Source organism: Pantherophis guttatus, chromosome 2 (genome assembly GCF_059756535.1).
Source record: "Pantherophis guttatus breed Tessera chromosome 2, ASM5975653v1, whole genome shotgun sequence".
In the NCBI taxonomy this organism is placed as follows: domain Eukaryota; kingdom Metazoa; phylum Chordata; class Lepidosauria; order Squamata; family Colubridae; genus Pantherophis; species Pantherophis guttatus.
Window position 1 is genome coordinate 215263171 of NC_142064.1, and position 144179 is coordinate 215407349.

Sequence of the window (144179 nt, forward strand, 5' to 3'; positions counted from 1 at the left end):
AGTACAGACTCTGTTCCCCACAGATGTCCACATTTTCGAGGCCCTTGCCTATGTTGAACTGAATACTCATAAATAGTGCTAAGCTCTCATTCTTTCCACTTTTCTGGAAAAAGTCACCACTTCAGCCTGGCTTCTTCAAACTGATTTGGCATACAGTGGTTTCATTTTCTTTATGATACAGTATCGTATCTTTTCTTTTTTTATGATTGTTAGTAATTATAGCTGTCCTACGACAGATAGGCAAAGTATACATTGGAAGGAGAAGAGGAAGAAAACACAGCTGCTAGTTTTTCTCCAGACCTTATTAAGTTGGTAACATTGCCATTGCTTCTTGAGTTAAATGTGTCCATGTGTCACCAAACTCCTATAGCCCCTTGGATCAATAAGTTGTACAGAAGAAACTCTACTACTAGCACATCTACTCTTCAGGATGTTTCTATGGTCTTGAGCCTGCAGGCTGTTACTTACATTGGTATTGAATACTGCCATTTTACTTTTTAAGAAAAAGTAAAAGATCAATTCAACACAGTAGGATTCTTTTCTCCGTCCTCCTGTTTTGCAGCAATGGATGGAAAAGAAATGGGGAACAAATCCATTTGGGGACACCTACATTTTCCCCACCCATGGCTTTTCCTGATTGCTGCCCCAAATTGGGTAGAGTTTAAATAAAACACATCAGTGGTTATTTCCAACTCTTCTCTATTATTCCCTATCTTGGGAACAAGGGAGAGAGTTAGATTGGATCCTTGGCAGCTGCTTCTGTGCCTCGCTCACCCTCTGCCTCTAGACAGGGTAGCATATCAGCCAGCACTTGGTCAAAAGGGTTGGTCCACCACAACTCCACAAAGGGGCTACCCTGTCTCTTGGCCTCAAAGTCCAAGTGACTGAAAACTGCCCATCCAACTCTGCCCCATCTCCCAACTTTTGCACCCTCTCTCTGTATCACAGTAGAAAGAGCTTGTGCTTGGATGGGCCACAGGGAAAGGGGCAGAGTTGCCAAGAGAAGGGCAGGATGGAGCCCAAATTGTTCTATCATCCATGCTCTTGTAGCCAGCCTTCTGGTTAGGTCACGGCCAGCCCCACTTCTGCAGTCCCAGGGGGTTGGGTTTTCCTGCCTTTTGACTGAAGTGGCAAAGCTCAGAAGAGGAGATGCTCTGGGGAGTAGGTAGGAAACATCTGGAAGCTTTTTTGCTTGGCGAATGCCTCCTCCCCGTTGTGGTCTTTATTTATTTATTTTCTCTCCCTTGCAGAGGAAAGGAAAGGGAGAGCGGTTGAAGCTTTGGGTCCATCTCCTCACCGGTCTTCTGCTTCCCCTCTCAAATAAAAGTGGCGGTGTTAACTCCCCCGCTTTTTTCTCCCCACTAGGTGTTGAACGTCACGCGCGGTCCAGTCCCTGGCTGTGGGAGGACATTGGCTGCTTCGGAAGAGGCGGAGTGGGGCACGGAGCCACCGGGCAGGTGTGGGTCTCAGCCGGCGGGGGGCGGGGCTGCAGCGCTGGGCTCCTCCACGCGGGCTCCCGAGCGCCTTTGTGTCGAGGCTGAGGGAGAAGGGAGCGGAGCCGGGGAGGCTAACAGCAGAGCAGCCACTGAGCAGCGGGCGCCGAGCTTTAAATGAACATTCATAACGCGCGCGGGGAACGGCGGCGCGGGCTGGCCGGGACCAAGCGCGTTTGGAGGCAGCGAGCGCGTCCTCTCGACTCCGGCAGGTAGGTCGGGCGCTGGAGCCCAAAGGGTGAGAGAGAGAGAGAGAAAAGAGGAAGGTGCGCTAGGAAAGTGGCTCGGAGGAGCCCGGGGGCGCGTTTTTTGTAGGGAACGAGGCGGGGGAGAACTGGAGACGGGACAGGGAGCGCTGACAGGGAGCCGAGGGCGCTTTGTTTTTTGCGGGGGGTGGGGGAGGCAGAAGGGGAAAGGGAAGAGGGCAGGACGCCGAAAGAGTCGCCGGGACATTGAAAGTTGACCCATGTAGGATCTCAGGGGAAACAGAAAGGCAATTTTTCAAGAGCCGAATCTGGAACCCATGATCCGCTGCTTATGTGGTGTTGATATTCCTTATTTCATTTCTTAGATTGCAGGGAGAGCCGTTCTATCCTATCCCGCTTCCTCGCCTTGCCCCCTGCTTCTCTTTGCGTGAGACTTGCACACCAAGCCCCCGCTTTTTTTTTTTTTTTTTTTTTTGCTTTGGTGGTAATCATACATACAATCGCTGTGCTGGCCAGTTTTTTTCAGCGGGCTGTCTGCGCGTGTGTTTGTGTGTGTGAGAGAGAGAGTGAGCGCGCGCGCTTGTGTTCTGTGTGTGTGTGTGTGTGTGTGTGTGTGTCTGAGTGAGTGTGCGCGCGGGAAGGGAAAGGAAAGAAAGGAGGCATGGTTTTGGGAGAGGAAAACGATCATTGGTTGAGGGTTGTGTATTCACATCCCCGGGGCATCTCGAACCTTGGAAAAATGGACAGGTAAAAAAAAAAAAGGCAGAGATGCCGCTGTTTACAACACTGTTGCCAAAAAGAAAACAAGTGTCCTGCTATCACGCAGGGATCCCATTAATCTATGTCGCAGTAATTTCTACCTGTGGAATCTACCTGTTCTGCAAGACATTATGTACCCTGATTTAATGTGCAAAGGTTATGTCAGCAATAATATCTGATATTAAATCCTGAGAATCAGGATTTTGCATTACTTGCTCTCCAGCATAGATTTTCCTTGAATTTGTTAGAATATAACAAATTTCGGCTAAGGTTTCTGCAAATAAGCTAGCCACTGGTTTGCATGAAGGTTATTTAACTACTAGGAGGCTATTTAATTACTTCTAGGTGGCAAACATTAAGAAGTGAATGTTAACAGGATAAACGGCATTGATGCCTATAAGATTTTTGTAAACAAAATGAAAAAAAAAATGATTTGAAAAAGAGCTGACACATATTTTTTTTTCAAATGCTGTTTCTGATGACACTTCTTTAGTTCATGGAAGCTAACATTTTGGACTGTGATTCTGCTTTGGCTGCTGTTGTTGCATTAAGGATTGTTTGCCATAAGGAAACTGGAGGCATTATTGAGAGAAAACCCTATTGTACACAAAGATTTGCCTTTTCTTTATGTTGATTGCTGCCTGCTTCTATTTTCTTCCCATTTACACTCTGTCATGTTGCCTTCCACACAGTGGTATCAACAATGACATAATGCTTGGAAATTGCTTTGGTAATGAAGGTTACTGAACAAGCTTTTGCCCCCAAACCAGCAGATTCATTCTTGTTCCCCACTTCATTTAAAGGTAGATTTTTTTCCAACCATAAACTTTAACCATGTAACCTAACCTTAATTTTTCTGTGGATCAGTGAGTTGCAGAAATAATATATAACCAAATACACATGATGCCTATTGCCATGCAAAATTAATATACTTAAATAAGACTCCCCCTTTTATTTTTGTATAAATTGCTCTTACTTGGGATTAAGTATCATTTAACTCAATAAGACTTACTTTGTTGTAAGCATAGATAGAATAACACTGCATGTAAATTAAAGTGTTTTAAAAGATTCTAGTTAGGTTCCAATTATTCCACTTTCTGAAAGCAAGTATTCTCATCAGATAAAGAAACATTAATATAATGTTAACATATACATTACATTTATGTGAAATGATTTGTTAAAAGATAATTTAATGACCTAATTAATCATCAAAAAACTGTCTGATAATTAGACATCTTTCCATTCCATTACTATTTATATATATATTATTTGGGATGAAGAAGTCGGTGAAAATGAAAGGATCCATGAGGCGATTTTGGACATTTTCTCTTAAATGGGATATCAGGAATTTTAATATTTAACATGGTAATTCTGAAATTATAATAATAGAGAATGCTTTGTTCATTTAGTATAGTTAACACTATCATCAGTGATCCAAAATAATATATTTTTAAATAGAATTGAATGCACATACACATAAGGATTTCAAATACTTTGACTACTTAAACATATTATATATTGAACATGCCTCCCCTCTTAACGTTTGATAAAGTGTAATATTATTAAAATTAATAAACATATTCTCATTTCTATAGCAAAAAGTGTTCTCTGAATCTTCCCTGAGAATAAGCTCTATTAAAATCAATGTGAGGTACTTGTACATTAAACTAAAAGTGTGCTGTCAGTGGGTGAAACAATACAATACCTACAAATGAATTAGTATAAATGGGACATGTAGACTTTTATTTGTGGCATTTTAACACATTACCGTCTCTTATCCATGGTGATTAACATAGGATTATATAAAATCTTATTAAACACCTTAAAAATTACATCTGCAAAAAAATGAAGATATTTCAAATCCATATCTATTTTGAATTGGGGGGAAACCTTGATAATGCATTTATAACTAGTTCATGATGTATTTAAGAGCAATAATTTCTGCTCATTTACTGTCTTTCTTGTGCTGCATTGGAATATATTTAAATATCATGAACAGAAATGAGTGAACTTTAAAGAAAATGAGGACAGGAATAGATTGCGGGCATATAATCTATGCAATTTATAGCCAGATAAAGAATGACAGTTGTTTTTCCCCGCACAAATCAATCTCTTTAGGGCAAATGTATCCTAGAATTACTGTTTCAAGAGTCAAGTGAAATATAGTTGAGGCTTATTTTATAGGATGTTATAAAATGATCAAGACAAGTATTAACCCAGATAAAAAAAAACTTTTATCCGCTGATGCCAATAGTTATGATGTAAGAATGCATAAGTTTTCCTCATTAAATTCACAAGATCTCAACGTGTTTATCCCTAAATGGATCACATCAATAGCTCTTTATTAGATTTCTTTCTGGAACATTGCTCATATGTAAATGAATGTATAATCATATATACAGTTTGTGAGTAATTCTTTTGTTTCCTTTTGCTTTGGTGGATTTCATTACAGGCAAAATGAATTGCGGGGGCTATTCTTGTTTCAAACTGTTAACCAATTTGTATTTTAACTTAAATGTACAATGCAAACAAATATTTGCAATGTTATAACAAGCTTTCATAAGGTATCTACTAGAATTGGAGACGGACCATGCATCTTTCTAAGTTGAGAAAGGAAGAATGAAGTACATCTTAATAATAAATTTATTCAGAACACCACATTTTCCTACTGTTTTCTTCCTACTGCATGGTGTTTGATCACAAAAGTAACGAATTACTAATTTTGAAGATGAAGTTATAGTATTTCTCCACTTAATTTCTTTACTTAAAAGTTCTGAAGTACATGCCCCTATTATTATAAAATTGTTTCTGCTTGGAAGGAATGCCTGGTTAAAATTCCGAAAAATCACTGAAAAAGTAAACATATAGGAAGAGATTATTTATTGTTCTCCTGATACGTTATTTGAGAAAAGTATATGAAATAGCCCTTATATATCAAATAACCGAATTAACCTCTAATTATGACTGTAGTTTCATTTATATTGTCAATTATCTATGATGTAATGTTTAAATACATTACTATTAGTTTAAATTTTAAATATCCTTATTTTCTTGAAAATTAATCTTAGTAAACTATAATATTTATTTCAAAGAAACATATGTCATGTTGAGATAACAGTAGTATAGTAGTATAATGTGAAATATCAGGTTACTTAAACATGGTACCCATCCATGCATTCTATTCTGGATCAGAAAAAGGGAGATGGCTAACTCATGACAAATACATTTGTATTGTTTACTTTCATCTTTTTAGAGAGATCCAGCTCTATGTTATTTACTGGAAATGTTTCCCCAGTTTGCTTCGGCCTGTTATTTTTAAATTTAATTTTGCACATTTCACAGCAGTTTGCTCTTGTACTCCATAGAAATGATCACAAAAAGTACAATACAAGTGCAATTAAACATGATTATAAATGCCACTTTTTCAGTGGGGATGGAAAATGGGATATATGAGAGGATAGAGCTACAGGGCTCCTCCCACAAGCGACAGCAACAAATAGGATGTTTCTATACTGAAGAAATGACATAACATGAAGACCATAAACATCTTCTTCAGCATGTTATTTCCAATTTATCTGAGTTCATTTATATTGGAACATGGTTGGAGTAAGGTTTTATATAGAAGCAGGATGACAGCAGTGCAAAGAAACTATACGACAGTTCTGAATGTCAGGACAGACAGAAAAAAATAATTTTATAGCAAAGTATTTTGCACAATGGTACAATACTTTAGTTTGTATGTCATGTTTTATAAATAAACTGGAATAAGAAAGAGTTGCATTTCATCTACACATTTTAAAAACACAGAATGTGTGAAGTGATGATGGTGATGATTATAGCTACATAACTATGATTTTTTGACTTTGGGAAGACTTTGAATATTGAAATTTAATTCTGCAATTCTACACATACTTGCAATTAAGAATGTCTCATATGGAACTGAAAGAACTTTTGAATAAACACTTATAAACTTACAGTTATTATATAGATTGGGTATAGCTATCATTTTTGGTCCATAAGATAAAAAGACTGGATTTCACAATTACCGTAGGTAAATAATTCAAATAATATATTGTTCTTTAAATAACATTGTTTATCAATTCATCCTTTTATTTTAAACAAATTTCACCAAATTGGAGAATCTCATCTTGAATGAAGTTATTGCCATCAGTATTAAAAGATTCTTCCTTGATGTAAACATAAAACAGAATAAAGCATTTAGAAAACTGCTCAGATTGTAATTTGCTAGTATTATCTAAGAAGAAAAACATTGAATAGCTTTAACCCATACATGATTTCACACCTAACAGTAAATGTAAATTCTATCAGATTGCATGTATTAAGCTCATATATACAAAAAGTTCCTAAAGCAAGTATATAGATGAAATAATATGGTATAAAGCACAATTATTTAAGTCCAAACTAATATCTAATTAGAAACTTATTTCACAATTTTCCTGGGCTTCTAAGTCAGTTACAAAATTCTATCAGTAGTGTCATTTCATTACACTCTGCATATTATGAAAATGCAAGATGGAAGTAAAATATGGATTTTAACTGTGGGGTAAATTCATGCTTTTCAGGAAAACACAAATGATGTCATCATATTTCATTTACATAGTGTTTTTGTTAAAGAAATTGTCATAGTCTTTAGTAGGAGAAGAATAATTCCGAACATTAGAATGATGGTTAATTCATCCATCTGAACTGGAGATTTTTGCTTGGCGAATGATAATAAAAGATGTAATTGGGGCAGCATTCAAAAGTAAAGGTCATTGCCAAAGACAAACAATGAAATAATGATGTTTTGTGCCAATATGATATTCTGTAGATGGCAGCCAAAGTTAATTGTAAAGGGCACCTTTACAAATACTCTAAGAAGGACATGCATTTTCTTTTATATTTACAAGAATATTTTTAGCCAACACAATGGCATTGAAATGTAAAAGGAAAATTTTAAAACTGCCTTAATTTCTTTTTTAAAAATACTTAAGCTCTTACATAGTGTTATAAAAGCAAAGAAATTGTATCTGATTTTATTTTAGTTTCGAAGGCTTAATGTCAAAATAAAATTACAAAATAAAATTAATAGATCAGCTAAATTTTGGATTCATGCTTTTATGTCAGAATTTATAAAACCAAATAGTATTTTTTGTTTTGAGATATTGTTTTTCTGTTGAACAAAATCAAATACAAATTACAATTTTAAAGTGTTTTTGAAACAGACGTACAAATAAAATATTCATATTTTAAAATAATTAACTGCTACATAAGTAAAATCACAATGAGACTTAGAATTGCCTTGCTTATGAGAATGTGATAAATTCAGTTCTATTTTCCTAACTCAAATGTTTATATTTAAAAAAGGATTTAAATGGTCCATTGTTAATAAGTGGTGTTGTAATACTCAATTTGACAGGTTCATCCATAACAAAGTTATATAATTTGTAGCATTAAATCATGCATTAGAAAGATCAAGTGCTGTCAATAGCACTTCAATAGCAATCATTTTGATGATGTTAGAAATACTAAACCCATGAAGTAGAAATTCATGTTTGTTATGAATTTCTAAAATTTATCAATATACACACATTATCACATAGAATGCAGCTGACTTGTCTGTTTTTATTTTATCTAGGGGAAATGTGTGGGATGCTCTATTTAGATTTGAGACAATTTAAGATCTCCTCAGATGTTTCAGTTGTGAATTGACCCCTCTGACATTTACCCAAGAGCATCCATTAGAAGAAATGAAAAATTGTGGTCTTTCCCCTCCTCTTCCTCCCCACCTCCTTACTTTTTAAAAAACCTCTTACATGGGAGGAGAGGGGATTCATAATCAGTGTGACTTGGTGTGGTAACTGATTGGTGTGGTACATTGGGTAACTGATGGTCCCAATGTAATTTAATTAATTTTCTCCAATTAAAATATTTCAAAGTCTGCTGCCCATTCTGCTTAACATGTGTATTTATATTTTATATTTATATTTTGTTGTTAATTGGTGCAACCCATTTTATCATTATACATTATCCAAATATAATTAAAATACTGATATTGTATATTTTTATCCCAAAGATCATTGGACCCATAAAAAGCATTCTTATTTGTATTCTAAAGGCTAATATGAGATAATCTCAAAAAATGCTCCTGTGGAGTATAAATGGAATAAATAAACATCTTGATGTTGATTTGATTGTTGTGTTTATTTATATTATAAATCTCATGAGGCAGTGGGGAATATGCGAATATCTACATCCCATATAGTTAATTATGTGTTACACAAATTTTACCTTCATTATTTAAAAGACCACCTATTATAAAGATAAAATAGAGTTATAGTTAAGGTTAGCTTTGGCTATGAAAGCAAATTAGCTTTTATCTAATTATATCAATTGTAGACCTACCAGATCTAAGGACACTTAGCTGTAGAATATATTCCTTTTAATCTTTGCATCCCCTGCTTTTGCCAAAGCAATCTCTGGAGCAGAGCTGGAATTGTTTGGTGAGATGTAGTAAGGAGGAGAGGAAGTGGAATACCAGTTGCACAACAAGAAGTCTACTTTCATGGCACTGAATAGAAATAATTGTTTATTCTTCTCTAAAACAATTCTAATTGTAGATTTTTTTTCTCAGTAACAATTTAAGATGATGATACAATAGTACAATGTTGCTATTCTTGGACTTTTCAGGCGATTGCCATTAATCAGATTTGAATCCCCTAATTCAAATTTAAAAGCTGTAAATCAATGTTACTTTCTAATTAATTTTCAGATTTATATTTTTATAAAAATGAATGCTTTGATTGCTGCTAAAAAATATAAGGTGATTTTAAAAATGCAATCTACAAGCTCTCTTCCATTATGTTTTCAATGCTATTCAAAGAAAGTACAGTAGATTGTTGAACTGGTTCATTCAGTTCATTCAAAATACATTTTGTTGAAGGACTGTTAAAAGAGATGCATTCCTTTGCCCAAGATACAGCTAAACATAATAAAATTTGAAGTGAGCCAAAAGGTCATTCAGTAATAAATGAAAATATGGCATTTAAAATTCCTTTTCTCAAGAAATAATCTTTCCTGGGAAAAAAAGATGAATGAAAAGTACTCTACATACTATGTATTTTACATGTGCTAAGTATATTTTAAAGTACAAAATTATGTAGCAGGGATGTATATCTCATTCAATAACATTGCCTCCAAATATACAAAGTAAAAGTCAAGTGCTTTTACTCTTGGCTCCTTCAAATCAAACATATTTCCTGGTGACTCATGATCATACTCATGTGCCCCTAAAAATACACATTTATTTACAAACACACAAACATAGTATTGCTAATTTGTGAAACCAAAGTTAACTGTAATTTGCCTACTAAGGCTAATGATTAATAGAAAAAAATGTAATTACTTTTGCATTTAATTGTAATTACTTTTGTTATTATTTTACAAACAAGCTTCTAGTGTTTTTCAGAAGTAAAACTTTACTGGCCATTTAATATTATGTTATTACTAGCATCTTTATCTTGCTTCATTAAGTATCATCTGATGTGGAAAATAAAATATTGGTTACTCAGCAATACTACATTTATAATGACCAATGGGATATTCCTTATTGTTTTCTTCCCCTGAGTCTCTTGATTGTTTTGGAGACTATTAAGTAATTTACATTGTTAAAGAGCTCCAAGTGAATATTGCAAATTAAATGGAATAACTTTTCAAACATAATATTTAATAACCAATGATAAATTATGATATCAGTACTTTTCAATGATCCTTAAAAGACTCTGCTAAGGTGAAATATTTATAAATATGTTTAACCTTATAGCTAATAAAGTTTGAGATATTTGAAATACCAGAAGATTACGGAATTCATATACTGTGTATTTTCATAAATCAGAGACTTTTCCCTTCAGATTAATCACAAATTGTTTCATTCCCATTGTTTATCTGTGTGCCTTTGTTCCATGCAAAATGTTCAGTGGTGTGTTAAAGAGGATTTTATAAAAGCTTTGTGGGAGATGTGTTCCCTGAGAGTGTACAGCATTTCTTCACTTTAGAGCAACCTTGCCTAATTTGGCTATACTGCTGAGTTTCTCTCTTTTCCATATATCAAAAAGGATAAAAAAATAAGTGTAATTATAATGTTGGAATTTATAGTTCCAAGAATGGAAGATCAAAACTTCACTCATTTTTTTTCTTCTCAATCTCCCCAAAAAAACAGAAAAAGAAAAGTTCCCAAGGATCAATCAAAATGTTTTATTGTATAAAAGTTCAGTACATTTTGGACAAAAACCTTTGCCATGGACACTATAAATAAAATCATATGAATAAACTTCATATGAAAGATTATGTTTACAAAGAATCTTTGGGGGAAAAGATCTCATGAACTCATTTTGTATCACTTTATTCCCACCATTTCTTTTACATAATACCTCATGAATGCCTAAACATCTTTGCTATTACCCCAATTTCTAAGATGGAAGCAAAAAAACCCAAAAAACCCTACATAAAATAGAGTACCTATAATTACTGACTTAAGTATGTCATTTAACTATCACTTAGCTTCTAAGTTTAGAAGTGAAATATAAATATATGTAAATATATGTATGTATGTGTGAACAAAATGGTGAGGTCTCAGTATTTTGTTCAGCCAGATAAATTGGTGTCTTGTAACAGTAGCTCCTTTTTGTATAGCTGTCCATTTAGTCTGGTTAACTAAATGGTTAAGATAAAGCAATGGAGATGTTTCCAGTTTCTTCATGATTCTTAATCAGAAACCCATTCAACAGTGATCAGTGACAAAATCAAAAGGGTGCATGTTTACATAACTAAATTTATATAGCTTTCAAAAAAAAATATTGAGACATTCATGAACCTCATTCTTAATGTTGATTGAAGCCCAGAAAAAAACTCTTCAGTGACAATAATAAAAATTAGAGCCAAGATATAACGTAAAAAATGAAGTAGAAGTCATATTTTCAAAGACTCAAACTCAACCTCAGTATGATGTGATGTTATTGAGAGATTGAGAGAGGAAGGGAGGGAGGGAGGGAGAGAAGTTGTTCCATTAATATGGAACCTTCTACAATGCCATTCATTAGATAGGTAGATTTTTCAAGCAGCAAAATTGGATATCATAGTAAGGCAACTAATGGTTGGGTTATTTTATTTTATGTTTTTTATTCTAGTCATAGGAAAAGGTCTTTTGCTGGTTTTGTCTTATAAACGAAAGTAATTTGGATAGCTTTACATACAGTGTATCATGATATAAGTAAGATTATTTCACCCACATTTCTTGGGCCATTCTCATAGTCATATATATGACATACTTCACATTTTTAGTTGAAATATGAAACCTGGTATAAGATATTCTTATGCAAAAAGTTTTAATTGGGGATACTTATAGTTTATACTTTATTGAAGGATTTTGTCACATGTTTTGCATTATATTTATGTTGTACTGAATTATTTTAGTAAATTTGGTATACTAGATATTTTGTTTAATTTCTTGCTTACAACACTGGTTGTAAAGTTGAGACTAAAAGTCCCACAGGAAAGACTACATTTTAGATAAAATCCAGCTGGAAGCTGAAAACCTACCAACTCTTATTTATTGTTAGGTTTGTATCCTGCCTTTTTTCCCTGAAGTGAAGGTAGTGCATATAACACTTCCTCCTGCTATCTTATACTGCTAGAACAGTATAGGGTAAGTTGCACTGATAGACAATGATTGACCTTTTCAGTAGGTATGGGTTGACTTGAATTTGGCTGACCCAAGTCATAGTTCAATACCTTAAAACTATATCATTTTCTGTCTTATTACCATGCTTTATCAAATTCTCATGTAAGATTAGAATGCTACATAGTTACTTAAGTTTTTCTTATAGAAAAATTTGAAGAGGTAGTTAGAGGCATTATTACTTCCTAATTTCTTTCCTAAGGTCTTATCTGCACTGCCCAGTTGTCAGAATGGACAGGCAAATGTTTTTGGATGACATAAGCAGTTGGCACTTATTAAACCTCCACTCACTTTTAAACACATTCCTAATCGTTAGGAATGCTCCATTTGTGAAATATACCCCTTGAGTGTGTCTGACTATTTGGGTGGAAACTCTTCAACTAGTTGAAGACTAACCTCAGCAGTTTGTTCACTCCTTTGCAAAGGAAATACCATCACTCAACTGAGCCAATGTTTATTATGCTTAATCATTTCTAAGAATGACTCAGTCTTGGAGAGATTTTTAAAATCCATTTAGAATTAAATTGACCTACGCACAGAACAGGACTAGATTAAATGTGGGTATGTCCTAGGTCACTCTTGTGTTTAAAATTTCTACAATTGACTAAGAGATTTTTCTTTTCTTTGAAAAGTAAGTTTGGTAGACCTGTTCAACTCCGTTTTCTTGTCTTCCACAAGTGATTTTATTATTTATTAGTCCAATTTATATGCCACCCTTCTCCATAGACTCAGGACGGCTTACAATGCATTTTAGCAATAGCCTGCATACTTTTTTATATATACCTGCTTATTAGGGCTTTCGGCCTCCCCAAGCAGTGTTGTTCTATACAAAGTTGGCTTATTGCCCCCACAATCCGGTTCCAGGACAGCAGCTGTTATATATGGAATCCTAAACTATAGGTATTCAATACATTTACAACAAAAACATCCATTATTTTGGTTTCCTTAACATTGAGTATCCTTCAAATGCTAGGTTAAATGTAGCTCAGAAATAAATAGATAATTTGTCATGGGTGCTTGTAAAACAGGAAATAATAAACTGAACTTCTTGTTTTGGCTAAAAACCCATTGGTTGATAATTAAAAGGAACTCTGTATTCTAAAAATTTAAAAATGAGGCTCTTATAGTGCTGTTATATACAAATGCTTAGATATATCAGAAGGAAATGGGCACTTATTAGTCAATAATGTTTTCCCCACATATCAACAGTTTTATGCCATTATGTAAGGCAAACTCAGAGAGAATTGTAATGACTTCCATTTTCATAATAGCAACATGAACTTTCAAAATTTCAGAGAAAGCATTAAAAGGTAGGAGCTATCATTTAAAACCTATAATTTTATGAACACATTTAGCATTTGATGACTAGACTGGTGGCTAATTAATTTTTCACTGCAATAGATGCGCAATGAGATTTTGCCCTTAAAGATAATTATGAAGCAAATATGGCTGCCCTGTTCAATAGTCATATTTGCATGCTTACTCTTTGCAGAAACCTGAAAATCTGTGGTAAATTGTCATTACATTTATTTGGATTAATGGTTACATAAATTGTTTCTTTCTAGCTGATGTTAGTTTCCAAGACTTCCATTGGCATACAAGATTCCCTTTATTTCTGCAAAATATTTCAAAAATAAGATTTCTCACCAACATTTTTAGAATGTTTCTGCAATCTGAACTTAAGGGTTATTAGTAAAAACCAGCTCAAAGTGATGGTGTGGACATCGAAAGCCTTAAAGCTTCTAATAGCCATAATAATAGAGCTGGGTGAAGGATACTGGTTGCCTTGGCAACGATGCACGTGCCACACAAGATAATGTAACTGCTCTTGTGCAGAGATCCGCACTGCATTGCGATTTCAGAGTTTTCTGCCATTTTGCATTTTATCCTCCAGCCTAGAATTCTGAAAAGGCAAATTATGTAGATAGCTAAACAAATGGATTCCTGTGATAAAAGCAAGATACATGGTATAACGATTACATGTTTGTATATTTGAAAATCAAAGCGTAATACATACACTTGAATTGCCATTCATTTAAGGGTTCTGAATAGTTTTTTTCTTTTTCACCAGAGCACCAGCAGTTCAGTATGGCAAAATATGCTTTTAAAATATCCCCAGTATTAGAATTGTGTTAAAAAGAAAGGCGGCCCTTTGCCAAAATAAATAAAATGTTCAGTGTGCATGCACAATCAATCTATTTGTGGTAATAGTTCTCCTGGATTGCAGCTCCTTGATTCCTATAAAAAATTATTCCATTAAAGATCATGAGGATCCATTAAAGATCATGAGGATCATGTGATCCAATCTATATATGCATTTTAAGTCAAATACTACCAGGGACTTAACTAAGGATATGATCTCACTCTGAATTAGTAAATTGTTTTTAAAAAAAAATTAAAACATCATGCTTTGAATTCTTTTTTTATTTGTCTCAACTAGGACATTTCATAGATTCTTATGTCAGCCAGTTTACAGTGTAAATATTTTCTTCAGAGTCATTATGCCAATGGGACATTAGGGCTGTAGAACGAATGAAATGATAATGAAACTTACAAGTTTACTTTTCTTTATGACTATTAATAGCAATTTTAAAGATCTAGATTTAGGGGTAACCCAACAACTTTTCTGTGGTAGAATGCACATTATCTAACCATTCACCACAGGCTTAAAAACAAAGTTGAAGCAGATTTTTTTATTTCTGCAATCAAAGAAGCCAGGTATTAAAGCTGCTATTTGAAGTACAAGAAATTAAAATTCAGAATAAAATTAGACTATTCACAAACAAAATTTCACTTGAATACAAAGAAGTTTGTATATCAACAATTTAAATGTGATTCATTTACAAATAACTACCCTGTTTTCCCCAAAATAAGACATCCCCTGATAATAAGCCCAATCGGGTTTTTGAGCTCACGGCAATAAGGCCAAGCGCTTATTTCAGGCTTCAAAAAAGTATAAGACAGGGTCTTATTTTCGGGGAAACACAGTAATTTGAGTCTTCCAATTTTTTATTATTCATCTGAGAAGTTAAGCTCTAGTTTTCCCTTATCCAATTCTGTATTTATAAATTCCAGAATATTTACTAGACTTACTAGATTTACCTGGTCCAACCAGTTTTTTTAAAATAACTATTTTGGTGCCCAAATGGCCAAGCAAAGGGAGCAAGCTGCAAACTGAATAGTAAAGCAATTCACTTTCCAATAAATCCTTTCACAGGGTTTAATTTATAACCCTTAATTCATGATTCTTAGGTGCAAATATTTTCCATAATTCAGAAGGAGATCTGGGATCAGTAATTTAGATTATGTCTTCACCAGATGAAAAATAAAGGTTAGTTGGAGCAATGGATTTATGCTAAATTGGTTAAATGTCACTCCCATTGAAATTAATCGAACTTAAAGCTATCATACATAGGAGGGTAGAGACCAATTGTACACTGTGATATCACATTTCCCCATATGAAGTTATATGTGGCTTAGTGATGTAAGTACATTATGTTAGAATGCAAGCTTTATTTTTGCACCATTATGGCTAGCCATGGCAAAATCATGATTAACTTTGATTCCAAGGAGAACTGACTTATTTAACATATTTTATTCAACATACTGAGTTTATCAATTGTTGTTGGCAGCTGTTTTTGTGTCTGTGTGTGTGTGTGTGCGTGTCATTGCATTCAGGTGAGCTTTATAATATAAAGAAAGAAAGCTGGTCTGCTGTTTACTTCATTCTTCTGCCTCAGAATAGTCTTAATCACACCAACTTATCTTTGCCCTATCTAGGCCAATGGCACACATCCAAGTAAAGTCCTGGAATACAGCCAACTGCTCTTTTTTATTTTAAACCTAAAAATATTCTTGGAAATAAAGGTAATTGTAAGGACTGGCATCTGTTTTGTAGTTCGGCAAGTGTTCTTTAAAAGAAAAAAAAAACGAATAAACGAAAAAAAAAAGTTCAGTGAGATGGGCCAGAATGCTTCACTGATGCCAAGGGAGTTATCTATAGATTGGTGCATCGTGCTCTTGCACTGTGAATTCTGAGTTCTGTTTTCTTCCAGTCTTAGGTTCATGTTCATCTGCTCTGAATGTTCCCAAAAACCAACTTACCTTACATGCTTTTCAGTTCAATTTCCATGTACGTCCACTTTTTGATCCATAAATAAAGAACAAGAGTTGGAAAGAGTAAGATGGGAATAGTTCACAGAGGAAGTGTTACACTCTTACAATGCACCTGTTTATCCCCATTCTGTTCTGAGGTCTATGGTTTCCCAGGCAGCTGCTGGTTAAGTAGGAAGTAGGAGACAGGCCCCTGTGTAACTCACAGCATGCTATCTGAGGCATTACAAACCAAAATGTGGGTGATAAAAGAATTACTTGCCAGTGCTAGTTTTTAAGAGAAGGAAACAGCTTACAATGTAGATAGCTCTGATATTTTGGAATCTATGTTTTTAATTATAAAAATCAAGAAAGGTATTTTCATTACATCTAGAAGTATCAGCTATAACGCTGTTTTGTATTTCATTGCATTTAGGAGATTTTCTTTGAGAAAATGAGTCCTTACTATAGTTTCTGCCATTATCTCTTGCACAGCTATTTTATTTTAGTTATTAATTTTTAGTCATAAGAATACAGATTTCATATACAACTTAAAACAGTTCATTTAGTGATGGTTTGAAGTTACAACAGCACTGAAAAAGTGACTTAGACCATTTTTCACACTTATGACTGTTGCAGCATCCCCGTGGTCATGTGATTTACTTTGGATGCTTGACAACTGATTCACATCTATGATGGATGCCTGTCCCCTGGTCATGTGATCTCCTTTTGCGACCTTCTGACAAGCAAAGTCAATGGGAAGGCCAGATTCATTTAACAACTGTGTACTAACTTAACAAGTGCAGTGATTCACTTAACAACTTTTCACAGTTTCAGTCACAAACTGACTTCAGTGGACCTTACATCATACTTAAGTGATCAGTAGAGGGGGCGTGCATAAGTGCACTAACGTGCCTATCATCCTTGTCATTGTATTTTTATTCTTTTAGTCCTGTTCTCCTTTTTGTTTGACAAATTCTAATCAATAAATAAACTGTGGCCAGAAAAATCGTAAAATGGGGCAAAACTCACTTAACAAATTTCTCACTTAGCAACATAATTTTTGGGTTTAATTGTGGTGGGTCAAGGACTACCTGTACTCTTCCCTAACTTAACCTTTTAATCTCATATTTAAATTCTCTTAAAGCTGTTTGGAAAGGATCAAGTTAATTTAACAGCTAATACAACTACTTTACATTTTAACTTGCTTTTTTGCAACCAGCTGAATTTTGTAGTGCTGAGTAGCTACCACTCAGCACTTTTACATTAGTCTTTTTTTCACTGTTGCAAGTATTTCCATAACACTGCCAAACTTTTGACTTAAAATAAATTAACTTTTCTTCTCATAAAATAAATATGTGGAGTCCTGCCAGCCCAAAACATCATGGATGTATTGGATTTCAATTTCTATAAGTGAATGGTCTTTTTACTATTTTACAAGAGAGAATTATCAAATCAAGACACTACAAATTCTTATTACTAAGGTGACAACTATTACATAATGAAATACAAAATCACTAGCTTTCTCAGGCAACTGGTATTGCTATTTTTCTCCAACAATTAGTTAAGGCACCAGCTGCAAGTTGAAATTAATGCAAATGTTTTCCTATGAATAATGTTATTAAACTTTGATATATTGCTCAGAATTCTTTTTTATTGGAATGGGATATTTTTAAAAAAAAAAATACAGAAAAGACACTAAAGGTATATAATTGCACATTATTATGTTTTCTGATTAATAGAAGTAAACTACTAATAATAGTAGGTGTATGTATATGTATACACACACACATACATACCCACGTGTCTGTAAGAGTAAATATATTCACACCTATGCTATTATGCAAACATTTCATAGGTAATAACTGACCTCTCCAATTAGTAGTAAGGTTGCAGAATAGAGAATCGTCTCATACATGCAATTAGGCCTGTATTTGTTTTTGTTTTAATCAATTGTGCCTATATTTTATTTTATTTGTTTACTAATCAAATTTATATAGCTATCTATCTCACCAAAAGTGGGACAGCATATCATAATATTTAGAGTAATTTATAATTTTGGAGACTAAATAGCACCTTACGTTTCTTTCTATCTCAAAATGGTACAAATCTTTGCCATCTTTTTTCAGCAAATTATGGAAAGAATTTTTTTTCCAGGGGGAAAAAGTCCAGTGGGGGGAAAAAGTCCAGTGGCGGATTGCAAGAAAACATCCTTTCTCATATTTCTACTTATACCTATATCTTTGATTTAAGGGTCATAGGGAAGCTGAAAGCATTTTTTTTTTTTTAATTTGATTTATATGCCGCCCTTCTCCGGAGTCTCAGGGTGGCTTACAATGTGCTCAGCAATAGCCTTCATCCTTTTGTATATTTATACAAAGTCAGCTTATTGCCCCCACAACTGGGTCCTCAATTTACCTACCTTAGAAAGGATGGAAGGCTGAGTCAACCTTGAGCCTGGCGAGATTCGAACCTGCAGTAATTGCAGGCAGCTGGTCTTAATAACCAGCTTAACAACAGGGTGCCTTAGACCACTGTACTACCAAGGCTCTTCAGTAGTAGGTTAACTCTCAAGGTCACAATATCACAATTTCTTGCAGGTTCTGAACAGGCCTATGAAAATACATATAATGTTTCCTTTCTCAATTGTGCCAACGCTGCTATAATCACAATAGCAATCCTGCCAGGTTGGAAATCAGCTATATTCAAGAGTATCATAAGCATACCATCCTGATTTTTTTCAGGATGTTTACTGCAGCCATGGCTATCATTCTGGCAGACAGTGATGTCTTCTGCTACTTGCTGCTGATAATATTGTTGGTTATCATGATGAAATTGAAGGTACCAATCACACCACACATGTTTCTATACCATCAGGGCACCCAGGAGCATACCTTCTCCCTCTGCTGCCCTCCTCACTTCTCCACTATCCTTCCCCTGGTAAAGTATGGAAGACTGCTAGCATATTCATTTCAAACAGGTAACCCAATCTTGGGACAGCTTATTAAATGACCAAAACTATCTCTGTTTTTTCTGATGTGCCAACATTCACAGTTAAAATCACATGATAAAATTATTATATTTGAAGTGAATTGCAGAATCTTGCAAAGTTTTGGAAGAAGGTTTTTGAGAGATCTATATGATTATACAATAGGACTGAAGAAAAGCTTTCAAGAGATGTGCAGTGTTTTCCATAATTTGGGTTACAATTTAAGAGTGTTTTTAAAGATTCTTGAAACTGTGCTTTGGTACATAATTTTCCCTTTGGCACTAGCTCTTTTAATGAATGCTTGAAACTTTTTCAAGTTTTCTGAATAACCCATTACATGGTTTCCAATCAGAAAATATTACACTTGGAAATGTGTAGTTTAGTTTCAGGTTAGGTTTTTATACACTGATATTTAAGTATTGCATTTTGCTAGAGAATGATTGGGCAGAAAAAGCATTACATCTTCCTTTAGAAATTTTTGAATGTTCTTGAGTTTATATTGGATAATTCCTTCTGGCTTGTAGCTATGTTGTACCATGATTTTGAATCTTAGCCATCTTAAAATATCTTACTGCTTTCTGGGGCCTATCCTATTAATTATCAACAAAATGCTGTAGGAGTTTATTAAATACCAGCAGAATTGTTTAAGATCTGCCATTAAATTTGAATCAACAATGCCTCTCTTGATATTGCGTTGACCACTAGTTGGCAGTGAAACAATGACTGGATTTTATTGCTACAAATCAGAGGGTGGATCTACTGATTATCAGAACAAAACAAAACAATATCATTTATATTTGCTAAAATATTATCTACACTCCAAAATAAATAAGTGCCCATTAATGTTACTGTAAAAATTTTTTGAACCAAGGTGTCAATATATACAAGCCCCTGAATGTTGGTTCTTTACTTTTTAGTGAAAGTAAATTTGACTACTTAGCACTGCATCTACTGCAAAAGGAAGCTTTATCTGCTTAATCTAAGTGACATGTACTAAGGCCAAGAAATTTAACAAAAATAACCACTTATTAGCCAAGGAGAAGCTGTCTTTAAACTACAATGAAGCTTTTAAAATTTAGTTTAAATGCAAACCAATAACAATTTGTCTAAAAAAGGAAGCTGTAACACTAGGGTAATCACAGGTTTGAAAGCCAGAAGAATACAATTCACATTCAGAATGGAGAATAGCATTTTGAAAGCTGATTATATGGTTTATGCATAGAAGTTTCCTTCCAATAAATGGATCTATGGAGGATAAGCAAAGGAAAGTCATTCCATTCTAACCAAAAGCTGGAGTCAATCAAGGAAATGCAGGATGATTGCTGCAGTGTGAATTTGTCTGATATGCAAAGATGCAGGCATGCAATGCATTGTTTATCATTCCTGTTTATGAAAAATTCAGGTATTACAGAAGCATCTCCTCCCGCCCTTCCCAAATCTGCTCAATTGCAATTGCAATTGCAATTGCTAAGCTCTTCAGTTATCTTATTTTATTTTGGTAGAACAAGAGAAGCTGGGGAAGAAAAAAGAAATTAGCATCCTTTTCTAGTGACTTATCCTTTCACTAAATTGCACTGTAATTGTAATTGAACAGCTCCTGTTATCCAGTTCTCTGTGATTAGATGATTGATCCTTCAGTCACTCCATCCCATTGCCTCCCTTCCCCTTTCTGCAGTCAGATTTTTTATAAGAAGGGAAGTAAAAATAGCTTGGTGCTCCTGGTTTTCTGAAGACTGTTTCTGCTTTTCTGCAGAATTGCAAGGTTTATATTATTATCTGTTCACAACAATGGAAAGTCACACCTGCATTGAATTCTTCCGAAGAACGTAGGGTGTCTTAATGTATCAGTATAGTCTCCCAAATACGGCCCAGTAACACAAAGAAATCCCACAGAGTAGGAGCACTCTCACAGGGCAAGGTCCAGGGTTCCAAGTCCAATCCACAAGGCAGAGTCCAGCACAAGACAAGGGCAGTCCCCAGGATGAGAAACAGGTTCCAGGCAAGAAGCAGTTCCAAAAGCACAGTGAAGAAATTGTTAACTGCAGTCCACAAAAGCAGGGCTAGGTCTAAACAAAAGGTTAAGAGCAATCTTCCAAGCGAGGCAAGATAAATAACAACAAGCACAAGTCGCAGGCAACTCTCCGTTAGGTTGACCACCTCCCCCAATGGGGCAGCATCGTCCTCAGTCCCTGGTGTGCCTTCTCTGTTGGACAATCCCAATTCCTCCTCCTCCAAACCGGGCTCTGATGGGCCATGACACTCTTGTTTGCTGGTATTAAAGGTATTATTGCAGTATATAATCTATTCCGAAAAAACCCTGCATTTTGCAAGTGACTGATAGTGATTTTGTCAATGCCAATGGTGTTCAAGTGATGCTCCAGATGTTTTGGGATTGCTTCCAAGGAATCTACAGCTATTGGTACAAGTGTAATATAGTTCTGAAGGGTATAAAAAAGAGGAATCCTCAGATTGCCCATCTTAACTGAAGAGAGGTATGACTCACTGTCCATTAACACATGCTCAGACAGTGAAAAACTAAACAAGCACGACCTTTCAGTCCACATATGTTATCATTATTACTGCTTTTCAAGATTTCAGTCACAGAACGGATGAATGAAAACATTGGCAAGCAATGGAGGTGAACAACCTTTTCTTTATGGGTAATTGCAAATCTAATTTTCACAATGCCATCCCAAAGAAGAAGATGCTGAGGAAGCAGCAGGAGCTGCAGCAGCTAATTCTGCTGCTTGCCAATCAGTGGGTGGACTGGTAATAGAGTAAACTTTGTCACCAGCGGTGAGTGAGATTGTCATGGCCCCTTTGGGATGCTGGGAATCTTGATGGCTGACCCGCAGTGCTGACTCCTGATGCTGGGCTTGAACGTCCATGGAGTTCTTCAAACTTTTTATTTCTCCTGTTTAACTAGAAACTCGAGAAATACAGGTGTCTCTCAAGAAAAGAAAAACATTTTATATTTGATGTGAAATCTAAAGATAATTACAAGCTGGAAGATAATGGGACAAATATCTAGCACTGAAAAGATTATTCCCCATGAAAAGTATTGAATTATGACAACTAGTATATGAATATATGAATAGACTATTACAAAGCATATTTCACTTTGAACCATTATTTTGTATTGATTCTTTTAGTTAACAAATGGCACGCACAACACATGTACAGATATAAATCTATGGAAATTGAAATAAATTACAATTTTTATGGACTACTGTGCCTCACCTGATTGATGTCTGTCAATTTATTTTATCTAGAATGGCAGTTGATTATTTTGATATTTGTATTCTACCCTTATTTCAAATAGTTTTATATCAGAGGCATGCTGATAAATATCCACATATCCTTGAAAATAGGGCTGTATTCTTCTTTTCAGTTTGTTAATGATGTAAGAACCAAATCAGGAAATATTGACTTTCAATTTTGTCAATTTTGTTTGATACTTGGGGACTCCCTGAACAGTCCAGTTCAGTTTTCTTGGCAAGTTTTTCAGAAGTGGTTTGCCATTGCAAACCTGAAGGCAGAGGAAAAGTGATTAATCCAAAATGGCCTAGTTGGCTTTGTGCCTGAAGTGGGATTAGAACTCGTGGTCTCCCAGTTTGTAGTCTTTTGCCTTAACCACTACATTTAACTGGCTCTCACTTGATAGATAGAAATTGATAGAAGTTTATTTTTACTTCTATTTAGATTTTACAACTTCTTTATTGGCATTGGGACTTGTATTATATAGTATTTGAATGAAAAATAATAGTTTATCAAGATTATAACATTTAATTAATTCAGCCAATGTTGCATTTATTGAAATCTTTCATTTAGGAAACTAAGATATAGAGTTTGAATATGGTTATATTTAAGATTTGAACTAATACTAGGTAACTCTAGAGGCATCTATTCTTTCTAAGGACAGAGGCTGCAACATGATTTATTCATTCATTAGTTATTTCTAGAATGTTTACTTAGATATCTGACTGGATACATTTGGGGAAATTCCCTGATGATCATGCAGGTTGCTTAACTTGGAACATAGATGGTCTCTGGCATAAGGAGATGAAGATATCTTTCGACAGGTTGCTCCTCCAAGAACATTTTCCAACTTTAAAGACTCCTTGGTTTATTCTTTAGCTTTTGGAAATGAAACAGATAAAAATATACCTAGAGCACTGATAGCATATGACCACATGAATGTAACTGGGATATGCCCAGATTCATGCTTATACAGAAATGCCTATCTAGGGGTGTGTTAGATCTATATCCCACCAGGCTCTTTTAGGTGGATGGAAATGGGTGGAAATGGTTGGATTCAGTGAATGCCTCTCTGGAGGAAGGAGGTTTAGCATTTAGCAATAGTACTTAGACTTGTATACCGCTTCACAGTGCCTTACAACCCACTCTAAGCAATTTACAGAGTCAGCATATTGCCCCAACAATCTGGATCCTCATTTTACTGACCTCAGATGGATCGAAGACCATCAACCTTGAGCTGGTCAAAATCAAACTGCTACCAGTCAGCACTGTGCCACCACAGCTCTTTCACGGTTTGAAAGAAGCAGTATTAGATTATTTTGAATATTCACCTGTACTGCGTAATTTTCACCCTATCCCCAACATTTTCTTTCTGGGAATCCCTTCTTGTCTTGTGATGACTTCTTGGCAGCATTAAACATCCTGTCAACCTTTCATCTAACACTGAAGAAAATGGGGAAGGTCTTCCCTTTTTAAATATGCTTTCAATGCCTCAGATATTGGAGCTATTGTGTTCTTTTACAGTAAACTGAATTTCAGTGGTGCTAAATGAGGCAACTGGATTGTCTTTTTATTGGTCTACTATTATAGACCAATAAACTGTTGTGTACAGTTCAGAAACTTGGGACTGGGCATCATAAGTTTTTTAAAAGAAAAAATACAGTACTTTATATAGCTTCTGAAAAATCAAATTACAAAGCATGGTTTTAAATGAGGCATGAAATATAAATGCATCAACCAATTAGATGCACTTGCTAAAATTAAGCTATTATAAACATTTATTATTTCATTTTTCTTTGTGTGGTGTGTATGTGTGTGTGTGTATGTTTATTATATTTATTTATTAAATTTGTATACTGCCAATGACTCCTGATAGGTTCACAATTATATTCTGGGCTATTGAGTGAGAGAACAAAGCATTTTCTCCTTTCAGTCAATTTACCAGATTGTGTTTGAATGGATTTCATGTGAAGACATTTTTTTGGGGACAAATCAAACATAGAATTTGATAAATAAAAATCCACTTTTTTTATTCCTTAACCTTGTCAAAGTGTTCTCTTTGGGGACTAAGTTATCTAGCCTTTGTTTTGTTTTGTGTATTATTTGAAAAAATGTTCAGATACTTGATGAAATCACAGACAATGTGGGGCCAATGCACATTAAAACAGTAAATTTTAGTATTCAGTGTTCTAAGAAATACTGAATGCTTAAAGTTGGCTCTTTGGACTTATGTAAGGTATGCATTTAATTTGTTTGAAATGTGACTAGGTGCTCCAGTGTATAAAGTTTTGTTGTCTTATTTTGGAAATAATTGAATTGAAATAGCAGAACTGGAACACTACTAGCTAAATGAAACAAAAGAATCTTTTATGGAAGATAACAGTGAAAACGTAAGTCAAATTTTGTGTGGATATAATTTAAAGGGGGCTAATATGGTATAGTCTATAAACAACAAAGAGGGAAACATGAGTAAAGACAGCCAAACTGAAAGTGACTCTTCTACAAGAAAATTGCAATGGAGCTTCATAGTTTAGGGAAAACATGAAAGAGAATATGATAGCATTGTATAAACTTACACATCATACAAAGAAAACACATGGTATTTGATTCTTTACAATACAAGAACCTGGGATAATGTAATGAAACTTGTGTGGAAGATTTAGGAAAGACCAAAAAAAAAAAAAAAAGCAGCTAATTGTAACCTTCTATCCCCATGATTTATCAGTTAACTACTCTGAAATGTTCTGTATTTCTTCAGTGATCTCTCTGCTGCTAAACTACTAAGACAAAATATAAACAGGTTTTCATTCCACTAAGTATCTTTGTTGTAATAAGTCTTTATTACATATGGATCTTTTACATATATCGTTTCCACACACTGTTTTTGCTATGTCAAGGATTTTGAATGTTTCTCTCTCAAACAAACATTAGCTTTAGCTAATCTATCTAGAGATGTACTAATATTAGATGTATTTTTTTATTAGAAAAACAAAAGCTTCTTTGGTGAACAACTATAATTTTACAATGTTTAAAAGAAAGCTTGAGAAAACATTGAAGTCTCCACCAGTGATGCCTTCATTGAAGTTGCTTATGTCTCATGAGGATAGATAACCTTGCGAATTGTCTATTAATTAGAGTTGGAAGCATTGATAACTTAATAACTGATTCTAATTTAAACCAAAGAACTCTTCATTGTGGTTCTACACTGTAAATCCTCTTGAAAGTCATTTAAAAATATTCAAGTAGGTTAAATGAACTTGCACTACCATTGTGTCTTGGAGAAGACTAAACCTATAATTTATATTAATTTTTCTTTCAGTGGTGTCTTTTCTTATTCCATTAAACTATTTTTAAAAGTTCTAAACTATCTTGTCTGAACTGAATATAAATATCAAGTCATGGTCAATGTGTGAGATACTTTTCTGCCACTCAGTGAATTAGCTAATTAATTAACAGATTTACTGTACAATTCTAGACATGTCTGTTCAATCTTCTATTGAAGCTAAATGTGCAGAAATATGGGACTAATGGCAATTATACAGCAGTCCTCAAATTATTATCACAATTGGGAATGGAACCTGCATATCTGAGCAATGTGGTCATTAAGTGAGTGGTGAATTTTACAACCTGTTTGCCACATTAGTTAAATGAGTCTGACTTCCCCCATTGACTTTGCCTGTTGGAAGTCCCCTGGGAAGGCCACAAATAGGATTACGTGATCCTGGGATGTAGCAGTGATGAAAGCATGAGGACCAATACAATAAGTCACTTTTTCAGGGCTGTTGTCACTTCAGATGGTCATTGAACAAATAGTTGTAAGCTCTGGGCTAGCTCTATCTAAAAGTGACAGGTTTATTTAAAATTGGAAACTATATAATTTTTAACAGTTAAAGTTTTATTTAACAATAGCACAGGATATAATATTAAAAGGTACTCTCTGCTCATTTTATTATTCTTTAAAGTCTTATTGTAGTCCTTTTATTTAAAACAAAGACATATTTTTTTAAAAAAAATATCTATGAATGATTTTTGTAGACCCCTGAGCAAGTCTTGGGAAATCCCCAGAGGTCATTGGACTACACCTCAAAAAACACTCCCCTAGCTCAAAGGCCAAGTGTGATTTGCGAGGCCTTTTGGTTTAATTTAACAAGACCCCATCCCTTCTCTGGATATCCTGAACCCTCATGCCAAATGAGACAGAAAGAAATTGCTCCTTTCCTTTGTGCTAATGGAAGGTACTGTAGACGTTGGTTGCCATGTTTTTCCTCCCAGGAGGATGAATTTCTAGTACATAAAAATGTGAACACTCACCATGGGAACAAAATGGACATCTGCAGCTACCTCTGATGACAAAAATGGCATGTCATGATGATATCAGGTTTAAACTCCACATTTTCATACTTGCATCTTATCGCTGATACGTAAGCCATGAGATTTGTCTCATGCTGCAGAAATACTACATGGCATTATGTTCTTGCCTAGTGATAATGTGTCAACGTTTAGAATTGAGTCATTGGGAGTCAGGTGGAATACAAGTTTAATAAATTAAATAAAATATTAAATATACTCTTTAAACCTGAACTGATAATTTTCCTTATCAAGGTAGTAACAGATTATTCCTCTTTATCGAATTATATTGTATCATGAGTGAAGAACAATCAGGTACTGATAGAATAGACAAAAGAAGAAAATGCAGGGAAACATTTCAGAGATAAATCCACCATGTGTCCTCTTTAGGAGAGGAGGTTATATTTAAAGTATTAGTTGGGGCGGCGGCAGCAGCCTGGATTTCCTGAATGGAAATGAAAGCAGAACTTGTCTGTACATCTTCAGCCTTGAATATACAGCCTCTAAACCCTAAGCAGCATTGCTCCTATTAAATGAAAAACAGAGGAGTGTATGGTAGAGAGCACCAAATTTCAGACTCAGGCTCATAAAACAAATATCCTCTTTGGCAGTCAAAACCAAAATGAGTGCCAGGTGAGCCTGGGAGGACCTGTCTGTTGCAAAGCAGTATCAAACTGAGACAGTGTTTATTTCAGGCCACCCTCTTGATCCCACAAGTCCAGAATCTGACATTGCAAGCCATTTCTTGGGCATGATGACTTTGCCCGAATCACAACGTCACTTCTACCCTGGCCACTTTTATATCACTGTACTTAAAACAATGAACCAAGTTTGCTATGCCTCCCCTGAGGGACTGATGCATTGCCTTTTGATCTTAGCAGTGTGTCCTCTTGCCCTTGATTGTACCCCTGGATCTCTGTTGGACAGAACAGATAGCTTTGGGATGAAGAAGACATTTTAAAGCTTTACAGTAAGTTAAAGAAACAGGAACAAGCTGCTTCCTAATTTAATTCCATACAAATCAATTCTATACTTGGCATGTTGATGGCAATACAGAAATAGTCTGATAGCTAACAGCACAGGGTCTGCTAGGACTCAACCACATTGAATTCATGGTAGTTCAAATCCTTAAAGATTCATAGCTGTTTCGTTGTGGCTCTGAATTTCAAGCAGCAATAAAATAAATGTATTTTACAGCCTAATATATTATGTTACTTTGTTATTCATAATTACTGCATCATACCAACTAAAGATATCTATTCTTCTCCAGCATAATCCCTTTTTGTAAAATACAATAATGTGGTGCCTGCATTTCTAAAATGAAGGAAACATAGAGTAAAAGAGATTAGAATAGTTTCTGTTTTCCTCCCAACAAAAGTAGCATGTATTAAATACGGTGTATTTTACAATATTCACCTTGCAAAAATAATTGGTGCCATATAAATCATCTCCAGTGCAATACATTATTTAACCAGGTTTAATAAACCATCACAGCATTTAACATTCTTGCATCTTATTTTAAAATTCATGTTTTATTTTAATGTAAGTCATAATATTAAAACACAAAAATGTAAAGCTGTTTCCATAATATTTTCTAAATAAGAATGGCTGTCAAAGAAGAAAAAGAAAGCTTTGTTTAGTATACAGATAAAAATATAAGAGTAGACATTAGGACTGAATACATGTTGAAAGTAATTCAAGAGAAAAGCATTGGCCCTCCTACATTATGTCAGTATTTCTCTGAAATTTATCTGGTGTGTTTTTTTTCAGGCTTCAAAAAAGTCTGAAACAAGATGCAGGTTGAATCCTTGATTCAGGATATTCTGAATAAATTCTCCTCTAAAATTCTCTTAAGGAAGTATCTCAAAAGAACACATATCCAAATAGCTGGGAAATCTGAAAAGAAATTTAGTAGTTCCCTTATGTTTGCCACTGGAATAACTATGTTCAACAAGAGGAGGTATTTATTGTGAAAATTACCAAATTATAAAAATATCAGTCCTCTAAGAAAGTTCAATTTTTGAAGAAAGTTTTAGATATGCTACTTAGATATGGGCACACATTATTCATGCCTATGCTAAATGAAGTTAGGACTGTTTCCAAACTTTCACCTTTGAATTATGTTGTTTTCTGGATTTTCCTATAAGAAAGCATAGTATTGTAAACATAAATCTTGTTATTTATTTATTTATTAAATTGATTTGCTAATCTATCTTGCCATGAGGATGGTCTAGGCCAGGGGTGTCAATCTCAAGGCCTGGGGGCTGGATGTGGCCTGCGGGGTGCTTAGATCTGGCCCACGGGGCCACCCTGGAAACAGCAATAGCAAAGGACCGGCTCGTGGTGCCTCTGCCAGCGAAAACAGAGCTTGTGAGGACTATGCGCAGCCCTCCCGAGCTCTGTTTTCTCTGGCAGAGGTTGCAGGATGCCATCCCAGCCAAAAATGGAGCTTGTGAGGGCTACATGTGATCCTCCTTGAGCTCCATTTTCATTGGCAGAGGGTTGCAAGAGTCCGGCGCAGCAAAAATGGGGCTCGGGAGATCATTTTTGCTATACAGGCATCCCCCCAACATGAGTGACATGTGGCCATGCCCACTCTGGCCACACCCACCCCAGCCCCCGAGGTCAAACACAACCCTGGTGCAGCCCTCAATGAAATCGAGTTTGACAACCCTGGTCTGGGCAGTTTACTACAATAAAAAGAAAAAGATAAAAAGAGTGTAAACAATAGTTTACAATATTTCTACAATATTGTAAAATACGTAGAAATAATATTTCTAGCATAGATAATTTCTTTTCTTTGGGTAAATGACTTAGTTATCTCCTTAGTTTTGAGATAATAGCATTCTTTGATCATTAGGCACAAATTAAATTTTGATTTCCAGGGCTCTCCTTGTCAAATATTTATTTATTTAATGTAATGTGACACCCATCTCACTATCAAAGTGAAATATGACAGGAATCCTGACAAATATACTATGTTTCCAGTGGAACAACAGCAAAATCCTATAGACTTATCTCATATATGATTTACAATTGGCTTAATGACAAGGGTAATTTCATAATGGGAACTCCATTTTTGATGCAAAAGAGCCAAGACTAGGCAACTGAACAGTCTGTTATACCTCTGAGTGCTAACATTGATGGTTCAATAAAGCAAGTGATCACCAACTATGCATCCCCTTCTTCGTAGTTTTTGATTGGTTTATTCCTTCAGAGATGATATCTTGCAGTCCTGCCATAGGTAGCTAACTGAATATTTTGAAACTTTTAAAATAATGCATCTTCCTCTTAAAGACTATTGTTGGATAAAATTAAAACAAATGTCAAGAACTATGCTTTCCTGTACCATACTTATTGCCATGTCAGATCTCCCACCAACAGATTAGAATAATCTAACCCAGGAGTGTCAAACGCATGTCGTCACAGCATCATCATGTGATATATCACAACTTTCCCCCCCTTCGTTAAACCTAGCATGGGCATGGCCAGCGTGTATCGTATCCTGCCCGTGGGCTGTAAGTTTGATAGCTCTGGTCTAACCTATACATTCTTTCTCCTCCCTACAGGGGAAAACTTGATATACAGTTGCCTTGGATTTTGTAAGTGATTTACTATATGTCAAGGGCCTGGCATGATTATTTTCTCTAAGAATGCATCTCATTTTTGGTCATTGTCATGAACATTGTCATGAATCTGAAGATTCAGATTCAGAATCTGACTTCAACTTCGACATTGCTCCAGGTGAGCCTCTGGATTGTCAGTCCCAGGAATCACTGAGCCATGATCAATCTCAAGCATCTCCTGATCAGTTGAAGCAGTTGGATGATGAGGCATGATCCCCAAGCTCCAGTTCTCAACGCATAAAGCACTGAACAGAGCAGTGCTCAATGAGGCTCTTGGCTAGGCAAATGCAAGACCTGAGTAATTTCAGCCAGCCAATAGATTTATGCAGCCATTTTCCTTTCACTTTGTTGAAATCAACCATTTATAATTCCAGCATGTGGCTCTTATTCCTTGTTTCTTTGCTCTTAACTCCTTGACTATTGGACTGGTTTACTACCAGACTTTGACTCCTGGAATGAATTTGGACCATTCTTTTGCTACTTGAACTTCAAATAAAATTATCCAGGCAAGCATTTCATGCAAAGATCTCAAATTATGATCATGCCTACCGTTATCTGCCTGGCTGTAGTAAATAACTCTATTCTTCAGCAACTCTATCTCTGTATGTGTGTTTACAACCTGAATCACAGTAGCCAAAACCTCTTTTTTCCATAAAAAGCTCATCTCAAGTTTTTCATGTCTTTCTCAAGCATTTCATTGGATGATGGATTCACCTGTCCTTTGCATATCAAGTACATTCATCAAATGGAAGAATGGAAAGAAAAGTGATATTGTAGAATAATATATTTTATATAAATTAGCAGCAAGGCAATTGGTCTGATTATTTACTTATTGGTGGATTCACTTATAATAACTCAGTAGGAATGCAATATATACAACTGTCCAGAGTCGTTCAGACTTAAGCAGCATAAAATTTGATAAATTATTATTATCATTCTTATTATTATGGCTGGTCACACAGTTAGCCAAATGTTTAAAACTGGATTTGGCATTTTTATCCACTTATCAAATCCTTCCAAGATCTGGGATAGGAAGATGTTGATGTTTATGATATCAGAAATATCATTGCAAGATATAAACTATTCCAAGTAAAGCTGCCTTTTGCAATTGACCAATGGTGATTCTGTCACTGCCAATTGTGTTCCTATGCTTCTCCAGATGTTTTGGGATTGCACTCAAGATGCCTATTACTTTTGCTTTCTTTTTCATTTTCATTTACAAATTTCCTTTTCATCACTTTTTTCTTGAACATTAGATATATATAGCATTTGTTTCAGTTCTACTCTTTATCATACTAATATCATTTTCATTCAAACCTTTAAAAAATTCCTTCCAATGTTTCCTAATTTCAGTTTAATCCACCATCTTTGCTTACTTTTATTTTTGAATATTATCTACTTTGCTGGAAGCTATTAGTTCAGCCCTTTTTACTCGTTTCCATTTTCTTTTAGTTACCCTCAAAATCATTCTGCATTTTTCAGTCCTCTTTTATTCTTACCTCTTCTTTTTCTGTTTCCCAAATAAGTTTGATTGTTTGTTTTTGGCTTTCCCTATATATACAAGACAATATTTTTTATCTCATTCTATTTTTTCCAGCATTATTTTCTTATATACATGTTATTTCATCCACATCTTTATTTTATTATTCCACCAAACATCCGTGTTCATACTTCCCATTAATGTAACTTCTAGGCCACCTCTTTCCTTCTATGACTCTTTTTAGTAAGTACCATTCTTAAGACAATAAAAAATTATCCATTCGATATTCAGAACCTCTCATCATCCTTGTATCATTCACTAAATTTCTCAGTCTTTTATCAATCAAATTCGCCATTCCTTTGCTGATAATAAAACAGAATTATATTAATTTCTTTGCCGTGGTTACATATGGCTAGTCTGATCTTTAAATCACATATCTGAAACAAGCAGTTTCCAGGTGGAAACTTATTCATTGTTTCATTCATCTCTCAATGTTCTTCTCACTTTTTCCCTACCCCTAATTTTATTGCCTTCCCATTTTTTAATTGTTTGCTCCTTTCACAATGAAGGTCATGATATTTCATCACTTCAGGGGCTAGATCCCTGATACCTATCATGGTTCCAAGTCAATTGAATCTGAAATAAATATTTGTATTAATACAGAGAAAATATCATGCCTACAATATCATGTTTACCAGATTACCAGCCTTAGTTGCATATATAAGCGTAATAACATAATAACAGTTTTGACATATAATGGTTCTGCAATTAATGCAGCCTATGCTCAATTTTCTACAGATAGCTATAGGTTCTTCTAGGCAAAGTAGGCTCTCTAATCTAGAGACTGCTTTGCCATTCAACATGTTGCCCACTTCCTACTGTGTTGAGTTGAGATAAGAATTCAGATTGAATCAATTGAATAATCATGCTTATGTTTATTTACATGAATGGAGTATTATGTTCTTTGCATAATATCTCTTTGTATCTCTCATGTAATATCCTTAAGAATGACTTTATTATTAGTGTGCCAATGCATACATGGTAGTGACTAATTGGTTACATAATTTATGCCTTGAGAGCAAGCCAATTCCAAGGTACATACTACATACTACATAAATCCTTACCTTTTCCTGCTTCTTGGAATAAGTGGTATATCAAAGCTGCTTCTGTTCCTTTCTAGGATTGTGTTCACTTTATGGGATGCTCATGTTTCCCTTTGTAGTTATCTTGTTTCCTTAACCAGCTGCAAAGCTATTGCTGTATTTGAGGTCTTTTTATAGTGTATATACATGCTGAAAACTGTCCTTGATCAATTTTTACATAACATCTGTATCACCTGTGGCTCTTCCTTTTTGTTGGGATGCAACACACAAGTGAGTCACCATAATCTGCTAACTTTGGGCTAATAAAATTATCATTTGGTTTTCTTAAGATTATTGTTGTCCTGACTTCATCAGTGAGGATGTACATTTTGTGTAGTAACACACACTTAGGATAGGACATATTTATTTCCAATATAACAGTATTACTGTATTTATTTAATAAGTCTATTTTTGGGGGGGAGACTTCAGAGCTTCTCTTTTTAGCAATGTAGTGAAGAGTGTTTTAAGGAAAAATTACAACAGCTCAAAGAGACTACAATGCTGAAACCATGACAGCTACTGAGAAAAAAATGTATGTATCTTTGTCAGTACATTAATGAAATTCAATCAGCATGCAAAGCAAAAAGCAGACCATTTTCACCTAGTGACTTTTTGCAAAAAATAAAAACTTATCTTAAGCTCTTAGTTTTTGAAGTGACATGAAAGGCAATGCCTTAGTTTATCTCTTACCTTCAGAGCAAGCTTACTGATTGTTTACTCTTATCACTTCAAGCCAGAAACTTGAAAAGATTGCTAGACACTTCAGCAGCACAAACTATTAAATTCCTGATTTGACAGGAGGTGGAGATTTGTTATTTCCATTTAAACTACTTTCATTTCAAAATGCAATCTCATTTAAACTTAAAGGTTTTGATTGAAGCCTGAGGATCAAAAGGAAAGAAGGAAAAGAATGTTAGATTTAACTTGAATTGGTAGCTATAAATAACAGTTACATTTAATTGCTTTTTCCTTACCTTGTACTCAGACCAAGTGGGATTATCTGTCTTCTTCTGTGTTCATAATAGGACTTTATGTGTTTCAATCTATCATCACGGTTGTGATCCGAAAGAAGGGAGTATCTGTAGCTCAGGGATGAATCCTTGGGGCTCTCTGAACTTGCTCACTCACTTGGAGATGTTTCATAACCCAGCTAGGTAATCTCTTCAGGACTGATTAGTCATGTTTGTTAAAAAAAACACACCTTTCAATAATTATCAACCCCATTCCTTAGGCAAGCAGTATAGCAATGGTCTATTATTTCAAATAATAAATACATTGCTGTTACTGAAAAAAAAATTGGGGGGGGGAATATCATGTGTGACATAGTTGCATTTTCTTTGGCAGCAAATATGTAACCATTACAAGCAAAAAAATAAAAATAAACCCTATTCGGGGTAGAGTTGGGGTGATTGGATGAAGTGTTCACTAGCTGGATGCCCTTCCTGATGCCTATACTGAGTTCACAGGAAAAGTTTGTTTTTCGTTGCACCCTAAGAGAAAAACATTTGCTGCTACTTGGGATTGAATTCTCAGCTTTCAAAGTGCGAGGCGAGCATCTTCACTATTAGGTCACCATACCACTCTATTTCAACCAATAGATTGCCCTATCACAGAAGAACAGATTAAATCACATGTAATGAGCATCCCAGCCCATAATGTGGATTCACCTTTTGTCTACCCACTGGCTAATATGGACCCGGGAAAGAGGACCATAACTTTATCAAACAATTTTACCAAAATCATGCCAATCCCATCTATTGGCTGCAAGACCCAATAAATGCAATCCTGTCCTCAAATTGTATGAAATCATGTCCAACTAGCCATCCTAACTTCTGCCCTGCTAGTCTGTTCCCATTAGAGCAGAGGTCTCCAAACTTGGCAACTTTAAGACTTGTGTAGAGTTCAACTTCCAGAATTTCACAGCCAGCCATGGTGGCTGGGGAATTCTTGGAGTTGAAATCCACAAGTTGCCAAGTTTGGAGACCCCTGCATTAGAGCATCAGCTATCAGATAAATTCTCATATTGGAACAAATGTGATTGCTCTGGAAGAAAAACCTCTTAATTTTCTAGTACCTCCTAAGGTATAAAAGGATCTTGGCTCCTATTCATTTTTTGTTATACCATTCCTGGTATTATGGATATTAATAAATTCTCCCTATTTTTATCGCATTATGTATCTGAGAAAAATGCAATTCTTAACCAGCTATAGATTTCATTGTTGATAAAATTGCCTAACTAGGCACCAGAGTCACAGCGTAATCAGAGGGAAAATATGAGTAACCTCTACCTGAGAATCACATTTATTAATAGTTGCAAACAGTATTAATTCCAATTGCTAGCCTAGTTTGAAAAATCGGTTAATGAAACCTAGGTTTTTAGCTGATAGAAGATTACTGTCTCTTGTGCATGACTGTGACCAAGAGTTGAATAATGATTGTTTAATTGTAAAAATTCAATAAAACAATTTTTAAAGATTACTGTCATTGGAAAACTATTTCCAAGACAGAATAGTGTAATGTAGTAGTTAATGTGTAAAATTAGGAATAAGGTAGTCTCAGTTCAATTCCACCCTCAGTCAAGGTAACCTTCTTTGACCCTAGATCTCCTTCTTTAGGTCACTCTTCCTCAGCCTCACAAATTTCACAGGACTCCTGTGGAAGAATGAATTAAGATTACTTAAATTAGTTTTCCTATGTACTCTGCTAGGAAATCCTATAGAAAGATAATATAAATCTAATAAAAAGAAATAAATAGAATCTGGGCATTTTTTACCTTTTTTTTTTCTTCCTGCCATTTTCCTGCAAGTGTAGAATCTGCTTTTTAGGATCAATGAGTAATTGATCTATCAGTTACTACAAGAATTAACTAACCAGCTTGTCACCTGACCTGATGTATACCCAGCACTAAATATTAAAACCATTTGCTAGACATCTGGCTATAAATGAAGGAAACCGGTTTCAATATAAGGGAAAGGATTGTTCTGATTCAGCAGTATGGGTGTCTTGTGTGTTCCATCAACTGTTGGAAGAATGTACAGTTTGCGGTCCAAAAAATATGATTTAACAATGAATGGTTAAATCATTTAAATAGTAATTGTATATCATAAATTTTATGCCAGTACAAAATCCAAAATGTAGTTTTAATAAGTTTCCTAAACTGAGCATTTGAGAATAAATTTGGAATACTGTGGAAGCATTATTTATTTATTTATTGAATTTATGTTGCCACCTATTCTCCCAGGGTGACTCAAGGCAGCTTATGGAATATAAAACGACATTTAAAACAATAAAACTAATTAAAAGAATCAAATAAATTAATATAGTATAAGATAATAAAATCACCCCCTGCCCAGCAGATCACACAAGCCATTTAATGGGCTCCATCCTGCTCTGGGTTCCCCAGGCCTGCTGGCAGAACCAGGTCTTCAGCGCCTTCCGGAAGAGTATTAGAGTGGGGGCCATTCTAATCTCTGGGGGAATGATTTTCCAGAGAGAAGGAGCCACCATAGAGAAGGCCCTTCTTCTGGGTCCCACCAGGTGTATCTCCCTCGGTGATGGGACCCACAACATTCCCTGCCTCCCCGCTCCTCTGGTGGGTCGGGTAGATGTGACTGGCAAGAGATGGTCCCTCACATAACCTGGTCCCAAGCCATGAAGGGCTTTAAAGGTGACAACCAGCACCTTGAATTGCACCCAGAAGCAAACGGGCGCCAATGCAGCTCCTGCAGGAGAGGTGATACATGTGCAAACCAGGGTCTGCACAAAACCATGCAGGCCGTTGCATTTTGCACCAACTGGAGCTTCCGGATGCTCTTCAAAGGCAGCCCCATGTAGAGCTTGTTGCAATAGTCAAGACGGGAAGTGACTAGGGCATGAGAGACTGTGAGTAGGGATTGTTGGTCCAGGAAAGGGTGTAACTGATGCACAACCCGCAGTTGCCCTATATATGGTCAATATTTAGTTTAAAGTCCTTTCATTGCATTCAAGAATTATCATCTGCAGAGTTCCTTTCATATTACATTTGGTATCTTCAAGCAAATTAAAATGGAAAAACTGTTAGAAACTACTTTCTAACAAATATAGTAAGGAATAATGTCAATAATTCACATAGTATTTCAAATGCAGCCTTTTAAACTGGTAATAAACTGCATTAATCATTATACTATTTAAAATTCTATTTAAATTCTGTTCTATACTATTTAAAATTCCCATTTTATTATATGTTAAAAATTATACCATGTATAGAACACTGTGTAGTTGTTAACAATATAGACTAAATACAGTAGATATATATCCAACAACTCTGAAATTTGCTAAGAACTATTCTTTTAAAAAATAATGAGACACATATAAATAGAAATAAAATAAAGGACTTTCTTATTGCTTACAAAGTAAGACTATAGAACCACATGAAGAAATATTTATATAGCCTACCATTTTAAGATTGAGTTAAAAGGCTCTGTCTTTAAATTTTCTTCCTTGCATATGGCTGCTGCAATTCAAATGATGGAGCAGGTATAATTTATATTAAGCACATAATTAATATTAATATTAGTTTCCTATAGAATTAGACTGAGGCAAAAGCAAAGGTCAGCTCTTATGTTAACTCATTCTCTTTGCATGAGATTCTGTAGGGTGGTAGGTCTCTGCTCTTATAAAAAAAAAAAACACAAGCGTGTAGGTATATAGGTATTGAATTTATATAACCACCGATCTCATGCATGTGACTCTAGGAGTCAGACACAAATCAAAAGAAACCAGAAAGAATCAAAGCAACCAAAACAAAAGTATTAAAAACTATAAATACAAAACAAATAAAAAAAACATGGAAGATTATATTCAGAATCTTATTAGACAACCATTTTGAAAGTTTCCTATTTCCGTGGGACAGAACCAAGTTAAAGGGCTTTCTGGAAGTTCAGTAGGGTCAGGTTCAGTTAGCAGTATATTGGCCTATATTGAAAACACTCACCTCCTGCTTGGAAGGTTGGCAGTTCAATCCTAGGTAGCGGTAGATTTTCTCTCCTAGGGCACAAGGGGAAAATATCTGCTGTGAATTCCATATGGCATCAGGGAAGACATCCAGCCAATCAATGGTCAGCTTCATCAGTCACTACCTTGAATTAAGAGATTACGGGGCTGTTAAAAAAGGGTTTTTTAGTAGGATCAGAGCCAATCTCACCTTCAGGGAAATGAGGATCCAAGAGGGTGCCATTGGCTTAAAACTCCCCAGAGCAGGGTATGCTCTATTGTATATTCTATGGACAGAATTGTACCTGGGAATAGTACCTAATAAGCTGCAGAGCTGTTATACAACATATAGCTGTTACCTATAGGGGAGTGCAATCTATTAGAACCAGAATTTTTCACTGATTGAGAAATTCTACAGCAGAAGGAAAAGTCTTATTGGACAGATTTGAATATATTTGTAAGGGTTATTTGTACTTTACATTTATATTGTTTTATTTGTTTCCTAGTATGATTTGATTGCTTATTAGTAACCTATAATTATCACTAAGTGTTGTATCTTATGATTCTTGATGAATGTATTTATTTTCTTTTTATATACACTGAGAGCAAATTCCTTGTGTGTCCATCACACTTGGCCAATAGAGAATTCTAACTCTAACTAACTCTAAAGAAAATAAAGGAATAATCTACAGAAACATCAACAAATCACAATTTGATTTACATATATTGATATAGTATGCAATATATTTGCTTACATCTCAGTCATTTTGCTTGAATAGGAAATAGGAAAAAGCAAATGGAACATTAATCATATAGAAGCAGATCAGATATCTAAAGCAATCTATAAGCAGTTTCTTAACCTCGTATATGTACTTCGTGAATGAAAGAGTATGTGAATTGTTGCTGCTAGCCCTATTCTGAACTGGGTGGAACACCTGATGCTTTAGCTCTTTCTCTTGAGATCCCAGTTTGTGAAGCGGTCCCATTCCTTCTTATGCAGAAAAATGCTTCAGTGCCACTCAGATAAAGATAGCAGTCTTCAAATATGCCACACAGAAGACAGAGCGGACTTATTCTTCATTCCCCCTGACAGCAGCACCAGAGCCAGTGTGTAAAAATTAGACTTCAAAAGAAACTATCTGATTATATGAGGTCTCAGCCAGCAAAAGCAACAGCTACTCTTCCTCTCTAGAGGTCTTCAAAGAAAGGCTTGGATGATTATTTGCATCCTGCTCAGAAAAAAGAATGGATTAGATGATTTCTATGATCACCTTCAACTCTGTGATTCTATCAATATTATCAAGTAAACTCCAAATGCCAGTTTTTATTGAGAGCCACTTTGGTCTGGTCATTAAGACACCAGGCTAGAAGCCAGAAGACTGTGATTTCTTGTCCTGCCTTAGGCATCAAAAACCAGCTGGATGACTTTGGGCAGGTCATACTTTCTTTCAGCCAAACTCATCTGTCCCAACTCACCTCACCTCACCTCACTGAGTTGATGTGGGCAAAATAGGAGGAAGGAATATGCATGCGTCAGGGGTGGGTTCTACTTACCTTTACTACCGTTTCGCAACGGGATCACGTGCATGCACGTCTTGCTTCTGTGCATGTGCAGATCGCTTCTGATGATATCAGGGTTAGTGGGCAGAGCCTCCTGCCGGGTTTTACTACCGTTTCTATAGAACCGGTCCAAACAGGGGGCAACCCCCCAATGGCATGCATGTTTGCTGCCTTGAGTTATTTATAAAAATAATAAAGGCAGAAAATAAAGAAAACTACAAATGAAGTTCACAAAATGAAAGAGTTATGTTCAGTTCTAAATAAGCTCAGAAAAACTGGTTCTTGTAAAAACTCTTGTAAAATATGGTTACATGACTGCAGACTGCTACAAATGGCTATAAATGCAGCCATGAAGCTGAGCACCTGAAGTTGGGTCACATGATCTTGAAGGGAGCCCGACTATCAAAACTTTGAATCCAGCTCGTAAGTTTCCTTTTTTTGAGTTGGATGTAACTTTGAAGACTGTCTGTAAAGGTACAATTTTCAAGCCATTGCATTTGAATATTTTCCTTTCACCAAATCAAATATTTCCTATTCATTTGGAAGAATAATAATATTAATTTATCAAATATTCGTACAATTTTCCTCTGCGAGAACAAATGATTCCTTAATATGAAGAAAATGTTGACACTTGATTCTCAAGCTTTCTGCAAATTTTGTGTACTTGTCTCTGTAGATACTTCTAGCCCCAACTCACTCATACAATCATCAATCAGACAACAGAAAGATTGAGAAATCTGGGCTGCAAAAGTCAAAATAAACACTAGACACCAAAGAACTATATAAAAAGAGCCACCTTTCAGGGTGAGATGAGTGGCATATAAATTTATTCAATAAATAACATAAAAATCTTATTCTCTAATTCTTTGCTGTCCATTAAATTTGGTATCGCTTGTGCAATAAAGATCTAGTTTTCTGTGGATCTCAAAATATGCAAAAATAAGTGCTGTGTTCAGTCAAATTATTCTACTTTCCCAAATGGATTCTTGCCATGGGCATTTAAAAAGTTACATGGCAATTTTGTACTTCTTCTTACTGAACCTGGCATGAATTCAGAGAAGTTTCTACATTGCTATCATGACAATTGGACTGTGGGCTTTGGATATTTACTAGATGTTGCACTTGGTTCTCTGAAAACCTTGGTGGCTGAAGGTACAGTGGTGTTCATTGTAAATTAACCATTCTGTGGTAGTTCCTATTTTTATGGCAATTTTTCAAAATTATGTATTTTTTTTTATTAATAGACTGCTCAGTTATGCAAATATAGCTTTTCTATCTTCACAGACTGCTAAAGCACTTGAGTTCAAATCAATGTCTAACAATTCATTGCATATTTCTATTTTACTTCTTTTAGCTTTCTCATATAGACATAGCAATTACCTAAGAGCAGTAGTTAGCAGATAGGGTTGCAAAATAAGGCAGAAAATAAAGCTATATTTATGTCAGGCTTCCTACCAGGATTAATTATAATCAACTGTCTAAACTCTTAACCCTCTTACTCAGAAATTGGCAGATTTGACAGAAAATTCTCAGATGTAACTCTACCTGGATACCATGAACTCACTAATGAAGATTTACCCAGACTGTTTGCCTAGATTTTTGTTCTAGCTTTATTTTTTATATTTTTTTCTTCCCTCCAACATTAATACATGGCTTTGATTGCCTAGATCAGGGATGTCAAACTCACGTTGTCATGGTGGCATCACGTGACGTATCGGGACTTTTTTCCCCTTCGCTAACCCGGGCGTGGCTGTGACCAGCGTGTGATGCATCTGCCCCGCGGGCCGGGAGTTTGACAGCCCTGGCCTAGATAGGCTCCTGATGGGTTCCTGTCTTGCCAGCTCCATTCCTTAAATTTGTGATACCTAAGAATCACTTCTGGAGTTTTTTTGTGGTTTTTAGTGGCCTACTTATTCATTATTGCATGCTCTAATCTAGCCACATGATAGGTACTATGGCAAATTCTAAAAAATGACATTTTGCAGGTATATCTTGTTATTTTCTGGTTATAGCAATATATTGATATAAAATAGCAATACCAGGTGTGAAGTTTGCACCACATGTGAAGTTATTATTTTCCTCAATAGATGGCGCTAGAAAATTGTTCATTTGCTATTTCTGACATGTTTCTGATGTTATTCAGTGATATAACTCCCCCCACTCTCTTGTCCTAGAAAAAAAACTCACATTAATTCTGCATAGCATTAGAAGCATCCACAATATTCGGCAGGGACAAATAAGGATTTTGTATGTCTAGTTGATATATTTTTCATGAGTACTGTATTGAATATCTGGGAAAAGGGAGATTACCTAAGACATATTTCAAATTTTAAATTGGAAAAAGATTTTTTTTACAAATATGAAATTGGGAAAACAGTGCATTTATAGAGACCATACAATTCATATAAATGCATTCATTCTGATGTATTCTAATTTGCTACATCTGGAGGTTTCATTCTTGCTTATAGTATGTTATATGTAAGGTAAAATAGCTTTTTGACCATTTCCAGTGAACAAGAAATATACTTTTCAATTTAATTTTTTTTGTTTGTTTTTGATTGAGTTTGATAAGGCAGGTGGGAATCACATCTATACATTTACTGAGAGAAAGAATTTGTTCCTTTCAAAGTGTAATCGGCATTTCAGAAAGAAATATAATCTTCTCATGTTCTAATTTTAGCAGCACTCAAAATTCCAGAATAATTTATTCAGATTACTGGATCGAAAATTTTCAAAAATTGAGTGGGATTGAAAATGAAATACTGGTAGTTCATCAATTCAGATTAAATCAGTTGTATTTTCATTTACTTTTTGACATAATAAAAATAATATGGAATTGATCTGATAAATATTGAGCCGGCTAAAATTACCACAGAAGTTACACAGGAAAATAAAATGGGAGATTATAGTAAAATTAGTTGCTTATCAAGTGATTATAATGGATTTAAAAATTCCTAAAATATTGAAGAGAACAGAGAATTTTTGCAAATCAAATAAGGATCTCAGCTATTGATAATAAAATAACTAAGTTATAAAATAACAAAGGGGGTGTGATGGTTGAGCAGTTAAAGATGCTGAGGTCAGCTGGGAAACTTGAGTTTGAGATCCAAGTGCTGCATGACAGGGTGAGCTCCCATCCTTGCCTCAGCTCTTGCCCACGTAGCAATTTGAAAACATGCAAATGCAAGTAGATAAATAGGTACTACTTTGATAGGAAGGTAGCAGCGTTCCATGTGCCTCAGCATATAGTCTTGCTGGCCACATGACCATGGAAATGTCTTTAGACAGCACTGGTTTCCTTCGCTAAGAAATGGAGATGAGCACTGCCTCTTAGGCATGACTGAAAGGGGACACCTTTACCTTTACAATAAAATGGAAGGCTTGCCTTTATAAATCTTAATCCACTAGATTTCTGCATATAAAATTGTTTTTATTATACAATATAACCTTAATAATATTCAGCAAGGCTTGCATTACAAAGGCAATTTGAAATACCAAAAAAAAAAAAAAAAAAAAGGCTGGATGCCAGTAGCTGAATACAGCTGTGGACAAAAAGCATGCATGCTAAATTGTTTTTGCACCATTTTACTTTATCCAGCAAATTTGAAGCGACTTCTGCAAGAACAATTCATATGCTCTGAGATGCAACCTCGGAAATAAAGTAAGGAACAATTTAGCTTAGAATGATAGAAATAATACTGCTTATCAAAGTCTCAATTGGCAATATAGAAGCAAGACGGTATTGTAAAGCAAATACATTTGCATTATTATAATTGATTATCAGTAATACTGAGGTGATATAACTTCTTAATACATTCATTTATTTCACTATTGTGCTAATTATCAGTTATTACGTATTTTGTGCTTATTGTCTAGGCCTTTGTAATAATAAAGATTAAAATTTGAGTCTATTAATAAATATTAACATTGGTATTGCATTTTATATTCATGTTGAACATCAGAACTTTGAACACTGTTGATTTTCCCAGTTAATATTATTGTAAATTATTACATTTTCATGACATTTAATAGGTAAATTCTTCAGTCTAAAAAAAATACCTTTCAGATGAGACACAATTGCATGCCATTTTTGAATAAATGCACAATTACTTGAATTTAGTTACTTCTGTCAGACCTTTGAAGTAGGCTAGATCAAAAAATGGACACTCAAAAAATACTGGGACACTATTGATATAGTCTGTGAAAACAGAAATTTGAAAACCTGTCAACATTTTTTCTTCCTTCCTTCTTATTATCAAAGAGAGTTAAGGCATGGTGTTCCTGAGTGTCTCACATTTTCCTGGGCTAAGCATATGTTTTAGTAACAGCCACAGCATATTGTGACCGCTATATTGTTCTACAGCTTCTTAGCAATTTATATAGATGTGCAAGTAAAATATATATTATAATTTGTTTTACAGATTAATGCAGACACGTATGACTGGACATCTATTCTGAGTTCAACGCAACCAAGGATCGCTTGTATCGGTATTTAACAACTCCATCAATCCTTAGTTTGGTCACCAAGAACCGCAAAACTGCTGTCCACGTGGACTGGTGCTGACGTTTCTCGTCCATCTGCAAGGGCCTCTCCGTCTAAACCAAGAGACATGGCCACAAATGGAACAAAAGTAGCTGATGGGCAAATCTCCACAGAACTCATTGATGCCTCAATTACTAATGATAAGCCTAAGACTCTAGTAGTGAAGGTGCAGAAGAAAAAAGGAGATATTCCAGACAGAGATGTCTGGAAGGGAAAATTTGATTTTCTTATGTCTTGTGTTGGCTATGCAATTGGTTTGGGGAATGTGTGGCGGTTCCCATACCTTTGTGGGAAAAATGGAGGAGGTACATATTTAACTTACTTGTGCTGACTATATTTGATTAGAATTCGAAGCCTTCTTTGATGAATATAGACAAGGGACACGTGATTAATATAACATATCTTAACATAAGTATCAAAATGTATGACAGGATTTTTAGCAAACCAGCCAAATAAATTTTACACTTGAAATGCTACTGCAGTTGTTCCACCCCTCATTATCTTGTTCCTAACAGGTGATCATTTCATTTCTCCTATTTGCAAAAATATTTGGTAAGATTGGCATGTGCAGAACTTGTGGCCCTTCCTGGAGAACAAGCCTTTTGAAAACACATGTCTTTGTCACCTCTTTTATCAATTATTGCAGTGTCCTCTCTTGGGGCTACAGTTGATATAAAATACTGGTGGGGCAGAGCTAATACAGGCATATAACACTGGTATTGTGACCTTTGCAATGGTTACCAATTGACTTCCAGGTACCATTCAGAGTTGGATAGGTCCTAGATGGCATGACAATCAGGTATTGCATCAGCTGTCTGGTTCCAACTCTTGTACAGTGATGCTGAAAGAGTCCCTGCCATAGAGAAGACTTGGAAGGGTAGAAACCAGTGCATTTTAATAGTAGCCTTAATTTCATGGCATACTCTTTTCTCTCGATGTTTAGAACAGCCTTGAAAACAGTTCTATCTAAAGGAGCTTTTGATAGTTGAGGATGTCTCTAACATAGTAATAGATGTAATGATATATTGCCTTTATTAGTTTGTTATATTAGTTTTTATCCTGTAAATACTTATGAATCCTAAGTGAACATGATAGTGGGAAAACGTAATAAACCAATCAGCGATACTGCACCTTGGAACAAATTTACATTACAAACAACAATGTATTTGAATTATTATCTATGTTTACATCTTTCAGAGGGGAATAGAAACAATACCACCAGCAATCAAAATTACAGTAGCTATATAATAGTGGCTTTTTTTTTTTTACTCTTTGTCTTCCATATCATGAGGACTACTGTGTTTGTTTCATATAATGATATATAATTATCATGAACAGCAGCTAATTTGTGTCTTGTTTATTCTGGAAACATCTGCTATAGTCTTTTACCAGAAAGCAAAACTAGCCTGGCAGAACTGATTTCTGAAAATTAGAAATTGTGTGACTTGAGGGACCAGGATTAAATTGGGTGGCTGCTCAAAGCTCATCCTCAATATGAGAAAAGCAGTGTCCTTGTGACTGCTCACTACTCTTGTATTAAACTTTGCTCCATTGTTCTGCATTGAATAAAAACTGGAAGGGAATTCAGATACAAGGTTTCTCCATTACACATAAGAAAAATATATGTAGGGGGAAGTGTTCTATATGTAGGGGAGGGGGAAGTCTACCACCATCATGTTATCATTTCTAAAGCTAAAGTTCATATTCCCAAGCAGTGCCTCACACACACAAAACTCAATGGATCTAGAAAAGGCTTATTTTGGTTGCAAGGTGCACAAAATAAAAATAAAAGGAATGTGTTTTCACATTCCATATCTAAACGGGAAAGGGGAGCAATCCAAATTGTTTAAACAATGTTTTTATCTGCATTTAATGTTAATGTTCTTTTCCTAATTTTTCTGCCTAGTATTTTTCATTCTTAAGAGCCATTTTTGTATCATTTCAGGGGCATTCCTGATTCCTTATTTCCTTACTTTAATTTTTGCGGGAGTTCCCCTGTTTCTTTTGGAATGCTCACTTGGCCAGTTCACATCCATTGGAGGTCTTGGAGTCTGGAAGCTTGCGCCAATGTTCAAAGGTATAATTTTATATTTCCTATTAATTCTGAAATGGTCTTGCAAATGTAGGGAATACCAGCTGTCATTGGAAGGAAAAAACAAATATTCTTTATATGTTTTAATAGGCTGCAGGAATGGAGCTGAATTTTTCAGTTAAATTCCTTCGGGGAAGTGTTTTGGTATTTCAAGATTTCAGAATAGTGTTACAAGTTTTCAGCTCCATTGCTGCAGGCTGGTTAAGGATTTCCTCTCCATTATAGTATTTGAGATGGCTGGCTGCCAGGAGGATTTCAGCTCCATGTGAATTTCAGCTCCTGGAAGGCAGCTCTTTCACTCTGCTTAATGACCCAAGAGATTGACTAATGACTGCAACAAGAAGTGTGGGAATTATGGTAATTAAGCAAATAGTGCCTTGGACATCTTACTTAATGACTACTTCACTGAATGACTGAGATAATAGTTGAGGACTATCTAGACCAGGGCCGTCAAACTTGCGGCCTGCGGGCTGGGTGTATCACCTGCAGGCCACGCCCATGCCCGGTTTAGTGAAGTGGGGAAAAGTCCCGATACATCACGTGATGCCACCATGATGACACGAGTTTGATACCCCTGATCTAAACTATCTATCTATACTAGAGGGTTACTTTGCTTTTTTTCACCTGTTATATGTTATTTGGCTTGTTCATGCAAGTGTCACTGTGAAAAAAGTCAGATTAAGATTAAATATGAACAAGACAGAGTTAATGGCAACAGATACAATAGTCAGCCTTAGAATTAACAATGAAGTTAGTTAGTTAGTTAGTTAGTTAGTTAGTTAGTTAGTTAGTTAGTTAACTAACTGTATTTCCACCCCTATTATATCTAACAACTCTGTGCGATTTACAGCACAAAAGTTAATGAAGTGGTGGATAATGTCTGCATTTTAGGATTGACTATCAACAGAAAAGAACCAGCAGAAATTAGCACTTGGTTGAAATTGACACCATGAAAGCCTTGGTAAAAATATTCAGCTGTTGGGATGTATCTATATCGACATCTAATATTATGCAGGCATTAATTTTCCCTTGACACTCCATAGAAGTGAAAATTGGATTTGAAGAAGCAAGACAGAAAGAGCATTGATGTTTTTGAATCTTTATATTGGAGAAGAAACCTGAGTATACCATGGATAACCCAGAAAACAAATGGGGTCAAGAGTTCTTACTTGAAGCACAAAGAACAAAGCTGAAATTATCATATTTCAGATGCATTATGACAGTGGTTCTCAACCTTTTCTTCACCACAGACCCCCTTTCAATATCATTTGTGGCCATGGACCATAGCCATGGACCACCAAGACTTAACACAAGATTTAAAGCACTAGACTGCATCAAGCCTTCGTGGACCCCCTGTGATTACATTGTCCGCAGACCACAGGTTGACAACCACTGCATTATGAAAAGACCTGGAGATTACTTTAATTCTGGGGAAGATGGGAGGAAAGAGAAGAAGACAACCAAGAATAAGATGGACGGACTCAGTTGCAGCAGTGATGGGTAAACCATTAGAGGACTCAAAGTATTATTCTGGGCGCATACCTTCTGGAGAAAATCAACTTGATAGTACATAATCAATCAGAACAAAGAGGACTTTAATGTAGTCTCTGCCCAAGAATCTCTAATCATTCTTTCAGAACAGCAAATTATTCCCTTTCATTTCTGGTAGTTCATAATATTCTGTCTTCTCTTTTTTTAAACCTCCAGCCAGATTTCTGTCCACTTTCATGTGATTACTGAGTGTCATTTAATAAATATTCATTCCCTCTTATTCTCTTCAGTACATATACTCTCAGTTAATTTATCTATCTATTTTGGACTCTGAAGGTGGAGTTTAATCTGAAGATGGTTTGGAATGATAGTCTAGATCTTCCTCTGTTAAGAATGGCTATAATATTCAATCTTGATTTAAATATAAATGTAGAAGAAGAAAGTATTTTATTTTATTTGAAGCAGAGTCTTATAAAAGTTTTTTTATAGCCTTAAGCTCCACTGTTAATAATGAATAAATAAATAAACAAAACAGTGATGTGCCAATTTCTCCTACAGGTGTGGGATTAGCTGCTGCTGTTCTGTCCTTCTGGCTTAACATTTACTACATTGTGATTATTTCCTGGGCCATATATTACTTATATAACTCTTTTACTACAGTAAGTGACCCTTCTTCTTTTATTTTAAAAATAGCTGTTTAAAAACAGCTTGGTTTGATTCATACTGCCTTAAGGTATGTTAAGTTACAGACTTAGATCCAAGAATTATATTTCTATCCATTTTAAACTTGTCTATTTCATTGCTTTAAGCTAGATTTAATCAAATATTGTTAATTGCCATGAATGAGCCCAGATCATTTTATTTGTCGTAGCAATGATATGTATATCTACAAAAAAGAAGAGAGAGAAGCCATAATAAAGCAATCAGCAAGATAGAAGCTAATCAAATAATATTACTCTATCAAAATACTCACAGGATTAGACAATATTAGAACAGCATTTAAGATGGGATGGCTAAGTAGAAAATAAACTTCTTAGTCTATCAACTATCTATGGTATGCAAGCGGGATACCAGTTTATATTTCTAACACAGAGAGAGGCGCACACACACACACATATACACACATACACATACTTTTGTGCAATGTACTACCACATTCTCATCTGCTGTTAGTCTGAAAGTCATGATATTGTATTTATTCATTCATTTATGTAGTGTCCCAGTGACACTGAAATTTGCTTTTGGCTGCTTGCTGAGAAAGTTCTTATGAGCAACCAAATAAAAACTGGCATCCAACTTTTACCCTTTTGCTCATGCTAATCTTTCCTGCTGGAAAAGTGAGGGGTAATTCATTGCCCAAGGACACCTAGTGAGTCATTTGCTGAGCTAAAATTTCATTAAGTCATCAGTTTTGGGCCCATACAGAACTGAAAGATATTTTCCTCTTTACAAAGAAGAGTAAGATCAATTTAAATATATTTTGGTGGCATAATCGTAGCTAAGTTGTAGCAAAATAGTTTGAAATATATATGTTTTAGAAATGATTAGAATAATAGGACCTTTCCATGTTCTCTCTTCAGTGAATTTATTGCAAAACTGTATTTGTACACACAAAACATAGGATGTACCAAACACTTAGGATAAATAGGATCTATGCTACTTAGTTATCCATCCATTTGTATGGCCATCCATATCTAGGTGGGTAACAATATTTAAAAGCAATATAAAAACCACAAATAAATTGTAAAAAAATATCAATACTGATAGAATATTTGTAGTTTAGGGTTGAACTGTGGGGTCCTTGGTGCTCTTTGAGCTTTATATTCTTGCAGACATAGAGACATAGAGATATAGCATTCGAAACAGTCAAAAAAGAACAAAAAGAACAAGCGCTTCTTCACCACACATCAACACCCATACGAGCAGAGATTAACACCAAGATTAGCACTAGACCAACAATCAAGAAGAAAACAATACCTGAATCAAGGAACCACTTAGATTCTAAGAACATTCCCATGAACAGTAACAGGGCAAGCAGCTAATATATAAGAATAAAAACAAACCTACTCCCTTCTAGCACTGATGATGTTACTTAATTTGGTTATGAATTATCTGCAAGTAAACCACCAAGCTCAGAGAGCACCAAGAACCCCACAAAATTATAGATGTTTATAATTATAAATATTTTCTTGACCATTGAAAATTCTAATTGATTGAGGGTCCACAAAACACAGAATAAGGAATAAAATAAAATCTATTTGATATCTGCACACTTACAAACACTGAGGAAAGTCCCAAACTTTCATTTTGGCACATGTCCATAAATTATTATGTTTTAAAATAATGGAGGGACTAAAGTTCCAAATAAAGGAAAACCTTTAAATTATGAAATATTGCAAGAGGCAACTGTATAGTTGGACTCTGTTTGACGGTGAATGAAGAATGGATGGATGGATGGATGCTCTTAGGTAGCCCCAATCTTTCAAATTAATATATGTGACATGCAATAGGAAATGGGGAGACAGCACAATTATGTATTGTAAATTAGATTATTATAAATAAATCCCCAAATTGCATGCATTGTTCATATTCTTTATTACTCACTATTTGTATATGTTCAGAAAGGTGCATGTCTAATTAGAATTTAAATGTAAAAGAAAAACTACAATATAATCATGAGCTTTGGAAAGAAAAAGGTCTAGTTCATAGCAAATGTGGTGGAAAGTGCATTTGCAGCAGCAAAGGGGGTGGATTTGGCCAACTCAGAAAATTCCCAGAAGGAGATCTGGATCGAGACCACACAGTTATGAGCTGGAGAGGAGAAGAGCGAAGAGGTTCAGGATAGCCACACTCTAGAATCTCTCAGGATATATCTAGTGGCTTAGAAATTTGTAACTTTAATTTGGCAAGATTTTGTCCAATAGATGTAAACTAATAAAGGTTTAACTTGACTGGACCCTGGTGTCTCATCTCTGGCTTGACCTAATACTGGTGACATAAATGCAGAATGTATTGCTGTAGTAATTCATCATTTCATCTTGGTCACTATTATAGAAAAGCAGATAAATCTAAGTTATATTGCTCTATCAAACACTGTTTTTATTCTTCTGTTCCAATTCTTTCTGTTTTTTAAATCAGACTCTTCCATGGAGTCACTGTGATAATCCCTGGAACACAAACCAGTGTTTCTCCAACTACAGCATAGTAAATAACACCAACTTGACAAGTGCTGTTGTGGAATTTTGGGAGTAAGTCAAGAAGTCTACATCTTTTTACTTTCTATGAATGTCCATTGTCACTTTCTCAAAACAAATAGAATATAATTTTTTCTATATTTGTTTTCTGTTTTTAGACGGAATATGCATCAAATGACAGATGGACTGGAAAAACCAGGGCAGATTCGATGGCCATTAGCAATTACTCTGGCAATTGCCTGGGTTTTAGTATATTTCTGTATCTGGAAAGGAGTAGGCTGGACTGGAAAGGTAAGGGAATATAAAAGCATGCATTGCAGACTGAATCATTGTGAAAAATAGAGATACAGGTTCTTTTGAAGGGACATCCCCTCAAGAGATTTACATTGTATTTTAAATGCTGTAGTATTTTTTTCTATTTATTTTTCACCTATAAACATAATTATTTCATATAAGTTGGGTTTATCACTGTATACATTGCATTGTGCAAGGTGATACTATTAATTGTAGATACTTAAAATAGTATTGTATCTTTCACATGTTTCAAGTCAGCAAACTAGGAACATTATGTATTGTATTTCTTAAATCCAATTTTAAATTAATTGAAAGAGAGCTTAGAATAACAATTACTTTCAAATTATCCTCTTATTCTTTACATTAGGTGGTATATTTCTCTGCCACGTATCCATATGTCATGTTACTTATCTTGTTCTTCCGTGGAGTAACATTACCTGGAGCAAAAGATGGCATTTTATTTTATGTAACTCCTAAATTTGAGAAACTTTCAGACTCTGAGGTAAGCGGTCCCACAAATAATTTTGTCATAATTCTTATTACTGACAATCCCATGGTTATTCCTCCCACTATATTCATTTTTCAACATTCTTTCTAATTTTTGTAATTGTAATTTTGAATTACAATATAAGTTATCTATCCTAATCTTATTGGAATGGCTTTATAATTCTTCATTAGGTCTGGCTGGATGCTGCCACACAAATCTTTTTTTCCTATGGTTTGGGTCTTGGCTCGCTGATTGCTCTTGGAAGTTACAACACATTCAACAACAATATTTACAGGTAAAACAGTTACCATACTGGACTAGCCTTGTATCATAGATATTAAAGTTATAGGAAACTGATTCAATTCATAGAGTTTTTTCCAGTGGAAATGACTTCAATGTAGTTCAAACAGGCATACATTGTAGGGTTATGCAGATTTTTAAAGGGACCAGCTGAGGGAAATTCACCACTCCAGTTCTTCAACAAATTGGACTAATTCAAGTCAGTGAAGCTTTTTATCACATCAAATCATTGTGATACATCTTCACCTGGCAAACATTTCATCAATGTAAGGTCCCTGCAACTAAGCACACTCCTATTAGAAAAATCATCATCCACTGGATGATTATTCCCTGCCAGTAGGAATTATGAATAAAATATCTAGTTTTTGAAGTGATACTATCCCTCTCTGTCTTTTCTCCCAGGGATTCCATCATAGTATGCTGCATAAACTCTTGCACAAGCATGTTCGCTGGTTTTGTTATTTTCTCCATTGTTGGATTTATGGCTTATGTAACCAAACGGCCTATTGAAGAAGTTGCAAAATCAGGTATGTTATTCCTTACTCTGTGTTATTGTTTTAATGCTAAAAAAAGTTAGTACAACTGAAGATTTCTAAAGTTTGCTAAATTCTCCCAAGGGTCTACTGTTCAGCATGTGTTTGTCTAACCAGGTAACATTAAACTAACTGACTGTTTAAATGTGGAAACAACAAAATGGACAGGCAGGAACCTAATCTTAAAACTCTACTAGATTGGATAGTAGTGCATCCCAAATTTACTTCAAAATATCCCTTAGATCAGAATCTTTTCTTTGAATACTTCCTTCTATAGGAACTGTTTTGCTATTCTGTACAACAGAAATACTGTCTGATAGTTGAATGGAGTTATAAGAATGAAGACTCAGACTATGAGCAACTTCATGTGTTTATTTTTTATTGGCAACTAGGGCCACTTTTATCTTCATAAGTGAAACATCAATACTGGTTGCATGCTTAGCAAAATACACACTTCATACTGACATGTGGCACTCTGGCCATCAAACTTCAGAGGCCTGAAAGCAGAATGCCAATCAATCATTCAGTAGGGATTCAAGGACCAACTAGAAAATAGTACATCTCAATGAGAATAGTGTTGAGAGTTGGGCAGCATACAAACGTAATACAAAAATAAAATAGGATGGTGGATATAACATTGCCCCTTATATGGACCACAGGTAAAGGAGCTAGAAGGAACTTGTTTGCTTCCACTGGCCAAAACAGTCAGCTTCTACCAACTTTTAACCTAAGACTTGACAACTCTAAGGCAGCATACACTAATCCAGTGTTTCTCAACATTGGCAACTTGGAGATATTGGAACTTTAACTCCAATAATTTTCCATACAACTTGCTGCAGCTCTAACTTCGTCTGTTAGCCTTGTGTCCACTGTTATTCAACAGCAATATGTGGAAAAGAAAATCAGTCATTTATCATAAACTGTAAAGTTACATAATGACTTACCAGTTGGCTTAAACTACTGGTCTCCCTCCTTAACTTCCCTCACACCTAATTTCTTTTCTTTCATATGCCTTATTAACTTTTTGTAAAAAATAAAATAAAAATATGGAGTATCTTTTTGCTAAATTATGTGAATTATTGGGAGAGATAAAACTAAAATAAATCAAATTAATAAGTAATGCAAAGTCATGCACCAAATAGCACAGTTACTCTTGGAAATTATACCAGTTACAGTTCTGGGGGCAAATTACACCAGTTACAGTTCTGGGGGCAAATGTAGGTCTTGAAAAAAGGTTTTCCAAAGTCTTAACTGCTTTTAATATGCAGCTCTCTTACCCAGGCCCCTGAAATCATGAAAATGTACAACAGTTCATGGGCTGTAATGGGAAGAACACTAGTTATTTAATATTATTATAGACTTTAGTTTTCTAATAGAGAGTAACTTCGTAAAGTGGAAAACTAGAAGCCAATGTGGTGATGATACACTGAACTACAGCATTAATATTTAACATGTTATCTATTGAATGGTAAAGCTCTTTGGTGACCTATAATGAACTTTATTTTGCTTAATTATGATATTGTAGCTACTGTAATATTCATAAATATTATGTAATGGAAATACAGTATTAGGTGGCATCTTGCCAACTAAAACAGAATCATAAATTTTGTATTAAATATATACTTAAGTGACAAAAGTACTTGCAGATACATATAAAATTTATATTTGTAAAAGCTCACACAAAAAAACAAGAGCCCTGGTGGTGCAGCAGACTAAAGCACTGTTATTAACATCAACTGCCTACAATTACTGCAAATTCAAATCTCACCAGGCCCAAGGTTGACTCAGCTTTCCATCCTTTCTAAGGTAGGTAAATTGAGGACCCAGTTTGTGGGGGCAATAAGCTGACTTTGTATAAATATACAAAAGTATGAAGGCTATTGCTTAACACATAGTAAGCCACCCTGAGTCCCCGGAGAAGGGCGGCATATAAATCAAATAAAAAAAAAAATCCTAGATGGAATATGGATTAATGTAGTCAAACAATAGTTTAGAAATGGATGGACTAAATGCAATAGATTAAACTGCAGAGTATTTTTAATTAATAACTGTTTTGGATAACCTAAAACTAACACTGATTATAAAACCAATGATTTGGTGCACATAATGTAAAATTATAATTTATTTTTATTTATTAAATTTATATGCTGCCCATCTCACTATCCAAAGCAACTCTGATGATAATGAATGAGGGTGCGTCAATCTTAGCAAAAGCAATAACTGTATGGCTTGGCAATTCCAGTGATAATTGATTGTAGACTTTAGATTCCTTGAGGAATGGCTGCTCTTCAAATTTGACAGTACTGAAATAGATTGGTGAAGGTTTTGACTTGCTATAAAGTAATTTTGTGGGTTGATATGAAACAACTTCAAAATATTCAATAGAATATTTTTTTAAAAAAAAATAGAATATTGTAAATGCTATTAACAGAGTTATCCAAAAGGTAACTAGACTTCCTTTGTCTTGTCTTTGAAAACATTTCGCTTCTTATCCAAGAAGCTTCTTCCTTTTGGAAAAAGCACCTTTGGGACAACCATGACCTGGATGATTGAGAATTTCCATAGACATTTACTGTGTTGTTGTTACTATGTCAACCTTTGAAACGTTTAAAAATGAGCTCTATAACATTAATTGTATTCTGCTTTTGTTTACATTTTAATTTGCATGTCATTAGTAACTTATTTCAGTTCTAATCAGTAAATTTATCATTATATTTTGAAATATACTAAAAAGAATAATAAGGTCAATAAGTTTGTATTGCAAAAGAGAACTTCAGAGACAATGTATTTCTCCCTCCATTACTAGGTCCAGGACTTGCATTTTTAGCTTATCCAGAAGCAGTAACACAACTTCCCATCTCTCCATTGTGGGCAATACTGTTCTTTTCTATGTTGCTTATGCTTGGAATTGACAGTCAGGTAATACAGACCTTCTTCATTATTATTATTCATGGGGCCATTGTATATACTCCATCTCATGTAATTATTTCTGGGCAATTTATGTGACATTTCAAGTAGGACCACCTTTGGCATAGAGGCTACAGGCTGAGAATGAATGCAGGTGTTCATATTGATGAGAAGTTTAAGAGGCAATTTCCCAAATAATCAACACATACAGTCCGACCTACCATCACAAAAGAGCAGCTTCTGCCTCTATATTAGAAAATTCTGAGAAAAGAGAGAACCTTCAGAGAACTTTCTTGTATTGTATCTTTAAATTGAGAGACTTGCCCAGAAAATTAATTACAGAGAAATTAAATCTTTCTCTCTAAATTCCTACAAGACAGGCTAATATGGAACCTTTCTCAAAAAATTCCAAAATGGGGTAACTGTAGAATCTCTTGTGGGAATGTTACTATGTCATGGCTCCATACCTATCAGTTTTCATCTGCTAAACTGGCAGTCCCCAACCTTTCCAGTTTGGTGTACCGGCAGAAGGAAAGGGGGAAAAGAGACTGGATGGTTGCATGTGAGCGGCAAGTGTGTACATTTGCACGTGCAGCTCCATTTGCACAAGTGACTCCACGGCCTGGGGGTTGGGGATCCCTGTGTTAAACATTAAGGAAAAAAATAGTCCCACTACAAAACTATTATCTTCCTCTGGTTTAAAATGGCAAATTCAAAACATACACAGACATTACATAATAAATAAAATTTGATCCAAATACTTTCTTAAATAATTCAGTGGGCATGCAGATATGAAAAAAATCTGGCTAATCAATGGCTTCATTTGATTAAGAGTATTCTTGTTACCTCATTCCAAAAAACTATTGATTATAATTGTTTCTCTATGGAATTTATGCTTTTACCATGAGATGGCATAGTTATTGAAGGTTCATAAATATAAGAAATACACAAGTAAGAAATTCATGTAGATAAACTCCTAACACAATATATATATAGAAATAGCTTGTATAAAAAATCCTGTGGTGGTAAACAGAAGATGCAACAAATACTGATGTCTTATAAATCATCATTTTTGTCTTGTATGAAGTGGAACAAAAGAGAAAGCAAATGCATAGGTAAATATGATGTGAATACCTAAATACATTGAATCCCCTATTTTTTTTAAAAAAGGATTATGTTATTCTCACATGAAAGAAAGGCTACAATTAAAGCTTATGCATAGCTAGATAAAACCAACCTCCAACCTTTTATGTTCCAGTGATGACATATGTTCTAAAATATGTCAGCTTCAATAACTCAGCACTTTGGAAATTAAGTAGTTAATATCCTATGCATACCTGTTAACACCGCTGAGCCTCATATGCTACTATGGATTTAAAAGTTATGGTTTTATTGACAGAATTGCCATTTTTCTAAATAGCTTCTCTCACTATACAATTTTACAAGCAAAAATTCAACAGATCCAAAAAGACTAATGTCTATTTACAAAGCACACAGGAATGTAAACAATCCCTACCACTACAACCTAAAGAAGACCACCTTCTTTCCAGAATCACTTCTTGCACAGCAGTTTTCTTGCTGATGTTTCATGAATGGTAGAATAGTTGAATATAGAATAGTTGGTTGAATTAGATGGTTATGTAAATGCTTTAAATAAATAAATAGCATCTTTAAGGTCTCAGTAACGATAGTGGTTCAGCTGTTGGCTTTCTTGAAAGTCAGTGAAAATGTAAATGAAAAGTATGTTCAGCTAGAAAAGGAGAAATTCCATTGTAGGTGGCCATGCTTGCTTATTCTTGGCCTTCTCTTATATACTGCTTGTGCACGTACAATTGTTAAACTGCCAGGAAGTATTCAAATTAGGTTGTCTCATAAAAACTGCTTATATAAGCACAAAATTAAGCGTGGCAGTTTTCTACTTAGACAGTGAAACTGATCAGAGGATTAAGATTGTATTCACCCACAATATTATCTGTTAACCCACCTTCTCAACACCTTGTCCCTAGTATTTATAATTTTCAGCTATTTTTCCCTAAGGCAGTAATTGGGCTTTCTCTTCTGAATGCTCTAAATTCAATTGCGCCAGTACAAAGGATTAGAAATTTCCAAAACATTGAAAAACTACAAAGCAGGATTGTCCATGTGAATATTCAGTAAACAGAAAAACTTCCAAGCACAGTGGCACCTGGCTGAGAAGTACCATGAGTGTTTAATCAAAGTTTAAATAGATGAAAGTAAATATTGTTATCTGTTCCCACTTCTAGAAATTTCACTTCTTGCTAACCAGAATTGTCCATAGAGATCCTCTTTTATCAATATTAAAATAATTTTTTTATTAAAAATCAATAAAAACTAAGCAGAATAAAAATTACTACACTGCCAAGAGACATTTCCAATAATAATAAAGTATATCTCATATCCCAGATCAGAATTATATCCTTATTTTTTCTACCAGTTACATGTTAACATATGTATAAAAGTTACTCCATAAATAAGCTTCTAAGTGGTTTGAAAACATTCTTACACTAATTATGAAATAGTCAAACATTCATTTTAGGAGAAACAGGTTAATTGATCAGCTGAAACACTACAAAATCTAAGAGGCTGCACCACTGAAAAGCTTTCCTAATGTCATCCCAAATGGGGAAAAAAATAAGGTGAATGTTTGTATACTTAAATTTTTGTTTTATTTGTGTGTAACTTCTACTCCCATTTTAGTTCTGTACAGTTGAAGGATTCATAACAGCACTAGTGGATGAATTTCCAAAACTGTTACGCAATCGAAGAGAAATTTTCATTGCTCTTGTGTGCGTTGTGTCATACCTAATAGGACTGTCTAATATTACTCAGGCAAGTCATATTTTGGGAATTATCTGTCACAAATTTGATATATTTGCATTTTCTCCATTGAGTGAAGAGTTAGGAGTTTTATCTATGCTTTTAGATGCAATTTTTACAACAGAAATCAGGGCCAAACAGAAGAGTAGTTGAGAAACGGGTGAAATCAGCAAGACTTTCCGATTCTAGCTTCTCAGAGGTATACTGTAGAAAACAGTATACCTCTGTTTAAAGCCTGCAAAGCTGTTTCCTCACAATACAGAGATCCTCTGGCAATATGGACCTTTGGCTAGCCCAGAGTTTATTAATAGGAGAGATTCAGCTTTTAATATTATCTAAAGAATTTGAGATTAGCACAGTGTGGTTGGTTACAGTACATTGAAACATGTTTTATTCAAACTATAAATGTTTCTTAAAGGAAATCCTATTAACCACAGTAGGACTTATTCCTAGGAACAGGACTGCAGCAAAAATGTAATCATTCCATTATTAGCCAATAATGTCAGCTAGAAGAATCATATAAAGACCTTGTTATTATGAATACTGCAAATTCTGCCATTGTTTAGTTTGAGAATAGCATAAAATATCAATATCTTGTCTTATGTATGTTACATAATCCAAAGTAAATACTTCTTATAAAATATAGAATGCACAAGTAAAATCATATTTACCTTATTTTCAAAGACAGTTCTGTCTATTTGCTTATATTAAAAGCCAGAATTGGGTAGGGAGGAGAGTATACTTACAGAACATTAAGCAGCAGATAATAAAGTTATATAGTTGGGGAATCAAACAAATACTGTAGGTGTACTTGTAAGAGCTTTCTATGAATAATAAATGAATTATTGTAGCTCGTATTACAAAATAACATAAACAGAACCTCAATGAAAAGTAAGGGTAATCAGAAGTAGACATCTTAGAAAACAGTTTATAACCTGATAATCTCTTTCCCATTGCAGGGTGGGCTTTACGTGTTCAAACTTTTTGACTATTACTCAGCAAGTGGAATGAGTCTTTTATTTCTTGTGTTCTTTGAGTGTATCTCCATATCCTGGTGTTACGGTATGTTATGTTTGGTGTTTCATTTGATTAGAGTTCAAGGCAGTTCATAAGAGTTTTTCAGTCATTTTATCCCTCAAACAATCTTATATAAACCAGCCTAAATTTTGAGAGAAAAAATTGTCTGCCCTTAAGTCAGTACAGTTTTGGTTTATTGCAATTGTTGATTTTAATTCTGTTCATCCTCAAACACAACATTGCTATTTCCTGCCCAATGCATAGAAATATGCGTAGGGCATTTCTCAGGATAATACCTCATACATCAAACAAGATATACGAGACACCACTATACTGATGGACAAGCAGCCATCACATCTTACTAGGGTTCAATTTAAGTCTGTTCTTTCCCATTCCATTCAGACTCTCACAACCTGCAGTTGCTAGGAAAGGCTGGCCAGAGGTAATGACATGAAAGCTGAGTGCCATCAGCATATGGATAATACTGAATTCCAAATTGCCAGATGATTTCTCGCAGTAATTTTATGTAAATAGGAGAGGGGAGAAAACAAACCCCACAGCAGCCTGCAAAGGAGTAAATATTGGAGTGATCTCTCTTTCCCAACGATCACCTACTGAGGAAGGAGTGGAACCATTGCAATAAATTGTGCTAAATCCCCAATTCCTGCAGATGGTTAGAAGCAGTGGTGAGTTGCTACCGGTTTGCCCCAAATCGGGCGAACCGGTAGTGGCGGTGGGAGGCTCCGCCCACCCGCCCGAATGTCTCTGCACATGTGCAGAAGCATCGCACATGTGTGCGTAAGCACCCACAAGCAAACAGGTAGCTACAGGATTTGAATCCCACTACTGGTTAGGAGGACACCATTTCAATCATTCAGATCCAATTGCTGCAGTTTAATTTTGTCAAAGGGCTATAACCCAAATGCCAGATAGTTTTTATGGTCTGTCAGATGCAGAAAATTCACTAAGTGCAAAGTTATTGTTTTTTTCCCAAAACACTATTTTCAGGGCATTTCCATAAGGACTAATTAACCAAATTTCATAAATTTTAACATTGCATTTGTTGATTTTTTTCTGTTTTTGTAATATAAATGTATCTTAGAGAAGAAAAAGATGCATTTGATCTTGCTTATATTCTCTCCAAATAGCATTGTATTTAAGGAAATACTTTAACCTAGATAACAGTTCCTAATGCTACTGCCCCTGAGGAGCTCTGTTTCTAGAACACCAGACACAAATTGTTGCTCATACTATTATCTGCTGTAAGAAAAATTAGTTATATATTAGATGTTATTTGGACTTCTACTCTTCACTTCGTGTCTCTTTACAAGACACACATGGCTTCCATTTCACTAGTGTTAAAAATCAATCCTCCCTTCAATCCTGTTCTTTTCAGCAAGTATCTTGCTGAAAGGTGCACAGATATCTCCTGAGTAAATATTCAGCTTACTGTATGGATTACATGGAAACCACTGTTACTATAAGAGTTGTTATAAAGATTCCATAATGTATTGAATCAAGCAGATACACACACCTCTTATCAAATACATTCATTATTGAAGACAACTAATATTTATTTTATTTATTTAGGTGTAAACCGCTTTTATGACAATATCCAAGAGATGGTTGGATACAAGCCCTGCATCTGGTGGAAGCTTTGTTGGTCTTTCTTTACTCCAATCATTGTGGCAGTAAGAAATAAAACTATGGTTTTATCTTATGAATGCTAACTTTACCACTATGTAAAAGTATAGTTTTAGATAAACGTCTTTCTGTAATTTTTTGAACTGTAACTTACAGAGCATTCATATTCAAAATAAATTAACTGAAAGAGGATTTAAGAGCATCTCCTTCCTAAAACAATACATCATACTTCATGATTGATTGATTAATGTTTACAGCTCTTGGGAAATAATTATGTATTCAACAGAAAAAAGATGACACCTTGATATTCTCCTCTTAAACGGATGAGGATTCATTCATCACCCTTTAGATATATACCATAAATGTAGAGGAAGAGTTCACCTCATCCCCTAATTATGCAAAGAGGGGAAAGTTACCTATGGCCATTGTTTCTTCTCATAGACTCCAATATTCAACACCATAGCAGGATTTTAACTGAATTAAGATTTTAAATGAATTAAAAGAAAAACAGTCTATCTTCCTAAAACCCTTGGAACTTCACTAGAGTCAAAAAAACTCCTTTTTTTAGTTTAGATCAGGGGTGTCAAACTGCATCACATGCAGGCCACACCCACCCTGCCTCCTCAAAGGCAAAAAATGTGTCATCACGAGACATGATCAAGTTTGACACCCGTGGCTTAGATAATAACATATTACTTAATTTACTAGAAATTACTAGAAACATTGGTAAATTTGTTGAAGGAACCAAAAATAGATACAGAGAAAGAAGGTACCCTCATATTCTTCATTTTGTGAACAGATGTTAAAAGATGACGATCACATGCAAAGAAACAATGTTTGGAAAATTCGAGCCCAATTCTCTGAGATGCTATGCTCTGGCTTTCTGCTCCCATTTTAAAGTTATAATTTGTTGATTCTGCACTGCAGAGGTTTGATCCCAGAAAAATCAGAAATTGCATGGTGTATGATGAATAATGTGAATAGTTCATTGCTGTGTTTAAGAGAAATATTAGAAGCATTGGAATTTAGGGTCTGCAAACCTAATTTTTCTGTTCCTGTTTTTTTTCTGCCATCACATTGGTAAATTCTTCCTGTTTTTCTTTTTCTTTTTTCCTTTCCCTTGATTCCCTCAATTGATTGGGTGTTTAGAATAACAGGAATACTTTATTTTTCGTAGCATAAGTCGCACCTTTTTCCCCTCTAAAAGAGGGTGAAAATTATACACCGAATGTCACCCCACTGAGCCTCTGAAACGGAGATTTCAGAGGCTGAAAAAAGCCTCTTAAAGGGAGGTTTCAGAGGCTGAAAAAAAAGCAAGGCGCATGGCTCACAACCAACAAACCTGTTGCTAAAATTCACCTCTGGGAACAGCTGATTGGGGGTATTACGGGAGGCCGATCCACCCGCCAATTAGCTTTTTTCTTATTTTCCTCCCCAAAAACTAAGGTGCATCTTATACTCCAGTGCGTCTTATAGTCCGAAAAATACGGTAATTGTTGTGAATATGTCCAATTCTCACCATTCAGCTGTTTCAAACAAAACATGATACTATATGAACCAGTGTATCTCTAAATTCTAAATACAGTTTGCATTCTAATTAATCTTTTGAAACATTTTGCAGGGTGTGTTTATCTTCAGTGCTGTGCAAATGACTCCTCTCACTTTGGGAAATTATGTTTTCCCCAAATGGGGTCAAGGTGTTGGCTGGTTTATGGCTCTCTCTTCTATGGTGCTGATTCCAGGCTACATGGCATATATGTTCCTTACTTTAAAAGGTTCCTTAAAACAGGTAAGCTGTCTTTCATACAATACCTCAAGATTCTAGATTTAGCAGCCACCAACTTTTATTAGCTTTTGAATTACAATATGAAAATTTAATATATCTCTGACAATGCATTTTGGTTAGCTTTTTCTCTTAAGCTAATCTTCTTGACTAGTAAAATAATAGTAGTGATAAATATATTTTCTATGAAATAACAGTCAAATACATATTTTGTATAAAATTACATTCAGATATATATTCTCTATAAACAGAAAAAAGTCATAACTGAGCTCAAAGTATATCACAATATAGAATGACTATAGAAGTTCATCCAGTTCCTTTCTTTAGTAATCAACTTCTGAATACGATCATGCTGAAATTGATTTACAAGTTATTTTGCAATATGTTCAACTAAAACTGTATTCCCATTTTATCCACATAAATAGACTGCAGTTGAATGCTCATTTAATTTAGTCTTGCTTCATTTCCTTCTTCATTTGTTGGGATACCTTCCAGCAGATTATGACACCATTTCCTCATTTCTTAAGTTTCTTACTTCTTTACATTCCTTATCCTAACCCATCAAAACCTCATGGCAACTGTCAAACATTTATACAGCCTTTACTAGTTCATATAGATAGGAAAGATAAATTAAAATATACTACGGAAATTGATTGTTTCAGATCTCTAGATGATCATCTCCCATGATGTTTATAAGCAGGGGAAAAAGAATGTGCCACTTTAAAAACTTTCGTACTGCCACACTCTGATGACAATGCTTTAGATAGGAATAGAGTCACCGTAATCCAATTCCTCAAATTTCCATCTCATTGAATTGTTCCAGCAAATGATGAGATGTCCAAGATTCTAAGAAGTCCAGAAGAATCAACATTATGGCACTTGGCATTTCTCTCATATGAATATTATCAAGCAGTTCAATCAAAACTGTTTCCATGCTGCATATACATATGGAGCCCAATAGAAATAGCTATGGAAAGTTGCCTTACAAGCATGCTTGAAATGTTTTGTCTAAGAAAACCCTTGTCCAAGAAAACTATATTTACATATTTTGGAAAATCATATTTCCCAAATTTTGGAAAAAAAATTTTTTCCAAAAATTTAGAGACCAGGTTGCACTTCCTGAAATAAAAACACATTACCATAACTTTCAGTGTAAAGAGACATTGATCATTCCCTGGCCCTACCATGCTGATTTTAACAGTTAGCAATAGAGTTGCAACATCTAGAGCCATTTGTTCAAATTTTATGGGGGTTTTGTCAGAGCTATAAAGTCAAATATATGTGAAAATGAAAATAAATAGGCAAAACCAAAATTCACCTCTAAATACCGCTCTAAATATTAGCACATGAATGCAACAATTATTCTGATCATATTTAATTTTGTAAAGACTTGAGTAATTGATCAGTTGCTAGTCTGGGAACACTTGCTGCTTTACGGCTCTCTCCCTCAAAGAAACTCCAGAGTCATCTACAGCAAATTGCTGGTAAAGTATTTCTTTGGTTTATCCATCTGCCTGAACAAGCCGGGCTGGCCTAATTCTTTTTAAGTGTTTTTAATTGTTTGGTTTATTGTTTTAATTAATGGGGCCAAATTTATATATATTTTTAACTGTATTTTAATATTTGTATTTGATGTTTTTATTTGGCTGTTCACCGCCCTGAGTCCTCAGGGAGAAGGGCGGTATACAAATTCAAAAATAAATAAATAAATAAATAAATAAATAAGAAGGAAGCGAAATTGTATAAAAGAAATTTAAATATTCAAATTCAAGTAATAAATAATGATGTTATTATATTTCTCTTTCCCTGTCTATGTTAGCGTATCCAAGTAATGATTCAACCAAGTGAAGACATTACTCATCCTGAGAATGGACCAGAACAAGCCCAACAGAGTAATTCTGCAAACAAAGAAGCATATATATAAAATCAGTCTTTGAATTGATTCAAAACTTCCTCTGGGGGCAAATACATAAGCACACACACACACACAAACACACAAAAAACCATGGTTGAATATTACCACAAATTTATGTCTGAGAATAAAATAACCTACCTCTAGTGGCACAAAAGACCATCACCACTATATAGGAAGCAATGTGGTATGATCAAACCATTTTGTGGGCTTAGTTGTTAACAATGTTTTGTGTTTCTGGCAATCCATAGACTGTTAACATTTTTATTCTCTCTCAGTAAGTGTGAAGTATCTGGAATTTATTAAAAGCACAACAGGTAGACCATTTTTAATCTTTACATTTTAGTGCAACAATTTGAACTTTTGTGCTAGCTTTTATTAATAAATTTCTTACTATTTGATTCCCAAGCTGTTATTTCTGAGAACAGTTAAATTGGAAAGCTGTTTTATATTCACCAGCAAAGTGTTTTTATGAAAGAAATTTCCAGTGAAAATACTGCCCTAGAAGTATTAACCAACTTCATTATTGGGTTGGTTTTTCTAATTTTCTCCTTACATGGAGTTATGTATTAATCATTCTTATACAACTGCCATAGGCAATACTTCCACTACTAGTAATATTTTTTGGGTCTCTGGCATTTAATATATTACATTATTTTGTAGTAATATAACTATCAGAATATTTTCAGTATAAGCATCTTTCAAAGTACTGGATTTTTTTAATAAAACAAAAAAGTGGCAATATGACTACCTGTTTCAAACTGTGATGAGTCCCTCTCAAAGGTTGGTCTTATATAAACTGCATACATTATCTATCATTTAAGCCAGGTTTTACTTCATTTTATGTTATATAGTTATACCACTGATAAGTGCAACATATATACCGAAAAGAACCAAACCAATAGCTTATATATCAAAATCCCATAGAATACAATTTAGGGCTTTAAACTTAGCACGTCTTTAGTTGGTTTGTTGGAGATGTATCAATAATGAAGTTTTTGCTGGGAAGAAAATTGTAAAGCACTCTGAAAAAAAGAATTTTAGTTTTTTTAAAAATATATTTTATATATGTAATTTTCATGGTAATGATGGAGACAATGATTTTTTTTTTTTTTTGATGGGCTCTAGCATGCATTTTCCACAGGAGTTTAAAATATTTCTTCCAATGTAGAAAACGGCAAAGCTCTGAGAGACCTCAATAATAATTCTTGTTTGGCAGCTATGGAATAGACAGTGGGGATCATACGAAAATGGTTTTAAATGACGGATAGAATTGTGCAATGAAACATACTTTTCAGCAAAATCTTGTGCAACATACAGTGTTAGATAGCATACATTTTATGTAGACCTACTGTGTGAACAACATGTTAACTGTGAATGTTGGTTTTTTGTTGTTTTTTTGTCTGAAGGTGACAAACATATGTTCTTGCAATAAGGTATTATTCTCAGAATGTCAAGCACATTATTGTAGCAAATATACATACATATATAAATATATATAAATATATATATACATGCACACACATTTCAATCTAATAATAAAAGCTTATAAAAAGTATTGTTTAGTAGGTTCTAAATTGTTTCATACAGTAGATCAAATGTAAATTATCAAGAAATCTATAAGAAACTAAATGTCTATAAGTGAAGTCTCAAATCCAAATATTGTAGATTTTCAGGGTTTAGAAGAAAAATAAAATGTCATATTTTACATGTTTCACATGCATTACAAATTCAAACTTTCTCTTTATTGTTTATGTAATCAGGTCCCATGTTGTTCCAAGAAAAATGAAGTATTCAATGTTTGATTGTATAACACTTATAACAGATGTTTGACAGATTTGCTTTAGCAAAATTCTGCACAAACGTATCATATATAGCACAAAAATAGTGTGGTAGAACTACTGTGTGTAAACTGTGAATAGCTGTAACTTTTTGTAGTATTTACCCTTTTAAAAAGAAAGAATATATGATCATATATGGTTTTGCAATAATAAATTATTCTCTAAACATCAAGCAAATTTATCTCTATATAAAAAAATATATGTAATATATACACATTCTAAAATATATATAGAACCTGTTTTAAAAGAGATAGAGTACAGTATAATTTAAAAAAAATGGCAATGTTCTATGGACCAAATGTACAATATTTATAAATTAAAATGCATTTTAAATGTCTACAAATAGTGTCTTAATTAAAGCACGGTTGTTATGTAACTTTCCAAAAGCTAGAGAAAAAAAATAAAGATTATATTATACATTCTATGATATGGCTTTAATTTTCTTTTTTTAATTAGGCAGGGGATTGTATATGCTTATTTATAGTAGTGTAAAACAAATTTCAATATCAGAAAGACCTTTTACTTCAGATGCCATGAGTTTCTGAAAATGATACATCAGTATCCTCCTGATGCTTCTCTCTGCTTATATCATGTGCACATATCAGGAAGAAATAAGACTACATGAATATATTCCCCATACATATTTGAATCTGCTGAAATACAGAATTGTCTATTATCATCATACATGTGGCATTGTAGCTTATATGATTCAATAAACTCTCCTGATGATTGCATGTATTTTTTAAATATAAAAGATGAGAATATGAACCTTGTGAAACACTATAGAGGCAGATATTGATGAAAATGTGCCCATCGTTACTGAATACAATCTTCTGAATAGGACTGAGACCAAGCAAAACCATGGTTTTATTCTCTTCACCCGCAAGCTATGGTCAAGAATATAAAACATCATCTTATGGATCCGACAAAAGCAGGATAACCAACTGGCCTTTGTCCATCACCGTCAGAAATTCAACACAAACAGATGTGAGAGACCACCATACCATATCCAAATCTAAGCCATATTGCTTTAGATTTAAAAAAAAAACAAAAAAAATGAACTAGAGGCATTATTCTAAAACTATCCGAATACCTTATCAGTTAACTTCTTTAAAATTAAAAGATTAGAGACTGGCTGCTAATGCAAGGAATAGTAGACTAAAGAAACCCTATTTCTTGAGCAGGGACCATTTATTAACATTATTCAAATCTCAACGAGGATGTTTACCAACTATCTTCAAGACTGGAGATGCCAGTTGAAATAGGTAAGATGGACAAGGCTCTAACCCACAAGATGGTTAGAAATATTGCCAGTTCTCCCAATGAGAATTGCCTGAAACAATCCAGAGAAGATCCTGTTTCAGAGTTTTCCATGAATAGATTCTGTAATCAAAGTGGAGAAAAACTGACTGAACATAGCAGCAAAGAAAGTGATAAATACTTCATAGGGAAGAATGGATATATCTGCTTGGATATGAATCTAGATTTATAAGACTGTGGAGGCCCAGTGAATGGTTCTTATTCCATATGTGAAGAGAATGTTATTTGTTCTATAATGGCCCTACAATATTCCAAGCAAAATATTGTAAATCTATGATGATCACTAGAGGAATAAATTGTCTCTAGCATGCTGAAGTCTCCATTACCTGTTTTACCTCTTGCAACTTATCTGAGTAGTCAGATGATCTATAAGGTGGCCATGGATTTGAGCTGTTCTCCGCCAACTGTTAATGATATCTTCTACAAATTTAGCAAAATGCTGAGACTCCATGTCACAAGTCCTGAAAATAAGCTGAAAACCTTTCAAAGTCAAGGTATTCTCAAGATGACCGAGATTTACATTCCATTGCTTTTGTAATAGAAGGGACTCCCCTAACCAGGTACTGAGTAAGGTATGTCACAACCTGATCAATCTATATTCCCACATTACCAAACCTCAAGGAAGAAATATATGCTCCCTTATGTGTGAAAGCCCTTCAAAAAGTCCTAAGTAGAATTTCCTATTATGAGTCTGTCCAATTAGTAAGTTTATCAAGATAAACCCTTCTGAAGATGCATTGCTATCATAGACTCATCTTTCTGGTATAAAGGAGAAATTCTTCTGCATTGTACACAAACTTTCAATCTTCTACCAGAGAAGCTATAATATAAAACATATAAACAAATAATTGCTTCCCGATACTATTTAATACTGAATTTTCTGAATCCTTTTATCTTTCTCTGATTATGCTACATTTTTTAAATTAGACAATATTGTCAGTTCTTTTGCATAATATTACCATTTTAGATTTCACACAGACAAAGACGTAACTCATTATGAGTGGATTTTTTTTCTTTCTTCCTCCTTTGCCTCAGTGCTGGAATGGGGGAAGGAGAAGATTTTAACAACTTTTCCATTAACTTACATTCAGGCTGCCAATGAAGATCTCTGAGGTGCCGTCCAAGCTTATGGTTCTATGTTTTATAAGCATTTTCATTATTCAGTTGAATCATTTCCCTTTAACTGCTTTCCTTTAACCATTTTCCTCATGATATTTCAGCCAATGCACGAATGAATCAATTCTTTATTCATAGTCAGTAATCAACTATTTAACATATCCTACAAAAAAACTAAAAAATGAGAACAGTAAGACAAAACAGCAGTCCATAGTTACCAATACAATGCATGATAAAACAGTAAAACAAAGAAAAGTATGCATCACACCTGGAGAGGAAGCAAAATTAACTTCATTATTTGTTCCAACTTCTATAGATCACTACAATTTTTTTATTACAGTAATCTCATAGGGCCAAACTTCTGCAACAGGCATGGCCGTGGAGTTGTATGCAAAGGCTGCCCATTGTATATATGATTGGCTACACTATGATATAACTGATTATAAGCAGCCATGGACTATGAGCAGCAAAAGAAGCAGAATCCAGTAATAAAAATATGATGGTCATGTTGACAAAATTTTTCTATCTTTCTCTCTTGGGAAATGCTGTGATCTGGACAATAATGCCAGCATTAAGTACTGTAAATGTAATCCTGGAAGAGAAGAAGCTGTTTCATTTGAAAACTACAAATGAAAGTTTGTATCTGGAAAAATGTAGTCATGTATACAGTAGTGATGTTCAAAGACATTCACACAGAACCTAACAGCAATTTGGAAGGTAAAGAAAAACCACAGTGCTATAGTTTCCCAGGAGAATCATTGGTGATTGAAAACAAAGATCAAAAATAATGAATAGCATTAATAGTCAACAATGTTCAGGGGAAGAAAAGAGGACGAAGAGGAGGGAGAAAAAGGAGTTCTATTCCAGGCCAAATTTAATTTGCCGGGAACTATTAGAGGAACTAGACCCTTTGGGGTCTTTACCAGAGATTACTGTTCATCAGACAAGTCTCTAGACATCTGAGGGGATTTGAAGCATTAAGCTCAGAAATGTTTAGATTGCACTATTTTTGAGGCATCTAATTGGGATACGATCCTAACAGAACAGCGTATAAAAGTTGAACCAGCAACTTAACCTCAAATAATTGAGGTATTGCTTTAGTAATATGTCATCTAGTATATTTATCTAAAGTAGATCCCTATCATCAATATATACATCAAGAAATTTCCTGACAGACAGAACAATTAATCAGTGGAACAACTTGCCTCCAGAAGTTATAAATGCTCCAACACTGAAAGTCTTAAGAAGAAATTGGACAACCATTTGTCTGAAATGGTATAGGGTTTCTTGCCTGAGTAGGTGGTTGGACTAGAAGACCTCCAAGGTCCCTTCCAATTTTGTCATTCTATATTCTAAATTTCAGTCCATTCACTCTGCTCAATTATCTTTTGCATCTATTTATGAAAGATGTAGAGAAATAACATTTTTTAAAATAATATTTTCCCAAAGAAGCATTAATCTGAGGAACCATCTCTTTCACATTGGTCCTGTATGATCAGAGAGTTGTTTGTTTAATATCAGCCCTGCAAGGCAGACCAGACTAAGAAATGAACTCCACGGAAGACTAAAGATCTTGCAAGACTGATTATGCACTTTCTACTCCTCTCTCTTTTTAAACTACATGAATTGGGAAATGGTCTGAAATGTTTGTGCATACATTATATTGGACTTAATCTATGTTCTGTCAGGCACAAGTAACCAGTAACAGGAGTTGGGTTCGAATCACTAGAAGTTTATTACATACTACCTATACCCAAGAATCTGATCTACCAATGGTCAAAGCAAATTGGCACTAGATAAAAGTCAATGGAATTCATGAGGGACTTGTCTCTTGTGGCTGCATAAGGATTCCAAACTTATGATGTTTGACCCCACCTTTGGACTGTGCCTGATCATCTCCTACATGTTAATCTTTTCCTAAGTCCCTTTCTTCCTCAAGGCCATCTTTTTTTACATTTAGAATAACATTTAATTATTAAAAGCAGGCGGTTTATTTCTTACTCAGGCCACAACCTCAATGGCATTGTTGGTTTTAAATTATATAAAGTAATTAAATTAATTCATTTATCATTTTAAGATGTTTCAATGTCATGAAATTGGAGAAATTCTAGCTTTACCTCACTTTCAGAAAACAAAAAAAATAAAATAAACCCACTACTTTTTGCATCAGCAAAACATATGTTAGAATTTGTTTTGTTGGGCCAAGTGAGTATGTGTTGCCTACAACAACTTTCTGAAAAGCTATATGCCACTTTCTGTTGCTAGGCAACATAGGACTATTGATCTTAAAAGCAGGATTCTGGGTCCCCATTTCAGTTCATTTTGTAGAGAAAGGTGATTAAATGTAGTTACATCTACCTACAGTGCTACTTAATCATCCTAAGTACCACTTACAGTGGTACTTAATCATGATTCAGTTTTTCTTTCAAGAGCAAGGTAATAAATATCTATCTGGAGTGAAGCAGAAATATTAGGTTCTGCTTCAGAATTTTTTCTGAGACATTACTGTTCATTGCACACTAATGTGTATCTTCAAATGAAAACCCAAATAATTATTTTTTTTAAAAAAACTAAATCCTACAACATCTAAAACAGAATAGTAGCATTCCAAATGTAGCCCATAATAATCTGTTATGATTTACCAGTTAAAATCAGTAGCAACCTAAGAATTGAAAGAACCTACAGAATACTGTATAATCAAAGATCCATATAGTCCAGCTTCTCTGACAGGAAGCTGACTAGCCTGGACAGGCAGGCAATAGCCTTCTTTCATTGCCATCTTTACCAGCTGGCATTTAAAGCATCATTCTGCTGATTCAGGAGGAAACAGTCAATATAAATTGTAAGGATACCAGCAACAATGTTACAGTCATACAGTCATAAGTGGGAGGTGATGGGTGATAGGAACAATGAGAAGATTAATAGTAATGCAGACTTAATAACTAATTTGACAGTGTTGAGGGAATTATTTGTGTAGCAGAGTGATGGTGTTCCAGGGAAAACTCTTCTTGTGTCTAGTTGTTCTGCTGTGCAGTGCTCTATAGCATCGTTTTGACGGTAGGAGTTGAAACAGTTTATGTCCAGGATGTGAGGGGTCTGTAAACATTTTCACAGCCCTCTTTTTGACTCATGCAGTATACAGGTCCTCAATGGAAGGCAGGTTGGCAGTATTTTTTTTTTTTTTTTTTTTTGCAGTTCTAATTATCTCCTGAAGTCTGTGTCTATATTGTTGGGTTGCAGAATCAAGCCAGACAGTGATAGAGGTACATCCACATTCAAGTGCCCTTACATTTATCTCAAACCAGAATTTAATCAAAGTTGAATTTATAAATGATCCTCTCAGTATCACAAAAAACCTGTCAGGATTTCTTTAAGAATTCTTTTTACCTAGATGTGGAAACTGCCCTATATGCATATATTTTATATTGAGTTCTTCAGATTCAAATTAATAGAGAACATTTAGTAAATAATGTATATATTCTTGACTGCCTATTTTCTTGACATCCGTGAGCACTTTGCTGGAGACATCATTCCCTTTAGAAATTATTTAACTAAAATGAAAAATTAGCATAATGTGAACAATCTGCAAAGTATATAAATGTTCTAACAAAATACGCAGAAATGTAACAATCATGAAGACAGCATAGAATACATTTAAAGATTGGGAAACTGTATCTGTGAATGTGGAAAACTTTCTTTCACATAAGTCTTAATTTCTGTTTTGTGTGTGAAAAATTAATACTGTAGAGTTAGAAACCTTGTGGGTTTTTAAAAGGGTATATGTGTATCTTGCAAAGAGAGTAAATACAGAAAAATGCAGTTAGCCAGCAACTATGCAAATCTCTTTAAATTACTTGCATAAGTGTGTAACCTTGATCTTGACTATAATTACAGTATTACTTGATTGATTTCCTAATTCAATAGGGGGGGGGAAAGAGGCTGGTTTCATTTAAAAGCTTACATATTCTTTCAAGCCATACTGAAATTGGTTCCATAAAGGATATTCACCCTAGTGCCTGATGTATATTCATAGGATCAATATGGAGACAACTTTCTATTCATTTTAGAACATCTGTTTCCCTTCCTTCTGAATGACACTAAAGGTCAAATTAATAACTTATGATAAAGTACTTTAAACCCAAAAATATTTCAGAAAAATAAGACAGCAAAACTAAATGCAAATGAGAAATATTTGTCTTCTAACCATACGTAACCTTTCTTAAATCCTTTCTATTTTCAAATGGCCTTACAAAATTCTTTGATGTATCATTATCTTTAACTTGTCTCAAGCAGCAATATACAGTAATTCAGACTTTATCGGGAAAATTGCCTGTTTCACTTTAGCACATTAAAATCACATCTGAACTTTTACATAACCACTCATTCTCCTGCATGAGATCAGATTTTATAGCAAAACAAAATCTCTCATTGGTCCACCAGAGGATTGGTGTGCAACTGCCCAGGTTTTGTTTGTTTCTGTAGGCTGGTGGAAGGGAGGGCTCTTTTGTATCATGTCAAATAGACAACATTTCTGACAGTTTCTGCTTGTAGACCAGGAATAAAAAATTGTGGTGTTTTCTGTTTTGCTGGGAAGAAAGTTCCTAAACCTTCATCTCAGCAACAAAAACTAGTAGCTTAAGGTCCCAAAGGTGGGTTTTTTTCAAGAGGCAACTGGACTTGCTTGTTTTTCTTTGAAGACATTTCGCTTCTCATCCAAGAAGCTTCTTCAGCTCTGACTGGATGGTGGGGAATGGAAAGATTTATACTCCTTGTAGGCAGCTGGTCATTTGCATTCTTTTAGTGAGTTGTTGAGGCCACCTGGAGGTTTATCTGTGTGATCAAAGTCACTTGAGTGGTGCAAATGGCTGTGGAATCTTATTGGAACTGTTGAAAGGACTGTGTTGTAGACTGGAGATAGATGATGTCATATCCCCCTCACTCTGTTGAGAGAGGGCTACTCAATTTTGACATAGATGGCCTCTTTGACCCCTCTTTCAAACCAGGAGTCCTCTCTGTCCAAAATGTGGATGTTGCTGTCTTCAAAAGAGTGGCTTTGTCTTTTAAATGCAGATGGACTGCTGAAACTTGTCCTGGTAGGTTTGTCCTCCTAAACTGTGACATGCATTTATGATGTTGCTTTGTTTTCCCAATGTACAGATCTGCACATGGCTGACTGCATTGTATTGCATATACCACATTGCTCAGTTTGTGTTTGGGAATTTTATCTTGGGGTGGACAAGCTTCTGCCTTAATGTAATCTTGGGTTTAAAGTATGCACGTATGGTGTGTCAGCTGAAGATCCTCCTGAGCTTTTCCGATATTCCTGCACTGTATGGAATGATTGCTTTGTTTATTGTTTTCTTGGAAGTATAAATCCTTCCATGTCCCACCATCCAGTCAGAGCTGAAGAAGCTTTTTGGATGACAAGCAAAATGTCTTTAAAGAAAAACAAGCAAGATCAGTTGCATCTTGAAAAAGCACCTTTGGGACAACTATGACTTGGATGACTGAGAATCTCCAGAGACATTTAGCAGCTTAGGCTGTTAATAGAAGAGCTCTAAGACTATAAACTAATACATGTCTCCCTAGGAGTGAGAATTTCACAGAAATCATGTTAGAATTCCCATCTGATTGAAATCTATTTCTTGTTTTTATTGAGTATAAATTTCTGGAGCGCAAGATTTTATTTGGATGAAAATCCTGACATTATTGGAAGAAAAAGTAGATATTGTTCTTAATTTGTCAAACTTGTATCTCCCTTATTTGCCAGTGAAAAGACAGTGTTGTAAATGTCAAAGTCAGGATGATGCTTATTTTGTCTGACAGCTGCATGCACATATCATTTGATGGAGCTACAGTCTAGTTTCCCCTTTCATCCTAGTTCACTATTGGCTCTGTCTTCTTTGAGAAAATTTAGCCCCATTTTGATAGCAATATTGCTATAAAGTTCAAGCTATGAAAAATTAGAAGCCAGTAAAAATCCATCAAAATACTATATAGAATAAGAAATGTAATAAAATGCAAAAATGTCTGTAAATATATGATCAAAATATGTATGGGATGAATACTTGTCTTTCTCCCCACTTTCCATGTATTCAGTTTTCCCTGCAGATGCTCTAATACAGGGGTGTCAAACTCATGGTCCGCAGGCCAGATGCATCATGTGCTGGCCATGCCCACCCCTGGTTTAGCGAAGGAGAAAAAATCGTGATTCGTCACATGATGATGTGACTGTGAGTTTGACACCCCTGCTCTATTAGGTCTTCAATGAGTAGTAGGTTGGATTTGATGACTACTAAGGTCCTTTCCAACTCTATGGTTCTGATTAATAAACTGAAGAATTTCAGTGGTATTTTTTTCTTCCATTACCTGTTATCATTAATTATTTGCAGAGCAGGAAAAGAGACAAGAAATTCAATCCTTTAACCCTACTTCTTATTGTGTCATAAGAAGTAGAAAGGCAGACAAGAAAACACTAATCCATTAAATAGCTGCAAGGTTAATAACAAATGATCAGAGAGCTTCAGCAGCAGTCTGGTCTAGATGTTATTGTCTCTTCATAGTCTTTGGGGTAGTGAGCCAATCCAAGGATGCTATTTCAGTGGACAAAGAACAAAGTAAGAAGCCTTATTTATTCAGACTAGAATGGCTGAGTTTGTGGAACCATCTCAAACATTTCCTCGGCATAAATGAATGAGACATGACCACCATTAAGCTATTGTTGATGTAATTACTCATCAGCCTTTTGTTCTGTGGTTTTCAGTTTTCTCCAACTTTACCCTCTATCATGAAGTTTCATGGAAAAAGCCAGAAAAGATTTTATCCTTCTTCCCGTGGAAATTTCCAGAGCTGCCAAATAATGCCTGTCTTTTTATTGGTCAAGAGAAATTCCTAATTTCCTCTTCTCCTCCTTCAGTGTCCTTCATAACAATTTGGTTACAAAATTGTATTAATAGTTTCCAGATATTAATAAGCATTACGACTTTTTCATCCTGGCCCAAGATCTATCGCAATACCCAGTTCTATCTGTTCTTGAGTCCATGAAAAAAACTATCCACCATCTTTATTTTTTTACTTACCATCAACTTTAAATTCACAACACATCTAAACGTTAATTTTGTTATTAACTCATTTTTTTTCCATTTCAGTTTTTCCATTTTCAAAATAAACTTTTCTAAATTTATTTTCTCCTGGTTGGTAGTCTCTCCCTCTCTCTCTCTCTCCCTCCCTCCCTCTCTCTCTCTCTCTCTCTCTCTCTCTCTCTCTCTCTCTCTCACACACACACACACACACACACACACACACACACACTTCATGATGATATTTCTTTTTAGGCTAAATGACATTTTGTGATATATATCAAACAAATTAAAAGCTCAAATCCATATTCAGTGATCACCCATTCATAACTTACTCTATCTATGCTTACATTACCACACATACTTGTTAATCATCCCATGGATTTTAATATATTATTTTTCAGATATCCATACTCCTCTTTGCATCATGCAATCTACCACACATAACAGTAAAAATTTTTTCAGCCATCATCTTAGCAACAGCTATATACAAATATTCTTGTCTTACTCTTTTTTCAGTGTTGAACCATTCACTAAGAATTTTGTTTATTTTCTTACGTGCTATTTTTATTCTATATTGCTTTTATCTATTCAGCAACAACTTATTTGTTCAAAATACTCCATAATTCAAGCCCAGAGCCCTTCCAAACCACCCAGAGTTCTGAGGGAGATGGGCAGTCTAGAAACATAAATAAAATAAATTCACTATTTCATACTTTCTGTAAATCAACAATTCATCTCATGTGCCATTCCTGGGCTGGGGACCTTACTCTGTCACTCATGCCTTGGTCACCTCCCATTTGAATTACAGGTAGTCCACAAGTTAGAGTTGGACTAACTCTAGTCCAAATTGGACCAGGATTCTGTGAGTGATGCAGTTGTAAAGCAGGACATCACGTAACTACATCACTTGATGCAATCCAGGCAGCCTGGGTTGCTATTGTAACCCCAAGACATGTATATGGTTAACTAGGAAGCAGTGAGAGTCTCAGGTAAGGAGCATGGGCTACCTCAAGCAGGGAGCCCCTGGAAGGCTGTAAACCAAGGGTGTCAAACTTGATTGCATTGAGGGTCGCATCAGGGTGGTGTTTGACCTCGGGGGCCAGGTGGGCATGGCCAGAGTGGGCATGGCCAGCTCGACATCATTTGTGTCACGGGTGCTTTTGGTGGCCCAAGCACTCTGCCAGCAAAAACAGAACTCTGTTTTCACTGGCAGGGGCACCACAGACCAGTCCTTCACTGTTTCCAGGGTGGCTCTGTGAACCAGATCTAAGTACCCTGCCAGCTAGATCTGGCCCTTGGGCCTTCAGTTTGACACCCCTGCTGTAAGTTATACACAAGTTGAGGGACAGGGTGCTGTAGTGCAACCTGCAAGAAACAGATACAGTGACAATAAGCATCCTTGTCTCAGCACCTTTCCTACTGTTCTTATAGTGGCTTGTTTACCATAAAGATTCCTCAGAAGAATAATCAGATGGTCAACAAACCCATTAGCCTTAATAGCATTCACATTCTAGCATGAACTGCACAGTCCATAAAGCAAAGGAAAGTTCTGGTATCTGTGTGCTTTCTTCGTTATCCAATTTATATAAGCTCTCTAAATACAGTCCATACACCAATTTCTGACCAGCAATCTTGTCCCATATCTAATGATACCAAACCACTACCACACTTTAACTTCTGCAACTTTAAACAATTCCGTGGACACTTCATCTGTACCCAATACTTCTCTCTTGACAGCTGATAGCCTGCCAGGCATATTTCACTTCCTTGTGGAGTTAGTCCGTGGATATAGTCCTCTTCTTTCTCTGCAAATATTTTTGCTATTATATAATCACATTTCTAAATGGTATAAATGTAATTCCTTCAATCAGATGTGCCTCTATTTAATTTCTTCCATGTTAACTTCAAATTATTTCTATCTAGCTATACATTTGTGATTTGTTGTTTTTTTAAATCTTGATTTTCTTTTCTTGTTATATTCCTTTTTATTGATATTCTTGACTGATATAACCTACATAAAATGCACATTAAAAAATAGATGGAGCTTCAATTACATCATCACAGCCACTATCCTGACTTTTTTTTAACCATGCCTTGCAGACACCCCTATATCCTTTCTTGACCTTTTTTCTGCCCAAGACTTTTATTTTCTATCTTTTCTTTGCTTCGGAACAAGGATGCTTGCTACTACTTTTTGGGGAAAGTGTATTTTTGAGGTTTGATGGCTAAGAACACCACTTTTTTTGGCGTTTCAAGATAATTATATTCCACTGCTGGAATGGCCTAGACCTTAACCCAATTGGAAATCTATGGAGCCGTCTAAAGAAAGTTGTTAGTCAAAAGCAACCCAGCAATAAAACCCAGTTAATAGAAGCAATCATTCAATCTTCGTTTCACATTATAACAGCTGCAGAACTAAAAGACTTGGTTCACTCCATGGGAAGATGTTGTAAGGCCGTAATTCATGCTAAAGGTTACCCAACTAAGTATTAACTGGCATGGTGATAATTTGTTATATCTCATTTTTTCTGCGTGTTTCACTTTTTTTCTTTATACTGTAACTGCTATTCTAATAGCAAATCCTTCATAAAAGTTATTGCATTACATTCTTGATTAAATTATCTTTCCATTGATATATAATTTTATGGTACTACTCCAAAAAAAGTAGTGTTATTAGCTAGTTTTAGAAAATGTACTTTTCCCAAAATGTTTCCACAATTTTGGTCACTACTGTATCTTTGAAGCATTTATGTTTTTATTCCCTGTTTCGGTTTTCAAGAGATCTGTTATTTTTTACCATAGCTTATTAGTTTAGCATAAGTTAATCATACTAAATTCTGTTCCTTAAATTGATCTTGTATTCTGGTTGTATGTTCCTCAGGTCCTACTTGGCCATCACAGTTCTCTTCTTCATTTTTTTACATTTAACTCATATTTGATACTTATAAGTTGTGATCTATTCCATTAGATGCACTGGAAATTTCCCAGATTATTGATTCGCCCTTCTCCTCCTCCTTCTGTTTTATAACGGTTGATTTCAAAGAAGTCAATCAAGTGCCTATGAATATACCATGTACATTTATACTGCTTGAGGCAAAAAACCCAAATAATTATCTCTGCATAACTTTATCACCTGAATTATGTTTTAGTTTCCTCTCTTTCTCTGGCTTCATTATTCCAATCACCCATTAATGGAATACCTATTAGCACCTGTTATAATTTCCTATGCAATTCCAAAGTAACTGTTTCTGTTATGTCTGCAGTCCTTCAGAGATATTGAATGTTTTAGTGATCATGGTAGGCTCTATTTTGTGGAATTCCTTCTGCAGACAAACGCAACTCATTCATGGAATTGGTCTCAATATTACAATAAAAATATTTTCCCGTCAGATTGTCTTTTGCCATGTGTTACTAGTCTTATTTATGGTTTCTGTATTGCTTCAGCAAGTAGCAGCACCAGAATGAGAGTGGCTAAACTCAGAAAGATAAATAGGGTCAGACCTGGTTAATATTTTGGTAGACTGTCAGGACATTGGCAATTGCTAGACTAGGCTACAAAGGTAAGGGGGAAAAATCCTAGAAAACAATGGACAATAATTTCTTTGTCAAGAAAACCAAATGGACTTGTCTTTCAAATGAATTATCACTTCTATATTATGCTAAATTATGGTTTTACAACATCAAAAAACAAAATGTATAAAAATGAAAGTCCATTCCATAAAAACAAAAACAGCCAACATACATTGTTAAAACACACTGTACCGTGTAATAAAGCACTAGAAAAAGAAAGTTAAACTACTGCATTGATTTTTTTCAGATTAAAAGATACAGTATCATTCCAACTGTCCTGGATTGATTAGAACAGCCACCCTGTGCATAAGGAGCACACTTTCAAAATCTGATTATTCCATTATGCAGAAACAGAAACAAACAACAGAAACAAATAGTCAAGCCAACAAAAAAATTAATCACATGTATAGTAGGTGTACAAGTATACCTCTGATTTTTCAAAGCCCTTTGGTATGTTTTGTGAGGTAAAAGGAATTTTAAACATAAGACAGAAAAATCAAAGTACCTATTTTTTATGAGCACTGATTTACCGTATTTTTCGGAGTGTAAGATGTATCTTTCTCCCCCCCCCTAAAAAAGGATGAAAATTTGGGTGCATCTTATACACCGAATGTAGCCCCCCCCCAGCCTCTGAATTGGAGGTTTCAGAAGCTGAAAAAAACCTCTGAAACCTCCTTTCAGAGGCTGAAAAAAAAGCAAGGCGCAGATCTCACAACCAATGAACCTATTGCTAAAGTTCACTTTTAGGAAAAGCTGATTGGGGCTATTCAATAACTTGAAAGAAAATATAATTGAAATAAATAACACGGATTATGGAATTTAGGATTAAATCCTAAATGGGCATTAAATCGAACTATTTACCAATACTAATATTGTGATTGGTTGACCTAAGAAAATCTAGGTTAAAAAAGGATTAACAACAATTACATGTCACATGTTGTTGTAAATTTGTTTTAAGTTTTAATTTGAAAAAAGTAATGTTTTGTTTAAGCATTCCTAACAAAAAGATTTCTGGTTTTAGCTCAATATCTTCCTCAGTTATTTCTGTTATCCAAATTTTGATTTTATCCAATATTTCTTAATTTTTGGGCAAAGCCACCAGACATGATAAAAGGTTCCCTGTGTTTGCTTACATTTCCAGCACATTGGATTAAGGTTTGCATACATTCTCGCCAATCTCGCAGGAGGTAGGTACCATCTGTACCACATCTTGTAATGGTTCTCCTTGTATGCTACTGCTTTTGTTATTCTATAGTTATTTTCCCATGCTCTTTCCCATTCTTCCAATTGTATATTTTTGCCACTATTCCTTGCCCAGGCTATCATTTGACCTTTAACTATATTTTCTGCCAGATCATATTCTAATAAGTATTTGTAAATCTTTGAGATCATTTTTCCATCTTTAGCTTCTAATAATTTATCTAACCGGTTGGAATTTATTTCAATTCCTCCTCCCTCATTATCTTTATTGTATCTAGTTTGTATTAGTAAATAGGGCCACCAATCCATTTCTATACCTTGGTCTCTAAATTCCTGCCTTGTTTTTTATCTTCCATGAGAATCCAATAATTCTTTATATCTTATTAATTTTTGATTAACTAGTGTATTGGGGTGCATTGCCGCCTCTAGTGTAGATACCCAGCCGGGCACCTTCATGTAATGTTTATTTCTGATTTCCAACTAAGTGCCAATTAGTGAATTTCTTATTATATGGTTTTTGAAATGTTTATATGTTTTGTTTCCGGCGTTCCACATGAAGACATGCCACCCTTTCAATAAGTCGTGACCTTCCAATTTTAATATTCTTTGATTATCCAAATTAACCCAATCTTTAATCCATATCATACTCGCTGCTTTATAATATTTTTCCCACGCTGGCAGGCCAAAGCCCCCTCTCGTTCTATCGTCCTGTAATATGCTTAAATTAAGATGAAAGAAGAAAAAAAGTTATTGTATATATTTGTATTTAAATGCACTACATATATTTAGTTTGTTATGTTTGTTTGTTAATATTTTTGATTGTATCGTTAAGATTGTGAATGTTTTATATAATTTTATCTTTTTAAATTCAATAAAGTTTGTAATTAAAAAAAGAAAAAGAAAAGAAAAAAGGATTTATTTAGAAGTATACTGGATGATGGAAACTTCTTTTAACCTACTAATAGTTTAAACATTACATGCTTGTTTTTAAGAGCAGGATTAAATAAGTCTTTTTTTTTTATCCACTGGAATATGGATAAAAAATCAACCCCATTCAGTGCTAAACATATTAGAATGAAAAATTATTCTAATAACATTGTTTTTGTCATCACTTTTCTCCTCTGCTGCTAGATTGTGTACTGCTAACTAGTGGCAAAACATTCAACTCTGAACTGGTCTCTTCAGAGTTCAAAGCAGTTGTTTCAACCTTTCTGGGAAAAACCTGTTTGGATAATTTGAGAAATGTTCTGAATCTGAAGCAAACCCTATTGGCTAATCTCAGAACAAATCACAGATGTATAAGAAGCTACATTATACTATGTCATTATACGATGTCAAGGCTCATGTTCCTGTGATCCATGGATGGACAAGCAATTCAGCCCCTAAGGTTGAAGCAATGCTTGATGATGCAGTTGAAACCACCCATGCTTATAAACATGTGGATAGATCTATGCACAAGCATATTTTTTCCCTGTAGTTATATTTCCTTGATGTACAGAGAAAGTGATACATTCACATTTATTTTATTTTATTTAAATTTTTTAATTCCACCTTTATTACAAGTAATTCTACACAGTGGGACTGCATAATAGTCCTTCCTCCTATTTTCCTCAAACTAACAACCCTGTGAGATGATTTGGACTGAGAGAGAACGACTCTAAAATTGCGCAGCTGACTTTTAATGCCTAAGGCAGGACTAGAATTCATCATCTTCTGGTTTCTAAGCCAGCATCTTAACAATTTACCTACTTCCTCCTGATTTAGAAATGATGCTATACGATTTAATGAATGACTGTTTTTCCACAAAATCTGGCAATCTCAGAACTTTCCTCAAATTTTACATAGATTTTAATTAATTTAATTAATTTCACCAGTCAACTGTACTGTGGGAACACTAAAACTCCAGTCGACTGCTTCATTTAGCTTATGTTACATAATATTCCAAAAAAAGGGGGAGGGGGAATAGAGTTTCTTAAAAAGAAGGTCCATCTATTAGAGGAGTTGGCAGTACAGAACACATCTTCCAAACTTTGACTGCAGAAGCCAAATCATGCCTCTTGCTGTCTGTCAATGAGGAAGGGTCAAGTGATGTAATGACGCATTGTTAATTCTCTCCTGATCCAAGTGCATCATGCCCTTACTCAGAGAATGAGCATGTTTTATTTTCAGCATGGTGGTTTTAAACCTAGTTATGTTTCCTGGATTATGTGTACACTTCAGACTTTCTAATCACCAAGTTTAAATGGCTCCCTCAAAGCCTCCAGCATTCTTTGAGGAATGAATGAGATGATTTTGTTCCATGAATAGCAGGAAGATTGCGGGGGGGGGGGAAATAGGTTTGTGGGAGTGGTAAGGAATTGGAATATTTAGAAATTTGATCTAGATCAAGAGTGATTGTTATTGTCACAAAATCCATGTATAGTAACATAAACATGGTAAAATTGGTGTGTTGTAAAGTTCATTGATAAATCAGGAGGAAGAAGACAAGTGAGAGTGAAGAGGAATAGATACTAACAGACTGGTGAGCTAAAGAGTCTCTGAGGACAAATATAGCCCAAAGCCATACAGTGATCAAATATGATTTATCCCAATATTGTCTGTCACAGTCTTTTCTGAACTGCTTCTTCCTAATGTATCCCCCAGATGAACAATGGGCTGCCGGCTGAAGAATGTTGGCTGTCCATAGTTCGCAAAATTTCAGGCAGATAACATTCATCCCAGCACTACTGTCAGTTTTCATCTTCCTCATCCTCATCACTGATGCTGACATTCTTCAACTACCACTTAGCTGAAAGCAGGTTGTTGTTCATTTAAGTCTTCAGATCATTCTTTTTCTTGCCCCTGGATTCTCCTCACATCTATTTGTAATATTTTTATACAAGACTCAATAGAGTTGCTTGTTCTTATTGGGTTTTTTTTTTATATGAGAGCACAGTGAACTTTTAAAGAACAACATATTTCCTTTAGGGTCATTCTGCCATTTTTCTGAGCATTAAAAGCACTAGCATCCTCCATCTCTCCAAGGACTGTTGAATCTTGAATTCTGTTATATAGGGCTCTGTACATAAGGCACTGATTTTCCTTTCTTTCATCTGCTTATATTCAGTGTGTGTGGGTGGGTGTGTATACACACATGTATATATATATATATATATATATACACACAGACAAATATATTTTGCTTCTTTGCATCCGGTTAGAAACCTTTGATTATATCTTTGATGCTCCCGTTCCCAAATTTTAGAACCTGCAGATGCTCCAAAACATCCAGTTAGTGTCTTTTTCTTCTCATCTACATAATAATACTTCAAGTTCACTAATCCCTTTGTATATACAGAATCTATGTGATAGATTCTATCATAATCTGTCCTTGAAACATTATGATAGAAATATTTTTGAGAGGTCAAAAGTAACAGAAGAAAAAAAAAACCTTCTTGAACAAAGCCAGGAAGTCAGGTGATTTAACACAGTGGACCCTTTCTAGAACTCTATAAGCAGTTGTTTCACTTAGAAGTATTTTTAAACCCAGCCTGCAACACAATAATTTATCGCATTAAACTGTCCTTAAAACATCTTGCTTAGCCTACCAATCAAGCTAATAGCCATGTCACATGAGCACTGCAGCTGGAACAAATTTGAGAGCTCCGGCACCAGCTGCATTTTGAAAAACAAAACACCAAAAATTGTGTTCTGGGAGAGTGGGTGCTTTACAGCCTAATGCATAGTCAGAGTTAGTGGCAAAGCTCCCAAGGCATCCTTAGCACAGAATGTTAGAACAGCATGAATCCACAAGATGAAATAAAAGTAGTGAAAATGAGCCATTTCCATTCAAGGGAAATGTTTGTTTTCAAAACCAGAGAGCATGTCTCACATTTCCTTTGAAGTGGGCATGTATGAAATGAAAACAACCCTCTTTTCTCTCCTATTCTATCAGACCCTATCAGGAAGATCTACTAAATCATAGTTCTACAATAAATCTCTAAAGTCCTTTTTAGAAAAAACCCTTCATGCTTTATTTTAATTTTGAAAACAGTAGAGAGGATAAGGTATGGCCTTGAAGGCCAAGAGAAAGAGTTACTACCAAGGAAATGGTCAGTTAAAAGGAGCTTGAGTTCAGGCAAAAGAAACAACTTGAGAAAACCTCTCAAACAGACCCTCCCTAGTTCACATGAAGATAAAGTAAAGGAGGAGGGAGCCGATTCAGACTTGTAAGATTGTATTATTGTAGCTGTTATAATAAAAATAGTACTGTCCTAAATAGTTTTGGTTTCTTAGTCTGGTTGGGTTTACAAATGGTTACAGTTGTACACAGAGACCAAAGAACTTTGAGTCTTGTTCTTGGCAATGAAATTAGGTGGAATTACCATATTTTTCAGAGTATAAGACGCACCGGAGTATAAGACGCACCTTAGTTTTGGGGGAGGAAAATATGAAAAAAGCTGATTAGCAGGTGGATTGGTCTCCTGGAATATCCCCAATCAGTTGTTCCCAGAGGTGAATTTTAGCAACAGGGTCCTTGGTTGTGAGCTCTGTGCCTTGCTTTTTTTTTTTTTTTGCTTTTTTTTCCTGCCTCTGAAACGTCTGAAACTCTGTTTCAGAAAAAACTTTTTTTCCTGCCTCTGAAAGCCTCAGAAACAGAGCTTCAGAAAAAAACATCTCTGAAGCTCTGTTTGGGGGCTTCTTTTCTGAAGCTCTGTTTGGGGGCTTCTTTTCTGAAGCTTCATTTCTGATGCTTTTTTCAGCCTCTGAAACCTCCGTTTGAGAAGCTGGGTGGGGCTACATTTGGAGTATAAGACACACCCAGATTTTCACTCTCTTTTTTGGGGGGAAAAGGTGCGTCTTATATTCCAAAAAATACAGTAGTTAATTACTCTTCTTTAATCTACCTATAATGATTTTTTGTACAACTGTAAAGACAGGACACTACAGCATATTATGCTTTGAGCTTTCAAAGGAAACAGACCTAACAAAAACATCATTCAAAATATCGAGATGAGAAAAATATAGATATGAGAAGCAGCATATAAAAAAGAAACGAAGCTGTGGAGACAAAACTCAAGAACACACCAACAATTGGAGATGATCCAACTGCTGTTTAAGTAAAGTTAGTAACTTACATTGTGTCACTTTTGTCCTGGTATTAAGAGTGAAGAGTGTCAAGTCTTGGTCAACCAAGTCCTTATATAGAGTTACAGAGACTGAAGATTTAAATATGTATATATTTGACCGTGGATAATGAATTGTTTTGCAAATAATAAGTATGGAAAGGAATACACAGCACATCCATATATTCAGAAAGAATACATTCTACAATCAGAGTTTTTAGATTTTGAGAAGCATGAATGCCAATAAGCCTGACTGTTACACTAACAATTTGACCCTGCATCCCACTTTGAATGGAGTAAACACAGCCATTATCAATGTAGTTCAAAAAGTTGTGGTTCATGGAGACATATAGTTTGTGAATCAAACGATACAACTCCAGAGGATGTATGTCATGAGGGAATAAGTATGTCATTTATAGGAAAAAGTTGATTTACCAATTGAAGCTATTGTGACCAAATAGCTTAGCTTTATGTAAAACAGGCAGGCATGGGATATTCAGGAACCATTGATGGCCTCGGTAGGAGGCCTGTAAAACAATAGAAATTCCCTCTACATAAATTGTTTAGCTAGTGTCTTTGAGATAATATTTTATTTATTTATTTTATTTATTAGTTTGTCAAACATGTACAAGATAGCAGGTATGAATATAAACTCATCAAAGCTTAGTACACAAGATTATCTACCTTAAAGTCCTGCCTGTTAATGGCTTCTTTAACTTCAACCGCAATAACACAAGGGCTATCAATAGATACAAATTAAATGTAATATGCTCAACTCTTGATTGCAGAAAATATTGACTTCAGCAATAGAGTAGTAAACGTCTGGATCACTCTACCTGATCCTGTTAGTTTCTCTAACCCCCATACCTTTTATCTTAAACTGTCTTAAGAGGTCCCTAAGGGGGCGTGCATAAGTGCACCAGTGTGCCTACCATCCCTGTCCTACTGTCCCTATTTATATGTAATCATTTTATGTGTTTATGGCTATGTTTTGCCTATTTATATCCATTTATTTGTGCCATTTTTTTTTAATTGAAAAGTTTTACAGAAAAAAAAAAGATTTTTCCCCCAGTATTCCCCCCACCCTTTTCCCTCCCCGCATCCCCCCCTCCCCCCCCAGATTTCCCAGAGCAAAATACAGGGTATTTCAGTTAACAATCATAAGCTAAATTAACCTATCTATCCTTAGACTACAAAATCCCCCCCTGAAACCTTAACTCCACTATAGGTAACATAATGTTTCTAAAACTTAACATTCATTCGTAAGCTATTTGATATTTTCTTGTCTGATACTTATTTTGAATATAATCAATCCATCTTCTCCATTCCGATACGTATCTTTCTTGTGCATAGTCCTTCAAATACGCTGAAAGTTTCACCGTTTCTGCTAAATTCGTTACTTTCAGCGTCCACTCTTCAACAGTATTTGTGCCATTTTTTCATGTATTCATGTCTATACTATACCTGTTTCCTTGTACTTGTTGACAAACAATTAAATAAATAAATAAACAAACAAACAAACAACTAATAAACATGGACATGAACGAGGGAAATGAATACAAATAAATGGGGACAGTAAGACAGGGATGGTAGGCACGCTGGCGCGCTTATGCACCCCCCCCCTTTACGGCCCTCTTAGTTATGGGGTGAGGTCCATGGTAGACAGTTTAAGGTTGAAGCTGTGAGGGTTTGAGGATGTAACAACAGAGTCGGGTAGACCATTCCATAGATAGAACATATCATCTGAATTAGTTATAGAATTCTGAATGGAGTCAGACATAGCTTATACAATGCCTCCAGAAACACGTACATTTTAAGTTGAGCCCTTTTTCCTCATACTTTTTAATGAAGCTTTCAAGTTCATTGTCAGCCTGTTGGAAAACTGAGGTACCTAGACTTTTGCTTTCAATCTGTAGCATAGTTATCCTCTATGCTAGTGATCTGTATGAAATCTCTCACCAACAGCTTTGTTTTTTATTTACTATGTTTTATTTTGTGACATTTCCACACTTTATTTGAAAATGAAGATACCTTTTCATGTCCCCATCAGTCAGCTCACTCCACGTGTCCTGAACATAGACATCTGGACTTCAAAAACTTACCTTTCTCAGAATTAGAACTGTAGACACTTAATCTACAAATAAAATAAGATTTTTAACATTCACTTCACAGTGGCATAAAAACTTTATCTGCTTTATGTTTAAGAGATTAGGTTGGCTGTCTAGGTTTTCAAAAAAAAAAGCTCATGATTAATTGTCAAGTATCTTATTGTTCCCTAAGCGAATTTCATGGGCTTTCTTGCATTCCCTCTCAGCAGGCAAATAGGGTTTTCAGGCAAATACATTCCATATTACTAACAGCAAGTGTAGTGACTTGTAGTGTGGTAGCAGCACCTGCAGTGACTATATTGATTGTTTATTCACTCATATTTTACAAAAGGATAAAGAAATATTAAAATATTTCTTTTCAATACCATCATTAGTGGGTTTTAGTTCAAACGCTGGGCTTCTGAGCAACTAAATTTTCTTCCAGTAAATAGAGCTCTGACCAAATGTCTGTATTTAAATATCCTTTCCATCCTAACTACTCTTCTGTTCAGATGAATGTTGCAATTTAAAACCAGTTTGGTTTATAAATTAGCCAAATATAACACTTTCATGTTATCCATAAATCTCTCATAGAGGTGGATATAAAAATGTATGCCCGTGAGTGCAGAATGCCTTGATAACTGCAGCAAATATTGTGAAATATGCAGAACTATATTTGAACTTCAGTAAATGAACTGACATAAATTAAAAATACCAATAATGCTCTTGACCCTCCAAATTATATTTTTATATAACTATGTACAATTAATCTTTGAGTCACATACAACTCTGTGACTCAAATAATTCATGTATACTCTGAATTGCAACAGAGTGGAAGATCACAACTGCTCATCAAAGATGTGAATTTCAATGTAGGTTTATTTCCTTATTGACTCTCCCACCTGGTTATATCAATTCAAGTTATATTGCAACACCGCGGATGGCCCAACACTGCAAACATTTCTTTTTGAGCCTGCTAAAAAGTCACCTGGGCCTTTTCGTTCCCTCCGTGCTCTTCGTTCCCTCAGCAGAAGAACACAGGAGTTTAACTGTTGCCCATCTTTGTCCTGAGTTCTCTGGCTTGCAATACAAATCAGTGGAACTGACGAGTGTCCAGCAGTGCCCAGCTGTCTCCATAGAAACCAGCAGGAGGTCTGGCCTTCTGCTACTTCAATGCTTCCATTTTGTTGCCAAGGCAAAAGGCTGGTGTGGCACATACATTTTGCTCTCTTTTTTCTTTAAATATGGCATAGATAAAACTTCAGCCAAGTGCATTTGCAGTTCCAAAGCAATTACATTTATTGAGTGGCTTTAAAATGCTTAAACCTCCTTTCAGCTGAGATCTTGAGAGTGGTTACAGAATAATCACCGATATTTTTCACAGCAGTTCTCAGTTATTATAAGTAGTCAAAACCTGGAGGGAAATGTCAAAATTAGGTTTTACAGGTCAGAAATTCCAAATGGAAACGGTTTTGTCACACAATAGCTTTCAACAGGACTCCACTGACTTTTGTGCGAAAAGAAAAAAAGTCTAACTGTTCAAAATCTTTGGACATATTTTCCTCTCCTTGTAGTCTGCCATTTACAAGCTAATCATACTAATGTCATCAAAGTCTTTCAAAGCTGGCTGAACTCCCCAATCAGATCAGCAGCTGTCATTTCTATTTGTTCAAATGTCAAGCATTAGTTTAGTAGCTCCATAGAGGGAGGCTGATTTTTCAAAGATGTTGGAACACCATGTTCTTCTTGTCCAGAAATTAGTTCCTCCATTTGCTCTCGCTGATTTTTCTAAATCAGCCAGCTCCATTTAACTTTTGCTGTTTAGCTCTAACCTAGGGAAGCATAACCTTTTTTTCCCCATACCCAACAATAACAGTTAGTTTTGGGGTACCTTGCTGGGAGTCAAATTACAAGGGGATAGACTTAGAGAAAATAATAAGTAGAACCATACCAAAAACTAAATCTGTAAATGCATTTGGAATGCTATATACTTTATATGTTTAAAACTTTTCCCCTTATATTAGAAATACACTTTTCTAGCAACTTTTGATGGGCCTGCAGGATTTGTATCTGAGTCATACAATCCTAAGGTAATAGGACTCCTCTACTCCAGCCTATGGATTGTATTAAATGACACACTGAACCACCAGCTGACCAGTCTTACCATAACTGCACTGCATAGACCAATTCTATACATTTAAAGTGTCTTATGTAATCAGAAAATTGGGTTAATTGAGAAAACGATGGTTAAGTTAGCTAGTGGATATTTCTTGCCAAGCAAGCAGGAAGTAAAACTAAAGGTAGATGTCAAGTTCAAACTGAATGCTTTGACAAAGACATAAAACTACATGTAAATTTTAGTATTTTTCTTGTTCTCTCATTTGTTTATACATTACTTATCATTTGCTGCCTTTGATTAGAACAGTAAGAAAAAATAAGATAGAATCAGAAGCTTTTTTACTCAGTCGATAATGAACCATATAGGATGCCCTGTTAGTATAAAGAAGATATATATATATATATATATATATAATCCTTGCTTGATCATATATGTTTAAGAACAGGTACAATAAAAAATACAGGAGTACCTATTTGGTGACTGAACAACCTGGACAGATATACCTAGATAAATATAGTCCTATCCTTGAGAAAGCTCTACATAACAAGAGTTATCTTTACATGGACAAAGGTCAAAAACAAATTGAATTCCTATCCATTAATTCAGGTAGAGTTTCTGTCCCATAATCTGCCTTTTAACTAACCAGGAGCACCTCTTACTTTGGATGGGAGGGAATCCCTGGGTCCAGCTGGAGAGCCACTGCTCTCTATGACCTATAGGGTGCCCCTCCTTTCTTCGTCACCCCTATAGGTGACTAGCCCCTTGTGGGGCCCTCTAAAGAGGAGGATTTGGCGCGAGTTCGCTGAACCCCGCTCCTTGGGTCTGATCCCGCCACAATGTCAAACCAGAAGTCCCAGCAATTATTTTTGAAGAGGCAAATTTCAGGTAAGAAAACACTCTGAAGTCACTATTGAGTCACAGGGCTTGTCTGGGAGCAACTGCTATTTTAAAGTTTTTTTACCATTCTACTTTGAATGCTGTATTGCTACAAAAACAATTCATTTAGCAACAGTGAACATGCAACACTGTAGGAGAAGGATTGGGAGGGGAGGGAGGACATAATAACTGTCTTCCAGTGTTTGATGGGGTGTCACAGAGAAGAGGGGATTGACTTATTCTCTAGGGCAGGGGTGGGCAAATGTGGCTCTTTTACAACCTGTGGACTTCAACTCCCAGAATTCCTGAGACAGCCAGGTTGTAAAAGTTGTAAAAGAGCCAGATTTGCTCTAAGGTATCAGAGAGCAGGACAAGAAGTGGTGGATGGAAACTTGTTAAAGAGAGATCCAGCCTAGAAGGAGAAATTTTCTGACAATGAGAGCAATTAATCAATGGAATAGCTTGACACACCACCACCATCTGGAGTTATGACTGCTCCGTCACTGGAAGTTTTCAAAAACACCCATTTGACCAGGATGGTCTAAGGTCTCTTGCTCAACCAGGAGATTGGACTAAAAGACCTCTGAGGTCCCTTCCAGCCTATGATTCTATGTTCTATGAAAAGGTTGTAGGGTAGAAAAATAAAGAAAAGCATAAAGAAAAGAACAATCAAATAGATTGTTAAAAGCACAGTGAATGAGGCATAAATGTGTAAACATACTGGATTAGTTAGAACTGACTGCTCAGATATTAAAGTAAAATACACTTGGTATATTTCAACAGACAACATAGATTTTGGCTTTGCATTACAGACAGCTATTCTGGCTGGCTTCCATATGCAAGTCCACTGGCAAATACAGGGAGCTTATCATATTAGAGAGAGCAGCGAGAACAAAGACTTGTATGCAATGACACCAATCCCAAATTTTTCCTCAATCTACAGGCAAAATATAGAAGGTACATTTTGTACAGAATTTTGAAAGAGAAAAGGAACAGCACAAAAATTTCTTTATGTAACTACTTTGGTTACATAAAGGTGTCAAGTCATCCAGAATATCCACAAAGCAAGGAGTTGTCTGGATTACCCAGCATAAACAATTTGGAAACATTTCTATAAAAGGTGCTGGGTGTGACCTCCAAGGATTGCAGTCAAAGTGGCAAGACTGGTGGGAACCAGTGATCAGGCAGATTGAATGTGGGTTCACAACTTTTAACCAGTATGCCTTAGATATTATACTAGATCCTTTTCAGTAAAGTTTCAGATCCTGGATATGGGACTCAAACAGCACTGATCATATTTTTGGATAACCTCTGATGTAAGCAGGATGGGGCTAGTGCATATTTCCTTGTTCTTCTTGATCTCTCGGTGATGCTATCTACCATTGGGTCTTTCTGGATCAGCTACTGGAGGTTGGAGGTGCATGGTAATGGATTGTGCTGGTTTATCTCCTTCTTTCGGGTTCAGTTCCAATCCATATAGATATGCTCAGCAACTGCACCAATTGCTAATATGCTGCTAGTTTCAGTTCAAGCACTGGTAAGGACATATAAACCTTATACGGCATGGGAACAGGTTATTTGAGGGATTGCCTCTCTCCTGTTACATCTACCTGTCCCATCAGGTCTGGCAGAGACATGTTACAAGTCTGCTCTATTAAGGAGTCCAGGAAGAGCTTCTTTTCTGTCATGATGCCTGCCCTTTATATATCATCGCTCTGGAGATTAGATTACCCAAACTCTACTGATCTTTTGGAAAATTCTGAATAGACTGTAACTGTTATGTACGGATTGGCTAGAATCTACATAAGGTTTCATGCTCACCACTGATTGGCTGTCCGGACCGTGGGAGATTTAACCTGCTGTCATTGGCCAGCTGGTCTGCCTGGCCTTAAAAGGCGAGCTCCGGCAGCCCAGCCGGCAGAGCACAGTCACATTTTGCTGGAAATAAAAGGTGCTGAATTCACTAACAACTCTCGCCTGCTGCCTTTGCACCGATCTAACACTGGCGACGAAGGATGAAGGACTACTTACCAACCAGAGCCACGACCATTCCTCTGGGATCGAGGGTGTCCAGCGGGAAGCGACGGTCTCAGAAGCCAAAGGAACCAGGCCGGAACTCAACTCGCAGGCCGAGGAGTTCCAGAAGGTTCCTTCCCAGGCAGCCAGAGGAACACCAGACTCGACCGCTGCAGCCAAGATCCTGGGGACAAGTGAACTGCGCAGGGCCAGTAGGAAGCTGGCGGGCCCCGCCTACCTAGAGGACTATGTCACATACGTAGGCAGGGGATTGGACACTGTTCATTCTAGGAGGGGAGGGGTGTTATGTACAGACTGGCTAGAATCTACATAAGTTTTCATGCTCACCACAGATTGGCTAGAATCTACATAAGGTTTCATGCTCACCACTGATTGGTTGTCCGGACTGTGGGAGATTTAACTTGCTGTCTTGGCCAGCTGGTCTGCCTGGAGCTCCTTAAAAGGCGAGCTCCAGCACCCCAGCCGGCAGAGCGCAGTCACATTTTGCTGGAAATAAAAAGATGTTGAATTCACTAACGACTCTCACCTGCTGCCTTTGCACTGATCTAACAGTAACTCTGCCACTGATCGTTTTATGGTTTTTAATTTGATTTTAAATATGGTTTTATGACCCGCAGTGGTGCAGTGGTTAGAGTGCAGTACTGCAGGCTACTTCTCCTGTCTGCAGGCTGCCTGCAATTTGGCAGTTCAAATCTCACCAGGCTCAAGGTTGACTCAGCCTTCCATCCTTTCGAAGTAGGTAAAATGAGGACACAGATTGTTGGGGGCAATATGCTGACTCTGTTAACCGCTTAGAGAGGGCTGTAAAGCACTATAAAGTGGTATATAAATCTAAGTGCTATTGCTATTACTTAATTAACTTTTACTTAGTTATCAGATTCATACACTGCTCATCTGACTACTGAAGTTTGTAGATAAAAAAAACTATAAAACCCATTCAAAAGAAAGTTAAAAAGTCAGAGTTAAAAAGATGAAGGGAACACCCTTAATCCACCAACCATTCTCGGGGGTGTTGGGGGAGGGATATGCAATTGGCAGAGCCAGGTCTTAACACTCTTCTGCAAGGCCATATTTTTAAACTGTTGTGAGCCTCAAGAGACACATCTATGACATGGGCAGCTATACAAATTAAATACAGAAATAAAATACTTTTAAGTGTAGATAAATTTGCAAAGTTTCTTATCTTACACATTTTTGTGTGTGCTGTCAAGGAATACACCATCCAGTTATCCAACATTTCTAATTGTTTAGAGCAGCGCTTTTTGTGAACAAGTCTTAATATCTTGAATTCTACAAGGATTTAATAGATAGTTTATTTATTTATTATTTATTTATTTTATTAATCATATTTCTATGCCGCCCACTCTCCAAGGATTCTGGGCGGCTTACAACAATCGACAGTATATTAAATAGCATATTGCCCCCTCATTTTACCCACCTCGGAAGGATGGAAGGCTGAGTCAACCTTGAGTCAACCTTAAGCCAGTGAGATTTGATCTGCTGATCTGCTGAACTGGCAGTCAGCTGAAGTAGCTGCAGTACAGCACTCTAACCACTGCGCCACCTCGGCTCTTTCCTAGTTTCATATTTATGGTTCAGAAGAAAGATTTAAAAAGGGAGAAATACATTTTTTTTTACTCACTAAACAATGACATCATTGAATGCTTTGGGATATATGTTGTTTGGCAAAGGGCTTTGTTTTATTTTTTAAATTAGGACATCTTTCTTTGTCAGATGAAAACAGCATCAAGAAATTTTGGCTCCAAGAAGCTTAATGTTTCTTTTGCCAATCTTCATTTTTCTAAACAGGCCTGTTCAGTCCAGTTGCTAGGAAACATATTTGCTTCACATGATCTCTGTTCTTCACAGACTTCAAGGGCAAAATTTTGCTGACAAGAATAGAGCATTTTTACTAAGTACCCTGTGTCTTTCAGAACACATTAAACTTACACTTTCTTGCTTAACCAAGGCATGCTTCTGGGCTGGGCTCTGAGAAAGACCATTTTGAAAAAGAAAGTCATCGAATAAGACAGCATTGATCTGAATATTTAAAGGGCAAATGTGCTTCTGTGCTTTCCCATTGCTCAATATAAAGAGTTATATATGGCAGCAAGGGAATTCATTTTATTCTCAGCTCTTGCTATTAGAAATCCATAGTTGTCCATTTAAAAAGTAGCAATATTACTCCAAAAAGGCCTTTTATTTCTCTGCCATCTTAAGAAAGGGTATATGCCAGGAATACCTCAACAGTTATTGTTCCTAGCAAATTAAAAACCATTGGGCATTTTTCAGTCTTTTTCTTTTTCAGAGAGGGTAGTGTTTGGAAGGTGATGGTGCCAGATCTCCTACACAGAATCCTGTGAAAGAAAAAAGGCAAATGTATAGTACAATCTGATCTGGAAAATCCTCATAACCCTAATTTGATCTCTGTCAAATAGGGCCTGAAACACTTAAATGTTTCTTATACCCTAGGAGAGCACTGCTTGGAGAGCCTATCAACATTTTATTGTTTGTCCACCTCAGATTAAGAAGGGCAAAACAGAGCAGAACATCCATTCAAAGCCTAGTGATAGTGCTAGAAACTGTCAGTTTAAAACAATAAGAAAAAAAAATCTAACATGTGCCAGATTTTATATTTCTGTGTGTTCATACTGAATTTCTAAACTGTAAGAGTTACAAACTCTTGACAGTCAAGAGCTTCTGACTGTCAAAAAAAGGGTTGTTTTACTATTTCACCTGTCCAGGTTTTGGCCATAATTCATTTTAATCACAAAAAGAGAAGAACAAGCCAAATGCTGTATATATATTCAAGCCAATATTATTATAATAATCTGAATGGTACAGATGCCAAGGACATTAAACTTAAATGAAACTAGAATTTGCTGAATGCTTTAAAGGTATACTTTAACATGGCAAAACATTGTTTGCAGGTCACATGTGAATATGATCAATCAAGATTATTTCAATGCAGAATGTTGAAAAATAATTTAATTTCATTTCTAATTATATAGAAAGCTATAACAGGTATACATAATAAAAGAACATCAACACATGTTATAAACTAATGTGTTTTAGTCTTTCTACAAAAATAAACATGAACACCCATTTTCTGGGAGGAGTTTGATGCTGTGACTCCCGATGATGTGGACAGGATTTTGGGGAGACTTAGTACGGCCACATGTTTACTGGACCCGTGTCCCTCCTGGTTGGTACTGGCTTCCCGGGAGGTTACACGAGGCTGGCTCCAGGGTGTTATCAACGCTTCGTTGAGTGAGGATTACTTCCCCGCTGCCTTGAAAGAGGCAGTGGTGAGGCCTCTCCTCAAGAAGCCGTCCCTGGATCCGGCAATATTGGCCAACTATCGTCCTGTCTCCAACCTTCGCTTCATGGCGAAGGTTGTTGAGAGTGTGGTCGCGCGACAGTTTCCACAATTCCTGGAGGAAACATCTTATCTAGATCCGTTCCAGTCGGGTTTCAGGTCTGGGCACAGCACGGAAACGGCATTGGTCGCGTTGGTTGATGATCTCTGGAGGGCTCGGGACAGGGGTTGCTCCTCTGTTCTGGTCCTGTTAGACCTCTCAGCAGCTTTTGATACCATCGACCATGGTATCATGCTGCACTGGCTGGAAGAGTTGGGGGTGGGAGGCACCGTATTGCGGTGGTTCTCCTCCTTTCTCTCCGACCGGTCGCAGTTTGTGTTGGCAGGGGGGCAGAGGTCGACCTCGAGGCCTCTCGTCTGTGGAGTGCCGCAGGGATCGGTCCTCTCACCCCTTCTGTTCAACATTTATGTGAAGCCGCTGGGCGAGATCATCCGTGGCTTCGGGGTGAGATACCATCAGTACGCTGATGACACCCAGCTGTACATCTCCACCCCAGGCTACCCCAATGATGCCCTTGAAGTGATGTCTCAGTGCCTGGAGGCTGTGCGGATCTGGATGGGGAGGAACAGGCTCAAGCTCAACCCTTCCAAGACTGAGTGGCTGTGGCTCCCGGCACCCGATATAGTCAGTTGACTCCATCACTGACTATTGGGGGCGAGTCCTTGGCCCCCACAGAAAGGGCTCGCAATCTGGGAGTCCTCCTGGATATGCAGCTGTCCTTGGAGGAACATCTGACGGCTGTAACCAGGGGGACTTTTTATCAGGTTCGCCTGATTCGCCAGTTGCGGCCCTTTCTTGATCGGGATTCCCTGTGCACAGTCACTCACGCCCTCGTCACCTCTCGCCTTGACTACTGCAATGCTCTCTACATGGGGCTCCCCTTGAGGGGCACCCGGAGGCTCCAGCTGGTCCAGAATGCAGCAGCGGGGTAGTGATGGGAGCAGCATGGCGCTCCCATGTAACACCGCTCCTGCGCGAGCTGCACTGGCTCCCAGTGGTCTTCCGGGTGCACCTCAAGGTGTTGGTTATCACCTTTAAAGCGCTCCATGGCATAGGGCCTAGCTATCTTTGAGACTGCCTGCTGCTACCGACGACCTCCCAGCAACCCGTGCGCTCCCACAGAGAGGGCCTCCTCAGGGTGCCATCAGCCAAACAATGTAGGCTGGTGATCCCCAGGGGGAGAGTCTTCTCTGTGGGGGCACCTACCCTCTGGAATCAGCTGCCCCCAGAGATAAGGAGAATCCAAGACCTCAGTGCCTTCCTCCGTGCCCTTAAAACCCACTTTTTCCAGCAAGCCGGGCTGGCTTAGGAAGAAATTTTTAAAAATTTTTAAATGTTTAATTGGTTTGTGGTTTTTTAAATTTTGGGCCAAATTTATATAGATTTTAATTGTTTTTAATATTTGTATTTCATGTTTTTAATTCTGGCTGTGCACCGCCCTGAGTCCTCAGGGAGAAGGGTGGTATATAAATTGAAAAATAAAATAAATAAAATAAAATAAATTTTCTGGGAAACATACATAGTTTATTCCTTTATTCCTTCATTGGATTTTTACTTGCTCTAACAAGACTTTCTGTAATTTATCAAATACATTGAAATATCCATGGTATAATTATAATTCAAAAATAAAAAGTACAATAGCATTCACTAAAACAGCCATAACAAATCAAAAAATAAACTAATGAATAAACTGAAGATAATATCTCATAACTCATAGGTTCTCCTAAATAAGTCCATTTCATCAGTTTCTGAAAAGCAAATAAATGGGAGTTGATCACACCTCTGGGAGAAGGGTATTTTCCTTCCACAGGTATAAACATAGAAGAATAGTGTCTCTGAGCCTCCATCCATTTTTTCCATGTGAAAGTAGAAAAACACTAACAGATTCTTCCAGGACGTATACATCAAGCAAATCAAAAATAGTTGAAGATATTCTGGAACAGTTTGAGTTCCAAACTGTATAGGATTCTAAAGATCAAAATTAATTGCACTCAATTAATTGGAAACCAGTGGGCATGGGATCAAAATGACATTGGTCACTCCCATAAATGACCTGTGGCAGGACTTGGATGGAGGTGTTCTCTTAGATTTTTCAAAACTTTTAATATTGACCAGTGAGGAAGACAGTATATCCATAATAGAGCAGGAAACTTTGAAGTTGTGCTAAGCAGCAGGCATGAGGAACTTCAACAGAGAAAGCAAAGAGGAGAGAGAATAACAGAATAAGAGTTGGAAGGGACCTGGAGGTCATCTAGTCCAACCCCCTCCTCAAGCAGGAAACCCTATACCATTTCAGACAAATAGTTGTTCAATCTCTTCTTCAAAACTTTAAGTGTTGGAACATTCACCACTTCTGAAGCAAGCTGTTCCACTGATTAATTGTTTTTGAAAAACAATTTGAAAATTACTCCTTAGTTCTAGGTTGCTTCTCTCCTTGATTGGTTTCCACCCATTGTTTCTTGTCCGGCCCTCAGGTGCTTTGGAGAATAGATTGACTCCCTCTTCTTTTTGGATACCCCTTCAATATGCTGGTGATGACCTATAAAGCCCTACATGGCTTAAGTCCAGGATATTTGTCTGACCATCTACAACCAGCAACAGCTCCCCATCGCCCGGTGCGTTCTCACAGGGAGGGCCTACTCAAGGTGCCGTCGGCTAGACAGTGTCGACTGGCGACCCCTAGAGGTAGAGCTTTCTCTGTGGGTGCTCCCACCCTCTGGAACCAACTTCCTCTGGGGCTCCGGTTGGCTCCTGAATGCCGTACCTTCCGCCGCAACTTAAAGACATGGCTGTTCAACCTGGACTGGGGGGGTTAAATATGTATTTTAACACGTTTTTATTTGGATATTTTATTGTTGTGAGCCGCCCTGAGTACTATGGAGATAGGGCAGCATATAAATAAAATCAAATCAATAAATAAATAAAAATAAATATGGAAGACTACCATCATGTCACCCCTAGTCATTTTCCCCCCATTAAACTAGACACTACCCAATTCCAGAAATCATTCTATATATGTTTTAGTCTCCAGTCCCCTAATCATCTTTGTTGCTCTTCTCTGTACTGTGGTAGCTGGTGGCAGAGGGGAAGGCAAGTTCTCTTTTTGGATGCGACTGCAAGAAACCTCCCAGCCACCGCCTCTTTGCCAGCTGGAACCAAACCAGCAGCGGCGGCTGGCTGGAGACTTCTTGCGCCGAAAACTACCAGAGGTCACGAACACACTGAAAAAGCCACTGCCATCAATGCCCTGTTCTTTGCACCGGTCACGCACACGCACCGGGCAATGGGATGTAGTCCCAAGTGTTGGAAATTTTCCAGTTTAGTTTGCTCGTCCTTCCTATTTTAATATGAACATGAATTTATGCTGGGGAATATTTATTATCAAACCAAAATAGATAATATCTATATTAACATTGAAAAAAATAAATATTACCATGTAGCATCCTAGTGTAAAGGAATGTGATTTTGTTTGCTATAAGTTTTACTACATATTTTTCTCTAATTGTTGCATGTGTCTTGTGGTTCACAGTTTAAGAGATGCATAAATGGAAATGGTTTGGGAGACAAAAAAGAAAGCAAGATTTCTGCACCAAGTATAATCAAACCCAGCCTAGATAATTTGATGGAAATTCTGCTGCCACGTGTTATTGAAGCCACAGCAACAGGTATCTCAGCAAAGCCATTATGCTTCTCTGATTTCTTTTATTTCTGCAAGTTGTCAGAAGAGTTACTATTATTCTCTTGTGGGTTTAACTCATTTGGTTCCTAGACAGGAAGGAAAATATGTTTATACAGTATTTCAGCTGCCTAAAACGAAGCCTCCCATATAATGGATGCTAAACGCTTGGGTGCATTCAACAGGTTTTCTTTGTCCAATTATATGAAGTTCTCCTAGGCTGACTGGTTGTGTTGCAGTGGCACATAACGAATGGGAAGCAAGCAATTTTGCAGCCTTTTTAAATCTCATTAAGAGCACTGGGTTGTCTGTACTAAGTAATGGTAATAAAAAGAAAAGCATTGGTGGCTGTAGAACAAATGGGCCATTGTACTCTCCTATCCAGTATAAAGTGTTTATGGGCTTAGATAACACTGCAATACTGTAGAACATTTCTCAGCAGGTTCTGAATAAAACCAATTAGGAGGGAACTGATTGGTCTACTGGTGTTGCATTGCTTGTTTGTCCATTGACACCAACTGATCTGTTGGTGGAATAAAAAAGAGATTGTCTTTTGCAGAAGCAGCCCCAGATAAGCTGTTCTCTCTTTCTAGTAGAAAAGACCTATCTGTGGAAAGAGTCATGACCATTTATTATTTAGTGTAGACCTACAATCTGGGCTGCAAATATCTCAACTACCATTAGATGAGAGGAAAAGGTTTTCTGTACACTATCTTTTTGCTGCTCCCTGGAGAGAAATGCCAAGTATTAATCTCTTCGTCATGATGCCTACTTTTTATCTTATTTTAGTATTATGTAACAATGGAGAGATAAGTGGATTAGGAAATTGCAAACATTTTTTGATAGTACAAAACTGAATTTTAAAAAAAACCTGAGAAATCATGCATAACAGATACAGCAACCTCTAAAGGTTTAATATTTCCCAGGGATATGTTGGTTCTGGCAAAGAAATCCTGATAAAATTATCTTTCCCCATATATCATTTAGCTCATGAATTTTTCATTCAGAATCTACTGAAAAGCTTTATTTTTCCAATTTTGTCTAGACTGACCTTAAGAGTCACTTCAACTGTTTACAGTAATTGTGAATACATGAATATAACCCCCCAAAATTTAGTAGCAAACATTGAAATTATTAGTGTACAAATAAAAAAATGCTTAAAGATTGTAAAAATAACATTAGACTATTACATATTGATACAAAAAAATCATTTTTGCAATAATGTAGTGATTTTGTTGTTAATATAGTAATGTACTTATTTCTTTTAAAAAATTGTCTTTTTCATGTTGCTGAGAGAACATTGTGGTAATATACTTTATACTGTAAATGTCAAAATGATTTGCCTCAGTTTTTCTGATCAGATCAGTTCCCTATTCACCTTTCTCTCTGAAACACAAAGTCACATAGTGGAGAAGGTAATTAAAATAACAGATATGTTAATTGTGAAAATTGGCAAACAATATGTGCAGTGGTGGGTTTCAAATTTTTTTACTACCGGTACTGGGGGGATAGCTTGGTGGGCGTGGCTTGTGGGCATGGCAGGGGAAGGATACTGTAAAATCTCCATTCCCACCCCACTCCAGGGAAGGATACTGCAAAATCCCCATTTCCTCCTGATCAGCTGGGACTTGTGAGGCAGAAAATAGATGGGGGCGGGGCCAGTCAGAATTTTTACTACCGGTTCTCCAAACTACTCAAAATTTGGCTGTTCCTATAGGAAGAAGAACCTTGATAAGTGCTACTTGGGTTCCGGCTATTGCAAATGGTTGACTGGCAGTTCTTGCTTAATACTTCTCTTGAGGGAGTATCCTAGTCTCTATTTAAGTTACAGTAAAGAGATGTAAGAGAGAGACTCCGTCATGTGGTATGGACAGACTACATCAGAGAGAGAGACAGTCTCACCTGTCCTGGACGGAATGTGTCTGCCCACTAGCTCAAATATGGTAATGTGCTCCAAAGATTCAATCCCAGCATATTTCAAGAAAAACTCTCTTCTTTAGGAGACTGTGAATAATAGAAATGACATCATTACAATGAATACATCAAACAATAGCTATAAATGAAACACATCAACCGTAATCAAACAATGCAATCTGTAATCTATACATAAATGAACCAAATACCAAAACATCTTTTTTTTAAAAAAAAAGGGGGGGGTTAGCTTAATGAAACCATCTGTATCTAAACAGTAAATGATTAGCACAGTCTTTCAATATACAGAGGCACATCAAAATGAAAACCAAAATCTCACATTCCTTCTCATGCAACACTACTAGTAATCAATGTGTTGCTTAATATGAATCTTTGGTTTTGATATAGAAAATAATTGAAAAAGACCGGTGGATAAATTGATTGTAAATTCAATTTCCTTTCATCTTCAAAAGAAAGTGAACTATGGGGTACTTGTATGAAGAAAAACAGTAAATGTTTGGAATTTAATTGAAATGTATAGTATCAATATGGAGCAGTTATAGGAGCAGTGATTGTAAAATGCCAGAATACCTGCAACTCTGGATAGGTATTTAAATTAATTGTATATATTATAGATCCTAGAGATAGCAAGTAAAATTGGCCAGGAAGAATATGACATGACCAATATCGTTAATTCAAATATTCATCATGGGCAACTGCAAGAATTCATAAATAAAGACTATAGAAATGGATGTGGGCTCAATATTTCTATCTCCAATACCTTGACAATCACACATCACTAAGATCTGGTATTCTTAAAAACACAAGCTAGCACACACTCCAACACTAATCAGTATTTTTTACAGAAAGTTGTACAATGACATTATGTAAAATATTAGTTCTCAAATAAGACCATTTTTAAAATACATTGCACAGCACTATTGCTTTGAACTCTTTCAGGAAGAGGATAAAGATTACTATAAAGCTTTGGAACTGTCTAAATAAGGCATGCAAGAATTCTTTTTTTTTGTTTTGTTTTGTTTTGTTTTGTTATCACTTGCCTATGCAGAGTGACCTTGCAGGTGGAAGACAGGAAACAAAGACAATTGCAGCTTCTGTTCCCTTTTTTATATTGTCACATTTAGAAAGGGAAAGCATGCTGTTCCCTCAAAAAAAGATGTTTTTCCTTCACCTGTTAATCTGGAGACTGAAATGGAGTGAGCAATCAGCTGTATATTCAACAAACTGTGTTACCCTAAATGAGCTCCATTGTATTCTAGTCTTGTATCTACCTTGATTGCTTAGATGGAGTTGTGCAGGTGAATTCATTTAACCTTTTGCTTGGTTAACTGTTTGCCTGCCAAAGGTAGATCTTCCCTGCTTCTTAATTTTAATATGGTCTTCAATGAGCAAATGAAGGCACATCCCCTGATCTATCAGTATGGCTTCTGCTGGTGAATGACCATTGGCAAATTAGTTATCTTAGCAGTTTCAGATTTTTTTCCCCTCCCAGAAAGAAGTACAGGGGTGTGGGTTTGTAGAAATGTAACCTCCATCAAATGTCCCAGTCTGATCAGCATAAATTGCCTAAATTTAACATGGTGGCTCAGACTTTTCAAAGCCAATTTACATCCAGGAGAGCAAGACAGAGTCATGATTCAGGCCACAGTATGGGACTGAGATGACACTCTTCTCACTCTTGGATGACTTCTGGTGTGAATGGGATGGGGGTGGCATGTTCGTCATTGCTCTTCCTGACCCTTCAGTGGCATTTGATGCTATCAATCATAACATCCTTCTGGATCAGCTTTGATGGCTGAGCTGGGCAACACTTCATTTTGTTGTCCCAGGTTTCCCAATTCTCATTACAGAACTAGAGGAAAGAGGCTTTATCGGCTTTTTACAATGCCAAGACCTTCCATCTGAGTAATATAAAGGTGGTGCATTATAGTATTCATTTATACTATACCTTTAGTATTTTTACAAATAACTCAAGGCAGCGAACAATTGCACCATGCCTTCCTCCTCCTATTTTCTTCATAATAAGAAATCTGTGAGGTGAGTTAGATTGAGACAGAGTGACTGGATAAAGGTGACCCAGATGGCTTTCATGGCTAAAGAGGGACCATGACTCACAATCTCCCGCTTTCTAGGCTGGTGTTTTAACCAGTAGACCAAATGTCTATAGTAGCTGCCCTCAACCTTTTGGGCACCAGGGACTAGTTCTGTGGAGAAAGGTTTTTCCACGGACCTGAGGGGTTGTGGTTTTTTGTGCTGCCTGTATCCCATGGATAGGGCTTCGCTTGTTTGCATGGCCCAGTTGCTGGCACACCATGGACCAGTGTTGGTTCACAGACTGAGGTTGGGGACCCCTGGTCTACAGTATATAATAAGAATGTGGACCATTCAGTTTACTTTCATATGAGATTGGATGGTTTGTTTTGATTTTAAGGGAAAAACATTTTCATGCAAATATGTTTCTTACCTATCACAGTTTATGTGAATGAAACAGTTTTCACTGGCTTGATGAAAATTCAGATGCAGGAAACTCAGCAGATACTGATAAATGGTCTTCTTCATCTGGTTCAGAGATAGAAGCCAGAACTATATTTAGTGCTTTTCTATGTTTCTTCTTTGCCTTCCTCTTTTCACAAGAACAAATGTTCAATAGAACTCTGGAGTCACTCTGTGATATTTTGCTTTAGTAGTTCCCCAACATGTTTATTTTGTTGAATCATATTACTGACAGTTGATACTGGTTTTATTATGCTATTTTTAAAAAATATCTTAATAAAAGATGAAGGTTGTCTTGGGTCTTTCCTAATCTCTCCTTCAAAAAACAGGAAGCAGAACCTCCATATAACAAGTTTTGGCAGAAAAATCAGCTGTTCATTGGCAGGAGGAAAAGAATTACCAGCTGTTCAGCATGCCATCTTGGGTGAGGTTCCAAGTCCACAAATCTTAAAGTTGCTAAGACCAAGAATCATTTTCCTAAAACCTAATTGTTATTTAGAGGGTACCTAGAAAGTTAATCTCTTATCTCAGTCTTCCAAACCAAGTGCTTTCCAGATGCATTGAGACTACATTTTCCTAAAAGCCTAAAATGAAAGACTATTGTGTTTTTCAATTCTGGAAGTTTTAATTAATTACTTTAATTAAGTTCTAACTATCTGGGTGATATAAGATCTGAGAAGACACACTTTAACCAAATCCATTTGTGATGTTATCCTAACCTTTGATGAAACAGTAAATTTGAACTTCATTTATCTTGGCTTTAAAACAGTAAGCTTTTCAAAACACTGGAGACTGCAGGCAAATATATATTTGTTATTTGTTTAATGTGTTGGGAGCCAGCTTCTGATATGATGTGGCATGTTTTATTTAGTATGACTTCTATATGCAAATTCCGGCAAAGCTGTCCATGAAAGCAAGCATTTTACAAAAGAAAGCATTTTATAAAATTCAAATTGACAATTCAATCAATTTGATAAAGAAATCCACTATTTTGTTCTCTACTATATTCAAGTGTTTTCATTTTGTTGTTCTGCACTGAAGACCAAATGTCTATTGCTTCTACTTTGATAAATGAGAAACAAACATAAGTGGAACTATTTATCCTGTTATACTAGTGTAGGTTTTTAGAGCTGTCTGAAAAAACAAGCTCTAGTAGTGAAAGTCAAGGAGCATGGTGAAAAATGGGACTAAGATTATATATAAAGAACACCAAACTAATGACAATGTGCAACAACCAATCCTAGAATTGACAGAGAAGGTGACAATTGAAAATACAGATAATGTTTGCCTCTTAGAATCAATTGTTAATAGTAAAAGAACAAGCAATCAAGAAATACACCAGAAATTGGTACTTGTTAATAGCTATGAAGGTCTTGTAAAAGATATTCAGATGCCCTGACAAGTCTATCCCTTCAAAGATCAGAATAGAATAGTCAATGGTATTATCTGTGATACTTTGTTAAAGTAAGCTGGACTTTGGAGAAATGGGATAGAAAATTATTGACACTTTTAATTTTTGGTATTGAAGAAAACGCCTAAAAATACTGTGGACAGGCTACAAAACAAAACAATTATCAGACAAATGAAGCCTGAATTCTCACTTGAGGCACAAATAACTAAATTCAAATTATCCTACTTTGCACATATTATGTGAAGACCTACATCTCTAGGAAAGATGGAAGGAAAGAGAACAAGAAGATGATAACCAGCAAGCTGGATGGATATTTTATAACAATGCTTCTTTAAAATATAGCTTGAATTTTATTGATTGCTTTTTTTAAAGTCTTGAATCCATTTTATCATGCAACCTATGATTGTTATTTCTATATATAATATCTCAATAACAGTTTGTAAAGGTATGCTAATAAGTTGATTTGGTATAAGTGTTTCAAATTCTGTTATCTTTCTCAAAGCCTCTCCTTATTTTTTAAGATTGCTTTTTATTTTTCCAGTTATTTGCAGATACATAAACCATGGCAAGTTCCTTCCTTCAATTGGACAATTCTCCATGTGCCTTTAATTTAATGTCTTTTCTGAATCTTAATGTGTCATATCAATATATGTCATAAATGTTTTTTAAAATTATAGATTTGATCATGCTGGCTGGGGAATTCTAGGAGTTGAAGTCCACATATCTTCAAGTTGCCAAGGTTGAGAAGCTTTTGCATGCTAGGAGCTATCCAATCTCCTGGAACATTCTTCCTCCTCATTACCTGACTTTAAAGCATCAAATCAATCATTCTACATGGTCAGCACAAGACACAACACAGGTCCATTCTTGCATGCTATTATTGCTTATCTGCTACGGGATCATACCTGTCTGTTTTCCCAAGATGTTAGTTTAGCTGCCACCATAAGCATGATACAAAAAAGTATCGATCTGTTGCCTATTTAAATAATATTCTTTCAATTGGCTAAAAATATTAATACAAGCTAGTGCTGACTTTTTACAAAGATTATTTGCCTAAAGCAACTCCCCTTACTAGTATTCCATAATGCCAACTGGTATATATTATGGAATGTCTCTGGGTTGCAGCTTTTCATATTGCAACTGTGAATCACCATGACTGAAGGTGTGAATACTCCTTTTCTACATAAAAAAATAGAAGTAATGACCTAGTGTGCTAGTTATCTGTGTAATGAGCATTTTTGGCTGTCTTCAATTATGTGAGCCTTCAACTATAATCATGTACAACTTAGATTTAAATTAGATTAATTTAAATCTGATTTAGAATTAAAATGGCAGATTTTTAAATATTTTAATAATAATATTTCCCTGAAAAAGATGACAATATGTGAGGCTAGCATCATGAATTGCTGATAAAATAAAGTTGCATTTTAGTCAATTTTTGTTATCTATGGTAGTTATGATCATTGAGATGTAATATTTAATTCCAGGGAACATGAATATCATTTATTAGCACTAAATAAGTGGACAAAAATGGAAACCTTAAATAGTTCCTTAATAGTTTAGTTTAGTTTAATCTGAATGCAGTTGTTGATTGATTGAACCTGGAACTAATAAATATATTGTAAGATGTTAAAAGGCTCCTGTACTGTTAAGATCTATGGATTTCCTAAAGCAATACAATAGGTAAAATACAGTATGTCCCCTTTTAAGTACCTTCCATTAGGTGCATTAAACAGATGCCTATTGGTTAATAAATATTGTATTTTTCAAATGACTGCTAATCCAAAATCTTATTTAAATTAGAATTTATTCAGACTGCAATTGAGAATAAAGAATAATGAATAATCAAATAAATATAATGAATACAAATAAATATAACAAAGAACAATAATACAATAAATAACAAGAACTGCCATACCTCAGCATATATGTGCAAATTACCTCTCAACACTGATGAAGAAAAAATACTATTGGTACACTAGGAATATACACATAAACAAAAGAACAGCGATACCAAATGGCAGTGGGGGAAAATTGGAATTGTGAAACTTCAGTGTGTTTTCTAATTTTCACTAAGAAGAAACACAAAAAATGCTTCAGACCAAACATCTCTAACAACAAGATGGGATGTTATGAAAGCTGTTATAAGAGCCAAATGCATAAGCCAAATGAGTATGATTTTTTTAAAAAAATCAGACTATCTAGGTGACAACTGCATTACATATAGTGATTAAGAATGCATGAGCAAAATATAAAGGATCAGTCAATATATATAGGCAACTGAGGATGTAAAGTAAAATGTAAAGTGTTACACACATTAGAAAGTGAAAAAAAATCAACACAACTCTTATTTTTTAAAATAAAAATGCTATGAATTTGATAACAAAAATTCAAGGCTGTTAGCAAATTAGCTTTAAAAAATTTAAAAAAAGATTTATAAGTGCAGTAAAAATACTGCACATCAATACTAAATGTATTAATAAAAATTGCTGCTTTTTAATAAAACAACCTATGTATTCTGTAACCAAACAACATAAAGGAATTAGCAGATATTTAGATTAGTTAAATTTACCCAAATTATCCATGTAGAAAATCATGATTCTCCTTTTTTCAGAATCAGAAGAAACCAAGTCCCTGCAACAACTCACTCATCTTATTAGCCTTTTTAAACTATAGACTGGATTCGCACATTGAGTTAAATCTTGGTTTATCTTAATAAGAAAAACTCATGATGGTTTGCACATAATAGTGTACAGAACATGATTAGATTTAAATGTTTATGTTTATACCATATAATGCCAAACCCCAATAAATCACTTTTGGGTAAATATGGTGTAGGGAGTCCTAATATAAGCTATGAAGTTTTGCTTAGCTGACTACAGTATGGAAATTTGGAAGAGTGAATCTTATTTCTTATTTGCTACAGCTGAAGCTTTTTGCTTCAGCTGTAGCAAACCACTTCTTATAATCTTACTTTTTTAGTAATACTTAGAAATAGAGAAGAAAAAATGTCTACTTATTCAATGATTTCATTATTCCAAAGAGGAAGCAGTATATATAAGACACTCAGCGATTCTGACATTTTTACTTTTTTATGTAAATATCCTGGATTTCTAGATTAAAACTTTAGCTGTGCCTCCATGCTGTCTTTGCCAAAACTCCTGCATTGTTTTGGACAAATACTCAGCTAAATTTCCTTTAATCCCCTTTACTGCCTTTTACTGGATCTCTATTTTTCATCAATATTCTGTAAGGTCTCACAAATAAAGTAAATCAAATAAAGAAATGATAAATAGCTTTGGTTTGACAGAAGGGAAAAAAACTAATGGTGTTTCTCAACTAGATTCCAGAAAGTGGGCAGAAAACTGTAATAAATACCGTATTTTTCAGTGTATAAGATGCATCCCCCCCCAAAAAAATGTGGGTGGGAATGTCTGTGCCTCTTATATAGTGAATGTTGCTGAAGCCCCGCCCACCCATTGACAGCTTCAGCACAGCCTGATTTAGCAGGAGCAGCTGATTGGCAGTTGGAACTGCCTCCCGGAATACCACCTATCAGCTGTTCCAGGCTGCGGGGATCACCACCACCCATCGCCCCCATCGCTGCCCATCGCCACTGCTGCCTAGCGCCACCTCCGTGTGCTCCATTTTCGGCCTCTGCACATCCCATTTTTGGCTTCCATGCACCCCATTTTCAGTCTCCACATACACCATTTTTGGCCTGTTCCAAGTGCCAGGGATCACTGCCACCATAGCCTATCCGGGAGGCCAATCCAACTGCCAATCAGCTGCTTGTGCTAAATCAGGCTGTGCTGAAGCTGACCAGGCTATTTGCTGTTTGCTGCAAGGAGGCAAATTGTTGGGAGGCAGAGGCAGAGGCAGATTTTTTTTCTTGTTTTCCTCCCCAAAAGCTAGGTGTGTTTTATAGTCTGAAAAATACGGTAATCAAGAGCTGTTCTACAAAAGTTGATGCTTCTCAACCATTCTTTGACCTTGAATCTCTCTGGGAATGTTGGCCACATCTTGCTCGCCTCTTGTTTCCTGCAATAAAATACGATGCCAAAGTATTTAGAAGTAACAAAATCATACAGAATTCAAGAAGCAATTAGATACATCTGTTGAGAGCTTTGCATTCCTTTGTGAGTGTTAAATAGGAAAACTCCAGTTGCTATTTGCTAGGCTGCAGCACTTGTTCCATTTTTAATGTTGCCAAGTGAACTCTCAAAAATTAGACATTATTGTAGAAAGTGGTACTTAATGAGTGAATGTCATTTAGAATATTCAGTGCTCTGTTACTACTATCCAGTTTTTAAGCCCTAAATATTCCACTAATAGATTCCAGAAATATGAAGGATTGGTTGCAAAGAAAATAGGTCTATGTTACAGCTGTTCTTGCAGCTGTCATAAGCCTCATATATCCAAGCCATGGCAGTGATTGATAGCAAAATAATGCTGCCAATACATTTTTATGTCAGACTAATGCCTACTGCGTATTAGTTGTTTTGGGAATAATTGTTCAATGAATTGCCCTTCAGCAAAATTCCTATGGAATAATCTATGGACCATGGATGCATATTCCTGGAAATGCTCATATTCCATGAGAAAAACATTGTTGAAACCCTCTCCCTATTTTAAAATAAACCAACAGTAATATGCCAATATTTTTGAAAGATATAATCAAAATTGACATTTATTTATTTATTTTCACATTTCTACACCGCCCATCTCACCTAAGTGATTCTGGAGGCTTACAATAAAACCATTTAAAAAGTGGTATAAATGCATAAATGAAAACAAAGATAAAATGGAGTTAAGATCAAAGTTAACATTAAAATAACACAGTATCAAATCTTTATTGTCAGTGCACAACATATGTACAATTAGATCGGTTGAGTTCCTGCAGTGCACCCTCCTCCCCAACACAATACAACTCACAGTGAAGACAGAAAATCCCTAACCCAATAAATCATATTAACAAAACACCCAGTCCTATTGCACCAGTGTGAACATGTTACACATTGTGCCGACCCTGCAGTCCATCATACTACATAGTTATGATGTTATCTCTAATTCAGGAGTCTGACAGCCCACGGATAAAAACCGTTCTTCAGCCTGTTTGTGCGGCTGGCTATACTTTTATATCTCCTTCCTGATGTTAGGAAGGTAAAGAAGTGATGATCAGGGTGAGAGTCATCCCTGAGAATTTTCCTCACTCTTCTAAGGCAATGAGCCCTAGCGATCTTATCTAGGTATCAGGGGACAGCCCACGATGTTTTGTGTTGTACTCACCACCCTCTGTAATGGTTTTCTATCCGCGGCTGTCAGACCAGCATGCCATACCGTGATGCAATAAGTGAAGATGCTTTCTATTGTGGACCGGTAAAAGGAGGTCATCAGTTGTTGTTCCACCTTTTTAAATACAGATTTAAAAAGGCGCAGGGAACACCCTCAGGATATCAACCACCCTCAGAGTTGCACATCACTCCTTGATCCTCATGTTAATTGGCAGAGCTAAGTCTTAACACTCTTTTGGAAAGCCAGAAGAGTGGGTGGGAACCTGCCTCACTTCTGGGAATAAGAATGTCGCAAAGAGCAGGACAACAGCAGAGAAGCTGTCTTCCTGCATCCCACCAGCTGAAATTCCTTAACTGATGAGATTCACAACATACCCTGGTGGTGCAGTGGTTAAAGTGCAGTATTGCAGGCAAACTCTGCCCATAGCTTGGGGTTCAGTTCTGATGGGGCTAACTCAGCCTTCCATCCTTCTGAGGTTGATAAAATGAGGACCCAGATTGTTGGGCTCAATATGCAAAACATTGTAAAACACCCAGAGAATGCTGTAAAGCACTATGAGGCAGTATATAACCCCTAAATGTTATTGCTGTTGCAATACTATTCCTGCCTGACAGGATGGAACAGGACAATGATACAGTGTCCAATTACCAATGATAATTGGTAATGATACAGTTCCACCAATTACCAATACAGTACCAGTTAAGCTGGTTGCATACTCAGAAGGACCTTAAAGTTGATAACCAGCACCAGAAGCAAACTGCCATGCAGTGCAGCTCATGTAGCAGAGATATTACATGCACAACTTGAGAGGTGCCCAAAACTGGTCATGCCACTACAATCTGCACCATTTGTAACTTCCAGGTACTTTACAAGAGTAACCCCATTGCAGTAGTCCATATGGAAAATGACCGGGGTGTGAGTAACTGAAAAAAGGGCTTCTTGGTCCAAGAAACTGAAGCACAACATGAAGTTGAGTAAAGACGCTCCTAATCACGACTGAAATGACTCCAGGGTATCCACCAAATTACATACTAGGTCTGTCTGGGAAAGTGCAACCTCATCCAGGACCAAAGATGGTAAATTCCAGATACAGAGGAGCCTCCTATCTATAGCCACTCTGTCTTACCAGGGTTTAGTTGAAGCCTACTGTTCTACATCCAGACACTATAAAAGTGTATCCACAGCATCACTTATCATATATACCTGGGTATCAGTGGTGAAATCTAGCCGGATCTATTTGGCTCATGCGAACTGGTAGCACTGGTGATGGGAGGCTCCGCCCACCCGCCGACATCATTACATCCCATTTTTACCCTCTGCGCATGTGCAGAAGAGACGATGCGCACATAGCATGCACACACTCCTGTTCCCAAATCAGTAGCGAAGGTAAGTGGATTTCATCACTGCTGGGTATCATCAGTATGCTGGCAATGGGTAATCTCACCCAGTGGCTTCATGTAGATGTTGAAAAGAGTTGAGGTGGCACAGTGGTTAGAGTGCAGTACTGCAGGCTACTTCAGCTGACTGCTAGCTGCAGTTCAGCAGATCGAATCTCCCCGGCTCAAGGTTGACTCAGCCTTCCATCCTTCAGAGGTGGGTAAAATGAGAACCCAGATTGTTGGGGGCAATATGTTGACTCTGTAAACGGCTTAGAGAGGGCTGTAAAAGCACTATGAAATGGAATATAAGTCTAAGTGCTATTGCTATTGCTAAAAGGAGCACAGAAAGCACTAAGGCATGCAGCACCCCATAAACAAGCATCCCCCTGGAGATACGGAGGATCCCGGATCTGCGCACCTTCCGCCGCGCTGTGAAGACCTTTTTATTCCAGCAGGCGGGCTTGGCCTAATCTCTTCCCTTTTAAATATGTAAATTTTAATCTGTTTTTAAATTATTGGGGTGTTTTAATCTGTCTGGGCCAAAATAATTTAATTTGATTTTATCTGGTTTTTAAATTTTTTATGTCTATGTTATTTTATTGTTTGGCTGTTCACCGCCCTGAGTCCTTCGGGAGTAGGGCGGTATACAAATCGAATAAATAAAAAATAAATAAATAAATCATGGGTTGGACCTTTTTCTCACTATCAACACTGATTAGGACTATTTCCAGAGGAAGGAGGTTATGTATGATAAATTCCAAATAGGGTCTGTTTCAGGGGTGAAATCCTACCGGTTCGGACTGGTTCAGGTGAACCGCTAGGGATTATGGGCATCAGTTCACCGAACCGGTAGTAATTATCCCTCCTTGGCCCCACCCACGCCTGGCCGATTGCTGCTCATCTCTTCCGGCCGCTCGATATTCCACAGAATTCAATGTTAAATGCACAGAGAAAATGCTAACTTTTCTCCCTCCACTCAGAACAGTGCTGCTGCAGCCTGTCCCTTTAAGGTAGTCCCCAGGAGGGAGGGGACCATGTGGGAACCAGCAGCTCTGTTCTGAATGGAGGGAGAAAAGATAGCATTCTCTCCCACAGAATTCAATGTTAAATGCAGCAGAGAGAATGCTAACTTTTCTCCCTCCATTCACAATGGAGCTGCTGCAACCTGTCCCTTTTAAGGTAGTCCCCAGGAGGGAGGGGGATGGGGAGAGCAGCTGGAATGGAGTCATTTTTGTGAAAGGCAGGAAAATGGGGAAGGGGATTTTCCTGCCTGTCATCCATTCCTCAATCTCAGCACAGACAGAGGGAAGGATGGTAGGCAGGAATATTTCCCTCCCCATTTTCCTGCCATTCACAACAAGGAGTGGCTAGGAGGGGAGGGGCCAGTGAGGAGCCCCTCGATGTAAGTAATGTTGAGTTGGCCATGCCCACCCAGTCACATGACCTCCCCCCAACAAGCCATACCCACAGAACCAGTAGGGGAAATTTTTTAATTTCACCCCTGGTCTGTTTTTATATTTTACAGTATATGTACATTATGGTTCTTGGACAAACAACTGTGCTGTGTCTACATTTCTGTTAACACAGCAGCTTAATGCTGCTTATTAATTATGTAATAAAGTAATGTTTTCTTTCATGCTGGCAGGACTAGTCCACTTCATACAGCTGCTGTATATTAACAGGTTTATAGACTAGGAAGCATAAGGTTAGCACAGATAATGTTGCCATTCTTGAATGCCAGAGGTTTTAATAACTCTAATGCTAAAATGAATAATTATTCATCCATGCTGCAACTATGCAAATAAATTGATTCTGAAATAAATGATGTCAACAGCAATTACTGGCTGCTGCTATTATCTCTTCCTTCTCTGAACAGAGACTGGAAATGTTGCAACAAAACCTGAAGACTTTGATCATAAACACCTTGAATGAAGAAGAAAAACACAAAACAATAAAGTAGAAATACGATGTAATAGCATTTTAGTGGTTCTTTGGTCTCTAGTTCCCTATTTACTTAGTGAAGAAAATCCTGCCATTATTGCTAATTTCATTAGTGTGGATACCTTAAGATGCTACCAGGCCGAAAAAATCATATGCTTGGGATAGTAGTTTTTTTTATTATGAATTGTTATTAATGAAATTTGATTCTATCTTTTTATATAATTCAAGGCAACACATATTTCTCCCACAACAACATTGCTCTGAGGTGAGTTCGGCTAAGAGATTTCATGCCTAAGATATTCTAGAATTCATATAGTTTCTAGACCAGAATCCTAGCCACTACAAGAAATTGGATCTTAATTAATAGCAACAGCACTTAGACTTATATACCGCTTCACAGTGCTTTCCAGCCCTCTCTAAGCAGTTTACAGAATCAGCATATTGCCCCCAACAATTTGGGTTTTCCTTTTACCCACCTCGGAAGGATGGAAGGATGAGTCAACCTTGAGCTTGTGAGATTCGATTTTGCAAACTGCTGGCAGGCGGTGATCAGCAGAAGTAGCCTGCAGTACTGCACTCTAACCACTGTGCCACTGCGGCTCTTATGAACTAATAAATAATAAATAAATAAACTAAAATAAATCTGAACAGTTTGCCATCTAATAAGTGGGAAATTATATATGAAACATCTTTGGGGCACTGAAGGCTAATATTATTTTGGTTTCATTCACTTTCTTAGTGTCCTTAATATGACCAGCCATAAACCTTCCCTTTATCTGTTCTGTGTTAATGGAATGTTATACATTTGTGATGATTCTGCCCACAGAGGATCAGGAGTAGGACTGAGCAGTCAATAATAATTATGCGCTTTTAGCTGATCAACCTCTTAGGTCCAACTTTCCTTTAAATGCTATATGGAAATCCAGTGATCAGAGAAACAAAGCATCTCTCACCCCAATAAGGATATGCTCAGTAATTATTCTTCCATGACATAACAACTCTCTGTCCACAATAGCAAATGGATCATTTTTAATTTTTTTTAAGGGTCTGTCTGCATCACAAATTAGCAAACACTAGGCAATTTTCTGCATTATTAGTAGGATTCTCTGTGTCTTTTCCTTAGCCTTGCTATTCCTGTCTTAAAAGAGGTCAGAGGGAAAAATAGTGGTGTAACCCTCACAAAGGGACGTGGTGGCTCAGTGGTTAAGATGCTGAGCTTGTTGATCGAAAGGTCGGCAGTTCAGCGGTTCGAATCCCTAGTGCCGCATAACGGGGTGAGCTCCCGTTACTTGTCCCAGCTTCTGCCAACCTAGCAGTTCGAAAGCACATAAAAAATGCAAGTAGAAAAATAGGGACCAACTTTCGTGAGAAGGAAACAGTGTTCTGTGCACCTTTGGCATTTAGTCATGCTGGCCACATAACCATGGAGAAGTCTTCAGGCAGTGCTGGCTCTTCGGCTTTGAAACGGAGATGAGCACCGCCCCTTAGGTCGGGAACGACTAGCACATATGTGCGAGGGGAACCTTTATCTTTATCGAACCCTCAAAAATATTGAGTGAAAATTGACAGGGTCAATATCCTCAAGGGATTTTCTGCTGTTTTCAGCCTATTAGAGCTTCTAGATAAATCTTGTCTCAAGTCATGTCCTGAATATCAATGTGGCTGGTACTCAACTTACAAACTGTAAGTCTCAAAACTCATTTCCTACTGAGTTGAGGAAAGGTTGTACAGATCTGCTCAAGGGACAAAATGGAAGCAAGAAGAAGACTGGAAGAGTAATCTCAAAGAGTAAGTGTGTCCAATGGAAAGAGTTAAATGGCTCCTACCATTTTGTGTCACATGGATAGATTTTCATCAAATTCCTGTTCAGATTCCTATTATTATTGGGCCAAGATTTCCTTCATATTATAACCAGTACGACAGAGGAGGTAGGGGGAAGAATCACTCAATTTTTAATAGAATAGAATTATAGGACTCCCTGGTAGCTTCAGAAGATGAAGTAAGTGCTAAAATTACAGTGTGAATTCTATCAGATAAGGTAGGAATCCGTGTGACCCAAAACTTGTTCTTTTCTAAGCAACTGTGACGCAAATAGTAAATTACAGGAGAAAGAAACAGTACTTTTGTATGATGAGATTTTTTTAAAGGTGTTTTTGAAAACAAATGAAAACAACTGGGTATATTATTTTGCATCCAAAGCTGAATTGAAGGACAGTTGTTTCTGTCTGAGATTTACTTCAGTATGACCTGGGCTTTTATTTTATTCTTATTTTATTTAAATTTTATTTGTATTATTTAATTATAAGGAAATTTTGGTCCCCTTTCTGCTGGAAATAGAAACAGGTACCTTTGAATTGTTTTCAGAAAAATATTTGTAAAACAAACATCTTCAGTGTTGGAGGTTGGAGACAAAGATTGCCCAGTAAGGTTGGTCCGGCTTCTTCATTTGTCTCTATTTGGAACAATGCCCATATCTTCCCTTTTATTTAGCTTTCCAGATGACTCAGCTCTATATTTCTTATTGTTCCACACACCCATGCTGTGTATAATTGTCCTACATTCTTCCCTACTACACATCTAAACACAATGCCAACCCTGGTCATTTATTTTCTGATTTGATTCTTTCTCACCCAGCATGAAGAATGTCCAACAGAAGCCAACAGACTCTGCCTGTGTTTGAAATACTGCTTCTGAAACAGCATCGTTCAGGCAAGGCTGAGTATATAACATGATTAGAAAGGAAAAGCTATCAGTTCAGATCAGATCAGCATTCAGAGGATTTATAGCTGAGCCTGACTTGAAGAATGAACCAAGAATTAAGGCAGGGTAGAAGCAAAGCTTTCTAGTTTGGTCCTGAAAGCAAGATAGTGCTTGCTGCATACCTATTTTGGATGAACAATTATATTTGGACATCATAAGATGATTGCAAATGTAAGATCTGGAATGCTCTGGAAGGAAGACCCAAAGATGTTTTTTAGGCAACTGGACTTTCTTGTTTTTTCTTTGAAGACATTTCACTTCTCACCCAAGAAGCTTTTTCAGCTCTGACAGGATAGTGGGATATTTTATCAGAGCTGAAAAAGATTCTTGGATGAGAAACGTCTTCAAGGAAAAACAAGAAAGTCCAGTCACCTTCTGAAAAAGCACCTTTGGGACAACCATGACCTGGATGACTGAGAATCTCTGCAGGCTACTGGAAGGAAGAGCTGCTCCAAATCCCTACTCCTAGAGAGTAGCATTAGTAGGGACTACCAGGACCGGTTTTCTCTATTGCTATTTTCTGCTTTGGAGCAGTATTGTCCCTAAAATCAAACTGGCTCAGCCTTATGAGGATTTAGAAAACCCACAAAAGTCTTTGAAGGCTGATATTTCTTGCTACTACATTACTTGAGGTTATGTTAGTTAGAACATAACAGAAGAGAACAGAACAGAATAACAGAGTTCTTCTAGTCCAACCCCCTGCTCAGGCAGGAATCCCTATACAATTTTAGACAAATGGTTGCACAATCTCTTCTTTAAAATTTCCAGTGTTGGAGCATTCACTATTTCTGGAGGCAAGTTATTCCACTGGTTAATTGTTCTCACCATTAGGAAATTTCTCCTTATTTCTAGGTTGCTTCTCTCCTTGAGTAGTTTCCATCCATTGCTTTTTGTCTTGCCTTCAAGTGCTTTGGAGAATAGCTTGACTCCCTTTTCTTGTTGTGTTTATTGTTGTGACCTTGGAAGGATAAGCTGCTTAGCAATGAATATTACCGAAGGGACATACAATCCTAAATAATATCAAGATAATGAAGCTTTGTGATTATTTGCTCTATCAAAAATAAAGAAGGAGCAAAAAGGCACAAAATCATCAGATCCAAAAGAACTTCACTGAGATAAAGAAGGATCCTGCAACAGATCACTTTTACTAAATACAGATAATTAAGATCTATTATTCTTATTCTTCCTTATAATTATCGATTGAATATATGCCACTAACTCCAGTCAGATACATGGAAAGCTTACAAATATGAATTTACAATTTACACATATAGTACAATGTATAAATATTTAAATTTGCACATTGCTATTTACCCAAGATTCTTGTAAATGTTAAACACATTAAAAATAATTGAGACCAACCAATTATTTGAAGATGCTTTGCCAAGAGCAGTAATATAATTGTTCAAAAGAAATATTCAATAAATTGAAACATTGATCCAGTTTGGTTGCATGTATTGACTTTGATATCTTTAGAGATTCCTTTAGAGGAATTGATGAAATTATGGCAAATTATTGGGGGTGACTGAATTGGAAAAAGATGAGCGTGGTTTTAAAGTTGGAGAAAGAAACATCAATAACCTGTACTATGTTGATGACATGACTCTAATAGCTGAAAATACAGCTGATCTGCAGGCTTTAGTAATCAAGTCAAGGAGCATAATGGAAAAAAATGGCACTAAGATCAAAGATCATAAAGAAGATCAAACTAATGACAATGTGTTTGGCAGTCAACCTTGGAAGAAACAGTGGAGATTTTTGAAGTGATAGATAGCTTCTGCCTTTTAGGCTCTGTCATCAACAATAAGGAACAAGCAATAGTATGCCACAGACTGGCACAAAGTAGGAGACCAATGAACGCATTCAAAAATATGTTCAGATCTGTGGTGTCCCTATACCTACAAAGATCAGAATACTGCAAGCTATGATATTCCCTGTGACATTCCATGGAATCAAAAGTTGGTCTTTGAAGAAACAGGATAGAAAAGATACTGGCACTTTTGAACTGTGTTCAGATTCATTATGCAAAGAGCTAGCTCCCTTAAGAAGTCTATGATGGTGAAGCCAGGCTTAATAGCAGTAACTGCGAGAGGAATCTTAGAGTCTTAGTGGACAACCAGCTAAATATGAGCCAGCAGTGTGCAGCGGCAGCCAAAAGAGCCAATGCAATCCTAAATTGCCTTAACAGAGGGATACAATCAAGATCAAGTGAGGTACTAATACCACTCTATAAGGCCTTAGTAAGACCACACCTAGAGTACTGCATCCAGTTTTGGTCTCCACACTATAAAAAAGATGTTGAGACTCTAGAAAAAGTGCAGAAAAGAGCATCCAGGATGATTAGGGGACTGGAGGCTAAAACATATGAAGAACAGTTACAGGAATTGGGCATGGCTAGTCTAGTGAATAGAAGGACCAGGGGAGACATGATAGCAGTCTTCCAATATTTGAAAGGCTGCCACAGAGAGGAAGGGGTCAAGCTATTTACTAAAGCACCTGTAGGCCATACAAGGAATAATGGATGGAAACTGAACAAGGAGAGATTTAACCTGGAAATAAGGAGAAATTTTCTGACAGTGAGAACAATCAACCAGTGGAACAGCTTGCCTTCGGAAGTTGTGGGAGTTTCATCACTTGAGACTTTCAAGAAGAGATTGGCCTGCCATTTGTCAGAAATGGTGTAGGGTCTCCTGCTTGGGCCGGGGGGTGGACTAGATGACCTACAAGGTCCCTTCCAACTCTGTTAATCTGTAAGATAATGCTAGGGAAGGTGGAAGAAAAGAAAAAAAGAGAATGGCCACCCATAAAGTGCAATGTCCTCTTGGCAAACTTGAAGAGCCAGGCTGAGATATATTGTCCAGGTTGTTAAAAGTTGAAATCAATATGATGAAACATAATCAGGAACCATAATAAAACTTAGATGTAGAATCTGACTTATTTTGCATGCAGCAGTGACTCCCAGAATTGGAAAAAGAATATAAATTGGGGGTGAAAACATAATTGTTCTTCTTTACATTCTAAAGCTTTGGCAATCATTTCTAGAAGAAAAAAAGAGATGGGCAAGAATTTTGATTATTTTCAATCAATAAGAAGTTTTCTAATTCACAATATCTTTTTTTAATAGCCAAGGTCAAATTCAATTTAAATGAATCTATCCAGGAAAGGATGTTGAAGAGCTTTGAATCATATTTATTATAAAATTACAAGTGGATGATATTTATCAGCTAAATGACAGGGGACAGAACAACTTCACTGTATGCTGGGGAGCTATTAAACTTGTATGAATATTTATTTTGTGAATAATCTTAGGAGAAATATAAAAATACAATCTTAGGAAAATTCAGTTTCTTCCTATACAAGGCAAAAATAAGGTTTATCATATAAATATGAAAGAAAGTGAATTTAATAAAATCATAATAAATTAGCCTGCAAAGAAGGCACACTTCTTGTGTGATCTGATCACATGATCATGGCTGCCATTTTGAATTCTTTGACACAGACACACCGGTGGATATCCGTGTTTATAAGTATCTATCATAGCAATCTGAGCATAGGCTGAAAAATAAAACATTATGGTTCAAGTTCTTTGCTGCTCGGAGGACAATGCTTTTGAAACAAAAAAATAAACCAAAGCAAACATTATGAATGAAGGCAGATATGTGTCCCAGCATAATGTTGCAAGATTCAATCTGGGTTTGTCACTTTTACAGTAAATCTCTGGTCCTGGTGACCAATCTAGGTTGGATCTTGCAAAACAAACATTCTTGGAGATTAAATACAAAATACTAATTGTTTAAAATGAAACACTTTTTATAGTATTAGCTGCATTTCTCTAGTTATTATGTAACTGAGGCTCATGTATTTGTTAAATATATACATACATTGAAATATTTGTTACTAAACTACCTAATATCTGCATGCATATCACACGTCACACATTTTAGGGTAAATTGCAGTGCTTTTCATTTATACAAACAAAAATTGAGAATATCTGTGATTTTAGTTCAAATTTTACTTTTAGGAATATCTGAATATTTTGACATTTTTTCCCCAGTACCTACATCACATCTACAATAGGGCAGTATTTTATTGCAGTCCTTTGCTGGTTCTGCATTAAACTATATTTCTTTCTTTGTGATTAACCTATAGTCTTAAAATTTATATAAAAGTGCGTCCGTGCAAATACATCTTGTATTCTTTCTAAATGGATAGCATTGAAAAATATTCAGTCTTTTTCTTTTCATTTCATGAAGGTCATGATTCAAAACACTAAATGCTTATTTAAAATTCTCCTTTTGAATACCATCATGATATAAATATTTACCCCAGGGTTAAAATATGCACATAGGCCAAATTGTTTGTTTACTATAAATGTATCTGCTTATGGTCAAGTGAGACCATGGGATGTTGTTTAAAGAGATTGCTAAAGCTAGAGAAAATGATCAACATTTTAAATAGAATCATACTGTGTAGGCTTTGAAAAAAAAAACAATTTTGCCAGATGAATACTGAATACATAATATTCCCCCATAAGTAGGAATATTATGTAAAACTCAATAAATGCTTTTGCTTTCTCTTAAGTTTGTTTCAATGGAATGAACAAAGATGTAATTCAGGATGCACCAGGACATCACGCCAATGATGCCCTTGACGTGATGTTCCGGTGCCTGGAGGCCGTGCAGATCTGGATGGGGAGAAACAAGTTCAGACTCAACCCTTCCAAGACCGAATGGCTGTGGTTTCCGGCGTCCCGGTATAGCCAGCTGGCTCCATCGCTGACTGTTGGGGGCGAGATCTTGGCCCCCTCAGAGAGGGCTCGCAACTTGAGTGTCCTCCTGGATGCACGTCTGTCTTTAGAAGATCATATGATGGCTGTGGCCAGAAGAGCTTTTTATCAGGTTCGCCTGATTCACCAGTTGCGTCCCCTTCTGGACCGGGATGCCTTGCGCACAGTTACTCATGCCCTCGTCCCGTCCTGTCTGGACTACTGTAATGCTCTCTACATGGGGCTCCGCTTGAAGACCACTCAGAGGCTCCAACTGGTGCAGAATGTGGCCGCGCGGGTGATTATGGGGTGACACGGCGCACCAATGTAACACCTCTCCTGCGCAAGCTGCACTGGCTTCCGGTGGTCTTCCGGGTGCGATTCAAGGTGTTGGTTACCACCTTTAAAGCGTTCCATGGCTTAGGACCTGGGTATGTACGAGATCGCCTTCTCCCACCGGCCAATACGCTCCCACAGAGAGGGACTCCTCAGGGTGCCATCGGCCAAACAATGTCGACTGGCGACACCCAGGGGAAGAGCCTTCTCTGTGGGGTCACCTGCCCTCTGGAATGAACTCCCCCCGGAGATTCGCATGATCCCCGACCTACGTTCCTTTCGCTGTGCCCTTAAGACCCTTTTGTTTCAACAGGCCGGGCTGGCTTAGAAAATGAATTTTAATTGGGTGTTTGTAGTTTTTAATATAAGGGCCACATTTTAATATATTTTAAATTGTTTTTAAATTTTATGGGTATAAGTTTGTTTTAATATGGCTGTACACCGCCCTGAGTCCTTCGGGAGAAGGGCGGTATAAAAATTTAATTAATTAATTAATTAATTAATTAAATTCCCTTCCCTCTCTAGATTTGCATCAGGGAAGAAAGGTAAATCTACATCATAGCGGCCATCATATGAAGTAATTCTGAGGTAGATGTGTGACACCTGATTGCAGTCTATTCTGTGGGATTCTGTAAACCTTGGATGCTATTTACTGATTAGATAATATAAAGGAACATTCCATGATTGACCGAGCATGCCTCTCCATTAAATTAGGTGATCGTTAAAAATCCGAATATATTGTGACTCACATTTTTTTACAAACCATTTGGGGTTACAGCAGATGCTTCTCACTTAAATAGAGAAGAAAGCGTTTTTCAAAACTGATTGCAACTTGTTAACAATTCTGAATTCAGCAAAATATGGCTTGCTTCTTTAAGGTATGCGAATGTAAATCACTTTGCAGTACCAATGACCTTTAGTACTTACTATGAATTTTAAACTCAAAACAATTCTTTATCATGGATAAATCAGCAAAAAGAACCATAGTACAGTTATTTTTAGTACAATCAGTGAAACATCAAATGCTTAGAGGCAAGGTCATACCTCTTCAAAGAGCATAATTTGTATTCAATTAAACAATGTGGTCTTTATTCTCTGAGTAAAGAGTGCCATCACATGGCAAGTCTTTAAAGCAACCAAAATGGATAAATAGCAGAGAACTTAATTTTTGCTTTGCTTGTATAAACAATGTTAAGAAGATTAATCTTCTCCAGCATCCTCCACTGAAAGCTTAGAATTCCTTATATTAGCACAATATTTTCCTGAAGATTTACCATACATTAGAGCTAAATGAGCAGGAAGAATGGAAAATGCAAGGGGGAAAAAACTGCTTTAAAAACTTCTGAATTTAAAAGCAAAGCTGTTACATTTATATCCAGATCTTTTGGAAGAATTGCCATAGACCCAACCAGTTCATCCAATTTTAGAATCTAGATTATAAAAATGAATGACATTAGAGATATTTCTATTGAAAAGTTCCTTGAATCTCCAAGTTAAAACTATGGATGATAGAAATGATTTTTAAAAGTGGTGGTAAGCAAGGAAATGGATATGCACTTTTGGGAATTTAAAAACCTAGTTAAAGAACCGACGGAAAGTGAAATGGATTAGAAGTATGGGAGTCACCATATTCCTGCTATTTCCTCACTGTTGAAGTATTGATTCAAACATGGCAATCATCTGGAAATTGAAATAGCTAAAAGGCAACTGCATTGTCAAGAAGGAGGAGCAGGAGGAAAAGGAAGAAGGAGAAGGAGGAGGAGGAGAAGAAGAAAGAAGGAGGAGGGAGGAGGGAGGAGGGAGGAGGGAGGAGGGAGGAGGAGGAGGAGGAGGAGGAGGAGGAGGAGGAGGAGGAGGAGGAGGAGGAGAAGAAGAAGAAGAAGAAGAAGAAGAAGAAGAAGAAGAAGAAGAAGAAGAAGAAGAAGAAGAAGAAGAAGAAGAAGAAGAAGAAGAAGAAGATGATTCACTTCTTATCCAAGAAGCTTCATCAGTTGAAGCATCTTTGAGATGAAATAGCTCAGGGCTATATTTGGCCTACATCTTTCCCAAAAGGAGCATTCAAGTATGAATGAAACCTGCCACAATTTCCAATAACTTCTGGGATGAGTGTATCAGAGCCCTTGGCCTCCTGAAGTGGCATCTGCTGGAAATCCACATCAGAGGCTGGCAGTTTGTGGCTCCTTTTCCTCCTTTCTATTATCTCTCGGAATTAATAAAACCATGCAAGCAGTTAAAGAGAGAAAGTCCTTTCAGAATCACAAGTATCCCTGGAAACTCCAGTACATTCCATCAGTCAGCTACTGTCTTGGTGATGACAACCATATGTTGCCCAGATATCAAGGTAACAAGAGCATATTAGGAGAAAGATGAAATGAACAATGATATTACTGTATCATTTACAGCAGAGAATTGAATGACAAGGGACAAGCACAAGGAATGACAAGCACAAGGGGACTTGGCTAAAAGTTAGGAAAAAGGATACAGTCTTGCTGACACTGTAAATCAGAAATGGGGAATGATGGCCCCTTTATGACTTGTGGACTTCAACATGAGCATGACTGCCTCAGGAATTCTAGGGATTGAAGTTCACAAATCATAAAAAGGCCATTGTTCTCCATCCCTGATTTACAGTTTCAGCAGTGACCTCATTCTTCCTAGGCTTTTAGGCCAGTTCCCTTGTGCTTTTCATAATCACCATCCTAGAGAACACAGAAAGAAGAAACGGAAAGAATATATCAGTGCAACTTTTCTATAGATAACAGCAAGGATATCAAAAATATAGGGAAGCAAAACCTCAGTGCAATAGCTAAAAGGAAAACAGAGAATGTTTCATCCTCTTCTGATAGTGAGCAAATTTAAAAGAGTATTTTCTTGGAAGCTCTAACAGCTATAGAAATAAATGCTGTACTTGTTGAAAATGTTAATTGATGCATGATGAACTGACACAGAAATAATACACTTCCTTGGAGGATTCCTAAAATAATTTGGAATAACACAAAGGCAAACAATATGCTTTGCAAGCAACTCTTTATTACCACTTTGGCTCTCCCCTCCCAAACACATCTAGAAAGTACGGCTGAAATTTGTTATGGCAATTTTTAGTGATTCAATGTTTGGTCTTCTGTTTTAGATTTGAATTCAGCAGGAGGCGTTTACAAGAGAATATGCTTTCATTTGCTGAAAAAAATATTATTAAGTAGGTGTGATGGAATGTTGGGTTAACTTGGAGAATTTATAATATTTATTTCCTACTGTCTCATCAGATAGATATGGGACATGCCTTCCAGATCTACAGCATGCCGATAAAAACATCCTACCAACTAGCAGGTGCAGTAGCTGAGGCAATACTGAGGTGTATAGCAGGCATATATACCTATAAAGAACCTGCAAAAAGCCATCATCCAGCTAGCATACCATTTGGTACAAGGCTGATCTCAGTTGAGTGTCATCCTACAATTTGTTTCACAGAAAGTGCTACCCATTTCTCTTGGAAGTCTATTGGAGAGATTCGGGGGAGGGGGTACAAAATCAATTCCTGACTTTCACAATTCAGGGATCAAAAATTCAGCAGAAATTTGTACAGATCAGACCAAGGTAGCCTTCATTTTTAGCCTGTTGAACAGCCATAAATGTCTATGGTGATTCTTAGTCATCAAGTTTGTAGTTGTCCCAAAGGAGCTTTTTCAAGAGACAACTGGACTTTCTGGTTTTTCTTTGACGACATTTCTCATCCAAGAAGCTTCCTCAGCTCTTACTGGATGGTGACAAAACATCTTCAAAGAAAAACCAGAAAGTCCTGTTGCCTCTTGAGAAAGCATCTTTGGGACTATAGCTGTAAGTGTTTTCATTCACTGAAAGCAACAACATTGTCCTGAACAACTATTAAAATGTAATGCAAACATTTAAAGCTGGATTTGATGAGTCAGACAGAAAAGTAATTGCGAATCAGGAGGTCTGAAAGCTGAAGCAAAGGAACTCACTGATAATTTCCAGTTGTATGCCAGAGATATGAAGAGATGATGGAATGATTTTGTGCTGATAGTTTTCCTGGATCCCATCAGATGGGCCATCTTAACTGATGAGACCTAGAGCAGGTCAACCCTTTTGGAATGAATAGGACAGGCAGACACTACAGGAAATAGATAGTCAATTAGTTAGACTCTATATGCCGTGTGGGGCTTTGTAAACTAAAACAAAACTAAACTAAAGTAGGTATGACCATCAAACTCTGAAATATTCCTCACATCAGCCTCAGATATTTCCTCCTATCAACACTGAATAGTATAGGCTACAGGGAAAGGAGGGAAAAGATCATAGCACCATGGTTCCCCAATCCTCATATCCTACAGGCAGTTCAGAAGAATACTAAGATTGATGATATTGAAAGCTGCCAAGAGAACTAGAAGGGCCATTCTCACCGCAGTGCCACCAAAAGTCATCAACAAATGTCACCACTGCCATTCCAATATTAGGTTCCAACCTGAATCCCACTGAAAAGGGTTCAAATTATTTCATTTCTTCCAGTCTTGCCCACAAACATAAAATTTGGAAAGTAGACAAAAATAGCCCAGGGATAGTTGGATCCAGTGATGACTTTCTGAGAAAGAGGCCCAGTACTACCTCCTTAAGGGAGATAGACTATCCCATCTCTCTGAGGGCAGACACCACCATAAGTATAGCTTGTATTTCTAACAATGTCTTTGAGAAAGGATATTCTGAGAAAACAAAATGTTTAAGGAATGCAATGGAGGACTTTCATTATCTTCTAATACTCTGGCCCATAATCTTTTGGGCACCAGGGATCAGTTCCATGGAAAAAAAATTCCAAGGACTGGGGTGAGTGGTTTCATGCACTACCTAGATCCTGTGCATGCACAGATGAAGCTTCACTCACTTGTGTGGCCCAGTTCCTAATAGTCCATGGCCAGTACTGGTTCACAGCCTGAGGATTGGAAACTCTGTTCTAATATTTTTATAATTACTTATTATCAAAGTCCTCCGTGGCAATCATTTTATAGGAGAGACTATAATGTTCACAAAATTCAAAAACTGCCTCTGACAACCAAAAGTTGGTGGCCCATTTTTTCAACAGATATCTATTTTTTATTTGCTGATATGTAAATCAAGATCTTCCAGTGTTCTGTCTGAAAAAATAGCATTTAATATAAATGCTTTGATTTGATGCTTTCATTTAATATAAAACTTAAGCTTAATGAAATCTCAATGAGCATGTAAATTAGACTTTTGTATTTTAAAAAAATTATGATCCTTTCATTTCTTTTTCAATTTACAAGCAGACATGATTTGTCACAGTTTCAAGTTCATTTATATAGAAAGTTATTGCTTTCTTCGATGGTCCTCCATTTGATCCTTATCAAACTATATGGGGAATTGAAACGTTTTTACTGGGGAAAGTCAACATGAGACAATCACTTTCCAGAAATGTCAGCTAAAATTGTCCCTTGAAAATACAACATTGCGGTTTACTTTGTTCAAACAACACAGAGTTTTGGGTTTAGTCCGTAGCTGACATTGGCTCATCTTGAAAAAGATATCAGGTCAGACCTGGTTTGAACTTGGATAGGAGTCCATTAGAGAATTCAGAATTTGTAGACTAGATTGGAAAATTGGGAGAGAAAAAAAACACAGAAGTTGGTAATGGCAAATCATTTTTGTATTATTTGTCAAGAAAATGATATGGTCCTGTTCATATAGTCATCAGGACCAAGAATCCAGGGCAGCATGGAAGAAAGGGAAAAATCTACAACATGGCAGACACGATATCATTATCTAAGCCTCACCTTTCTAGTATCTACAGAAACATTGCACACATATACAAAACGAGCACGGCTTGGATTGTGATGCCACATCAACCATCTTGCAGGTGCTACCATTTGATAGATAGATAGACTAGATAGAATAACTTTATTGTCACTTTGAATGTACACTAATCGGCATACATTAAAATGAAATTTCATTGCATACAGCTCTCAAAATGTCACCACCTCCAATATGCACTACATAAACATGACAAAATAAATAAATACAAAATTATGCATATACCCACATATATTATATCACACATAGAAACAACACAGTCTAGTCCAGATGTATACATGGACATGGTGAGAAAAATGAATCTTGCGAGTTTACCAGATGGATGGCATAGGGTACAAAATTGTTACAGAATCTGGTAGTCATAGTAGAAATACTTCAAAACCTCCTCCCAGAGGGGAGCAACAGAAACACACGGTAAAGTAGGTGTGTACAGTCTCTGACAATGCTTATAAGCATAGCACTTATAAGCAGTATCCTGAATGATAGGAAATGAGTTTCTTATAATCTTCTCAGCTGTCCTTACCATTCTCTGTATGGATTTTCTATCTGGAGCACTGCTGCCACCAAACCAAACAGTGATGCAGTTTGTTAAAACGCTCTGAATTGTGCCTCTGTAAAAAGTGGTCAGGACAGAAGGAGAAAGATGTGCTCTCCTCATCCAACACAGGAAATGCAGATGCTGGTTTGCACGCTTCACTAAGGATGATGTGTGGAGAGACCAGTTCAGATTGTTAGTTATCTGTACTCCCCGATACTTAATACTGTTGACCACCTCTACAGCTGCATCCTTGATACTGAGAGGTGTATGACCAAGCCGTCTCTTTCTAAAATCTACAATGATCTCCTTTGTTTTATTAACATTTAGAACCAGGTTACTTTTATTGCACCTGTCCACCAGAGCCTTCACCTCTTCCCCATAAGCATCAATTAAATTCAAGGTAGTGTTTATATTTCCTTTTGTCTGACAAACACTTCTGGGTATTCATTTTCACAAAGATACAATCACCACTGTACATATAGAAGATAGTATCTATAGCTCAGGATTGAACTGTGGAGTCCTTGGTGCTCTCTGAGCTTGGTGTACAGTTATTGTACAGGACAACAACTTCACATTTACATGAATATTCATAGGCAAGAGCTGATTTGTAAGTGCATTCCTGCCTAGTGTCCTCAAGAAATGTTGGGATTACACCTTCAAGAGCTAACAACTAATATTGAGAAGCATACAATCTGGTATATAATTCAGTCATTTGCATTTAAATGGATATCTTTGCCTTCCCCAATGTGATGCTCTCAAAAGGTTTTGGATTCCAAAATCTCATTATTCTGAAAACTACTTATGCTGGCCAGAGCCGTTGGTAATTATAGCTCAAAAAAATTGAAAGAAGCTCTAAATCAAAACAAGTTATGATGGTGTTGCATATTATGGCATATTTTAATAATCTGTGCTACCACATGATGTCACTGTTGCTTTACAGCTGTTCACCTGATAAACAATTCATTTTGGAAATGTTAATGCCATGATCATTCTAAGTTGTAAACAAGAAAGGTCCTTAATGCGTGAATCCATGAGGAACCCATGAGGGAAAAACTTTATCCTCTATCATAGCAGAATGACTAATAATAGAAAATCATGAGACATTAATTAATAATAAATATATATATTTTGCAGAGCAACCGTCCTTTCTCCAGATTCTATTAAACTCCAAGAAATCTTTTTTATTTGATTAACTAAAACAAAATAATCTACTCTTCACTATTGTCTATGTCAAAGTACTGATATAATTTCTTATTTATATTCACATGCCCCTCCATGTAAATATCCCTTTGTCATAGGGAAGGGTTTGTGTGTTCTATTAAGGTTGAGAGCTGTGCTGAAGGTATACTACCAGCAGCTATACCCAGTGGTGGGATTCTGCCGGTTCTAGGGGGTTCAGCCGAACCCTTTGTTAAATTGCTGGCTCGCCCCGCCCCTTGCACCGCCCCTCCGCACCACTATTTATTGCCAATAAATAGTGGTGGGCGAGGGGCGGGTGAGCCAGCAATTTAACAAACGGTTCGGTGTTTTTTTGTAATTTTATTGGCCCACGGAGCTTCAGCATAGGCTAATTAGCCCTTGCTTAGATCGGCTCCCGACTCTCAGCTGATTTGCTCTCAGCTGTTTTGCTCAGGGCTCTGCTGCTTGCTTTCAAAGAGTGCTGGAGCAATTTTTTTTCCCCTAGCTATGCTGAAAAAGGAAACTGAAAGTAAAGCAGGCTGTTGGCTTTGCTATTGTTGAACGTTGGAAAATTAGGCAAGCAGATTTCTTTTCTTTTTCCTCACCAAAAAAGGTAGGTGCAAAAAATGGGAAATTTAGGGGAAAAGAGGAGAGTTCAAGATTTTAAAACACAAAAGAAAAAAAGCTCTATTTAACTAGGGAATTGTAATAATTGAGATACTATTAATTGTATATTGTGTTGAAAGCAGAAATGGTTAAGTTGTGGTTTGGAGGAATATATGGGGGAAATTATTTGGTTTATTATTATTGGTAAATATAATTAATTGATTTGTAAGAAATTGGATTGCATGGAAATAATTGGAATATTCATGTTCATATTGACTAATATATAAAAAAGGTAGTTATATAACTAATTGATTTATATTAAAATGTTGAATTTATATTAAACAACTGTAATATTACATAATTAACCAATGTGAGTCTGGATATAAAAATAGATGACAATGGGAAGGGGTATAATATAGAATAGAAGGGAAAAATTGAATTTGATTAAGATTAGAGATGAAGATGAAGGGTAATATTGTTTTTTTTACAAAAATAGATGAGGAATAAATATGGCAAAAAGGAAATATAGAAATTGTAAATTTAATTGAAATGACTAAACACTGTTTAAATTTGTGAACTGGCCAAATACTCTGTTCAAAGAAAATACATTGTATGTTTGTATGTGTGTTTCTAATTATTGTTATTTATTCATATTTGTTCTCTTTTATTCTTTAAAGTTTAACAATTCATTCTTTATCTTAATATCTTTATATTTGTTTGGGGTTGGCTTTCTTCCCTTTCATCTTTTTTGTTGTACAGCAATCTTTCTCCTCAAACCTACCACCTCTCTCTTTTCTTTCCTTCTTACTTTCTCTTCCTCCCCTTCTTCTTCTCCTCCCTACTTCCTCTTCCTTTCTCCTTCTCCTCCTCTCTTCCTCCCTCTCTTACCCTCACTCCTACTCTAATTTCCCTTCCCTTCCTTCATCCCTCTCTATTGCTGTATCCTTTTATGCATATGGACTACTCAGAGGGCTGAAAAAATTATTTCTGACTTGTCCTCGCACTTTTGACCAGTCCTCGAATTTACGACTGTCCTCACATTTTACGTTTTTGCCCTATCTTGTCACCATGGTGAAGAGAAGCAGTTGTGAAATGAGTTACACGGTTGTTAAGAATGCTACAATGGGCATAAATGTGAGGATGGTTATAAGTGCGAGGACCGGTCAAAAGTGCGAGGACCAGTCAGAAATGATTTTTTTCAGCCCTCTGTAGTCCCTATGCAGATAGCCACACCCACCAGTCACATGACCAGCTAGCCATGCCCACCCAGTCACATGACCAGCTAGCCACGCCCACCCGGTCACATGACCGCCAAGCCACACCCCCAGCTAAGCCACGCCCACAGAACCGGTTGTTAAAAAAATTGAATCCCACCACTGGCTATACCAGAAGGGTCACCCAAGCCAGACAGGTCTCAACAGACAAGCCAGGCTAAGAGTAGCCGCAAACCCATTAATCATGATGAGACAATAGAAAAACAACACCGTACAGGATCAGTCATCACTGGTTTAACAAGGACCATGGCGGTTGCTGTCCCTGGGCAGCTATTGAAAAGTGAATTACAGGATTGGAGACCTAGCAACCTACTCTGCAAATGTCTGCGATGTTCAGAAATACATTGGATAGCTACATGGAATGTCAGAGGAATGAGTTAGGGTAGATTAGATACTGTCAAATGAGAGATGATTAGATTGGAAGTTGATCTCCTTTGTGTCAGTGAGGCACACTGGTTGAACAATGGTTATTTCCAGTCTGAGGATTTCACTGTCTATTATTCAGGACATGATACCAGGAAAACAAATGGAGTGACATTTATTATAAGCAAGAAACTTGCCAGAACAGTGGAAAACTTCTTAATTGTTAATGCCTGAATTATGACCATCAGAATTCATACCAAGCTCCTCAACATTACAGTTATCCAAGTCTACACCCCAATGATTGTTACAACAGAGCTTGAAATAAAGGGCTTTAATGCTATGGTCCAAGAAACTCTGAAACAAGAGCCAAAAAAAAAAAGAGAGAGAGATTGTTTACATTCTGAGACACTTCAATGCAAAAGTTGGCAACCAAGAGGAGACAGGCATCACTGGTAATTTTGGACTGGGTGACAGCAATGATGGAGGTGAGCATTTGGTACAATTTTGCCAAGAAAACCAATTTAGGATCATGAATACATAGTTCAAACAGCACAAACACCGCTTATACACTTGAATATCACCAAATGGATTTTGCCATAATCAGGTTGACTATGTCCTATGTAGACATCTATAGACTCATCTCAGTCCATAGATGTCTACATAGGACTGCATAGGACATCGGTCTGCATAGGACATAGTCAACCTGTTAAAACATATCCAAGTGTTAACTGCAATTGTTGGTAGCCAAGATTAAAGTCAAAATATGCACTATCAAAAAGGCAGTGCCTCCAAAGAATGTCACCCAAATCTCTATGATATAGAGATTGAGGTGAAAAATAGGTTTGTACTACTGGACATTACTGGAAATTCCCAGGACATCTGGCCCTGCAAGGAATTCTGAGATCTTTCTAGATCACATCATACCCAGGCTTGACCAAGTTGTAGAGTTAAGGGTTTAAATGGTTGTGAAATGAGCAGTAATAGCTATTATCATGAATAGGAAAGTGATGTACAATAAGGTAGATTAAAAGATAGGAGTGAAATGCAGAATAACTCAAGCAATAGTTTCATGAGATTTACAAATACCATGACTGAGTAAGGTGGACTCAGTGCTGCTTTTTGTTGAAGTGGATTTGTTTGTGTGTTTATTTGTTTGCTTGCTTGCCTGTTTTTCTGGGCTTATAGTTCCTTGCAGTCAGAACTGATTCTGAGCATCATATAATAGGGCTACCTCAGGGGTATTAATACTAGGCCACTTTTTCCTAATTTCAAAATATGCATACATATAGACTGCCATAATCTTCATGCAGTTAATTGCTTTGTATGAAAAAGTTTATATAGAAAAGATATTTTGTTCACAAAAAAACCCTTTAAATAAAGAGTAAATGTAGTTTCTTATACATGATACTATTTGTGCTTGTATTTTATTCTCCACAATAGGTTCTCATGTTTTAAAAAAAAATGACAAGAAGCAGCACTAAGTTCTTCCCATTGCAATCCTAGCACGTTACTACAGTAGGAAGTAAATCCAAATGGCTTCACAGAATTTTACATCCAAGTGTAAATGGGATCACAACATCTTTTCAAATATACCTCTGAGAAATTGGGTGAGAAAAATAACTGAGTTTGTGAATGGAGGTTATCTTCTCTTTGCACTAAGTAACAAGGAAAAGGTGAGGGGACACTTCTTTGTGTCAAGATAATGGGCCACATAGAAATTGTTGTGATTCAGCACACATTTTGTTTTATCTCTGAAGTAACTGTTATAACTGTAAATTCTCATTCTGCAATGAGAAGCACGGGGAAATCAGAGCAGTCCATTTGTCACAGATTGCTTGCTTGCTTGCTAGACTATACTTTGTACAGAGATCTGAAATTTTTAGGGTTCTTAGTTTGAGCACTCCATAACAAAAGACCTGAAAAAAAATATTTCTGTTTAGATGTGTGTTGAATTTCTGAGAAATAACACAAGATATTTTTCAGTACTTTCTTGCTACTGTAAAATGCTCAGCTCCATCTAGTTGCCCCGACTCTAACCTGAATTAAGGGATTACAGGATTATAAAAAGGAAGCTTTCTTAGCCCTGTTAAAGTTCATAGAAAGTCTATAAAGCAAAAATAATCTGTTACATTATTTTTTTTTCAATGAACTATGACATTAACTTGATCAAAATTAGGTAAACTACTACAAATATTTAGCAGTATATTTTTAAGTCCCTTTAGAGGTAGACTTCTATGAGCTTTTGCCCACTGAGTTAAAATGCTATTGACTAATCCTTACTAATTTATTGACTCATTCAGTAGTAGTGTAAGTGTGTGAGATCCATTACATTTCACCACCCTCTATGTGGGTGATATAGATATGGATCTATATCCATCCTTGAGTTACTACCCATTACTGGGTCACCTGACTTTGCTTTCAACATAGAGGGTCGTGAAATATAATGGATCTCACATACTTGCACTATTATTAAATGCTATGGGCTAAGGATGAAAATTCATCAGTAATACCAATACAATTAAGAATAACTTAAGCTGTCTCACAATGGAATGGAGATGAAATAAAGGCAGCATCATAGAGGCCCAGTGGAAGATGCCGAGGTATGTTTGTGAGAAGAGAGTCTGTGTTTAAGAAAGTAATTGATGTGATAGACCATAGCACCTTTCTATTCTGCAGTAAACAAGCATTGAAATGCAGATTTCTCAGAATTTTAAATGGAATAAAGAGAAGCCAGAAATAACATGATTTTCCTTCAGGACACAAAGGCTAACTAATTTGAAAATTATGTAATATAATTGCAGTTCACAATCTCCTTAGATTAAGTCTAAATTAATTTCACTCTGTGTCTCTAAAGAGATCAACCATACACTGGGATAAATGGCTTGCAGAGCATCTCTCTATTTATATACTCAAGCCCCAAACTGTTGCAGAGTAGGTGTAGGGAAAATTCACACAAATTGCCCTATTTATGTGATTCCATTTTACAAGCTTCTAGTGATTAGACAAAATTGATATCAAACATATTAATGAGACAATGTATTTTGCTGCCTCAGAACTTCCCTCTTAAAATATTCTTATATATTTTAATAGTAAAAATTATTGAAGCAGAGCGCAAATCCTGTGTACATCATGTCAATGGGATATATAAGAGAATTTTTTAAAAAGGAGAGACCCGATAAATTCACTTAATATTGAAATAGTCTAGAAGCCCAATGTTGTTCTCCTTGTCCCAAAATTAAAGCTCTCACTTCTACAATGAGAATCTAGGAGGAGTTCAATATTTGTCACAGATTGGTTGCTTGCTAGGTTAAATTACACCGTATTTTATATATACAACTCAAGGTGACAAACATACCTAATACTCCATCCTGTGAATGAATTGGGCTGAGAGACAGTGAGTGGCTTAAAGTCTCCCAGATGGTTTTTCATGACTAAAGCGAGACTAGAATTCCCAGTCTCCTGATTTCTAGGCAGGATATAACCACTACACAAAACTATCTCTCTTTTATTATATTATATTTACTTGGATTTTTTAGAGTTGTTAAAATTTGAGCTCTCTGTAACAAAGAATTGAAAGAAAATATTTCAACTTTGACTTGTGTTGAATTTCTGAGAAACAATGCAGGATATGTCTTAGTATCCTCTTGGCACTGTAAAAGAAAAAGAAATCTGGTTGCTGTTAATAATCAACAAAACATCTGGAAAACCCCAATGTTGATAATTCCTTCTTATACAGTTGGATCAAGTTAGAAATATAACTCTAAGTCAAGGTAGAACAATAGCTGGCTTTGTTTTTTTCTGTTCATCTTGAAACTTCACTCATAAACAACAGTGAGTGAAGTTCCACATTTCCTGACAAAATTGCCACCTCATGGCAATAATATAAATATAGCTTCCTGAGAATTTTCTTGGCTCCAATCACCTATTTTACTTGGAAGAAACAAGCCTCAAGGGCCCTTCTTATAAGCAGCCTATCAGGACTGGAAGCCATTTTTGGGCATTGGATCTCAGGCCTGCCACATTTAATACTGTGGGAAACTGGGAGGGGGGATGGTATGGAGCTGGGGAGATATATAGTCAAAATAACATTCCTTTCTCTTTCTGCCCTGCCCCTGGAGGGGTGTGACTGGGAAGCATCTCCAGTTGGGATGGTGCATTTATTGGACCTTGTGATGGACATGTGGGTGCTGGGGCAGGGATTTGGACTTTCTTTAGGGTAAGGAAGCTTTCAGATTTGGATTTTCCCAGATGTGCCAATATGACATCTCTAATAAAATGGAGTTTTGAGGAAACTCAAGCCTCGGAGTCTTCTTTCATTGGGAGGAAGCTCAAATACAAAGCCCAAAGAAGGTATAACCACCCCCACCCGCACTCTCAACTCCATGTTGTCAGCTGCACCAGAACCATAATCACTGGTGGTTCTGTTCATCATTAAACCATCTTTCCAATCAGCCTCCATATTTCCAGTGTCTTTCTCCCAGCTTGGAACTGAACCAGATGGATATTTCTTCCAACAGTTTATTTTATAATAATAATAGAAACAGCTTTGTTTCTCTTTTGTTATTACAGGATCCAGGTTAATCTGACAACTATTAATTTTATTTTATGAGATTAAAAGTTTATTGCAAATCACGCTGCAAAGTTTGCATAGTTGTTCTGAATATCCATAGACAACTAAACTCAGTTTCTTTGAGTAAAGTGTTTAGATGGACCCCTTTAGGTAGTTCTTGTAAGGTTCCGAGAATTTAAATGTTACTAGCACTAGCACTAGCACTTAGACTTATATACAGCTTCATAAGGCTTTACAGCCCTCTCTAAGCAGTTAACAGAGTCAGCATATTACACCCAACAATCTGGGTCCCCATTTTACCCACCTCAGAAGGATGGAAGGCTGAGTCAATTTTGAGCCTCGTGAGATTCGATCTGCCAAACTGCTGGCAGCCGGTGATCAGCAGAAGCAGCCTGCAGTACTGCACTCTTACCACTGCACCACCGCAGTTACATTATCCACAAACATATAGAATGCAGAACATAGAACCATGATGGCAAACCTATGGCACACGTGCCAGAAGTGGCACGCAGAGCCATCTCTCCAGGCACGCCAGCCGTTGCCTGCTGCTCTTCCTGGTTCCATGTGGGCTGGCCAGCTGGTCTTCGCACATGTGGGAGTGCCAGAAACCGAAAGAGCAGGTGGCCAGCACACATGCTCATGCCAGAAACCAGAAGCTATGGTCCCTGGGGCGCGCCAGCGTGCCGGGGAGCTGCTCTTCTGGATTCTGGCACTCCCTCCCCGCCTGCCCATGCTCCCATTTCGGCACTCAGTTTGAAATAAACATATTTTTCTTTGCAGCGTTAGTTTTGTCTGGATAAAGGATTAATTAGTTACAAACCTCAGTGAATGCATTTATTTAACACTCTTTTTTATAATCATATAAAGCTCTCTTTTGTTACATTCAGTTGATTATTCTCATATTATATAATATCTTGCATTATACTATTACAACTGAGAGGCCACGTTACCCTGAAAAAAATAGCATCTGGTAATTATTAGAGAAATCTATTGTACGAATGAATACTTTGGTGGTCAAATTAATGGATTCTTAACAGTATTATCATGAATTGCTCATATGAGTTCAAATTATCTTGGGGAAAGAAGAGGAACACATGCATGCGTGAAAAGAATGCTGTTCAGATATGTAGATAGCCTGTTAAATTTCTCTGGAATTTATGGGCCAAGACACAGTTGCTTAAATCAGCACTGGCCCAGAGGGTGGCTGGATTGGGCATTTGCCAAGAGCCCAATAGACCCATGAAGAGGCAGCTGCTGTTTAACAGAATTCTCAGTTTGTATTTATATGACTTGGAAAATAAGAATCAAGAAAATACAGGGAGATGGCTGAACAGAATTTAAGACAATGGAAGTAATTGGAAGTGCTAGCTGTATGAGCTTTATTGTTTGATCACTGTGTATCGACCTACTTGCAATTAAAAGAAATGCAAATATTATGACCATTTTAAAGAATGGTTGTACTTCACCTCAATGTTTGGATCATGATGTCATGGAATACAATTCAAAACTATTTTTAATTGATTGTTTATGTGCCATCAAGTCATTATTGACTCTTAGCAACCACATATTTTTGTCCATGGATGATCTGTCCCTAATCTTCAGCTCTTCCAAAGGCACCTCAGCATCTTTGCAACTGAGTTCATCCATCTTGTTGCTGGTTGTTCTCTTTTCTTTTTTCCCAGCTTCAGAGCCTTCTCCAGAGACTTTACATAATGTGTATGAAATGGGATCAGTCAAACCTGGTCATTTGTGCCTCAAGTAGGAAGTCTTAGTTGACATAAACTCCTAGGAAATTGATTTTTTTTTCAGGATTAGATTCTTTGTGATAACATTTAGTGTGCCAGCTGATCCCTGCATGATTATTTAGTTCTTCCTGACCATTCTTGAAAGGTGGAGCTTAATGCAGATCTGGGTGTTTTAGGGCTCTTTGGCTGTCCCTATTTTGCCTGCTTGAGGTCAATTGGAAATTAAAAATCAAATACAAATAAGTGTGCTGCAGGGGGTGGGGGAATAAATCAAGTCACATCCAGCTCTGTGCAATCGCCATGTTGTCCTTTGGTTGGCTGGCGGCTGCAGGAGGGCGAGTAGAGAAGATGCTCTTTTGCATTTGCGCAGAGCTTGTCCCTTACATGGAATAGTCTGAAAAGTTGAGGCGATGGAGTTAGAGGACATCAAATCAACCAATTATATTGGTTTGATGCTCCACAGAAGTCTCAGTTTCTCTTGTGACCCCTTGGGAAAATTAATTATCCACCCCTGGCTTAATGGATCCATTTGTGACGTAAAACCTCCATTGTTCACTACTTAGCAGATGCTGCTAAGTTTTTAGCTAATTTAGTTTTAAAAAGTGGCCCTATTATATTAATCAATACCTAATGGCTATTGGCACAATATTGTCATTTTTTTAATTGTCACTTTATTGTCATTTTTTTACTGTGAGCCCAACTGGCACACATTAAAAATGAAATTCTGTTGCCTGTTCTCAAAAGAAAGTATATATCTACCCATACACATGCCTAATACACATATACATATGCTAGATACATACATATATACACCTACACCCGTGTGTGTGTGTGTCCATTTTGAATACATAGCAGAAAGAGGAAGCTTGAGACTTCCCAAGATTGGTACTGTATGGAACAAAACTGGCTGAATCTAGATGTTTTGCTTCAGATACCACAAAGCTTTCTCCCAGAAGGTAATAAGGGAAGCAGGTCATGAAGAGGATGTGTAGCATCCCATACAATCCTGCGGACCCTGTTTAAGTGTCGCTTATGTTCTATGTCCTAGATAGAAGGAAGTGAACTACTGATAATCTTTTCTGCCCTCCTCACCACTCTCTGCACCGCCTTCAAAACTGAAGCAGTAATCTTCCCAAACCAGATAGTAATGCAATATGACACGATGCTCTCCATCGTCCCTCTATAAGGACAGGAGATGAAGATGTACTTTTCTGATGTGATGTAGAAAATGCAGGGACTGCTGAGCCCACTTTACCAGTCTCACTGTTGACCAACCAAGCTATCCCATTTGCATACCCAGAAATATGATGCTGCAAACCACCTCCACAGGTGAATCATTAATACACAGAGGTGTGTGACTGTGCCTGCGTTTTCTAAAATTGACAATGATCTCTTTAGTTTTTCCTATATTTAAGATGAGGCTGTTTTTATTATATCAGTTTACCAAATCCGCTACCTCCTTGTGGTAAGCACCCTCATTGTCATCCTCAATAAGGCCCACAACTGTTGTATCATCTGCATACTTCACAATATGGTTGCACAACACAGTCATGGGTCAACAGGGTAAACACAGCCCTTAGAAGAACCTGTGCTCAAGAATTTCTGATGTTAGAAATATTAGTCCCAACTCGCACATACTGGGGCCTATCAATAAGAAAATCAAGAATCCAGTTACACAAAAGAGTATTAAAGCCTAAAAGGCCCAATTTATCTGAGGAATGATTGTATTAAATATTGAACTGAAGCCGACAAACAGCATTCGCACATGAGTGTGAATTTGTTTGCTTTATAAACATTGATAAATTTTGAACTTTTATATCCAACTTTTATAACATGAACTTTTTAATACTCAAGATTTGCTCCATTCCACAAGAAAAAAAACAGCATCTTTTCAACATTGAAATCAGTCATTTTGCATCAGTAGTTTTGATTTAGCAAACAGAATGAAATTTAAGAATGTACTTAAAACATACTTTGCATTGTCTTTTATCTTTACATGTTACCAAACATTTTTTAACACGTTTGTCTGAACATATATTCATTGGAAGTTTGTCATACACACACACACACACACACACACACACACACACACACACACACCTATTTTTCATCTCTGCATATACTGGAGCTGATTGCAAACCTTGATTGGATGGTAAAACAGCAATTTCTCTGTTCAAATTTCCACCTCTCCACCCCTCATTTACATGATTATGCAAGTGCAAGATTCCTAAGTAATCATAAAACGTTGACAGAATATATTTCATGATGAAAAAGAGTACACATGTTGGAAGGACTCACATTAAACAAACAGAGATTAGTTACCAGTCTTCATATGACAGGAGATACAAATAAAAATAAAAATAAAACATAGATGGCAGAGGTGGTATTCAGCAGGTTCTGACCAGTTCTGAGAACTGGTAGTGGAAATTTTGAGTAGTTCAGAGAACCGGTAAATACCATCTTTGATTGGCCCTGCCCCCATCTATTTTCTGCCCCCCCCCGAGTCCCAGCTGATTGGGAGGAAATGGGAATTTTGCAGTAACCTTCCCCTGGAGTGGGGTGGGAATGGAGATTTTACAGTATCCTTCCCCTGACAGGCCCACCAAGCCACGCCAAGCCACGCCCACAGAACTGGTAATAAAAAAAATTGAATCCCACCGATAGATGGCCATTGAAAGTTGGCGGCATTAGTCAATCCTGACCAATTTTTAAAAAGCTGGACCTGGTTAGTGCTTGAATGGGAGAAAATCTAGAAATCTCAGGGCTAGAGGCTAGATTGGAAAGTTGGGGAAAAAAATTCTCCAAACACAATGGTAATGACTTTTAATTCTGCAAAATAAATTGCAGACACATATTTACCTAGTCATTCAGAGCAGAATTTAGTTCACAGGAGTCTTTATTTAAGATATAAATTACTGTAAAGAGATTGTGTTAGAGCAATATCAAACCCAAGCTGGAGACAATCTGGGAGTAATCTTGTTAAAGGGGACTAAAGAATAAGGCAAATCCTCTGCTAATACATTAATAGCTGTGTGGGAGATTGAGCAAGGCAAATCTGGGCGTGAACTTGAAGAAGTGGAGCTAAATTCAGAGATCCAGCCCTTGATCTTTGGCCCATTTGAAAGACTATACCTTGTTGCTTGTATCTTTACGATTTATATTGTTTTATTTTGTTTCCTAATATGATTTTGATTGCTTATTTAGTATCCTATGACTATAACTAAGTGTTGTAACTTATGATTCTTGATGAATGTATATATAGTTTATGCACTGAAGACAAATTCCTTATGTGTCCAATCACACTTGGTCAATAAAGAATTCTATTCTATTCTATTCTGTTCTGTTCTGTTCTGTTCTGTTCTGTTCTGTTCTGTTCTATCCTATTCTGTGAAGTAGATTCTCATATGCCATCCTCATGGGAATAAAAATAACTCAATAATTTGAAATATGGAAGAAGTTACCAAAACCAAAGGCAGTGTGATGTTTTTGTGTTATGTGTGCTCAACTGAAAATTATATTCATTTTGTTCTAATCTTTATTGAGCTACTGACTCCCAGTTATTAGCAAAGATGTTCTATTTCCTTTAAAAGTGGTTGCTTTTGTTCCGACTGTTTTATTTTTTTTCTACAGCGTTTTTTCCTTCTCATTCTTTTTTTTTTTGAAAAAAGTTTTTCATTTTTATTTCTTATGCACATAATATAAATGTACATTCTTTTATATATAATTGGTCATACATATACATATTTTTCTTAAAGAAAGTATAAAAATAAGGCATTTTAATTACATCCGCGGTTGCTCTTCTCTTTTCCTTCTCATTCTAAACTTTAATCACAAAATGAGTTTTCCAGAGGGATGAGAGCCCACAGAGTGTTCAGACACTTAGCACGAAGATCAGCATTTGAGTCCAGCAAGGGGAAACAACAAGTTCAATTGCAATGTAAAAAAACAAGTACTTAGGTTTATGTTAATAGTTCGGGCAAAATCATTATTCGTGACAAACATATTCGGAAAGACGATAACTTCTTGGCTGCATAATTAGCATTGTTAAAGATCTTCATTGATCCCTCTCATTTCGGAAATAAGTAGAGCTGCTTCCTCATCTTATTACATTGCCGCTTGACGAAATAATAGAGAATGAATATAGTTCAACATTTACAAAAGAAATGCTGGAACACAACAACATTTCTTTCTCCTTTTTTCTTATTGCTAGATATTCTTTATTCGTAATTCTTAGGAGAACTGCCTCTCAGCAGGATTGACCCAGATTGCATTCTGATTGTTCAAAAATGTCAGTTATAACCCCGAATGCAAGAAGAATGAAATTGCTTAAAATCAGAATGGCGAATAGGATTGAAATGAATGACAGCCAAGAGATGGGAATGCAGATAGAAAGTATTTGAATAGCTTTCAAAATTGTATTTTTCCCAGAAGCGCTTTATTTGGGTAACCATAAAATTTTAGGATTACAGATATAAGGTATATGCTGTATAAATATTATTATTAATATTTTCCAAAACATCAAATGCTATTAATTAGCATTATCTGCTTATCAATTATTGTTTAAATTTCATTTATTATTAAATTTATATTTTGTTTTTATTTTGCCCTGAGATGTTAATGGAGCTACAATTGAGGCCATCCCACCAAGTTTCTGCTCAGTGCAAAAATCCAGTTTAAAAATCTCTAATAGAGTTCTGCACTTTACTTTTAGTAATATTCCAATTGAATCTGCATGCCTTTCTGTAACTCCAAAAAAGTGTCCAATGACGATTGAACATGTTTTCTAGCCAGATAATTTTCAGTTTTCTGCAAACCAGTATATTTTAACTCAAATAATACTGTATGAAATTAGACTTTAAATGTATCTCAGTCAACAGGATTCCATGAGGAGAAACAGTTCATCTTAAATTGTGGCCAACAGTTTCTGTTTATATATTCTAAATCCTAGAATACTATATGGTACAACTAATACATTTCACTGGTACATATCAATCTCTCTGCCTTATAATTTCATTGTGTGTTTGTGTATCTATAGCTATCTATAGATATAGATATATACTGTAGATATAGATATATTGTGTATGTGTATGTATGTATGTATGTATGTATGTATATATGTATGTATGTATGAATGAATGGGTAAATATGCTGTGAAGCATCAGCCTTAAGCATAACTTGTATTTCTAATAATGCCTTTGAGAAAGGATGTTCTGGAAAAACAAAATGATGAAGAAATGCAGTGGAGGACCTTTTTTTTATCTTCTAATATATTAAGAACTGATTATTATCAAAGGCCTCCATGGCAATCATTTTACAGGAATTCACAACTCCCATAATGTTCATAACATTCAAAATATGCCCCTGACATCAAAAAGTTGGGCCACTTTCTCAACAGATGCCTATTTTTTATTTGCTGACATATAAATCAATATCTTCCAGTGTTCTATTTGAAAAAAGCATTTAACATAAAACTTAAATTTAATGAAAAAATTATCATGTAGATTAAATGTTTTTATTTTTTAAAAAGTTATGATCCTTTCATTTCCTTTTCAATTTGCAAGCACGCATGATTTGCCAGTTTCAAGTAACCCATTTTCATAGAAAGTCGTTGCTTTCTTTGATGGTTTTCCATTTAATCCTTATCAAATTAT

General features: G+C 36.3%; 1 protein-coding gene and 1 long non-coding RNA gene across 4 annotated transcripts; one reads left to right on the plus strand and one right to left on the minus strand.

Annotated features, from left to right (window-relative positions):
• The first annotated feature begins 1288 nt into the window (after positions 1-1288).
• SLC6A1 (solute carrier family 6 member 1) lies at positions 1289-66959 on the plus strand. 3 transcript variants are annotated; one of them, XM_060688367.2, is made up of 15 exons: positions 1289-1457; positions 44081-44507; positions 46148-46279; positions 48344-48444; positions 50924-51033; positions 51138-51270; positions 51641-51775; positions 51952-52055; positions 52463-52587; positions 55400-55512; positions 58219-58350; positions 59298-59400; positions 60946-61046; positions 62621-62788; positions 64602-66959. In XM_060688367.2, the coding sequence occupies exons 2-15, from the start codon at positions 44270-44272 to the stop codon at positions 64704-64706; spliced, it is 1800 nt and encodes a 599-aa protein (XP_060544350.1). In that variant the 5' UTR covers positions 1289-1457; positions 44081-44269; the 3' UTR covers positions 64707-66959. The 3 variants fall into 3 exon arrangements, with proteins under 3 accessions (XP_060544350.1, XP_034294251.1, XP_034294261.1); XM_034438360.3 differs by lacking the exon at positions 1289-1457 and adding an exon at positions 1485-1705; XM_034438370.2 differs by lacking the exon at positions 1289-1457 and adding an exon at positions 2425-2446.
• LOC148115515 (uncharacterized) lies at positions 35559-88064 on the minus strand. Its single transcript, XR_015732648.1, has 3 exons — positions 88031-88064; positions 38101-38153; positions 35559-35780 (listed from the first exon to the last, which is right to left on the minus strand). It is a non-coding gene; the product is annotated as an uncharacterized LOC148115515 (long non-coding RNA).
• Between the last annotated feature and the right edge of the window lie 56115 nt (positions 88065-144179).

What these genes read in the sequence shown, in the direction of transcription:
- SLC6A1 (XM_060688367.2), top strand. Translation starts at nt 44,270, where the DNA reads ATGGCCACAAATGGAACAAAAGTAGCTGATGGGCAAATCTCCACAGAA. An exon ending in TGAAGAAGTTGCAAAATCAG is followed by an intron (nt 52,588 to 55,399) that starts GTATGTTATTCC and finishes CTCCATTACTAG; the next exon opens with GTCCAGGACTTGCATTTTTA. An exon ending in TTACTCCAATCATTGTGGCA is followed by an intron (nt 61,047 to 62,620) that starts GTAAGAAATAAA and finishes AACATTTTGCAG; the next exon opens with GGTGTGTTTATCTTCAGTGC.